This window comes from Amia ocellicauda, chromosome 18 (assembly GCF_036373705.1).
Source record: "Amia ocellicauda isolate fAmiCal2 chromosome 18, fAmiCal2.hap1, whole genome shotgun sequence".
Classification (NCBI taxonomy): domain Eukaryota; kingdom Metazoa; phylum Chordata; class Actinopteri; order Amiiformes; family Amiidae; genus Amia; species Amia ocellicauda.
The window spans coordinates 9,664,488-9,808,666 of record NC_089867.1 but is presented as its reverse complement, the minus strand read 5'-3'; the positions used below and the strand labels follow the sequence as shown (position 1 = coordinate 9,808,666).

Below are 144,179 nucleotides of genomic sequence, written 5' to 3'. Positions count from 1 at the left end.
ATGATCTTAAGTTTGTCTATACATGTTTAAATAAACCACGAAGGTACACATTTTTATTCAATTAAATGTCTTGTGAACAAAACCAGAACAACCACCCATACAGAGATGTACAGCTGAAATGTTTGGATAATCAAATGATCTCATGAAATTGTATAATATAGCCTAGTCAATGAAGAAAGGCAAAGTCCAGAGGAAAGAATTCCCTATACTGTACATGGAAGGTGATCAATACACTTTGGTCAGTGAGTCACAAACCTGCGACAAGCCAAGCCAATAAACACTAGATCATGCTTTATAAGATTAACTAGAAGTGCACAGCGATTACAACAATAAGCACTGTAGTCATTCGATAAATGTTGAACATAATCCAGGTTATAGCTCATATTAAATCTTTAGCATTTAATGTCTTCAATTGCTGCAAGCCTGTTTTGCTTGGAAGGCTACAGCATGAATATTAATGGAGTTAATGTTACCATGTTGCCAATTTCATTATAATTATTATTATTCAAATTTAATTGAAGTCAGAGTAAATTGTGTCCCTTTATTAAGACGGTAATCCCTAAGTGGGTGTTTATTGTGACTAAAGCTTTACTACATTTGAGGACAAACAGTAAAGCAAAGTGTCCAAAAAAACACCATTTGCTGTGTTTATAATATACTTAAAAGGAAAACCGGAGCGAGCCTGTGGAGGTTTCAGAACCACAACACTTATTTAAGATTCTTCTAGAGCTTCGTGAAAGAAAGCGACTCCAAGGAATTGTCAATACTATCAAACAACAACACGTTTGATACCTTTCTAAATTCAATAGACCTTGCTTTCCCTTTTTCACACCACAGTGAGACCAGCGCATGTATTCACTAGGGGTTACAGAAGTCCTTTACCTTTGGGTGTTCTAAGGTAATGCAGTCGCCAGCGAACAGATAAAATTAGTCACCAGGCCTCAAGTAATAGTAACTATGACCCACATTCTATATCCTGAAATACGTTCAAATCAGGGCCATTTGATTCAAACTGACAATGGTTTAAACTGTGTTTGATTAAATACGACTTGAGAAAGCAAGTTGATTTCTTGCATTATTTCAACACGACAGATTTTGTAATTAATACAGTGATCCACGGCCTCAGAAGACCTTTGAATGTTTATGATGTATGCATTAGAAGACAACAAAGAATTAGACTTGCTTTTGGAATGTTTGTTTGATAGACACGAAGGAAGAAATTACCACTAATTAGGGCAACAAAAGAGGTGACAAAAAGATTGGTTTAGGGGGTGCAGTTTAAGGTCAGGATAATTTGTGCTTTTTCCTATTTGGTAATATTACAGACTAATACAGATATCTTCAAGTGCTTCTGTTGTTTTTCCTATTCGATTAAGTGCAAGGAAGCAGCAAGAGTGCACAAATTGCAGTGTGCAAAATGTCAAGTTAATAGTTCACTATGTTTAAGTACTGACAGCATTATGCTTTCACACAGCAAGACACGGTAGAGCATATAATTAGAATATATCTCTGTAGGGAACTTTTTGGCGCGCTCTGATTGGTTGTTGAAACAGGACACAATACTATAATTTGCTCCTTTCTCCCTATTCCTTTTTGAATAGCCTGCTTCAAAGCACATTTCCATGAGCTCTTCCAGGCTTTTCTGGAATGATCCAGTTCACCCTAACAGTCCGAAGGCCCTTTGGTGTTTTGGAAAGGAGGGAGAGGTGGACTTTCTAAATTCACTGCTGTCAGACCCTTCACCTTGGAGGAAGGCTCACAGAAAACAATCTCAGTTATCATTCCAAACTTCAGAAAGGCATATTTACTTTTGTATTGACATGTTTCAAAGTCTCCCCTGCAGGAAGAGTGCAGCATCCTTGTGACTAATCCTCCATACTTATCAAGTCAGCTACAGAAGGACATCCTGTGCAATCATTTAAATATAGTTGGGCAGACATTTATTTAGTTCAAGAGAATCAATGCTCCCCTGACATGTAATCTATACATTGATAACACATGAGGTTAAAGGAAGGGCAAAAACAAAACAACAGTATTAAGCTTCTTGACTCATGTCTTTCCTATTTGAACTGTTTTATAATATATATATATATATATATATATATATATATACACAGCTCTGGAAAAAAGTAAGAGACCACTTAACATTGATTTCTGAACTTGGAGTGGTCTCTTAATTTTAAGGGTAGCAGAAAATACAGAAACAAGCAGACAATGTGCACTTGTCTTTATAACATTTTAAATGCTAAAGATGTTTAAGTACTACAGTGCTTCTAAAAAAATATAACATTATATTATCCTGCACACTGCTACGACTACTTAGGTATATGTCCAAATTTATTTATTCACATTTTGAAGTCCACCACACTCAATTTCATATCTCAAAGCAACAACAGTACTGACCCTAGGTCTCTAAGCCAATACCCAAAGAAGCAGCATCACATCAGGGTCTGAGGAAAAAGTATTTCTGAAGAGGTTGCGAGTAACACATAGCAACATGTGTTTAATAAAGCGGTAAAAAAAAAGCATCCATCGAGCACTCACCTATACAGTGACCTGCAGTTCTATGGAAGTCATTTTGAATATAAGACCAGTGGACTTTACAGTTAGGCTATAAGTTGAAAAACATGTCAGGATGAGATATTTACAACTGTAGCAACATGTGAGGATGTATAATGCTTTCCCACAACAAATATTTAACATTCAGAACCTCTGTGAATACCAGATAAACTGACTGTGCCAATTTAATTTTTGTATCTATTATTTACAAAATAAAATGTTTATAGTTGAGTTCTCTAGAATTAGAGATTACGGGTACATTCATCTAAATGGAGATAATATACTCTCATAAAACGTTGCCCAATGATAAAATAAGTAAAATTTGCTCTGACGCTAGGACCACACAATTGTTGCACCCCATTTGAAAATTAAATACATTTCCACATTGGCCACCATCAGTTTATCTTGGTATCATCTGTGTAAAGCAGCCAGTTACAAGGTTATGGGCTTCATTAGTACTGTTAATCACAAGACAGAGATCATGCAAAGTGGACATGAGTGGGTTACCTTGAGGTAGAGTCCAGGAACCTCAAGAATTTGTGGTACAGAACATGTATACCAAGAATCATCACAATTCGATGAACCGCTCTGAAGCCAGGAAAAAAGGAAGAAAGGGATTTCTAAATGTCAATCATACAAACAGCATTGTTTTTATTAAAGAAGTGCAAGGAGATTTTAATTATTCAAATAAATATAGACTTATATGTAACTAGCTGTAGCCAAACTTATACAATACAAGGACACAATATCTTCAGCAATTACACACACACAACATGCATCAGTTTTTCAGATACAAGTCAAATCCAGGTGAGTAATTCGTCAGTATAGTAAGGTATGGCTATAGAGAAAGCTGCTGTATTTATTTCACATTTTAAAAGTGTTAACAATGCAGCTTCAATCACACTCTGCTGCCTGACACTGACAGTCAATAACTGAACTACGTGTTTCTAATTAAGTAGTAAGAAAGACAGTCAATAAACAAAGTGGGTGAGTAAAATGCCATTGCAATACACGCTTCCCAAGCAGAATACAGATGTTTTAGTCGCCTACCTCATAAAATACAAGCATGCACTTAGCTAGTGTGACTTGCTCCTTCATGCATCGGTGCGCTAACATGTTGCATAGGTCATGGGTGTTTGCGTTATTGCTATTAAAACGGTGCGACGTTAAGTCTCGTAACAAGTGGCTATGCGGCAGCACTTTCACTTACTGCCCGAACAAGTTGCAAAGTACAGAAAACGACGGCGGCACGACATGTCACACACTTTTCGGCTGTTTCCCGCCTGGTGTCCATTCGTCTCTGTGTTATTCCTGCGATGTATTTCTTCAAGTGAAATTCAAAGCAGCCCAATCTGTTCACAAAATAAAACAGGCACTCTTACCCTCTTTCCGTTGCCACAGTCTCCTCGGCCATGTTTCTCACGAATGAACCTGCACTGACGTCATATCCAGCAACTCCTAACAGAGGGCGGGGTTAAGAGACGTTACACACGCTGGGGTAACAGGACAAAACCGCATTCAATAGACAGTGCCGCCTTTGTTGAAGTAGTGCCCGGATTAATTTCATGTATTTCAGAAGTTATTTTAATATTTATTTTCCACCACATGTGACTATTGCTTATGTTTACACTCATACTCGTATAAATAATACACTTTTCGACAAGCATTAGATCCATCAACTTTCTTTTGATATATAATTCATTACTACATATAAAGGCACAGCTAAGTATTGACACCCTTCATTTGAAGCAAGTTTTATACTAATTAAACGTACCACTAAATGCATATTAAATAACTGCACACCACAGCATTAACGTTGGGCAGGATTAAAGTGCTTGGGGGTATACAACATGAATATTGATGTAGTTATAATTGTTTTATTAGTGTTAAATTGTTGTGTTAAATGACAGGAGAAAAAACAACAACTCATGTGACATTGCCACCTCCAAAAACAACTAAAAACTTTACTGAAAATCAAACACCCTGTAAAAATATCCAATAGAATAGGCTATATTTTTCCAATGTTAATCATTCCTATATGAATGAGACTCGCAGAGGGCACAATACACTTTAACCAAATATGTATAGCATGTCATGTTTGCAACAATCTTATTTTTATTCTAATGCTGCAACATTTGAATGCAAAGACACAATAACATAAAGATACAGATTTTAAAGCGACTAGTTATACCCTTACAACATATCCAGATGTTTTAATGCATTAGGCCTACTAATAATTTAATTTTCAAATTACCTGCTGAATCCAAAAATATTTCTAGTCTACATACAATTGTAAATAATTGACATCCTCTTTATTCATACATATCCATATTGCAACATAAGATTGAAACATATTGTTACATAATAACATGTTTCCTGTGTCAATTATGCGCAATATTGCTGTTTGTAAGGAAACTATATCCACATCAGACCGCAGACGCGCTGTCATAAAGGAACTGGACTTTGATTATACACCAAATCCAAAGAACAAAGAGACACAAAAACTGTCAATGCAAAATCAAAACAAAGTATTCCCCCAAAAATGCACAGCCGCATTAAAACGCCTTGTGGCGCTGGTGTCCGCAGAACTGCGCTGCTCCGCCAATGGGATCGGCGGAATTCTGCATATCTGCGCAGAACTGCGGACATCTGCGCAACACGAACGCGAGCAGCCCACTTCTGCTGCGCCTCCTTATCGGTCCATTCCGCGGTGACGTGGAGAAGCAGCACCGTGCACTCCGCCAAGCAAGCGGCCCCAGAGCCCCGCATTCAGCTCATTCAGCTCATTCAAGGTGTTTGAAGCAGGGCAGCTGATAGGTCTGCACAGCTGCTTCACACAGGGATCCCGACATTTGTCCTGCCATTCATTTGAGCACAAACAGGAAGAGAAACCGGGGATAGGGTGAGTGAGTAGCAATGTCAAATTGATCATTTACTTCAGCTAGGGCCTGTGCTTTTCCTGTCACGGTGTGCTTGCATGATGAAATATTATCCACGCCGTATATTATACTGCTTAATACTGCAAACAGACATCTAATCTTTATTTCTCTTACGGCATTTTAAACAAAATACAGTATGTGTTGCCTCTTAAGTTTCAAGGTACGTAGCCTTAGCTCCGCCCTAAAAATAGTTGACTCAGCTGTAGTTGCAGACTCTGGTAGATGTTATGCTTTTTGAAGATTATTGTATAGTCCGTTTTTGAAGCGGTGCACATTTGGCACGACTCAAAATGTGATATGCAATCCCCACTACCCACATTTAGCCTGTTTCTTCTGTTTGTATTGAATATTTCCATGTATCCAACCCCAAAACAGGAATTCGTTTGAGCAAATGTTTAATTGTTATACTTTTTTTCTACAAAGTGTTTATATACCAAAAGGATGTTAGGAATGTCCCTAAAAATCTTCACAGCAAGCCGTTTTAGCATCACATAAGGTCATCAAATTAGTGATATAAACAATTTAATTCTAGATATGTGTATATATATATATATACAAATATTTGTTAGTATCAAAAATGAGTGACAATGTACTTCCAATAGGAATTATTGATGCCAAAAAATGTATTTACGATATCAAGATTGTACATGCTGATATAAAGAAAATTAACTATTTATCTAATATCGAATTGCTGCATCAAAATATGTTCAGTTGATTTGTGATATCAGAAATTGAATTTGTATCAGCAATTCAGTTTGTGAAACTTCAGTCAAAGAAACATTCATTAATTATTGAGCTCAGCAACTCAATTGCTGATATAAAAAAATCAAATGTTGATATCACTAATTTTATGATTATATGGCTTGTCATACCAACTTAGCTCTAATGTAGCTGTGATTTAGCAGGCAAAACATATAAGATATGTTATCAGTGCAATGTTACTATATGCTGAAAATGATACGCCTTCATACAATATAGGGTTTCCATCTCTTTAGGTAGAATGTACATCTGAACCACTAAGAATATGACATTTTGAAATATTTACAGTATTTGCAGTATATTTTCACTGTTGCACCTCTCATGTTTTCATGCAGGGAACTTAGAAATGAAAAGGGGCCTGTCAAATCTTGACAATGGCGGACTCTCGTTCACTCCATTGGTGGTCATTGAACTGGCCAAGGACACCAAAGAAGAAGCTGTATCGTGGTTATTAAAGAGGGTGAAAGACAAGCAGCGGGATGGAGGTACATTTGACTGTGATGATGCATGTTCTTAAGCTTGGAAATGCAAGTTAAATGTATTGATGTTTGATTTTATATATAACAGATAGTAGAAGGCTAGTTTAATTCTTTGGTCACATTTGATATGTTCATAGCTTCAGAAACTATTCAGGTCTTACGTTTCCAAGACTGTTGTAAGAACCCATAAAAGGGTTTCTGTTTTACAGTTTTCATGGTCATTCTATCACTGTTGTCTGTAAGGGGCTGATCTGTTTGTGGAGCAACTGCCAAAGGACGTCTGGGACAGTGCTAATGAAAACCCTAATTTGTTTATCGTGAGCGCCTCCAGAGAACGACTGCTATTCGGGGCTGAGGACGTCGGCCTGGTAAAGGAATGTGAAGACGGGTCGATGCGAGGGTTTACACGAGCGAACGGGCACCACTTTAAAGACTACAAAGGTAAAGACAGTGGATGGAAATGAGAATTCCATTGCATCGCCGTTTTTATCCATTCCACATGTATATGGAGCAGACTCTTAAACCAATCTTTCAGATGAAGCAGAATAGCAAAATTATTTAATTTTGTTTTAAAGCCACATATGATTGTGACTCAGAGCTAATTTATTTGGTAACGAATGGCAATGTCAGGCAGCTGGAGTTGGCTCATAAACAGGGGCTTGGGTTTATTATATATACAATGCATTGGGTGTTTTACTTCCATTCCTGTAACACCAGCACCAGTCAACCACTAGGTAAAACACAATCTTGTTTGTAAGTTTATAGCTGAAGTTGACAGTTTAGAAGAGTGGATGTCAATTAGATCAGAGCTATGCCATGATATTCAGAAATATGTATTTGTTATGGTCGTTGTTGTTTTTTGTCCTATATTTTGCAAGTAAAACAATTAAATTATGTTTATTTGACATTGTGTATTTCGAATTATAGTTGTTGTTTTCTGGGAGTTCTGAGTGGGTGTTTTTTTACTTTCCTCCAGGTGATGGTGATGAGTTTCTCAGCATGGCAGAGTGTCAGTACATTATTAAGTACGGGTTGGATACCCTGAGGGCCAGGGAGGAGACTAGCATCCCGGGTTATCCGCAAGTTAAGCTGTACCCAGGAAAATCCATCTGTAAGTTTTTTTAATGTTGTTCTCTGGCAAAATGCAAGAGTGAAATTAACCATGTACATCTCAAGAAATTATGTTTTGGAAAAAGATATCTATGATGTGTCTGTTCACCAGAACTAATTTCGAAATGGAGAAAAGTAATTTTTAATTATTTAAATGGCTTCAGAATCGGGGTCAATTAAGTAATTAAGAATGCATTTAATTAATAAAGTGAAATAGAAATGCCAAGGTGAGCTACCTACTCCTGATACACATCAGGCCCCAATGGGCCAAAAACAATTGTTCAATTATATATACATTTAATTATGTATTTAATTATATATTTGTATACAATTTGTATAAATTTGTATTGTAGGCAAGCTATCTACTAATTCTCTGGCACTACAACACACTGTGTGATTGTCTAACACAAATGAAATGACAGTCTTTCTTTTTCAATAAGTGCGCAGGATGCAGTCCAAGGGGATTTTGTCCCAGGTTTTCCCACTACATGACAAAGAAGAACTGAAAAGGCTTTCCCACTCGTGGTATGGCAAGCTGAGGTTATCATATCAACCTCTCGGTATGTATCCAGTGCATTCAAGAAATGTTTCCTACACACACCTGATTTTTGGGCCACATCCATACAGTTTGTCATTAAAAGTAACCATGCAAACTTATTTAGAACTATAAATGGTGATACAGACCATAAGAAGTGAACAGGGTTAAAAACTCGAGTGAATAGTTTGATATATACAGTGAGGGAAAAAAGTATTTGATCCCCTGCTGATTTTGTACGTTTTCCCACTGACAAAGAAATGATCAGTCTATAATTTTAATGGTAGGTGTATTTTAACAGTGAGAGACAGAATAACAACAAAAAAATCCAGAAAAACGCATTTAAAAAAAGTTATAAATTGATTTGCATGTTAATGAGGGAAATAAGTATTTGATCCCCTATCAATCAGCAAGATTTCCGGCTCCCAGGTGTCTTTTAATACAGGTAACGAGCTGAGATTAGGAGCACTCTCTTAAAGGGAGTGCTCCTAATCTCAGCTCGTTACCTGTATAAAAGACACCTGTCCACAGAAGCAATCAATCAATCAGATTCCAAACTCTCCACCATGGCCAAGACCAAAGAGCTGTCCAAGGATGTCAGGGACAAGATTGTAGACCTACACAAGGCTGGAATGGGCTACAAGACCATCGCCAAGCAGCTTGGTGAGAAGGTGACAACAGTTGGTGCGATTATTCGCAAATGGAAGAAACACAAAATAACTGTCAGTCTCCCTCAGTCTGGGGCTCCATGCAAGATCTCACCTCGTGGAGTTTCAATGATCATGAGAACGGTGAGGAATCAGCCCAGAACTACACGGGAGGATCTTGTTAATGATCTCAAGGCAACTGGGACCATAGTCACCAAGAAAACAATTGGTAACACACTACGCCGTGAAGGACTGAAATTCTGCAGCGCCCGCAAGGTTCCCCTGCTCAAGAAAGCACATGTACAGGCCCGTCTGAAGTTTGCCAATGAACATCTGAATGATTCAGAGGAGAACTGGGTGAAAGGTTTGTGGTCAGATGAGACCAAAATGGAGCTCTTTGGCATCAACTCAACTCGCCGTGTTTGGAGGAGGAGGAATGACCCCAAGAACACCATCCCCACCGTCAAACATGGAGGTGGAAACATTATGCTTTGGGGGTGTTTTTCTGCTAAGGGGACAGGACAACTGCACCGCATCAAAGGGACGATGGACGGGACCATGTACCGTCAAATCTTGGGTGAGAACCTCCTTCCCTCAGCCAGGGCATTGAAAATGGGTCGTGGATGGGTATTCCAGCATGACAATGACCCAAAACACACAGCCAAGGCAACAAAGGAGTGGCTCAAGAAGAAGCACATTAAGGTCCTGGAGTGGCCTAGCCCGTCTCCAGACCTTAATCCCATAGAAAATCTGTGGAGGGAGCTGAAGGTTCGAGTTGCCAAACGTCAGCCTCGAAACCTTAATGACTTGGAGAGGATCTGCAAAGAGGAGTGGGACAAAATCCCTCCTGAGATGTGTGCAAACCTGGTGGCCAACTACAAGAAACGTCTGACCTCTGTGATTGCCAACAAGGGTTTTGCCACCAAGTACTAAGTTGAAGGGGTCAAATACTTATTTCCCTCATTAACATGCAAATCAATGTATAACTTTTTTGAAATGCGTTTTTCTGGATTTTTTTGTTGTTATTCTGTCTCTCACTGTTAAAATACACCTACCATTAAAATTATAGACTGATCATTTCTTTGTCAGTGGGCAAACGTACAAAATCAGCAGGGGATCAAATACTTTTTTCCCTCACTGTATGGTGAAATATAAAGTCTCAACTGACTGTAGAAATCTTTCTTTCTTAAGGAAAAGTCAGTGGAAACGGGTTCCTTGTGACATATATGATGCCAAGTATGAGAAAGAAAACACTAATAAGTCTTTCAGGTTTTTTCCACTATCGTTAAAACAGTGTCTTACAGTTAACTAAATTCAGTGTCCAACCACATGACATTAAATAACACCCTGGGATTTGGTTAGATATGGCGTGTGTTTCAGAATTGGGTGGAGGTTGACTCCAAAAGCTCAGATTCACCTAATGTAATTTACTGTGCCACCATCCTCATGTGATAGCACAGTTCCTGCTCTCTTCTTTCAGGGATTTCATGGAGGTCTAGGATTTGTTTACTGGTAATCCCTCCAAACTACATAATGCATATTTTGGAGTTAGTCCAAAGCTGTTTTATGTAGCCTGCCTAAAAAGAAACTGCAGATTCAAAGAGAAGTCTGAATTTCACGGAAATATTTGATCATTCTTTAAATCGTATTTTAAAAGAGAATTTTGAAAAGCATGAGGAGAAGTTGAAACGCAGGCTATTGCTATTTTGGTTATTTATGTATTTACTTGGCTGACACATGTATTGATTCAGTACTAAACCTCAACCCCATCTGCAGCAATATCATCGAAACAAATGATGACATAACTCTTTCCCTGCATTCCTTATCCCCGTCAAAGATGAAAAAATAAACCGTGTGGGCACATGAAGGGGATTTAACTTCCTGTACAAGAATAGGGCTCCATGCTTGGCGAGATGTACTCAGCTAATCAATTGTGAACTGATCCATGTGCGTCTGACACGTTTATTCAAATCAAAATGGTTTACCATCCGCAACTGTTTTAGGCCAAGCTGACTACAGCCTAACCAGTCGCAGACCTCACTGGCTCTGCAGCAGCCGCTCCATGCGTGTCTTCTGTGTTGTCATTATGCTCTAGTTAACGTGCAATCCCCATGTCTACACTGCAGTCTGACACCCTAAAGACTCGATTGTCCCAAACTAGAAATTTGGTACCCTGGGCCTTTTGCGTAGATGCTGCTAACTCTTTATTTGTTCCCCCTCAGACAAAATCCGCCTCTACTTCGGCGAAGCCATTGCCATATACTTTGGTTTCCTGGAGTACTTCACCTTTGCCTTGTTGCCTATGGCCTTGATTGGAATCCCATACTACCTGTTTGCCTGGGAGGATTACGACAAATACGTGCTCTTTGCCTCGTTCAACCTGGTGTGGTCCACTGTCATTCTGGAGGTGTGGAAGAGATCCTGTGCCTGGCTGGCCTACAATTGGGGCACCCTCATCAGAAAGAAGGACTTTGAGGAGCCAAGACCTGGTTTCCATGGCGTTTTGGGCCTGAACCCCGTTACAGGGCGTGAGGAGCCCACCTACTCCAGCATGAAGAGGCAGCTGCGCATCTACTTGGTGTCAGTCCCCTTCGTCTTGTTGTGCCTTTACTTCTCCCTGTACGTCATGATGATCTACTTCTCCTTGGAGAACTGGGCTCTGAACCTGCACGAGGAAGAGCAGTCCTTTTGGACTAGCCTGTTGCTGTTTGTGCCCAGTATCATCTATGCCATCGTCATCGAAATCATGAACAGGCTGTACCGCTACGCTGCTGAGTTCTTAACCGGCTGGGGTGAGTGTGTCCGCTCGGCTCTGGTTCCTTTCGCCTGACCTGGTTGTTAAGTTAACGGGTATCGCTTGACTTTAAGGCCCCCAAATGGCTGAATTCCAATGATGTTAAATGAGTAACGTGACACTTTTATGAATACGGCTTTTTATTTACTGCTGTTTAAGAAAAGACTGTTAAGATGACTGGTTTTGTTTTTCCTGTAGAAAACCACAGACTGGAATCAGCATACCAAAATCATTTGATCCTGAAGGTTCTGGTGGTGAGTAATGACAACTTTGTCAACACTTTTTTTCACAGAATCTGAACCGTTCTCATCAATACATGACTCTTCTGTCAGCAACCCAAGTGTATGAGCTGTGTAATGAAGCAACACAACATTGCACAACAACTATAAATAGGTTTATCATAACTGCTGGAGTTTCCTCTCTTAACCTACCTATAGTCTTTGATTGATTTTTTGGGGGGCAAAAGTATACAACGTTTGTCTGTATTTTGTGGAGCTTATAAACTGGGCTTGAATGTTCCATTTTGATTTTTACACTTTAAAACTTTTTGCTGCTTAAAGTTAAATTCCTTTTGTAAATCTTCTGGATTAAATAGTCTTGTTTACCTTTATTCAGCTGTTGCTTCCAGTTGTCCACTCTCATTAATGTGTACTTACCTGCTTTTTAAAGAAGCCCACACTACATGGTTTCTTAATGCATGGATGATATTGCGATCTGATTCGGAGCTTAACAAATAAAGATAAACTTGTTTTACTTATACATTATTTAAAAGGCTAAAAACACAATAAAGTCACTACTGTATTTGAAGCGTGCTATTAGCAGGCAAGTAAAACATTTGTTTTGCACATGATCTTGGAGGTCGGTCCTTTCAGTATCAGCATTAGTAAAAGGGCTCATTCAAAGTAGGCCTTGGAGCAAATGCAAATTGAACTGAACTACAAATGGCTTTTATCAGCTTAACATGTTTTAAGTTTATCAGGCTTGTTTAAGCTCTGAATGGGATGACATTGTACTTCACATAAGTCCAAAACAGAAACTGTCATGTGAAAATACTTTAAAGGCAGGTAGGTAAACCCAAAATGACCAGCCCTCGCTCTGGGGTCTCTGGGAGGGCTTTCGAATGAGGTGATTGACACTTTCCAGTTGGTATTGATTGATCGTCACTGCTTGGGAAGAAAATAAGGAAACATTCCCCTTGCCAGAGAGGAGAGAAATTTGTCAAATGACTACCTTATCTGACTCTCTGCAGGTGATTCTGTTTCCCTCATTTCTTCACACAGTGGTGGTGAATCAATACCGACTCTTGAAGCTGTTCTTCAGTTTTGTGCCATTGATCATAGTCAGTGTTATTCTAAACTCCGTCCAGAAAATACCTTCCTAATAGTCAAATAATAATTTTGCGCAGACGTTCCTACAGACTACTTCTCTTCAGAATGCAATAATCTGTATTCATCCCTAATGGACATGCTATAGAATACATGTCCCCCTGTTAAATGTGTTTTTCTTTATTTGCAGTTCAACTTTCTCAATTGCTTTGCATCTCTGTTCTACATTGCGTTTGTGCTTCATGACATGAAACTTCTAAGACAGGTGAGTTAAATTGTTTTAGATGCCATTTGAACTGTATTTCTATACAATATATACATATACATTTTGTATGCAATTATCACTATTGGCGTACATGTAAGTTGCTTAGTAATGAAGGTCAGTCATCTGAAAATTAAATCTTGATAGATGTTGGACAAGCTTGTTTTCGTGTGGCATGTGATTTATTTCCTCTATAACATAGAGGTGAGTCTATTCCTTAATAGACCTTAAATGTCCTCTCTGTAACTCGTTGATCACCTGCTTGTATGTTTTGGCTCCAGAGTCTTGCTACGCTGCTCATAACATCACAAATCCTCAACCAAATTATGGAATCCATCCTTCCGTTCTGGTTGCAAAAGAGACGCAACAAAATGGTGCAGAAGAAAATTGGAAACATCACGGTGGACAAGGAACTGCCCTGGACCGAGCAAGTGAAGCTGGAAGTGGATATGAGCACTTACTTAGTGAGTTGGAGGACTGAATGTGTGAAAACCAAACCTATTATCTTCATGACATACGGAATATTATTATATTGATGTGCGTTTTTTGGTCAGATTTGTAACAGGATTTAAACACATTTAAATACAATGATGTAGCACTAGTATGGTATTTATTTTCATTTGGTTCTGTTTGTCGATTCCAGGGCACGTTTGATGACTACTTGGAGCTTTTCCTGCAGTTTGGCTATGTCAGCCTTTTCTCCTGTGTCTACCCTCTAGCAGCTGTGCTGGCGGTTTTGAATAATGTCACGGAAATCTATTCAGATGCCTTAAAAATGTGCCAAGTCTTCAAAAGACCCTTTTCAGAGCCTGCAGCCAACATCGGAGTCTGGCAGGTAAACTATACTTCATTCCACCTATCTGCATTGCACATTGATTACTCTATTATATTTTAGATGCACAAAATAAAAAAATTGTGTGAATCAAGTCACCTTTGACTCACCTGCGTGGACTGAGAGACAGGATTCCTTCTTCATCCTGCACATGTACACCATATAAGCAGGCTGACTATGTGTAATATGTCAAATATTTACTAATTTTCCTGCGCTTGTAATGACTGTTGGAAATGCAAAGGTTCAGTGTCTGTATTAATGATACCCCCTGGTGTAGATCAGATACCAACACTAACCTGGCATTTTGCAATAACAGTGGCCACCGCCTGCGTTTGTTTATTTATGTTTGCGGTCTTATTTTGACAAAGACATTCGTTATTCTACCAAGACTGCAGCTGGGAATTGTGCATAGCACTGGCACTGCTTAAGCAAAGCCCTGCCTCAGTATCACACTCAAGGTGAATTAAATCAGGTTTGAAGCAGGAGAGTTAACCCTGGCTTACCCACGAGTTCCCATTAAAACAGTACGGTCTTATAGCAGAACAGCCAGCTATTTATTTGAAGTTAACATTTTGTAATTGTTTTTTGTAGTAATTCTAAACTTGTTTGTTTTTTTGTTTTATTTTAATTGCCCCTAGCGAGACTGGGTTGTTACATTTAATTATGATTAAGAGAAGATTTCTTACTCACTGCCTCTAAAATCAGGCAGTTAGCAAAACCTCTTCTGTCTGTGGTGATCACTTGGCATGAATACAAATTATTCAAATATTTTTTTTAACTTGCAGTTTTCATCTTAATTGACTTTAGTCTTAGCTGTATTGAAACTTAATTTTTGTGTTTACATTTAAGAACTGCACCATAACATCTATACACATTGTATATAGATTTATTTTTATTTTTTAATACCTTTGTTGAAATGTTTTTTCCTTTAGTAATATACAATGTACTGGGATGCACATCTAATTGATTAACAAATCTGTAAATGCTCCTTTCTTGAGAATCACAACCAAGCTGGTTAATGTGGAAAGTATTGTACTTCTGACCTTCCTAATATCCGAGGGGAAGAATTGGACCATGTCAAGTTTTGAAGTCTCCTTCATGGCCATTGTTCAGTCATGGAACTTATGTGCAACATGTTTTCTTCTTCACAGTTGGCATTCGAGACGATGAGTGTTATTGCGGTCATCACCAACTGTGCCTTGATCGGTATGTCGCCCCAAGTCAAGTCGTTCTTCCCCGACTCGGAGACGCACCTCATCATGCTAATAGTGGCCGCAGAGGTAAGTCTGAACACTGTAGCTCGCTGACACTGCGGCAGCGAGGCGTCCATAACAGGCTTCATCCCATGCAGTTTGAGGGAGGCGATGTTTTTAAGAATTGCAGCTTTTGAACAGAGCTGTAAAAAAAGGGTAGGTAAGATTACAAAAAAATGAAACCCTAAACCATAACAATATCTATATAGGATTAGGATCATACCTGTTTTGTATTTGAATATTCTTACAAATGGGCTAAATATTTGTCTATATGTTAACCGAGACAAGTATTCAATAACTTGTAGATTATAATTGTTACAGTACTTTGTGAGGGTGCAATTTCTACATTGATTTCTATATCCATTATTTATTCTAAAATCAAACTTTGCCATGAGCTGTGAAACTAAATGTGTGTGTGTGTGTGTATGTGCGTATACATTATGTAGAAGCTTCCCTGTATTCCTCTGTGGAATAAACAGGACAAGAAAATTGAAGTGTCACATCCCTGGGGAGAAATGAAATTGAATGGCTGCTTTGTAATTCTTCCAGGCGCTTTTCTTAAAGGGCTAGTGGTTTGAAAATGGGAAGATGAATAACAACAGCAGACAGCTGACGCATGAATGTTACCATGCTTCATATTGCAAGAGTAACATTAATCAGGCACTCTCTTTAGGCCTGCGAGAGTCCATACAAAGATCGTTTTGCTCAAGGGTAGATAGATCAATTGTTGTGAGTATGTGCCCTTCAGCATTTACTATTGTCTGTTCGTGTTTTGCATTTAAATCTACTTGGGATTGTGCTCTTTTCTTCCCCCTTTTTAAAATTTAGAGTTTTTAAGACACTGGACAATAATTAAGAATCTGTGTGGCATTGGTAAACATTATTGCATCATATTTAGTGTATGTTATGTATATTTATATTTAATTATTTGTTATACTAATCATTTGTTTGGCTGACGTTAGAACCAACTAACAGGTTTAAGAAGAGTAAAAGTAGTTTTTATTAACCTCTCAGGTACCTTCTATGATGGAACATAATCTTATAAAAAAAAAAAATCTGTTGTGTATTTTTTTTTTTTACTAAAGTACCAATTACATAATCAAAATAACTGTACTTTTTAATCCCCAAAACCAAACAAACAATCCTTTATGGGCCTAAATTAAATGGAACATATTATTTATAAATGTATGTGCTTGTGTTCCCCAGCAGATGGTGCTAGAGATTTATTTGACACTTTCCATAGCATACATGGTATAAATGTGAAATGTATTTGTAGTAGAGGCATTGCTTTTTATTGCTTTGCCTGCTTGTTTGTTTTCTCAATAATGCACAAACAAAGCTTGAAATAATATAAATCAAGCATCCCAAGAAGCTGCAGTATGGTTTATCCATGCTTCTATTGAAAAATGGACCCCAGTCAGTTTCTGTTAGCATCAGAATTATTTACATTTCACACAATTTGCACAGAATATTCCATTTGCCTCAAGAGATCCTGCAAGTAGCAACAAAAAGGCTGAGTCAGGAGTAAGTATTGACGTGTCAATATGTTCAAGAGCAAGTATAATTGCTATTCGGGGGAAATTACATTTTTATCGGGCCATTTATTAATCTTGATTAACCAGCCTTTGATTTATCTTGTTTAATAGCAGCACTCCCTAATAATTATACTGGTCATATTTTGTAATTCCTTAATGTGTTTCAGTTCAAAATAAGGTTGCGGTGCTCTCTTTCCCCAAAAAAATGTAATACATTTGAAAACTTGCTTAGCTTATTATCAACTATTATCAACTTTGAAAAGAAATCGAGGGACAAATCAAAGCATTTTCAAAGTATTTTTTTGTTTTTGTTTAATCTGCATAAATGTACAATTTGTATCTGTATTCTAGATTATCATAATGGGTTTCTCAAATTTAAGTAAAATAATAGTCCTCACTCTGCATAAGAAGCATCATCAATGCCTGTAGTCTAATGTAACCGATGCATGACTCCACTTGTTATTTATTTTTCTTAATACAAGGCTGACCCCTTCATAAAAGCTATCATGGACAAATCATACACATTTATACAGTTTACACAAGATTAAGTTCTGCATTTCATTCCAGCATTCTAATTTCATGGACTTCCTGCATTCCTTTTCTCTATTACTGTATTTGTTATGGTTTCTTGAAACAACATTATAAATATCACTCAAGTCAAATTTAAGCACAAATCTACCACAGATTATTTGAAACGTTGCTGTGTGAAAACTTCCCTGTGAGGTATTTCTTGTAAAAAGCTTACAATGAGTGTTCCTGTCATTTGCTCTCTATTCACCTAGGGTTATGTGAAGAACGCAAGCTCTGTATTTATGTAATATTGTATTATTTTCCAGCGTCACAGGCAGCTCTCAATATGCTGTATTTATACCCCCCTGGGGGAGATCTACAATGACTTTGAGAAGTACTGATGACCTCACGTTGTTTTGATCACCTTAAATGACTGAAGCATTGCTTTACAAGAGACCTCATGCAAGATTTTAAATGAGTATTGTGACCTCTTAAACTGCTCTTTTGCACCTACTTCCCTTTCAGTGTTGAATAGTGCTCTCTCTTTGGTTTCTCCCATGCAAGAAGCATTTGACCTAGTTCTGCATGTGGCTCTTCTTTTGAATGGTTTAACAGCTGTACCTTCAGCAATACATTAATTCAATTTTAGGTTGCATTGATTTATTAAGAAAAAAGGGGATATTTAAAGATGAAACCGTTTCTGAAAGTGTCGATACTGGTATTGTTGCACCTTCACAGTGTTCAGTTGTTTTTAATAAAATAACTACCTTGGCTTCCAATTTAAAATCAATTTGGGAGGGTGCAATGGAGTAATTCTTGAGACTGTCACCTGAAGATATCTGGATTGAGGTGCTGTTTGTCACGGATTCTAGTTTAACTCCAGATTGACCTTTGTCTACAATAATGCATCAACATACACTCTTTGACAGACTAAGAATTAAACTGACTATTTTAGAAAGGGTGAATGTCATTGTATGTTCTAGATAAAGCTGTCTCCAATCAATATCAATACAAACATGTCCCAAAAACATCACAGTACATCACAAAGCATGCCCTACAGCAAACAAGTAGGCTGTGTATCTCAGGATGTCGCTTTGGAATGGTCGTAAACCAAATTACAGATAAATGAACAAGGAGATGTGTGCCAGTTTCTCAGTAAGCACTGTGTTTGGCAGCTCTTAATTTGTTTCAGTTGAATTTATTCTGAGCCATTCAATAATCTGAAATGTATGAGACACGTTTTTTCAGTGTTCTAATAATAATAACAATAATAATGTGGATTGTGTCCCACTTCACTCAGAAGCAATAAGCCTAAAAATTACTAATCTGAGTGTCCTTTATTAAAAATAAATGATAGAAGAAAAAAAAAATGTGGGTTGTGTATTTGCACTTGTTGTTCTATACCAACAGACCTCCAGTTCCAGGAACGCCCGCAGCTCCTCATAATTGTACCTATAGACTGGAATGTACAATCCTTCTTGCTGCTGTGGGCTCCTAACATTCATTATTGTTTTGATGCTCCAATGGCTGAGACAGAATGAGGTCTGATTATAGAAGCACATGCGTCATTACTGCTTTGGGCAATAGGGACACGTACTGTATGGATTAAAAACACACACAAATATAACACAACAATAACTATATGGTCCTTTTCCAGTCCAGCATTGACCTATTTCTGTGTCCTTGATGCACCACAGTCCTTGCTTATGACTTTACCTGTAAGCAGGTTTATAAAATATTAGTATACAAAATTAACCATCATAGCTTTTAAAAACTGGGATAGGCTGACTCTTCCTAAAAGCAGTACTTATGCTGACTTCAAGTCTCACTCAGCTCACCAGTACCATTAGAAAGAGAACTGGAGGATTATATTATAATGAGTTTTTAATGGGCATTAGCAGTACGTTAGATGAGCTGTTACCTGCTGTCCTCTCAGTACCCACCTGCCACTGGAGTGCTCTGAAGATGTCGTTTTGACTGTCTTGGGTGTTTTCTGAATGTGATTTCATATCAAATCTCATGCATAAGGAAATGACCACCAAGAGGTTTGTAGCATTCCGTTTAATAAGAAATCTGACTTATTGAAGGTACTGATCAATAGGGCCGTCAATTAATTTTGTTCCCACCATGTACAGGAAATTGCAGGATGCACTGAACATTTTCCCATTAAAGCTTGATTGCAGGAATATACTGTAATTATGTTAGATACTCAACTGCAATTACCTATATGGACAAATCGGTATATGCACGAACCCATTCTGAAGAGGCCTCGAAACCTTTCCAATACTCTTGTTTGACTAAGACTCTACCAATGCTCCTTAGCTGGCATATGATACCCAGGTAATTACATTACAGAGAGCTTCAGAGAGCAGTATCCAAGCAACAGGGTAGTCACGGAGACTGAAGAAGTCTTGGGAACATGAGTAATAGCAGCAGTTGATGGCTCTCATTCTAGCCTTGGCCTTCTACTTATGGCAATATTTCTGCTTAAAGCAGTCACCTACTATCTGGCAGACAACTCTATAATATTTATACACAGGTACTGTTGTATAACATGCTGACACATTTACAGTCTACTGCAGCCGTGTTAGAAAAATGACGTAAAATTAGGAATCAATTGAGAGCAATTTGTTCTCCCTTTTATCACTGTGCCCGTCAAACATTATACTTTGCAAACAAACACTCTCTGATTTACACAGAATGGATGTAGTTGCATTGCTTGTGCACAGTGAGCTTTTGTAAGATCAAGGTACCAATTAAAATGCAAATCACAATCGCAGTAGTTGGCTGTTGGGTGAAGTTTTAATCCAGGCCTTAGACTTGAGTTTGGATGAAGGTAATGACATTACAAAAATGTAAATATTAAATTAATCACACATTATATAGTATTTCACAGCAAAGGGAAGTTGTCAGTCTTCTTTCTCGAGTTTGATTATAATCTGTTTATATTTGCATTTTTTTCAGCTGACTATTGTATGCATCCATTTTAATTGTTCTGTCTTTGATATGCAGATTTGACTGTTAATTAAGCCTAGTTGTACTGGGAAGGCAGGAAAGGCATTTAATAGTAGAGGTAGATTCATGAATGTGCAAGCAAATGCTTTACCTCTAATATATAATATTCTCATAAAGTAAAAGCCAACAAACCAGAATGATTCAGGCGAATTAATGTAATTCACTTAATGAAACATTGCAGGTATTATTTTGAAATTTTTAAGCCCAGACTACATTACAAAACCCAACATTACATTAGTTCCTATAAAGCTTCCATGCTACCATTGTAATGTATTAAGTGTTATATCAGCTGTCAGATACGATTAGTTTGGTTACAGATGTTAATTATACAGAGCACCATTTAGTCAATAACCTTCCCAAAACACCTATATACTGTTACATTAAAATGCCAAAATATGCAGTTCAGCTCTGGCACTAACATATTTTGCATCCCAATAAATGGGATATTACAAGTTTCCAAATCCTACATCTCCTTCCAATAATGGAATCACTGCCTATCAGGAAATTTATTGAAAAAGTTAAGTGGCCGCTTAAACATAAACACTTCAGAATTAGGTGTTTAATTGCAAGGAGTCAATTATGAAAACAGCAGTGATTGTTTGGCACCTTGTGTGTTATGCCAGCTAATTCTGTGCAGGTCAGAGTTAGGTGGCAGGGAGGGGAGAGATGTAGGGGGTTAGCATTATTAATGCATGATTGCTCTTCTTTTGAACCCAAATGAATGTAAAGATAATCTTTTTGTGAATCATTTTGCTGTGCCTTGTGTGTTTTGAATCTTAATTCCTTGCTTTCATTTTCAAAGTGCTCATTGTTACATTGGAGTCAGATTTGTATTCCGTAGTGTGTGGTGTATCCTAGAGGAACTATGAATACTGTAACAATGGTTTGAAATGAGGCCTTAAAGGTTTCTCTGTGCTGGGCCTGGAGTAACCTAGATCACAGGTAGCTCAGCAATTCAAAGCGCTTTGTGGTTTAGGCAGCATAAATCCGCTCAGTAGAGGCACCAGGCAGACGCAATCATTGCAAGTTTTTAATGGTTCAAAGATTTTTAACCCATTTCAAGGAATTAAAGCACTCCCCCGAAATACCCAGAAACCAGCAGGGTTTTGAAACTATTTTCTTGAAGTGCTTAACGTTATACCAAGTTTTTTAAAACGTACTTTAACATCTATAGAATTTCATACAATTTCCCTTGATAGTACATTAATACCACCTCACAGTCTTTATCAATTGCCATAAACAAATATGCTCATGTCAGGTAGGGTTAGAAGTTATTTTATCAGCCAGTATCTTCTGCATATCAAGCTTGTCCTGGATTTCACCTCATTTATATGTAACTGTGGGTTGATAAATCATTTTTCTCATTTCCATTATTAGTCCCAAATTATTTATTTTTTTGTCAAATAAAAAAAAGCTCTACGATACTGGAAAAGGCATGTGGCCAGCTGGTGTTTTACTAAAGAGAAACAGAGCAACCCTGGGTTTCTCTGCTTAACTTCATCACACTTGAAAGAAACACTTAGCTATTAAGACTTTAGCTATCAGCTATCAATAGGTGGCTATCAAATGGTGTTTTCTGTGAGCAATGCTTCCCAGCATGCATTCTCAGAGTGATGGAGGGCAGATTATTAGAGAGCTTTTTATATATGAACACTAATAATATGTACTTGAGGGTGGCATTTAGTATTTTTAGCTGAAGAAAAGTAGTTTTGAGTGTGAAAAATACAATTCAAAGCCAAGGATTAGTCTGTAAGCATCATTTGCTAATCTTTGGAAAGTCTGCAATTCTCTTCTTATAACACAAACTGGGAGGAACAAGTGAGAGCTCCATTTTGTGTGATTTGTACATTGCCGACGCAAACCTGCATGGGTGAGCAGGAGTTAGCTACTTAATGCAGTGACAGATATCAGTGGGGAAAACTGCTTTTACCTATATAACTGTCTAGTGTGGAAGATGAATTAAAGACATTTAATGCCTTTTGAGCAATTTCATTTTATATACAGTGCTTACAGGAAGTATTCACCCCACTTTTTGCATTTTGCTTTACAGTCTCAAATCTTAAATGGGATTTTTTTTTTTTCTGATCTACCCAACCTACTCCACACTTTCAAGGTGAGAAAATGTATCTGCACATCCTACCCCACAGCTTCCAGATGAAAAACATATTCTAGAAATTTATAAAATTCTATTATAAATAAAAACTAAAATTATAATGAATCCTATGATTTCAGGATAAATAGGTTTCCTCTGCTGGGAAAACAAAGACCATGTGCATTAAGGAGCTTTCAAAAGAAATCTGGGACAAAGTTGTTGAAAAGCACAGATCAGGGGGTGGGTATTACAAAATGTGAAAGGCCTTGAGTATCCCTTGGAGCACAGTCAAGACAATTATCAGGAACTGGAAGGTGGTACCACTAAGACCCTGCCTAGATCAGGCTGTCCCTCCAAACTGGATGACCGAGCAAAAAGGAGACTGATCTAAGAGGCTACCAAGAGGCCAATGTCCACTTTGCAAGAGTAAAGACTTTAATGGCCAAGACTGGTCATAGTGTGCATGGGACAACAATATCCCAAGCACTCCACAAGTCTGGCCTGTATGGTAGAGTGGCAAGAAGGAAGCCATTACTCAAAAAATCCCCCCAAGAAAACACTTTGGAGATTCTGTAGACATGTAGCATACAGTTTTGTGGTCTGACGAAACTAAAATTGAACTTTTTGGCCTAAATGCAAAGCACAAACCCAGCACAATGCATCACTCAAAGAACACCATCCCTACTGTGAAGCATGTTGGGCCAGCATCATGTTATGGGGATTTTTCTCATTGGCAGAGACTGGGTCAGGATAGAAGGGGAAATTAATGGAGCAAAGTATAGAAAGGTATACCATTCTTGCAGAGGGTGGCAGGAAGTTCACCTTTCAACATGACAACAACCTGAAGCACACAGCCAAAGCTACACTGGAGTGGCTAAGGAACAAAAAGGTAATTTTCTTTGAGGGGCCCTGTCAGAGCCACAACCTAAATTCAATCAAAAATGTGTGGCATGACTTGAAGATTGCTCCCCAAAAGAACTTGACAGAACTTAGTTTTGTAAAGAAGAATGTACAAATATTAACAAATCTAGGTGTACAAATGTAGTAGCAACCTACAGAATCACAGCTGTAATTTCTGCCAAAGGTGCTTCAACCAAGTATTAACCAAGGGGTGGAGTCATATGCAATTATAATATTTCAGCTACATATCTTTAATATATATATATTTTCACAATAAATACTTTTCCCTTAACAGTGTGGAGTATGGTGTGTGGATAAGTGGGGGGAAAAAAATCCAAATTTAAAAGCTTGAGGCACTAACACAACAAAATGTGAGAAAAGTTCAAGTGGGTGTAGTCTTTCTGTAGGCACTGTGTATATGTATGTATATATAAAACATGATGTGTGTCAGTTTTTTTCAATCTTGTATAAAAGGCCCTCTGGAATACATTAGATCTTGTTCCACTTAGTCGTAATGTGTTGTTTTTAGATCATCTGTGTTCATTAATTTATTTTATGAGGGCACGGCTTTGAGTATGTGGGTCTGTCTTAGTGATTTTAAAAGTCAGTGAATCAGTTCTTATCTGTCCTGGCAGTCTGACCTTTTAAAAAAATCGTGCTTCTGTTTCAGTGAAGTGGAAAGTGGACAAACTAGTCTGGAAGCAGTCATTAGGTAATCATGTTACAGGTGTTATTTTTGTCCTTGGGGGCTGAACTGTCTGCAGTAATTGGCAGATTTGTGGAGCAATTTGGGTTCTTATTTAGGGGATGGCCTGGAAAAACAAGGGTTATGGTCTTGACCTGAAGAGGTGCCATTAGAGATCAAACGGCAACATTAATGTTCCTTCCATTAAACATTTTATGTTTTTCCGCCTCATCTTTTGTGCATTGGAAATTAGCATAATAATCCTCTGTCACGCACAGTTTCTTATTTCAGCCCAGTGTGGAATATTACAATATTCAGCTCTTCTGCCATCATTTTAGACTTTTAGCTCTTATAGTGTTAATCATTTAGAAATCTATTCTAGTCAAAATATCAATTGGAGGAAATGCAATCTAACATGAAGTGACGTATTTCTCCCAAATAGTTCTTCTGTGTAAAGCTGTCAATGAGCAGTTTAAAATCTTTATACCAATATACTGTATGATGTGTTATTCCTAATTGTGCTTTTTAATATTTCAAATGAAAGCTCTATATTAGAAAGTATTTGTTAACTTTGTGCCGAGAATAAAAACTGAATTGTCTAAATATAGTCAAGACCTTGGAAACGTATAGCTAGACAGTGCTTCAAGTGGATGCCTATTATTTCATTGTGTGGTTTGGTTTCAAGTCACTGCTAAAATCTTACTTCCATTAATACCGATTTTCTTTTCACATCACAGAGCTGCAATGAGATACAGGGTTGTTGTCATTTGTTTAGTTGCAGGCAGGTTTAGGTATGTAGATTAATTTGGCCACTGTTTTGTCAAAAAAGAGTACAGGTGGTTGTTTAGAACACTTCATAAGACAATGTGATGAATGCTGCCAACTGCTTAATTATCTGTACCTGGGAAGGCTGATTAATGAGAGGCAGTAGTGATGACAAACAAGATGAGCATACTTCCCAAAAAGTATTTTTTCACGTCATGACAAACACTTTATGAATATCCATCTGGAGAGTTTCATTTGTATGAAAGCAGTGTTGCTGCTTTTTCTCCTGTAGAGACGGAAAAGTACCAGGTGTATTGCCACAGATATGTGGAGTTAAAACAAAACACACAAAACGGATGCATTATTTCATTTTTACCTTTCTATTTTGAGAAGAACCATTGAATAAACAAATAAATTTTGCTCGCATGATTCCAGTGGAAACAAAGATGTGTGGTTTATTAACTCATTGATTTATTAAGTATTTTTTTGTCGTCTTCTGCCTGTTAATCAATTTACTCACCCATCTTAGCACAAGTTTAGCATTGTTACAGCTGTGCTTGGGGTTTGTTTAAATATGTTGCAAAATTATAGGCATGTAAACATGCAAACACTGTGTGTCTGGTGTGTGTGCTTTGCAGTCACGGTTGCCATGGAAATTCTAATCAGGTGATTGGCAAGCAGCACTTTTCAATGATGTATGCATAATTAATCTCACAAGACAGGATTAGTGACAACCCATTTCAAAATGTGCTCTGGAAGATTTATACCACTTTATAGATTTAAGATTGGGTATTATTATTATTATTATTATTATTATTGTGATGATGATGTAGGCCACTTTATTTTTTGTCTCATCTTCGTCAGCTCTGGTGTTGTCAAGGCTGCAAATCAAACTAAGAACTGCCATATATCAAGGTTTGTTATGACTAAATTATGTGTGCATTAGTGGTTTCAAATGGAAGAAGAATGAGTCTGAAAAGAGCATTTACTGACAGAGAGAAAGGCACTGGAGATAGAACTGAAAATAGAACATAAATGGATAGACTTGGCACAAAATATGTTCTTATTTTTTATATTTTTTTTATCCAAATTTGTCCCGTCAAATTAAATTATAAATTATAATTTGTTATAGAGTGGAAACACATTGTGGACAACTCAGACAGCATGAATGAAGTGGTAACCTTTAAACTGGAGAGTGCAAATTGGGCTGAAATACATAATAAGTTAGAAGTATCATTCATTTTAGTAACAGACTTATTGTATTTTAAGTAAACTAATCCTCAGGGGAGAAGCAAATTCTGTCATCATCCACTTGAAGTGAACTGGTTCTGTAATTAAAAACTGGAGTGCTAGCTAATGCCGTTAATAGATTTCTCATATGATCTCAATTTCAAGGCACACTGTTATCAAATCTTTATATAGAAGTTTGGCATCTACGTAACTGAGACCAAAAATGAAGCATTGGATGCAAGGAATTACAGCTGACAATGACAAAGGTTATTAAATGAGGTGTTGAACCTGGTGTAAAATGGGGGGAAACTACTTGGGGAACTAAATATATTTTGCTCCAAGTTAAAAAAATATTAATCTGAGAGAAATAATAGATAATGCATACAGTGCATTGTATCACAAATAAGAAATAGAACAACAAAAATAGACAAACTGCCTTTAAATGCATGAATGTGCAATATATATAATCATTTAATGTGAAAGCATAATACCATCTTTAGTAAGAGCTCTCACTGTCAGCTGTATTGCCTCAAATCTCTGCTCCCTGGAGCTGATGATTCATCTGTTGGAATTCATGTCTGCTTGACTTGTCTGAGTCCTATCAGGATGGGGAAAAGGTCAATAACATCTATATTGCATGTTGTATTATCCTATATATGTGTATGTTATACACTGAAGGTCACAATTATGGAGCTGCTGAGAAACATATATCAATTAAACTAGAATAAATACATATGAATTTGTTTGAAAAATTGATTAACCATGACAAGAGGCTTTTTTACTGTCATGTTTTAATATACAATTTGATTGTCTTGAAGAGTTAAAGAGTAAACAGTAAATCACTAGTTGAGCATAGATTCATGCTTAATAAAATATTCAAGTGTTGATGTTTTTTTTTGATTATTATAAATATTACATCCAGGCTCTTCATGCAAATGGAAAGTATTTATCCCAGTTTAATATCTGGTCTAGTCTGACAGCACATTTATTTTGTGTTGCCATTCATTTATAAGGGAACCAGAGTAGTTACTTATTTTAATGGATTTCAATAAGGCTTAGTGGTTAATTTTTTTTCTGGTATGATTTACTTAGCAGTAACTGTCAAAACATTGCTTGAAAGCTGCTTCATTTGCAAGTGCAGTAGTTAATACTTACATGATTAATTTAAACGTTGGCCACTTCCTAAATGCATGCTGGTCCTGGGTTCACGCCCAGTGAAAATAGTTCCAGTTAGTGTTTGTTGAATGACACAGATCTCTAGGCTTGTGTTTAACTGTTACCTAATATAACAGTATTTGATTTGTTCAGCCTTGTGCTAAATTTGCTTTGGTGAATTTTCCTTTTTCAGTTTAAGACACTCATTCAGACTTTTCATTCAGACATGAAGCGAACTGCCTATTCCTGAATGAGGATGCACTACTAGGAGATAAAACCAGTGGGAAAACATGTTGTTGTCCCACTTAACTTTTTTGCACAAGGGGAGAAGAAGAATGATTGTCTTAGTAAGCAATTCCCTTTGCTCTTATATTGGCTTTTGGGATTCATTCATCCTCCCAGAAACAAATAGCAAAAGACCAGGATTCAAGCAATAGTGCTCACTATTACTGCCATTTTTCTAAATCTTGCCTCATTTTCTTAATTAATAATCTGTTTACTTTTAATGTTTCTTTGCTCATTTTGAGTATCCGTTTTTTTGTTTTGTTTGTTTTTTAAATGCAGTTTCAGTCTTAACAGAGCAAATAAGTACAGCGTTAATGAATGTGTAAAGCTGAGCCCATTCCCAATAGGATGTTTTCCAGCTTGTGTTCAGTCCTTGTCTTGCAAATGCACGGCTGAGAGAGTTTGACACACTTTTGGTTTCAGCCATTGTTTGACTCTCATTGCTTAGGCAGCCAATGGGTACATTTTTTTCCCCCCTCTCAAATTCAAAGGTGGATTGCAGGGCAGACATGCCTCATGTGATCAGTGAAGGAACACATTGTAGTCCGTACAGTGGCCATTATTACTAGACACCACTGTCCCCAGCCTGGTCTATAATCAGTGCTTTGAAGTGGAATTAGAAGAAATGGCTACAGGCAAACGTTGAATGATTTAGGATGTAAATATGTTTCATAGGTTAGTTCCCTTACAAAATGTGCTTTCAGCAACAGTGAAGCATACAGAATCTTAATGAAAAGAAAAGGAATGAATTATGACCGCTGTCTCTGGACCCTCTGACAAAGGGGCTAACGAAATTTAAGTTAGATCAAGATGTATTGAGCAACTGCCATGGATATACAAAGGGAAGTGAACTGGCAGAAAATATTGCGAGGCGCAGCAATTACTTCTCCCAGGTTGGCATTTTCTCAGAAGTAGCTCCCATATTGATTTTAAATAATAATGTTGGAGGGATATGGCTATTTTTTTTTAATTAGATTTTTTATCTAAAACCCAAAGCATTTTAATTATATAAAAATTCAGCACTACTACTTAAATATATACACATGCACATATATATACACAGGCAAAAGCTTTGAATATACATTGAATATGTCTAGTTCTCAATAGTGCTTGGGTGATGTTTTTAATTAGTTTTTTTATTTTATTTCTCTCTCCCATTCCTTACTATGTAAGCACCTGAAAAACCAAGATTATGATGTTTTTGTGAAAGGAAGGTTATTGTTGGAGCTGTAAGCTTCCTGACTGGTTAGCCCCTAACTCATTGCACATTAAAATGGGTGAATAAATTATATTTCTAATTTATATTACTGAAAAATGTGCTTCCCCTAAGCTGGTTAGTCTACTAAGGCTAGAGTATCTCTTCCAAATGCAAGCACAATCTCCTTTTTATGCCAAAAATAAATAAATAAATAAATAAATATCCAATCAAAATTTTACTTTCAGCGTTTTGGAATAATCCCAACCGCAGCCCCTTCTCCCATTATCTCTGCTGTACTAACCAACCGAGATCCTTGCTAGGAATCATTTGTAGGCAGCAGTATTGTAATGTATGTCTCCTTTTTTGCTGTATATTACCTCATGTCTTTGTTTGGTAACTAGACTAGGCAATCTCCATTGGTAGCCTGAGGGCTGCATAGTGCCTGCTGGGTGACAATATGCAACTCCTATCCAGTCTGTGCCTCTCACTGACAGTCCATTAAATCTCCAGAAAAAAAAAGAGAAAAGGAAAAAAGTTCTGGTGATCTAAGTGCACAACTACTGTAATATTAATTAAGTTATTACACCTTATCAGGCAATCCAAGTAGCCCTGAAGGTTTTCTTTTCTTTTTTCTCTCCATTGAGTTCATTTACAGTGGCCCAGTTTCAAAGGCAAAAAATAATCAAATCCAGTCATGAAGTTAATCTTTTCATCCTGGTTCCAGAAATTCATTAATATTCAAATACAGCAGGCATGCCCTACAGGATTCTAGTCCCATTTGTTTTGTGTGTTTTTTGTCTCTTGTAAACCCTGATTGCTTTGTAAAACAACCATGCTTGCAAGTAAGGGGCTGTGGACAAACGCTGATTTGGGCCATTTAAAGCCAAAGTGGTTTGCTTGGAGTGTGAATCATTAGTTGTTGTAGAATGTTAAAATAAACTTGATATTTGGATGAAGGACTACTTTACTGTTCCTTTTCAACATTGAAACATATCAAGCAATTGCAATCTTCAAAGCGTGTTATTTTTTAAGGTTTACATTTGACTTCAATTCGTTGGTTTCTTCCGATTAAGAGAGGTTGCCTGCAGCACTGCAATATTCCTTCAGATTATTTGGAAATTAAAGCAATGTTTTACTATGATTACAAGATTAAAAGACATAAGCACATCACCTCATTTTGTTTTTCTTAGCTTTTTCTCCACTTCTCTTGAGTCATGACCTATCTTCTTCAGTTCGTAATGGTTCATGTACCCACCGTAAAGCTATTAAAATGAAATTAAAAATATTAAACCTCAGGATATCCATCACCATATGAGAAAAGTCATGTAAGGGATTCTAGTCTCATCTCAAATGGACACACTGGAGCAATGGATTTGTTTGATAATGATCCATTCCCTGATATAACAAGTTCATTTTTAAAGAAAATAATAACAGAGCTGCCACTAGCAGGTCCTTTAAGGCTACCAATGCATTACACTTGAGAAGCTGTGACTAATATATTGTGTTGTAAAGCACAGTCTCTGGGGCCTGCCACCAGAAATATATGTTGGAAGATTTGTAGCTTCCCTAATTCCTGGCATGTTCCTTAAGCAGTCAACTATTCGCTGTGATTCATGTAGGAACATATGCAAGATCAGTCTTTTACTTTCAAAGATGTGTTCAATAGGTTTTTAATGGATGAATTTAAAATGCATTTATATCTGTTATTTGGCATTATACCTTTAATAAAAGTTGCTTTGTATTTCATAATTACAAAAAGTTGAATAAAAATAATCTCTTGCAATGATTATATTATATTCAGTTAAAATGCAAGTTTTATGTATCACATTTTAACTATTTAACTGAATTAGAGCAATTTCAACACTTATGTTAGTGTCTTGTTTTTCAGGCAAATACATGTTTTTTAATTAAAGAGTTTTATTAAAAATAAAATTTAAATGACCACAATACAGCAAATACTTTGTTTAATTTTAGATTGTATATTGTTAAGCTTGCAAATAATTAGATTTATGAGTCCAGTACATTTCAGTTTATTAGGCCATATAGATGAGCTTACAAAACTTTTTTTCCCTTCTACTTCTTCATATTTCTGCCGGCACCCCCCCCCCAATCTCTCAAATGTATGTGAATGCAGAATCTGTAATGATAGCGTAGCAATCAGCTAAGAGGCACTCTGCAGTGCTTGATATTAATCACAGTGTCAAATCCAATTCCACAGCTAGATCCCCCCCCCAAACACCTTTCAATCAGAAACGGTTCCTCAGCACAGCGGCTGCTTTACTCTTCATTAGCCACAGCATTAGCTAATTCCAAATCTGTCACGTCTTCAAAGGCTTTGTAATACCAGCCTCATGGCAGGAAAGTGCTCGGGCCTACTAGGCTGGAGTGAACTGGCCATTTTCACCAGAAAAAAAACTATACATCAATCAATAAATAAATAAAAAGAATGGCCTAAATAATTATAAAAATACATTTAGAAAATGGCAAGAGGCTCATTGGTTTTCTCAGAAATTAATGATTGACTAAAGAAAGTTGCTCACAAAGACATGTCTGTTGTTGAAGACTGTCTTTGTTAGATCATTAAAACCATAGTTTAGTTGTTATCTATCTATCTATCTATCTATCTATCTATCTATCTATGATAACTATTTCTGAGGGAGGGATCAAGGCTTTGGAGCAGCTGTGCCACACTACTTTCACTGTGATCATTTGGATGATCACTCTCAACCGAATACCAAATAATAGGTCAGAGATCATGAACTAAGAGGAAATTGTAAACGTCTGTAAACTCCTCCTTAAATAGTAAACCCAGTACATCCAGCATATTTCCAATGTCTGTGCATTCATCTCATGTCATTCTGGATTATAATAAGAAAGCTTATTTAGTAGTCTCATTAAAAATGTCAAAATAAAAGTATAATCTTCAGCTAATGTTCATAAACGGTCCTGAATGAATCCGTTAAGCCGTTGAGGCACCCAAAGACTTCATTCAGACTCAGTTGAGGCCAGACAGAGGGAAGATAAAGACTCCAGCACAGGGTTGATAGAAGCCTCTCTTACACCTTTTTGGTCCTAAAATCCCAAACTCTCCTTTGGTTTACTGTCATCTTAAGTAGTCCTTCATCTTATTTTCAGTCCTGTCACTAGACTTCTGGTGGCTGACCTACAATTTATGTGATTAGGATTGTGGAACGTCATTGTGTGTCGGGATACGACGGGTTAAATCACAAGCGTTTTAATCACTGATGGAAGTTTGTGTGACTATGCCAGGAGTGAAATAAAACTGGTGACTTTTAACCTGCATTGAAATCCAACTCCACAGTCAATCTACATGATGAGAAGTCAGATCTTGGCTGATCTGGCAAGGCAGTGCGACTGACTTGGGGCGGGGGGGGGGGGCTAAAGAGCCAAACAGGTAAAACATATAAGTTGCAGTATTTTTTCCTAGTGCTGTGTAATTCATTACTGCCTTTATGTGCTCTTGTATTAATTCTGATATGACTTGGCCAAGCCTTTTACATAGATTACACTGGTGCTTGTAATGCTAAATCAAATCATGATCTCATATAAAATGTTGTTTGTGTTGGATCATATTATCGTGACAGCTGGAGCTCTCACAGGATTCTTATACCAGCCTTAGTCTTTATTTCTGGTAATACGGTTATATTGAGCATATCACTGTGAAATGAAGTTTATGAACCCCTCCGCCCCCCCCGTCCTCTATTTAAATTAACTAGAAGCCTCTGTGTTCGCTTTCTCTCAGCTGTCTGGTTTCCTTCATGCTTGCTAATGTACATGTATTTGATGTGAGGTGTCAGGTGTGTTTCTGTTGTGATGGAAAACAAAGCCCAATTTTTCCTGTCAGTTTTAATAACTATCCTGTGCCGAAGGGACGGACACATCCGAGTGTGACTTCTAATTCCTGTGACGGAGAAGGATAAACTCGTTTTTAAAAAGCGTCTGCAGTGCATTGTTGCTTTGGTCAGAGAACCTAATATCCATTATAACAAAAAATACATCTCTCTGAAGGGTACACCCTCACACAGTGACATATGCTAATCTAACAATGGGCCCTGCTTACATTATCTTGCGATGACATTTAATTAAGCATAGAGCCCTAGTTTACTGGCAACACAGACATCTACAGGGACAAAGTTCAGAGCTTTTTAAGAATGTTTCTTGGCTATCTTTGGCTGATCCCTCCAACAGGGTCCCATTAAACTCCCTAGCCAGTACTCCTTAATATAGATTTTGTGCCAGGAATGGGCTTTAACCAGGATTGATGCTCTCATTTATATAATGGGTAAGCACTGAATTATATTTTTACATTATATTGTATAAACCCCACAATGCACTACTTCCACTCTGCCAGCTGTACATATGGTCCCATAAGCTGGTGTTCTTTACACAAGTCTACTTACTTATTTGTATTCCCTGTACAGGTGGCTGAACCCTCACCTCAGATTAGGTCTATATGTATTGATATCAGGCAGAGATCTCTCTTCACATAATTTTAAAACATTTCTAATGAAAGAATAGAAGGAAAACCTGTCTTTGTTAGTTGTATCTATTATCATCACAATCTACATATAATTTGCATTGCATCTGTTAATGTCATAGACAGTTGACCCTTGCAATGATTTCAGTGCTGGATATACAACAAAAGATTTCCACTTTGTGTCTACTGTATGCCCTGTCAAATTATTTTCATCAGCAAAATCCAGTCAGTGCCATGGTTTGCTAATCCAATGCGACATTACATTCCTTGTGAGGATTTAATTCTTTTAACTCTCTGACCTGTTTTGAATAGCAAATGAAGGTAACTGTGTGTGTTTAGATAGTCATACAAACTGGAATTAATAATAAAAGACACCATTGCTAGTCTCAGCTGTGGGCCATTCTTCAGACTGATGTTGTGCCCTGATTGCTGTGGCGAGGGTATGCTGAACACTGTGGGGCTGGGGGAAACATTATTGGTTGGCATGCATTAGACATCAAACCTCTTCCAACACATTCATGTTCTGATTAGGGAAACAAACACAAAATTATTTTGAATGTTATTTGTCACACTGACTGCCTGAACTGCAATACCAGCAGGGGACAGGGTTGACACAGAGCAGAGCTTACATCAGTGCCTGGATGTATAATGCTACTGCCGATGCATGGCTCATGTGTGAACTGACTAGTAGCTTGAAACATTCCTAGTTCAGACTGTTACATACTTTGATTACATTTACACATTACAGTACAATGTGCTGAATTTTTATTTATTTATTTAATTTTGTGCCATGTTCAGAGGCCTGTTTAATCAAAGAACTAACAACTCAGTCAGGCGTCCATTAACTATTACAGCATTTATGTACTAAACAGGAATATCATGTTCATCTCATGGCACAGTGACAGAAACCCTCATGGTTTTACAAGAAACACTGAGATGACAAATGTGCCGAGTTCGGTCTCCACTACAGCCTCCTGAAAAGCCTGTTGCCCTGGAAACCTGCTACTGGGGGAGTTTAAACTTATTTGGCTTGGGGACAGAAAGCTAGGTCAGGTTTGTGTCATATGAAAGTGACTTTGTTACATAAGAGTTCTTTTAAAGCTAGAGCTGCATTAACAACAAAACTAAACAACTGAAACAATGCAGATAAAAAATACAAACATTCTTAACCAAATTTTCCTTCTCTCCCCCCCCACCCTCATAAAATTAGACCTTTCACTGTCTATTTTTCTCAGAACCTGCCTAGGGATGTAACACTGTTCTCTTGTGTATGTGAACGGAGTTATGACAGACGTTATGTATCAAGGTCAGAGATAATTGCTGCTAGCTGTTTACACTTGCTTCCTGGCATCTCATCGTCAATCAAGCAACAAAATGGCGAAGCTGCCTTTTGAGAAGGGGGCTAGAGGCCGTGCTTTGGCGCGAGACGGGAGATTGATCTGATATCTATAGGGCAGGACACATACCTAACCTGCGTTTCATCAGAACATACACGAGTACTAAGGACTACACTGGCTCTGGTTTCGAGGGAGCAAATGTCACCAATGGGAGAGAATGAGAGAAATGTAGTGCAGCTCTTATATCAGGCGTCCTTCACATTACAAGAGTAGGAGGCAAGTCACGTCTTCTGTGACTCCTTCCACTGAGGGTCACTGGGTATAAGACTTCTGTTCCACTTGAACTCCCTGTTCCTTAACATTATTATTGATTTAATTGTAAGCATTGTATCCAGGTCTCAGGTCACTTTCCCATAGGCCATGTATTCTGAAGTGTTCTTGTAAGGTTAGTCTACTTAATAATCTGGGGAACCTCCTTGCAGTCAAAACTACCCAGTGACTCGCTGTGGTCTTCAAAATCTAATGAAATAATTATTTGTATAGTCATTGTAGCAGCCTTCTGTTCTGACTAACGCAGGTGGCAACCTACATCCTTCTGTTCAGATGTGTCTTTTACCTCCTTTGGTATGCATGACCGTCTCCTAAACAGGTTGTAGTGCAGAGATTTGTGCAATGATTTTACCCTGCACTCACCCACTCTTAGGTTACAGACAGAATGCAGTTCTTCAGTCGATTGACTTGAAATGAACAGATTGCTCTGCCCATACTGAAATAATTTCTTAATTAATTGAGATGTGCTTACATGTGCATAAAGAGCAGAAGCCTTCCTCCATGACAGTGAAAAGTTGCTCGTATTTCCCATGGCTGGTGGTCTTTAAGGGAGTTGAGTTGTACATTAAATACAGTAAATATGCTGGAGTGGATGTAGCATCTTTGCTAAGACTGCAGTTTAATGCTAAAGAATCTTAATCTTAAGAATCTTTTGTACAGTTGTGTGAAGATGTAGGCATTGACTGGTAATACACACACACACATTGCCTTACCTAGTATATATCAGTTGTCATTTGTTGTTTGTTTGCCAGTATTGCCCTGTGATGAAGCTCCACCCATTCCTATTGATTGGTCAAGTGTTATTGTGTAAGGCCCTCGTGCTGCAGTCAGTCAAGGTCACTATTGGATCTGCATTTCAAGATCACCACAGCAATTCCCAGAAGGGCAATTATAATTGACCAGTCTGACTAATTAGTAGGAAATGCTTTTCCTATAAATGCACAACACGGGGTGACTGAATCTAACTGTAACCCAGCATTGCTGGTGCACAGGGGGGTGTAGTTTTGGATGTCTATAAATGTACTCTTTAAACCATTAACTCCAAATGTTCAGAACATAGGCACTGCTAAACAACAGCAGTCAAGCTCAATCAATGTCCATGGCCCTCCTCCCAACTCACAGAAAGTAAAAAATTATGTAAGCAGGAAGGTGCAGCTGCAATTTTAGAACTGCAGATAGATTAATGTTCTTTTGATTCTAGGAAAATTAAACTATACTGAATTTATTGTAATGTTTCTGGGTGTTTTTCCCCTTCTTAGTTTTCCAATGCCATTAGCCACATATTCAACTGTTTGGTAGTGTCTGTTGAGACTGCTTCGATGGCAGAACTGTCAGGGCATAAGCATCCTTTGCAACGTGGCTTTCGTGACGGCTCGCCTGGATGTCTGCCATTATTCCTTAACATGTTTCCTTCCCCCCCTCCTTTCTTTTCCTATTGCAGCACGTTCTCTTGGGATTCAAGTTCATCTTGGCTTTCGTTATTCCCGACATTCCCAAAGAGGTTCAACTCAAACTCTCCAAGCTGGAATACGAGTCCATGGAGGCCCTCAAGAAAAAAGTAAGTACCTTTAATACAATTTCAAAGCTCTATCAAATGTTTATAGCGATCAAGATTAATAAAATCACAGGGAACGTTTTGCTTGAATTTAGCTAAAAAATAAGTCATGAAATTGTTTTTATTTTACTATATTTGTTTTGTTATGTCTGTATAACACTTAGACTTTCATTAGTATAGGTATTGTGGCATACATCATCCTTGTTTAACTTTCCATTTCAATTTCAGGGATCTGCATACAATTTAGTTTAAGTCATCCAGAGTTAATATTACACTGTGTTTCACAAGCTCCTTTCACAGATACAGGGTGAGATGTATGCATATTGAGAGAAATGTGCCGGTTTAATTAGCCACTGCTATTTCGGCGGAGGTTTATCACCTTGCATTCAGTTCTCTCTCCATAATTTGAAGCAAAAGTAGGTCACCCTTTCCCGAACAGCAGTATGGTAGGGAAACTCATGTGGCACTGATGGTTTCAAGCCCTTTGGTGTCCACAGTAAGGTCTGATATTTTGTGACTATAAATAGAAATCAGAATGACTGAGTTCATGCAAATTGACTGCTGTTTTAAATGCAGACACAGGTGTACAGCATTGTGCAATTAAAGTGGAAGAGGTTTGCTTAAAACATCGCCATTTGAACAACAGAATATGATTGTGGAAAGTGGATTACTGCTCAGACAACCAGTAATAATTGAATGCTGAATTACTGCAACAACATTACTGAAAATATAAAAATAATATAAACTGTTTCTGTACAGAAAGTCTATAAATGCCTTGTCTGTATTGTAAGGACAGAGAGGCAAAACATGATGTGCTAAATAACAGGTACAATTGTCAGTTTTACAGTTGTCAGTTTTGTTGTTGTAGTTCTGTTTCCTTCCCAGGCTACAATTTGTATCTGGTTGTATTGTTGGTGAATTTTAAGATTGATGCTATTACATAAATTATTGCTGGTTGTTACGCAATTCCCATTGCTATTTTTTCAATTATTTTGGCACAGAAACACCCTTAAACCCTTCTAACAGATAAAACTGAGTATAATGGAAACTGCTGGGCCATGCCATGACAGATGTTTCCAACATAGTTGAAACATCACTGCGTTTTCTCAAAAGGACACCTGCTAAAGCACAGTTTACCAGCCACAACCCTTGGGTGGGATGGGAAATGAGAAAAAGTTAACATGCTTGTGATCTGCTCTCCAAATAACAGGATCTCTGAAGCTCCTTTTAAAGGTTGTTTTTGATTTCCGACAACTGCGTACTCGCAAATACCCAGACTTTCTAAGATGTTATCTTGAAAAGTAATAAAGATAAAAGTGTCGGCCATGGCTTCCTTTAAAATCTCGTTAACGCTTTCTCGAGGTGAATAAATTAGCCAGGTATGGAGAGAATGAGTCTGATTGGCCATCTATATCAAATCTGAAGGAAATTTGCCTCACTGCATTAGGCTACAATACCCAGTTTCCTGAAAAACTGAATTATAGAATACATTAGAAGAGCTGTGATTAATAACCTTGGCCTGACCATTCCCAACTGAAATATTGTGAAAGTTGGGAGCAGGGCTTGTTTGTAAATAATAGAAACTTATCATAATTATGCGTGTCTGAAGTACAGAGCAGCTTTCAGACTGTCACTTGTCATTACAATCCTCAAGTCGTCAAGTGCAAGAAACAGCCAGAATCATCAGTCTCTGTCCGTTTATGGTGGTATGACTGAAACTTCGAATTCACGCACTGTTCAGTAGTTTTGAACTGAAGAGACAATGCTAATGAGCATTCTGAATGAACTTGATCCAATCTCAGGCGAGGCACTTGGGTTAAAAGAAGAAAAACAAAAACTAACGCCCACGTTGAAGGCCTCATCAATTCAGCTAAGTTTCAACGGCTGAGCACTTTCACTATTCAGCAAATTTAGCATCTGACCCTGTCAATCAAGCACTGCTCCGAGGACCAAGAATGTATTTTTCCACACGTCCAGCACAACAGCCCCCCGAAAAAGAAAAAAAATACCCCCCAACATCCTGCCTTAGTATAAAAACATCAAGCAAGCTAGGTTTTCCATCACTGGCATTTAAGGGCACAGGCAGGTGTTAACAACCATTCACTTTTGGAAATCCCCTGTCATCGCTGGCGGCTGCCCTCCATTTGATATTTAACTGACAAGTTTAAGGATTGATAGTTGGCCATGAAAGGCACACCCGATTTCAGTGGAGGAGAGCGCAAGGATAAGCTCACTTGTGACCATGGATATAAAGTGGCAGGTTCCCACTGAGCTTCAAAGTGTTAAATAGTAACTCCCATTCAGGACTAAGTACTGTTGGAGGCTCCTGTGGAGAGCCCAGTATGGGGTAGTTCCCATGAAGAATATGCCGTACAGGATTAGACCGAAGACAGACTGGTTTGCTTACTTATTCACTTAATTGATCCTGTCAGGCAAGGGGACTGTGGGGCTTGTGAAGTGAAGTGGGTCGGGATGAGCCAAAACTGCAGTGTAGTACAGGAGCGACTGGTTCTCTGCTCTTTATCTTATACTGGCAGAACAGGGTCAGCCCCAATAGGTTTTCCTCTTATATTTATTGCAGATCTAACTTAAATTCTCTCTGCAGTAATGTACACCCTTAGCCACTCTGTGTTTTTAACTTCTGCCTTGACAGCTGTGTGAGGTCATTTCGGTCTAAATAGTTTCTCTGAGCATGTTGGGTAAAATAATATTTTCACAATAAATTCCTTATTTACACTTCATAATATGTCACTTCAGTGGGTAGTATTGGTGTATCTGTGCCTAGTGGACATGTAAAATGGACATGTTATTAACAATAGGTAGTTACCTACTCAGATATGTGTAGTGATATTACAATAACCTATATTTAGGAGCTACAATGACCTTGAAGGTTATGTCCCAAATTAGAACTGAAGAAATAAAACAATATGGCAAAACATATATTGCTCCCTTTAGCACTTTATTTATTATTAGTTATCAAAGCCCTGTACAATATCATGTAATGGCACAGTATTCAGTGTTTGATTCTGGATTGTCTCCAGTACCTTACTATACAGGTTTAATTGTTCACAACAAACCAAGAACACACACGGCTAAATAATTTAAATCATAAACAAGTGTGATTGTTTTCAGCATAATTTGAATGGAAATAGTGGGACATTCTTTCCCCATTTGCATTGATGCAAGACCTTGGCAAATAGGCTCTCAGTGCGCCCTGTGTATAATCTGTGCGACTAGACTTTGGTACCCAGCGGAAGAATTTGTGGGAGATAATAACCAACCCCAGGAGCCTTCATTCTATGGAGCTAAGAGCCAGTTCATTGGAAATTCGGATTCACAATTGTCTTCAGGAGATAGTTCGGCCAATAGGAGTAAGATATTATAGCCGGTCTTCCTCTGAGCTTCTGTAAAATCCAGAACACACCGTGGCTCATGTTCACAGCTACGCACAAAGCCGGCAATTTTTTCAACCAGCTTCCCAATTTACAGCCTAATCTCTTCTTCATCTCGGTTGCCCCTGAGCAGCGTGAACTCTTCCTCATCCAGTATAAGCTGAATGCATTAAATATCCAAGCATTTGTTGTACTACCTCAGCACCATAATAGGAAAAAGAAGAAAACTTGGAAGTAGCTATATCTGAACTTTTTTCTAATACCTCATTCTATCAGATGCAGCAGGTGAGATGTCTCAGTTGCTTGTGTGAGACTTCACTTTTGTTGAAGTGAAATACATTGGGATATATGCTTGTGTCACTGGTGATTGAGGTTGGTTTGGAGTCTAATATAGCCAGTGCATCTCATGTGTCCTCTTAAAGGTCTGCACTAATCACTGCTTTCTGTACTTTCTCTGTACTAAGAAATGCTCCAAGGATGGATTGTGGCAGGGGTTGTATAAATGGGGAGTTTGATGCTAGGTTAAGGAGAGAGGACAGTTTTGTACTTAAATAGATAACTAATTATCAGGTCAAAATTAAAAATATGAAATCTACAGTATTCCCTATCTTGATAATGATCTATTTTGAGAAACTTGTCTTCATTATTCAATATATTGTTTATGGAACTTTGTATGCTATGAGTGTGTAGATACAGTATGGACAGTGCAGTATAGTCAGAGTTTAATTTGCTCTCAAGATCCTTTTATAATCCTAACGTAAGTCCATTCATAGGAAAACTGTGACAGTTACTGACTGGGAAGAGAGCAAGGCTTTTGTTTTTATACTTGTTGAGCAGACACAATGAGGGACTCAACTGCGTTTGTAGAAGGGCGTTTTCCTTTCTTACTTGAAAAGATGCATTCATATAAAAGTTCATCTTGATAAAATCTCTGCTGACAGCTGCTTCCCTCAACAAGATCTTCCTTTCTTCAGACCTGTAGCAGCATGTGCAACAGGAAGAGACGTGGCAGATTGTTGGCATGTAAAACAAACTGCACGTCCAAAGTTAACATCTGAAGAAAGGCACAACTTTCTGTTGTGCCATTTCTGTCTGTCATCTTAACCCCTTTATCTGGTGCTACCTCAAAAAGATAACAACTTCAGTGTAAGAGCTAGTGGCATCGAGCCAGATCTGAAAGCTCAAGTGTGGATTCCTGGGTTTGGAGTCCAGTCGCACACAGGTACAGGTTGCCAGAGCTGGTTGTAGGCTGAAGACTGTAGGAGGAACAAAATCCACCCAGATAATAATTCGAGGAATTCAAGAGGCAGGGTTACACTGGAGGTGTGCAAATGCCTGCCATATCTCAGGCCCATGTCGCAATCAGATACCCTGAGCTCAGCAACAACAGCGCAGGGCATCAGATTTAAATGTATTTGACCTCATTCACCCCTGTAACTGTCTTATTCTTCTGCATTTACATAGAGATTGCAAACTTTAGTGAAATACTGTACATGGCAGCCCATGCACCATACATGTTTTGTCATTGAATCAATTTTCTCTCTGTTTGGGTGTGAAATTTAAAATGCAGAGCTGTGGTTTGCTGTTGAAATCTGTGAAAAATAACAAAGAGTTACACACTATAAAGATATGAAGATTAGAAGGCAGAATGAGGGTGAAGGGGAGTGTTTGTTTTGGGTCGTATTGTGTAATGGGAAGTGGTTTGGAAACATTTCATAAGGTTTAAATGGATTTTAGATTGAATTGTTTATATTCTATCTATTTTGGTCAATTGTTTTGGGTAATGTCTTTGTTCCAGAGATTACATGGATCAAGCAAGTATTTGTGTTGGCTTTTTGTTGAACCTCAGAATGGGAAAGACACTTAAACTTAGAATTTCTCTGATAATTTAAATTAAAAAAAAAAGACTGTACAAGCAATTTAATTTTGTGTATAGACCCATCCCGGACCAGTTTACAAAAATCATTACCAGTAAAGAAAGCCGCAATAGAAGACAATGCCACTGCCCTTGATTAACATTTAAGTTTAAAGGGATTTCTTTTAAAATGCCGTTACTGTTTTCCTGCTCTCAGTGGCCTGTGATCAAATACATTAACAGCCACAAAATAGCAGATTACTGCAGTCTGCCATAGCCTTACCGAACCATTGCAGATGAAAGCAAGGTCGCTCTGAGAGATTCAAAATAACATTTATGTAAATTCTGCTGACAGGGACTGGAGGTTGGGGTTGGCTTGTGAGATAATGAGCAAAACGAAAATGGAAACAGTACAGCTATATTAGACGTCAGCAGGGATTCACCTTGGATGCGACTTTATCCGGGTCTCAGACAGCACATTAAATTTGAGCCTGGTAATCTGATACTTAGGAACAAGCTGCCAGGGGTTTCGGGTGAAGGCTTAAGGCACCTCACCGGGCGAGAATGACCTGAGCCTGCGCCAGAGTACAAGCCTGGCTCAGGAAACTTCTGAAGATGTCCTTCGAAGAAAACATGAAACCAGAGCCCTGCCGGCTCTATGTACCGTCATCTTTTCATATTTCCAGTTCAAGACAAGATTAATTCATTTTCTAAAGTGAGCTCATTTGCCAATCCCTGCGTTACTGTGATCGGGGGTTAGAGAGAGCAGTTACTCGGTTATTAACTTCAACCTACAGGGTGGTGGTCACATGATTGCTCCGGCCAAAGAACAACTATCATCTCAGACGAACCAGCAAAGAGCAGAGAGTGATTTGTATGATTATTATTGGCCTATTATTATTACTGTCCTTATGATCGTACACATGGATACTTCAGTATATACTTGCGATTAACTTCCAGAAGGCCAGTTCACCACCCTTTTATCTTGAATGCTGACCCTTTTACCTCACAATATCACGTACATCAAGGAAGCCATGACAAAGACCACGTAAAAGTGCTCATGTTACTTTCACGAGCAGGTTCCTGAAAGTTTGGTTTCTGCAAACGGGAAAGGTTTCCATGAGAAAGTCGAACAAGGAAACCTGTTCGCTGTAAGGTGCCTTTTTCAGGTGCAGTCCTCGTATTCTCTCGGCCACTGAGACTAACAAGATCTCAGATGACTGCTTGCAGGTGCCTGTGATGTACAGGAGATGTGAGTGTCTCTGCAGTGGGAACAAATCATGCCCAGCCATTTCGGCAATGTATACAAGCGACTCCTCGAAAGCCATTTGTCAGCTTGAGTAGCACTGAAATGGCAGATGTATACACCCTTCCGAAAGAAACCAAAAAAAAAAAGAAGCCGCTCAAAGATTGCTCAAAGAGACTGTATTTATACCCTCTGTGATTATACTGTAGCGGAGACCGACATGACAAGAAAGGGCGTGTGATGAGCCCAGTTTTAGACTTGTCCGGTGTCAGCCCTTCATTTTCACTGCAAAAACCTGCCATTTCTTCCCCGGCAGCATGCTAGCTTTGATCACAGCAATCCCGCAGGTGCCAGCCCCATGCCGTAATCCAGTGATTTCCATTTCTTCAGGGTTCATTGTGTCGGGCAGATTACGTCCTTAGAATAACAGGATTGATTTTGTGTCCTCTCTGGGATTTGAAACGCCACCGAGCACGGATAGATGTCACGTTTGAGGAATTGATGAACCCCTATTCTAAATACTGGGTTTTTCTTTTTTTAATGGTAGAAATAGGTGTGGATAATTAACCACTGGAATGATGGAAGGTGGCACATTTGAAAACGTCAGCTAGCAGATGGGGTAGCTGCTCTTCTGTTGATCCAAGCCCTGATCTATTTGAATGCAGCCTTGTGTTCCTCCATACATGATCAATAATTGTCCTGTACTTTACAAAGGTAATTAGCTAAACATGACCAAACCTGCCCCCCACCCGTGGTGAGTGTGCACCAGTTAAGCAGTGACTGAAATAGTTTGTGTTTGTGTAGCTCTGGGAAAGCGGTGTATGTGTTGATTTGTTTTCCGGTGCAGGATATCGATGGCGCTGCGTGTGCTGCTCTGATAGTTTGGGGAAGAGAGGGCACAGGAGAGAATCCCGAGAGACAGAACACAGAGTGAAACCCTGGCTCTTAACAGTGCTGGTAGTATCTGCTAACATATTAAAGGCAGAGCACAGATAATAAAAGGAGAAGATGCTTATCTAATCTTACAATCCTGTATTTTTCTCCTCTTGTGACCATCGCTCCCCAAAGCAGAGCCAACAGTTCTGTCTAATGTGTTTTTCGAGTATGGCCTTATAAAGTCACATTGTTTCCAGGTTATACATTTATGAGAAAGCAGATTACATCTAATTTATTTCAGCTTAATATCTGTGTTCCCTCCATCTGCTTTCTGGCTGTAGAACACGCTTCCTAACTCTTCCAGCAGAAGTAGCTTGTGAAGGAGTATATCTGTGTGGTTTTCTTTGGCACTGACAATTTTGTGTACAAAGCCCGAAGCAGAAAGCACTTTGATGACCTTTCTCTGCCCTCTGCTCTGGCCAGTGTCAGCGATGGGATTTATGTCATCAAAACTGGGAAGTTTGGATCATATTCTGCCATGTACCTTGTAAACTGATTCTTCGGGATTTAGAACCGATCGCAAAATTATTTATTAGTAATGAGAAACTGGATCCATGTTTACCTACCCCGTCCTCTCTTCCCATTGCCTCTGGCGTGGCGTGGTGGGTTTTAATGACAGCCGCAGCCCGTCCTGGAGGTGACTGCACCCTGAGGTTGCCCGATCGGGTGTTGTTGAGAAGCACTTTGGAATTCTGTTTGGATGAAAGCTTTGTCAGTTCATTGAATTTTATTTCATTTTCCCTTACTCGGTATATCAAACTCTTGAAGGAATATTCTCTTAAGGATTTGTAGTACATGATTTATATGGTTTATAGATATGGTTGGACATCCTATTTGTTACTGATACTTTATTGATGAGAGGCATTTGGTTGCTATTTAGAGATGAATTCTGATGGATTGTTTTAAACGTTTCAACTTCGTATGCACACTCATTTTGGAAGCAAGAAGAAAATCTGAATAAAAAAAAATAAGTTGGCACTGATTTGCTGAAACTAATCTTTCAAAACAACCCAATTTTTGTATGCTTAGAGTCTGAAGAGTGATTTTCCATAGAAATATAAAAAATCTAACCATACATGAAAATCCATTCACTGCAGGTTGCAATCTATTTCTGAAGATTTTGCTGAAAGCATTCCTAGTTTAAACCCTTCAGTATTTCTTTATTTCACTATACCATCCTTTCAAGAGCTACAGATGTTTCGGGAATTGGATAATATACCGTTTTTTTGTAGCTTATGCATACAGAATAAGAAATGCTAATGCAACCTGTAAATACTTCAACATACTAATAAAACATTTGTAGTCTAGTGAATATTATGATGCAGTATATTACCCTTGGCTCTCTGCAGTATATCTAAAATATCATAGATGAGGCTTGTCATTATAAATTGAATGTGTTCCTTAATGCACCACTGCTGCTGCTATTTCTTGTATTTAACTGTTTGTACACTAGCAAGAGACTTTTATTACAGGCAAGAAAATGAAACTACACAAAGTACCCTCCTCAAGATAGAGGGATTCAGTTCTCTTATCCAATAACCAGACTTTTTCTTTTTGAAATTGAAAAAGGATGATCTGTGTTTTTTAGGGAAGCAGCAATTTCATTTAATTTTCATTTCCATGTGTTAAGAGTGTGTTTCGTCCTGATGTTGGAATAAGACTAGTCTAAAAATAATAAATAGTTACAAAACTTGTATCTTTCTGTGCCTTAAAGAGAAAGCACTGTTTATCGCCTTGTTTCTTTAATTATTTTGTCCTTTTTTCAGAAAATTCAAGAAGCTTCTGAACCTCTGAAGTCCCTTCTTCCATGAAGACATCACGCCCAACATGGAAGCTCCTTAAAGGAAAGGAAACCAGGAATACCAAGTTTACCAACGTTTACAGTATTTGCACTGCAAGAAACGGTTTTTGAAACCAGCGCTTGTCTCTGGCGATGGCCCAGTGTCTATTTGTACCATTTGTTTGTTTGTCTTCCACTATTATAATACTGTACCACTAAGCATTAGCCTAGCCTAGCCTGGTGTATTGATATTGCAACTCCCTCTCTTTTTTTGTTTCAAGGTCTGTGTGTATTACCTGATTTGTTATGTTGGGCACGCTTCATTATGTTATCATTGACCCAGGGATGAGCTGATAGCGCAGGAGCGAATGATAACTAGACTCTGGTTTCATTAGACATTCATTTTCATTACCCGACCCAGAATGCAATGTCACCTGTGCAGACGCAATGCAATATGAACAGGAGTTTGCATTTTCAATATAACCATGCTGGGTTTTTTTCACATTTGTTTGATGCTTTGATCTGAAATTGGGGTTTTGTGGCGTTGTCTGCTGTGTGGTGAGATGCTGCTGTGGGTATGTTATTAAAAATAAGCATGATTTAACAGATTGGGAACGGAGGAGTTGCAGCATGAAATTCAGATTAGGAAAGTCGCTTTTTTTCTGAATGGTTTTAGGGGGGAGGGCGCTCTGATCAGATCTCCTTCTATAGACCCCAGAGCACTGAGGTGTTACTGTAATCTGTTCTTTATTAAAGATGTAATACAGGAATATTTTCACAGCAATTCCAGATTTAACACACCTCACAGAATTCACATTTACCAGAAAGATGGATTTAAAATCGATAATATAGATGGCCTGCAAGTATATTAAATCCAAGAAAGTCCTATGTACAGTAAAATACATCCATCCTGAACAATGAGAAGCTCCTACTTCAATCAAATCTCTGGCTTAATCCTCGCAAAACTAGAATTATAAATAGACCTTTATGAAAGTAAATCTTTATCTGCCATGAAAATAATCCTCCTTGGAGGTGATGGTATGCATCTGAAGCATGACATATAAAGGTCAATAATTAGACCAGAGCTGGACACGAGCGAGAGGGAATCAGTTTCCATACATCTCCTTTAAGACAGGCGTTCAAGTTTTTATACACAGCAGCACTTTACTGACACTCCTGACAGGGGCTGTGTCTTTTAACAGCATGGCCTCACAGGTTTTTGTTTTTCTTAGGTTTGTCTATCTTTCTATGTATACTCTATCCACTCATGCGTTAACTGTCTTGTCCCGTCTCCCCAAAGTAGTGTAAATCAATCGTTCGACTTCAAAACTGTACCGTTATTTATTGATTCTGGCACCAAGACCCTTAATCGCTGTCTTTATAGCGCCACTTAGGGGTTCCCATGCACATTTATGAAGCTGAAATTGAGAAAGGTTATATAGCTAATGGCTTGTTTTGTTTTCTGCTGGTTTCTCTTCATAATCCCAGGCCAAAGACAAGAGTATTTTAGGGTATCAAAGGGCTGGAGGCCTGTGGAGTAATCTTGGAGATATTTTAAACTCCCGCTGTTAATGAGGTGCTTTACGATTGTAATCCTGCTGTAACATTTAAGGGTAGAAGGGTGTTCTCCAAAATGGTATTATGAATTGTTTCTTGTTTCCTTACTGTGTATTATTTGCATGTACAGTAAATAAAAGCATCATTCCAAAATATGCTGGATTGAGTAGATATTAGAGCACCGATTGCTTTTCAACACTTGACACCCTCCCTTCTCTGAGGGGAAAAAGTGGTTTTGTTGTTTTTCACCAATTTAATTGTTCACTAATACAGGTTACCTTTCTCAACCAAGGTGAGCTCCATTAGGGTCCATCCCAACCGCCCCATGTTCTCACCCGAGCCCAACATCACCGCGTTCCTCCTCTTCCGCTTGGTAATGACAGCCCACACAAAGCAGATCCGAGCCACTTAAAACAAACCCCTGTTTAGTTTACCCATCTGCGACAGCTGCTTCCTTATTTAGGCAACTCTGAAGTAAACAATGCCTTCAGAGGATAGACCGCTTGCCGGGGAAATCGGCACATGCGCCGGCAGCAGCCAATCGGGACAGGACTTCAGCTGTCACCCAATCCTTATTATACTTGAACTAGATAAGTGGATCTGCATGCAGCTGGGGTCTTCGATGCCGGCCTTGGCCACGGACCGAGACAGCTGTGCAACGGACTCCCACCGGGGAGGACTGGAAGATTAAGCTCTGTTCATTTTCATGGGTGGCATAATTGTGTCACCCCTCCCATACGATTTGAAAGCACCGTGCCATTTCCTCAAGAGAATGATTCCGGCTCAAGCCAGCGCCACGGAAAATGTCAACTGGGGAGCTAGTTAGGCGAGAGGCTCGGTCCTGCAGAGCCTTTCAGACGACTGACTCCGGCAGTTGTTGGAGACGTGCACTTAGCAAGCGGGAGAGAAATCCACAGGGCTGCTCTACAGCCAGCTGGAAGTTTTTGTTGGAGATGCATATAAATAGGGACGTTTTTCCGTTGTATTTTTTTGCAAATGCATTTACACTGAATTGTGCATGCTGGGTAGAAGAAGTTGTGCACTCTCAGAAATGCTTCTTGAGGTGTTAAAATATGTACACTGGTTTCAGTTAAGGTGAATGAAGTCAATAATATTTAAGGTGCAATCCATTCTGTTGCATCTTAACTACAGTTGGCCAGTCCTTAGAGTCTAAGGGAATGAGGAATCGCCCAAAATCGCAGTTACGCAGTAGTGTGAATTCACCTCTGACTCAAAAATACAAGCTTTCAAAATGCCTCGTAGTGGGGATTAGAGCCAGCAATCAAAAGCAAATATTACCAGATTGTGCAGAGGAGAGACCCGTGAATCACTTCCTCTTGCTGATTAAAAGCGACAGTTGAAACCGAGAGTGAGCGGATGAGTAGAACCCTACTTCCACAGCCCCCTTAACGACTGGGCTGGTTTCACATCCCCATTGACACTATCTATAAAAAAAAAGAGAAAGCAGACAGCGCTCCAATTTCCCTTCAGGGTTTCATCCTGCAAGGCGTCTACCCACCAATTAAACGGTGCGTGTTGATTTTGGACGCCCACGCTGCGGCGGAATGTAAATTTAGGTTAATAAAATAGCAACCTGCAGCAGACCATAATAGACTGTGCAGGTGGCTTGGATCTTTTACCAGCGCAGCTTGGTGTCCCTTCTCAGCTCGGCAGCTCTTCACACCATATTTCCGCTTTGCGTTGAGTAACTGAACACCCAAATTTGAAGGACTCATCAATAGCTGCTCTCAGAGAAAATTGCTTTTTTGTTCCCCTATTGAGAATGGAAAATGTAAGCCTTCACTGTTTTTGCATTGTGTTGCTTAAACATTCAAGAGGCTTTTCTGGTATTACAGTAAAGGTTACAGATCTTTCTTGGGAATTTAAAGCCATTTATCAGCCAAAGACACCTTATAACTCGTCTGTGATTCTCTCTGCAGGATCAAACTTGTTGTAATGGCAGCTAAATGTCACGTTTTGTTTTTTTAGTGCACAACTTAGCAGTGCGAACATGCAGTGGAGAGCATAAACCATCCATACATTTCCAATCTTAAAACATGACATTTGTTGGCTATACGTTAACTGGGTAGAAAAATAATAACCTTCAACATAACACCTAGTCACACTGCTGCACAGCCAGGGCAAAGGAAAGAGCCGAGTCATTCATTACGATGGGATTAAGAAGTGCTTCTAAATGTTAGAAAATGCTAATGTGACACCCGTTCCTGTACCAAGGATGATGCCTGGACTCCTGAATAACCCAGACTCGACCCTCCCAGAAAGCATAGAAAAAATAACCGCAGTTTGTAAGAAGGCTTTTTTCACAACATTTAATTTTTGGACATTACCATAGCTATATGTAACTTTGAGGACAAGTTTTGGTACAGAATAATACATTTATTTCTTTATTCATTTATTCTGTTGGGTTTTGCTTTATGCCAGTACATTTGTTTGGTCCAATAACATGTTTTAAAGTAGTGGTTGTTCTCTCCTTTACTGTACCTATATTGAGAATGTAAAACATACAACACATGCACAGTCATTCACCTGTTAACAGCTGGATAAGACAACAGTCAGACAGACCAATATTATTGTTGTTCTGTTTCGTTTCTTTTTTTGTGGTCGTTTCGGTTTTTTGTTTACACTCATTTCTCTAATAAGGCTATATTACAGCTATGCACCAAATGGTCAACACTGCTGTTCTAAATGTAAAGCACCATATTTACATCTGTATTTACAGACCTTTTCTTTTGAAAACAAACAAAAATACACAGGGATTTTTGTTAAAGGTGCCATCCAAGGGCTGTACATGTCAAAATATAAAACAAAAAAATATATATATTTACAGATAGCTGCAACATATAGCTTATTGCCAATGCCCTTTCAAAATGTTTATTCCCTATTTGTTTTAGTTTTTATTAGATTTTTTTTTTTTTTTTTAAGTCAGATTCACTAAAGCTGCGAGTCACCCATTATTCTCCGGTTGCAAACAAACCTCAACAAACAACGGATCGATGCCTTTTCACTGAAAGGTCAGACCCTTCACACCCAGGTTCATCTTTGAGGCTATTTGAGGTTACACTGCACGTAACCACCTTATAATTAGAGACCATGTTATTGTAGGACACTGAAACAGTCTGCCAGTGATCGATTCGGTACAGTTTGCACCCCACACTGACGGAGGGCCCAGTGGGACAGAGCATTACAAAGCAGTCGTCACCAAACAAAGAATGGATTTTAAGTTACTTACACAGCATCACACCATAAAAGTATTGAGAAATACTGTATTATAAAAACAAAGAACAACATCAACAAATAAAAATGGTGCAAATGACTGGAATAAAAAGACTAAAAGAAATCAAATGGGGGAAGTTGAAAGAACACACAGTGTATTATTTCTCTATATATCCAGATTGGTCCTAGTTGACAGGAGCAGGGCTAAAGAGGCTATAGATCCCTACATAAGACTGTGCCTTACCAGTACATCAACACTGAGAAAGCAAGCAGTGTGTCTATATGTTCCCATTTTACTTGGTTCGCTTAAAATGGATTGATCTGGAAACCCCTAGTGGCTTCCAGACAGGAAAGACAATCCGGTGTCAGTTTTTTCTTTCCCCAATATTAAAAAAGGTTTGGGTTGATAAGTGTCCTTCTACAAACAATGAGAGTGAACAGAGCTACGATGAACGGAGTGAAACGGAGGCAAGGCTTTCCAAACAAGGGCACCAAGCAATCATCCGATCCCCCTAATGGTGTGAAGATCTCACTGTGAGAAGAGCCAAAGTGTTCCTGAGATAAATTAGTACAACCTACTCAAAACGTCAGTTTTGTTCAAACCAAGCAGACACCCGAGGATGCATGATTTTCATAGTGGCTTCTATACCCCCTCCCCAAATAAACTCTGGATTAGTGGCCTTACACACACGCCCTACCTCCCTGCAGATACAGATATCTAGAGAGAACTTTTGTTTCCTCCCTTGGCCTTGCTCGACCTCTTTCTCTCAAAGCATTGCTCCTTAAAATCCAAGCACATGGACATCAATCAAGAGTGTCTATGGGTTTACCATTCAATCTCACTGGGCCTTTTTTGCTACATTATCCAAGTCTGTCTTCCAGAGAAATATCCGCTGTGTGAGATCAAACGTCAGACCCGCTGAACTACATCAAAGTAGTTGCTACTGTTGTGGTTTTGCAGAAGGTGGCTTTTAGCACACAAAGAAAAGCAGCGACCCGCAGCCCACAGCGACACACCAGGAGAGCAGTGTCAGGAGAGGAAGGGATTTCAAAAGATGTATGGTTTAAAAGTGGGGGGGAGGATTTCTTGTTTTAGTCATATAAATTCAGAATACAATAAAAATAAATTTAAAATGAGTTTCCAATGTTTCCAGCTTGATTCTCTCTTTACGATAAGACTGAATAAATTCAATTTGAATTGCACGATTGGTAATATCTCATACATCTCATAAAACAGTAGTCTACACCGCGGACCTTTAGCTCTTATCTGTTCGGATTGATAACAGGTATGTTGATACCTTACGACTGTGATTACCGTAAGATTTCGAACAGCCGACACAGACGTTATTTCCAATTCTCTATCGTGACGAATGCATTTTCTTTTAAAAAACCATCAAATAAAACAAACCTAAAGCACACTAAAATACAACTCTGCATTCCCACAAACAACGTCTGCAAAAAATCTGGAATTCTCCACCACAGTGAGGATACCCTGTCTAGTTATATGAAATAAAGGCAGACTATTTGACCCAGTTAATTTGAGTTTTTATTTGGTTACCTGTTGGCTTTAGCACGACATTGGAGATTGATGCTACTTCGTAAAATGGAAAAATAAAAACAAGTAAATAAGGCTTGGATTGTAAGGTAGCTATCACTGTAAGCCCTGAATTTCATATAAACTGTGATCTACTGTGAATGAATTTACACTGAATCCAATATTTTTTGATGGGGGGGAGGGGGTTATTCGGGATTTTCACATTAAAAAGCAAACTTTAATTTCAAGATTTAAAACAAAGATTGTCTGTGTGCAATTTCAAGTAACAGCACCTTTTCAGACTTAAGTCTCACCTGTATTTTAGTTTAGAGGTGTGTAGTTTTCAATATTGGTCATCGGTGCGAAAACGAGAAGTTAAGACTAAACAGTGTTGGGGCTCAAATTGAGATTAAGATTCCGGATGTTCAGTGCATCTGTTTGTCTTTGAATATCTGGTGCCCTTTTCAGAGCTTTTTCAAGGTTACTCTTTTATTGCTTTGGTTCTCGATCATAAACTGCACTGCCAACCATATACATTCCACCGATAATGGACTGCCCTTCCAGGCCTCGGTTAGATTAGCATCTCCGCAAGCCTAAGTGCTCCTCAAGAAGCTTGCAGCTGCCTCTCGGATTTTCCATTTCAAGTGTGGTCATTTTTTTTCTTCCGGATTTCGTTCAGTTTTACAACTCGGGTTAATTGAATTCTAGACCCAGATCCCATCCTGTTCGATGTTCTGCGCAGAAGGAGGAAAATGAAAAAAAAAACTAAACAAAAACAAAACAAAAAAGGTCTTAAAAAAATAAAAAATAAAAAAAAAAAAACGGATAAGCTAAAAAAATAAAAATAAAAAAAAGCTAGCAGCATGCACTTCTTCATGCATTGTCAACCGACTAAGGAAACTTAAAATTCACAATAAATAACTCTCAAAGTGTCTGAAAAATATTAAGACAGCAGAAGAGGGGTGTGTACAGAGATTATTCACAGCTACTGGAAGAATGGTATTGTCAAGTAAGAATATGCTACAGGTGTGAGGAGAGAGGGGCGGCCGCCATCATATGACTTGACAGCAGCTGGTCTGACTGGAGGTGCAGAGCAGCCCTTCCTTGGCGTTGCGCTGGATGTTCACAGAGATGGTCTTTTCACACAGAGGTAGCTGCAGAACATTGTTTTTCAGGTTCATGTTGTTCTCCTTGGCCAAGTCCAGCTCGTTGAGGGTGGCTGCCGTCGGGTCGGGGAAGGCCTTGGGGAGGCCCAGGCCGGAGCTGAGGGCCGTGCTAAGGGGCAGCGGGGCCTTGTCCAGGCTGCCGTTGGAGCCGATGCACATCTTCCACGAGGACTTCTCCTGGACTTTGACGCTGGAGAAGGTCAGGTTGTTCTGGGGGTCGATGATGTACTTGCCCACGCCCCCGCCGTTCCCCACGCCGCCCACGCCCAGGTGGAACTGGGAGCTCAAGCAGAGGCCCATGAGCTTCAGGCTCTCCACCAGCTCTCCCGCAGTCTTGGCTGAGGGGGACGAGTGTGAGCAGCTTCGGGTGGAGCCTGAAGTGTTATTGGTGCTGCCGTTAGAGCTGCTGGAAGGACTGCCTTCTCCTTTATTTCCTCCACCCCCTCCCCCACCCCCACCTCCGCCACCACCCCCTCCACCTCCGCCCCCACCTCCTCCAGGCGGACTTCCTCTGTCCGGACCAGGGTTGCCCTCTCCCGGAGGCTTGCTCTGCCCACCTCCTCCACTCCCGCCTCCGTTCCCGCCCGGGTTGCCCGGCGGCCCCTCACTGCTGTCCCTGCGGTTCCATGAGTAGGCGAACCCCGTCTCCTTGTCCAACCGACGGCGGTGGCTCTCCGAGTCGTCATCGCTGGTCTCCGAGCTGCTGCAGCTGGAGCCCCGGCCCTGGCTTTTCCGGCGGTGGTAGCGTTTGTGCACGGTGCCCGGCGAGGCGATGTTCATCTTCAGCCGGCTCAGCTTGGGCGGCAGGCTCTCATCCATGTCGAAGTCGTCGTCCGACTCGCCCTCCTCCTCGAAGATCTGGTTGAGCACCGGGGCGCTCTTGCGAGATGTCAGCCGGTTGGTGATGGAGGGCTTGCGCCGCAGCACCACCTGGGTGGGCAGCAGTGACGGCCGCGGCTCTTCCTCCTCCTCCTCCTCGTCCTCCTCCACCCTGAACAGACACGTGCGGTTCTTGCTGGCAGCCGCAGCGGCCGCGCCCGGTTTCAGGGAGCTGGTGGCGGTGAGAGAAGGAGGCAGCAGGGACGAGCAGCTCGGGGGGGCCAGGGACAGAAGAGACGAGTCCGTGAGATCCTCCCGCCGCCCCAGCTCCAGCAGCCCTTTGCTCCGATGCCCATTGAGCAGGTTCTCCGCACTACGAGCCGGAGACTGGGGGCCCCCGGCGTGGGAGATGGAGGAAGCTGCCAGACTGTCCTCAATGTCCTGGTGCATGTCGATCTTCGTAGGCCACGACTGCCTATAGGAGGAGAAGACACAGAAAAGACAGTGAACAAGAGAAACAAACAAATCTCACTATTCAAGAACGTGATCTTAAATTTGTTCTGATAATAAATAAGGTATTTATAAAACAATTTTAACACCAGAAGCCTCACTTAAAAACCATATGACAAGGATCACAAGAACAAATCTATAGCTGTGGAAAAAAGATAGTCAGTGATAAAATGTGTGAAAGGTAGAAACAGCCTGGAGCCGTTGGATGGGAACAACCCAAAGGTACACTTAAATCTATACAAGTGCTTAGAAAACTACAGCTAAGCATCATAAAGCAGCAGTAGATTCTAAGGTCTGTAAATATCTGAAAGGGTATTATGATATCATTTTCTTCTTAAAAGAGGTGTACAGAGAATGCAGGGAGAGTAAGAGCATTAATAAGGAAATAAATAAATGCAATTAATGGGGTCAACCTGCACCTTTGGAAAAAAACCTACTAAAATTACAAGGCAAATACCTAAATCCAAATAAATGTTCCCACACTAATGAGCTGAAGGGAACTGCACAATTAGCTTTTAATTCCTAAACTGAACATGCATACAAGTTAACAAGTGTTATGCAATTAGCCTTTACATTGAACTTCATGCATTGTAAATTAATACCACCCCAGTGGCGACAGTGTAAAATGAGCTGCAATGAGACAAATAAAAGTATTTGTAATATTTGTTAGCTTTTGATTTATTTATTTGAACTAGATGCTCATTTTCAATTGTTCAGACCACAGTAGAAATGGTTGTTGTGGAATTGCAGAAAATAAATGTAAAAATCATCAGGAGACCCTCATTCTATCAGCCCTGCACAAACAGGCCAAATCATAATGGGACTGCTGACTGAATTAATCTAGCGCTTCCATTATAACCACCCGTTTCCTTGGACCAGCACAATAGCTGTCACATTGCCGGCTTTGTCCTGCTGCTATCCAAATTAATTCAGCCAGACTTTACAGCTTAGCAGCTTGCGTATTTTGAACAAAAAGCCCATAAAAGCATGACACAATCCTTTTTATTTACACATCCTTTCCAATCCCAAAAAGGATCCAATTGTAGAACCTATAAATGCTTAAATTTAAAGCTAAATTAGACTGAAAGGCGAGCATCTATTATTGTGTGTGTGAAAATAAAGCCTGCAGCGCGACATTGCGATTCACATGCGTTCAGAGCACCATCATGTTACGCAAGTCCTGTCTGCATGCGGAGCCTATCAATGAGGTCCTGTACGCAAGGGTTGAAAACCACGCACCCTTTTTTCCCTCTCTTCCATTTTATTATAAATTTAATTAAGGAGAGTGAAAGAGCCACCATCGATGTACAGATTGAGGCTCATAAACAGCACTCGCCCATTAACCGGCAAGACTTGTTGAAGTATGTGTGTATAAATGCTTACGTCAGGATGACAGAGACATTAATAAGTCATTTCATTAAACTGTGTGTCCCAAGGCTGCCCTTGACATCACGCAAAATGCAAATAATCAGTGAACTATAGACTTGAATGTGAAATTGCCTCCGTCTCAGACCACTCCCAAGACTGGTAGACTGTCAGACTCATGGCTAATCTATTGCTATTGTGGATCTCGTGAACTGTTAAAGGTTCATTTTCAACAGACATGATTTATGTCACATCTCCTACCAAGTGAAAGGCATTTATTCGGATCATGCTTCTTCAGCCACTGATGATCCACTGGCTTTTGGACCCATTCTATTTCCTGAGTGGGTTAATAGGGGAAACGGTGTGGAATTTAAAAATTGAAATCTTGTAGAAAAGGAGGGGCACACAAGCCTGCAGACTCTGTTTAAGTCGAATAATGTCAGTCTGGAGCTGACCTGAAACATCCTACAAGAAGACTGAATGCCTAAACCCATTCAAGAATAGGGATCTGAGCAACGTAGATTCAATTAGGGCCTGGGGCCACCTTGATCAGAGGCCATGCACAACCCTAGTTCTCCCCCAGAAGGAAAAAAGTAGCTTTGCATCTCAAGACATCAGTCCGTCTCACTCTCTCAGGGCTGAGCTGCCTTTCTTTCCTGCTGTCAAAGTGTGCCGGAGAACAGTTGGGGGGGCAAAAAAAATAAAATGAAAAAAAGTCCTTGCCTTGCAAATTCACACCAACAACAAATCAACAAACCAAAAAGCTGTTGAGAATTGAATGGATTTCACAGCTTTTTCAGCGCTTTCACTCAATTGTTCCCCTTGTATTTGATGGGAGTTCGTGTTGAATTGCCCTATTTGCTACTGTGCAAGTCTGAGAGCTGTCCTGGAAGTCCCTCGGGAGTCTGTCTCTCTCAGCACAATGAAAGTCTTCATGCAGCGTAAACAAAATGTGCTGCCATTAACGCACAAACCATCAGAATTTTGTGTTTCGTTCAGTAAAATAACATGGGTAATATACTGAAGGAATTACTAATCCTACAAATCCAGACATTGTGTAATAGTGTATATTTTCATACAGGAATTACATTTAATTACTGCACACACTGTATTAATAAAGCCATGTTGGTTAATGAGAAGTGCATTTACACTCGTTTTCTAATTTGGACTGATTTTGACGGTGGCAAGAAGAAGTGTGAAAGTCTGTTGGATCAGTTGAGCTTCCATGCACAGAAATTCAAGGTTTCCACATGTATCGCCCACTGCAATAAAAGTAATGATATAGTTATGTATGAAGGAGTCATTAACTCAAATCTAAATCGGTGCCTCTCTTTTGAAGTATCTTATCGCTGCTCTTTGGGACTGGGCAAGTGGGATACAAGGATCAAGTGGAAAGGGGAGGCACTTCTAAATCATATTTGTCTGCTCAGTTTGTCAAGGAAGGCTGTTTCCTTCTACCAATGCCTGCATGGTGCTCGATCTTCCTGAAGCGGCAGAACATACCTGAACTGGGCTTTGATATTGCTGGGGCTGGAGGAGCGGTTCTGGATCTCCTTCTCCTGCTTCTCTCTCAGGATCCTCTCGGCCAGTAGGAAGTAGGTGGCAGTGATGTGATTGTACTTGTTCGTTTCCAAAGCCCTCAGGAGAGAAAGGAGGGTAGAGCCATTAATGACAGGTGGTTTCTCAATAATTTAGAATATCCCAACTACAGGGACAGTCTGCTTGGCGGCCTTTGCAGCAAGTCACTGTTTATCACATCACCTTCCAACCCACCAACAATGCTTACAGTCCTTAACAAATCTCAAGAGACCATACAAGGCAAGTGTCCAAAAGCCACAAGGGGGAAAACCTTTCCTTCCTCTCGAATTATATAAGTGAACAAACAGAGCTGTTTCTCAAGTGTTCAAGTTTTGTTGTGATAAAAAAAAAGACTCCTAGGTGTTGAAGAGAATCATTTCTAACAGTTTCTCAGAACCAACTGTTAATCTAACAATCCAAATTTACTCTTGTGAAGATTTCTCTCAGGTGTGACAAACTTAATATGACAAAAAGGTGGCAATACTACCAGCAATGTCTATAAAGCTCAATTCAACAGGATACTGCTGAGAAAGTGTTAAGAACATGTTTTCCACTTTTACTTGGGGTCTGAAAGAAACTATCAGTCACAGAACAATTAGACCCAGTTTGTTTTAATTTGACTCTCCTTTGCTGCCTCAGTGAGGAATCTTACTTCCAGTGACAGAGAAATACAGTCACCCCAGAGAATAAATGACCATGGCCAAATAACAGGAAATGGTCCAGAAAAGAACATCCTTCACCAATGGGCTTTTATTTCCGCCTTATCTAGTTTGGAAAGTCTCATCAGAATTACTCTAACTCTGTAAGTTAGCATGCCAAACTGACAATGATAAAAAGGAGCAATGCTGCAGACAGACAAGACCGATGAAAAAGAAAAAGTAAAGAAAATAATAAAGTTAAGAATAATATTAATACTGGTTGAAGTGTGTTCCCAGGTGTTGGGTCCTTACTCGATAATGGTTTCCCGGTCTGCAATGTCTCCCAGGACCATGCGCTGGATGATGCTGTTGTGCTCCTCCTCCGAGAGGTTCTTGTGGGACACCAAGGGGATGTTGTACTTGGTGGCGGGCGATGGGTCCACCCCCTGCAACCAGGCGTGGTTCTCAATCTCGTCCAGGGAGGCTCTCCGCTTGGGGTCTCGCTGCAGCATCCGGTTGATCAGACTGAAGACGGGGGAGAAGAACAGCGTCACACTCCAGAATTTACCTGGGCCTTAGTGTCGAGCCCTAAACTGCCCCTTACTGTTGTTCAGCTGCTACTGAAGGCACAACTGTTTAGATTACACCTGTAGATCATCCTACCTTGACTGAAAATGATGTTGGCATCTGCGAAATAATAACACCACCACCTAGACCATAACCTTGTCCCTAGCCTTTGCCCTAACTCGACTCCTGCAATAGCATGGATGTGAACCGCCTAACAGGAGTACTGGACATTTCAATACTCCTGGAGTGTTTTACACCAACAGATGGGCAACCTACATTTCAGCTGCCCACTGGGATGTCAAACTGACAGTGCCAGTGCATCGGCATGTTTACACACCAGCTCCCACCGAGAAGAGTAACTAGAGCAGGTGAGCCCCCGTGCGAAAAGACCACCCCATGGTTCACATACTTTGAAGCAGCGCTGTAGATGATGGTCGGCCCAATACGCCGATAGTATACAAACACGATTTTTACCGTATGATTACAGAGTGTTTCCATGTGCCGTCAAACAGGACAATTCCTCTGTGATTCGTGCACAGTATTCAGTATGACAGAGTCCTCACTATTTGCTGGCACTAATCACACACTACTGCAATCTCTCCATCTTGGTTTATTTTTAAACTAGAAATACAGCTATACTGGTGCACAAAGACCCTGTGATTTACTGCACTGTCTACAAGAAGCTTCTTGTAGATCCTTTTTCTAAAATAACATTACAGATATGACAAAAGATACTAACCAGTGGAGGCATATTTAGTACTTTAGTCTAGCTTATGAATCTGTATCAAAAGTTATTGACTATTAATTGGCATGTAGGTCTAAAGTCTATGTAAGATGATGGCCATCTATATTGTAATTCCAGGTAGTTTATATTGAGATGTTTATAATATGGCTGAAGGTCTCCAAGATGCCAAAGTCGCTTAAGGGCCACCCTGAGTTGACTAATTTAACTTATTATTCACATAATTGGTCCTAATAACCATCTTTCTCAGTCTTTAGAGAGTGATAGATTAGAGAAATAAAGGATATTGTTCCAAGGCAAGATTGTAATGCATCCATACAAAAACCCCTCCTTTAATTTAGCTAGAGCACAACCGGTAGGTGCAAGGAGAACCTTATAGAGATGAGGGCTGTGATCTAAATGAAATTTCATTAATGTTTACACCTTCCTAAATAAAATATTCATGGTCTGCAAAGAGCCTTTCATTTCCAAGCTAAAGAAAAAGACAATCCACCAATCCCTGTGGATAAAAGCATTTCTAATGTATTTTTTTCTTTCTAGTGAAAGCTCTCACAGTCTCAGAGATGTCACCGATTCACAGAGTGCAACTGGATGTTTTCTATCAGTTTACTTGACAGGAGTATTCATCTCTGGAGAAAAACTTAAACTGTTTGTGACTTCCATGGTTTAATAAGATGGCTCTAGAGAGAGAGAGCTCCCGTGGATCAGAGGAAACCTTGACGACGTTTAGAGAGGATGCATTAAAAAACCTTTTTCCTGGAGAGATTACATTTCTGCTTAGTACTGAAACTTCAGAATAAAAAATGATGCAGCAGGGTGTGTGTGTGTGCGCGTGTGTGTGTTTGTGTGCATGCATTGCGTGCAAGTGTGAGTGAAAGTGTGAGTGGGGGGATGATGATTAGGAAGGATTTACAAGTTGCCATAGACAGGACAGTACAGGTGAGACGCAGCCATCTTGTTGAGTTCCTAGTTTCAGACAGTCTTGGCATTCTTGATTTTGTTTTATCTGACCTTAACTGAAGTTAATCTTGTAGTTTGCCTTAATTTAAGTCAATTCAGTACAGCTGCTGAGTTGGTGAAAGTAAATAGGTTGAAGGAAAGGTGATTTAGTCAAGGACTAGCACGATTTCAGTGAAGTGAGTTGTGCCAGGTGGATCCAGTTGGAGCCAGTTAGGTGTGAACTGGGGGCAGGTAGACAAAACGGTACTTAAAGCTGCTATTGACAAAAAAAAGTTCTGCAAGACAAATTTAGTTAGGAAAGAAACTAACAAACAGAACCTCCACAATAGTTTATCCGAAATACTTCGGACAGGTTAGACAGTTTAACACATGGTTGAAATCTTGGTGTAGGTAAGAGGCTTTTAGATGTATGGTGCATTGGTCTTTCTTCTGAGTTAGATGGGACCTGAACAAACTGGATGGTTTACATCTACACAGAAGGGGGGCTAATGCATTGGGAGAGCGTATGTGCAGAGTAATTGAGAATCTTTTAAACTAGGGACCAGGGGGGCAGGGAGCTCTGACAATGGGAGATGTTCCACTAAAGAAAGAAAAAAAGGGAAACTGCTAGTAGGAAAGTCCTGAAATGTTTGTACCTCAATGCCAGGAGTATAAGGAACAAGATGTTAGACCTAGAAGCCACAGTGCTGGCGTATGACTATGATGTTGTAGGAGTGACAGAAACATGGCTTACAGAAAATGATGTGGATGAATACAAGTTGAAAGGATACACACAGTTTAGGAGGGACAGGCAAAATCGAAGAGGTAGTGGGGTAGCATTATATGTCAAAAATGAAATTACATAAAATTTAAGTTTCACACCAAAGACTGATCCTCAAATTGGAAGCTGTAGGCATTCAGGTTAATGTAAGTAGATGGATTATGAACTGGTTGACATATAGGAAACAGAGGGAGTCGCTTCTAACTGGAGTGAGGTTGTTAGTGGAGTTCCACAGGGATCAGTACTAGGGCCTGTGCTTTTTCTAATCTACAGTGGCAAGAACAAGTTTGTGAACCTGGATTTCTGCATAAATTGGTCATAAAATGTGATCTGATCTTCATCTAAGTCACAACAACAGACAAACACAGTCTGCTTAAACTAATACCACACAAACAATTATATGTTTTCATGTTTTTATTGAACACACCGTGTAAATATTCACAGTGCAGGGTGGAAAAAGTATGTGAACCCCTAGGCTAATGACTTCTCCAAAAGCTAATTAGAGTCAGGAGTCAGCTAACCTGGAGTCCAATCAATGAGACGAGATTGGAGGTGTTGGTTAGAGCTGCCCTGCCCTATAAAAAACACACAAACATTTTGAACTTGCTATTCTCAAGAAGCATTGCCTGATGTGAACCATGCCTCAAACAAAAGAGCTCTCAGAAGACTTAAGATTAGGAATTGTTGACTTGCATAAAGCTGGAAAGGGTTACAAAAGTATCTCTAAAAGCCTTGATGTTCATCAGTCCACGGTAAGACAAATTGTTTATAAATGGAGAAAGTTCAGCACTGTTGCTACTCTCCCTAGGAGTGGCCATCCTGCAAAGATGACTGAAAGAGCACAGCGCAGAATGCTCAATGAGGTTAAGAAGAATCCTAGAGTGTCAGCTAAAGACTTACAGAAATCTCTGGAACATGCTAACATGCTCTGTTGATGAGTCTATGATACGTAAAACACTAAACAAGAATGGAGTTCATGGGAGGACACCACGGAGGAAGCCACTGCTGTCCAAAAAAAACATTGCTGCACGTCTGAAGCTTGCAAAAGAGCACCTGGATGTTCCACAGCACTACTGTCAAAATATTCTGTGGACAGATTAAACCAAAGTTGAGTTGTTTGGAAGGAACACACAACACTACGTGTGGAGAAAAAAAGGCACAGCAGACCTACATCAAAACCTCATCCCAACTGTGAAGTATGATGGAGGGGGCATCATGGTTTGGGGCTGCTTTGCTGCCTCAGGGCCTGGACAGGTTGATATCATCGATGGAAAAATGAATTCCCAAGTTTATCAAGAAATTTTGCAGGAGAATGTAAGGTCATCTGTCTGCCAACTGAAGCTCAACAGAAGATGGGTGATGCAACAGGACAACGACCCAAAGCACAGAAATAAACCAACAGAATGGCTTCAACAGAAGAAAATACGCCTTCTGGAGTGGCCCAGTCAGAGTCCTGACCTCCACCCGATTGAGATGCTGTGGCATGACCTCAAGAGCGCGATTCACACGGGACATCCCAAGAATATTGCTGAACTGAAACAGTTTTATAAAGAGGAATGGTCCAAAATTCCTCCTGACCGCTATGCTGGTCTGATCTGCAACTACAGGAAACGATTGGTTGAGGTTATTGCTGCCAAAGGAGGGTCAACCAGTTATTAAATCCAAGGGTTCACATACTTTTTCCACCCTGCACTGTGAATGTTTACACGGTGTGTTCAATAAAAAAATTGAAAACATATAATTGTTTGTGTGGTATTAGTTTAAGCAGACTGTGTTTGTCTGTTGTTGTGACTTAGATGAAGATCAGATCACATTTTATGACCAATTTATGCAGAAATCCAGGTAATTCCAAAGGGTTCACATACTTGTTCTTGCCACTATATATTAATGATCTGGACTCTGGGATAGTTAGCAAACTTGTCAAATTTGCAGATGATACTAAAATAGGTGGCTCAGCAGATACAATCTCGGCAGCACAGGTTAATCAAAGGGACTTAGATAATATTCAGTTGTGGGCCGACACCTGGCAGATGAAATTCAATGTGGACAAGTGCAAGGTATTACATGCAGGTAACAGAAATGTCCACTATAATTACACTATGGGAGGAATAGAACTGGATGAAGTAACACATGAGAAAGACCTAGGACTCTATGTCGACTCCTCACTTTCTCCATCCAAACAATGTGGGGAAGAATTAAAAAAGGCAAATAGGATGTTAGGGTATATTGTCAAAAGTGTAGAATTGAGAACAAGGGCAGTAATGTTCAGACTGTACAATGCACTCGTTAGAGCTCATCTGGATACTGTGTACAGTTCTGGGCTCCACACTTCAAGAAAGATATCACTGCTCTAAAGAGCAACCAGACTTATTCCAGGTCTGAAGGGAATGTCCTACTGAGAGACTGAGGAACTGAACCTTTTCACCCTGGAACAGAGGAGACTACATGGGGACTTGATTCAAGTCTTCAAAATCATGAAAGGCATCGACATCATCAAACCAGAGGACCTTTTCCAGATCAGCAGGGACACACGCACCCGGGGACACAAATGGAAATTGGGCTTCAAGGCATTCAAGATTGGAAACAGGAGACACTTCTTCACACAGAGAGTTGTCACAATCTGAACAAACTCCCCAGCGATGTGGTTGAAGCTGAAAATTTGGGAACATTTAAAAATAGACTGGATAGGATCCTTGGATCACTCGGTTATTAATTGACACCAAACGAGCACGATGGGTAGAATGGCCTCCTCTCATTTGTAAACTTTCTTATGTTCTTTAAATTATAATTTTTGTCTGTATGCTGCAAGACTTGAGTTTTCAAACAATTGCCATATGTTCCTAAAACTTCCCGCTAAGAAACAAATAAGACATTTGACATCTGTCTGGGCACTTTTAAGACCCTGCTGCAACTCAGCGTGACACCCGCACCAGTCCCCGCTCCCCTCCGTCGGCACGCTGCCCTCCAGAGGTTGGAAGGCTGTCTAACTACAAGAGACAAGCCTCCATCTCCTGTCACCTCTTATCTAGACAGTCCTCAGCAGGCGATTGGAAAATCTCATCAGGATGAGAGAAAGTGCACACAGACTTTCTGCTTGTCTGCATCCTAATACATACCTGAAGCCAGGGTTCTGAAACCTAACAAAACCCCCTAAATGAAGCTACCCTTTAAGACAGTACAATCTAAGACAGTTATTGGTAGAGACAGATGACCAACAGGATTCCAGAAACAGATTTGTTTTATACCTATATGACTTACAGCACACATTTAGCAAGATATCTTGCCATTAAAAAGACCTGCACAAACGCCTCGTGTAGAAGAGTTCAGCAGTGGAAGGAAAAGAGGTTTAAGCTATAAACCCTATTGCGACGCAATTCAAATCTTTTTTGTGTGTGTATATATATATATATATATATATATATATATATATAAAGCTTTAAAATACCTAATATAGTAGCAATGCCTACTTCAAAAACATGATTCTCTGTAACTTAATGTCTACCCACACAACCTGTGCCTTTTGAATTCAGAAAGAAAAAAGAAAAACACAGAAAAAGCAAATGTTGCCAAGTGCCTGGTGGTTTTCTTAGGCTACTGGAGGGTTCCTACAAAATACATTTCACTTGTTAGAAGAGAGGACTTAACCCTACTGCCTGAGTCATTTTATTTCTCCCTCCCACTGTACAGACCTCAGGGAACTAACCGTTGGTCTTTGACACTTAAGTTACAACACAAGCAAGCATAGCAATTTTCTGATTTGTATCAGTACAGTACAGTGTATATTGTATATTGTATATTGTATTATATTTATATATATACAGTGAGGGAAAAAAGTATTTGATCCCCTGCTGATTTTGTACGTTTGCCCACTGACAAAGAAATGATCCGTCTATAATTTTAATGGTAGGTGTATTTTAACAGTGAGAGACAGAATAACAACAAAAAAATCCAGAAAAGCGCATTTCAAAAAAGTTATAAATTGATTTGCATGTTAATGAGGGAAATAAGTATTTGATCCCATATCAAACAGCAAGATTTCTGGCTCCCAGGTGTCTTTTATACAGGTAACGAGCTGAGATTAGGAGCACTCCCTTTAAGAGAGTCTCGGCTCGTTACCTGTATAAAAGACACCTGGGAGCCAGAAATCTTGCTGATTGATAGGGGATCAAATACTTATTTCCCTCATTAACATGCAAATCAATGTATAACTTTTTTGAAATGCGCTTTTCTGGATTTTTTTGTTGTTATTCTGTCTCTCACTGTTAAAATACACCTACCATTAAAATTATAGACTGATCATTTCTTTGTCAGTGGGAAAACGTACAAAATCAGCAGGGGATCAAATACTTTTTTCCCCCACTGTATATATATATATATATATATATATATATATATATATATATATAGGCAGCAGTGTGGAGTACCAGTTAGGGCTCTGGACTCCCAAGGGGAAGGTTGTGGGTTCAATAGCTCTTGCACACTTGAGCGAGGTACTTTACCTAAATTGTTCCAGTAAAAACCCTGCTGTATAAATGGGAAATTGTATGTAAAAAATAATATACACCGCTCAGCCATAACATTATGACCACCTGCCTAATATTGTGTAGGTCCCCCTTTTGCCGCCAAAACAGCCCTGACCCATCGAGGCATGGACTCCACTAGACCTCTGAAGGTGTGCTGTGGTATCTGGCACCAAGACATTAGCAGCAGATCCTTTAAGTCCTGTAAGTTGCGAGGTGGGGCCTCCATGAATCGGACCTGTTTGGCCAGCACATCCCAAAGATGCTCGACTGGATTCAGATGCGCATGCTTTAAAAGTGCTCTTTAAAAACTACTTTACGGGCAGTTATGATACATGATAATTACAAATATTGATTATTGTATCCCCCATTGCATACTGCAGAAGAATGCCTGTGAAAAGAAATACCATTTAATATTGATACTTCAGTTCTCTTAAATGTAAATGAAAATGCCCCCCACGAGTGCCACGATCACACGCTTCTTGTTCAACAGTAAAAAATAAATAAAAACATCTGTTGCGGAGAATTAACACTGACAAATGTGTTCTACCACTAACCTTTCTGTCATCAATACTGAACTGAAGTTAACCCGATGCAATATGATCTCACACACACACACACACACAAAAACCAAGACAAAACAGCCAATTCAAAGAGACCTGCTAGACGTATACCTTGTTATGAAAGAGCTCAGACACAGCCTTCGTTGCACGTCCATCACCAGCATGGCCTATTTGTCTTACACAATCATCCCTCAGTTTGTCTCTTTACAGAAATCAGCCTTGTCAGGAAAAGCAGCCCCACAGGACTCAGATTTCATGCATATCTACAAAATGGCACCGGCTGATAAGAATGCGCTACATTTTTTTAATAACGACACAGTCATTTCTCATTATGTCTGATACACCACCAACCGAGGAGGAACAGCCTCCACACACACTCGGGAGAAGCTAGGACCAACTGTGTAGGTAAACTTTATTTTAATTAGTTTTAAAATATTCAATTAATTATAATATTGAATTATTCAAATGTATAAACACACTTTCAATTAATTAAATGTTTGATTTTGATCTATAGTTCAGTCAAGAAAGTGCCGGCAATCCCTACACGTTGGTCAAAAGGATCTGCAGGTTGTTGGTCCTACATAATTAAATACTTTCCGCCAGAGTGCATGGAAATTCATATCGAACACAACAACCTCGGGCAATGGCACATTCAATCAAAGTCTACTCCTCTTATGTAACAGAACTGCCATGTCGTCTCCTCATTGAGGTTTCTCTCGGTTACTGCCAGTGTCGTGGCAGAAAGAGGTGAGAGGCAGATGTCACTGTGTCTCCATGCCCATGCTTCTTGTATTTTGATTATATCTCTTGGGTGAGGACAGCGACCCGGCAACAGATAATTATAGCTCACTTCTTGGAATGCCAAACCCCTTCCTGACGCACGGATTTATAATAAATAAATAATTAAATAAGAATAACACGGGAGAACTTTCCACCCTTCTCGGTTTATTTTTTCAGTTTTCACAGATGACCCCAGCATTAACATGTTGGTGGTGACATCCTTTTCCTGACAAAACTGTGAGAACAAAAAAATAATAGTTTCAAAATCTGGCTGCAGGTCAAGATCATTACAACCCTTCCGTATACCTAAACACTCGTTTCCCCAACAAATTCTTCAGATTAACACTTCACTGCAGTTAATAAAAGCATCTTGATGTGAATGCTGTGATTGCCTATCATATGAATGTGTCCTGCTGGTGCCAATTTATCACATTTCAATATACAGAAATATACAAATCCAGAGGAATTATCTTATGGGTGGAAAAAACAGTCTTAAATAGTAATCACTCCTTTATTATGGACTGTTGTTTAAAACCACACAGAAATATGTGTCAGGGTTATAGTAAATGGGACCCTTACGTAACAAAGTGGTACATGGACAACACCTAAGTAAAGAAAGTCAATATCCTAAACCACACTCCTCCCTTGTGACTCTATAATCCGACCTCAAGAAGTCACACAACTGACTCAAAGCAAAACATCTCGCCTAGGCCTATACTGTGTGGCAATTAAGTGACATTAAAGCTCTGTGGTGATGTGTGCAGAGGGGGGAGGCACGCTCACTTAGTGACCTGCAGCAGATGTTTGATTTTAACAGCAATATGACTGGAGCCACTGAAAATCATAGAGAAAAAAACAACAACAACTGCACACTGATATCTTTTTAAAAGTCTGCAAAAAAAAAAAAAAAAAAAGTTTTCTCTTGGGGCAAGCTTTATATTCAAAGCTTTCTCATAAACATGTACATGCATAATGAATGAACGCCAATCAGCCCCTGACTCAGTCAAAGAGCCCTTTCCCTAATCTGAAGCTTGATGGCAGTATAATTTGCATGTAATTACACAGGAGTGGGAGCTGGAAAAAAAGAAAAACATTTCTATTTCTGAACTAGGGGTGGAAACAAAAGGTACTTTGGGTCCTTCTCGACTTAATGCTAATAATTAAAAAGTGAATTACTGGAAAAATAATAATAAAAGGAAGCTTTGCCCTGAATTGGTTGTTTATTTAATTATGATGGCAGTGATGTTAATTTATAACAGACTTGACAACTGCTTCAGTCTTCATCAGCTTGACATTTCATTTGCCATCTATCAAGACACAATATCTTGTTTGCCGGCCACATTTCTTATCTGTTCTCCATCACTGTCATGAGAAAGAAGAAATGTGCTGGTCTGTTGGAAGAAATCACAAATACGGGCACTTTATCAAACATGTGCACTTGTTTCTAAGAAGGACAGACATCATGCTGTTATCTTGGTTGTTCAACGCCATCGATCTTCATGCATTTCAATCAGAAAATGAAGTGAGTGGAAAAAACAACACTTCTCATGTTTCAATCACTGTGCTACAAAACAAACAAATATACAGTTCAGTGCTTAGTTCCTGTTAACACAAGTCCAATTAAGCTTCACTTTTTCAGTTTCGCTTGAAAATTACTTCAAACACACACGTACAGCCCTGATGGTATTTAGAACAACACTGAACTCACAGAAACCAAATCCTCTATGGAACAGCTACAGTCTACATGCTAAGCAAACATTATTTTAAATTTGCACTGTATTAAATTAACATGCTTATAAAAAAATAAAAAAAAAACATTAGAATGTCCCAGGGAAGTCACAAAAAATAAACATTATTTTGGATTATTCGGGTTTGAAAGTAAATCCACTTAATAAAGAGAACAGGCAGTGGGGAGTATTAGCATATTATAATGACGGGAATGTAAATTTAACTCAGCAGCTGCACCCAGGTGTTGAAAATACAGTGTGTTATATCTGCAATTATACAGATTGCTATTTCACTAGCAGCATTTATATACCTTTCTTTACATTTAGGTGTGTTGTTGCCTGCAAGCAGCTGAAGTGCACAATGACTACCCTTTCTTACACAAAGCAGTATTTGTTGCCCCAGTCAGAGAATATGAACGAACACAAGCCTAGCTTAGCACTGCATTAATGAAAATGTAATCAATATTTCAGCAGTAGCAAAAATGAACCTGGAGGGCTTTAAGTTTGCTTCAACATTTTAAATTCGATAACTTCACACAATAGACAGGCTTACCTCACCACAAATGAAAAGATCTATGTGCCATGCAAATATTTGGCCATAATGTTATTTATATATATCTCCTACAGAAATTAATTTCCATATTGCCTTTTATCTGTGCTGTCAAGATAGGTTGTTGCGTGGTGAGACAGGTCTAAAGGTTTGTGAGGCTTCCCCACCCAGTTTGAAGTCAAAGTGTAAAATACATAATGAAACGTAAAACTGTATACTTCAGATTGTGGCCCAGCACGCATCCAGTCCATCCACAAAGCTGTGCAACAACATGAAAATGAGTGAAATGAATTGCACCTCAGATGGAATCTTTGTCGGAACAACAGAGGAGAAGAAATGTGAAAAATGAAGTAATCTCAGATTCTTCTTACGTTTTGAGAAAGCTCTTATCAGATATTATCTAGAACAGTAGGGCAGTAGACTATTAAAACAGTACGGATATCAAACATTTAGCTAGGATGGTTTACATTAGGTCCTCAACAACCAGATCAAACACAGAGTGATCACAGCAGACGGCTCATAAAAGCAGAGTACAACAAACCCGAACAATTCACCCCCCCACTCGCTGCTCCTCGAGAAACATCATTCAAAAAGGTCAAACGGCAGCCAAAAGCCAATTAGCCGGATACTAATCCTCCAACCTGTGCCTGGTCGTTAACATTTCAAAACTTGTTTAGTAGATCTCCAAATTGTCTAAATATAACCTGGGATAATTATCACCCTGTTATGAAAACACTGAAGCAAGCCATGCGTTTGTTGTTATTACCAGCAAGGACAGTTTCATTGCTTCATTAATAGAATTTACAGTCCATATACATTCTATGGGACATCACCTCTAGGTCTTCAAATTAATTGGAAACCAGTTTTGATCATTAAAAACCCTTAAACCAGTCTGAAAATGTGGCAAGCAGACTGCTGGCATTTTAGCACACCTGGGGTTGAATATTAATTCAACTTGTAAATGTCCTGTGTGAAGTAAATATATAAATGACAGGGCTGCCTTATAAATACCCAGGAAGGAGAGATATGAAAGGCATCTGCTACAGGAGTACAGGTAATCAATCCTCTGCTAAAAATAATTTCAAGGCACCTGTAATAAAGCTACACAATAAAAGAGCAAAGAACATTTTGTAATGCATTAAATTAATCTGAAAGTTATAATGACCCTGAATCTGATCACGTCCACTATGCTGTGCTGTAAACGAATGCCTGTGCAGCTCCCAGTTAATCCTGACAGTGAAGTCTTCACTATTACTGTATGGCTTCATATATTCAGCGATCAAGACACAGGCAGACCTTTTTGAATTTAGTTGGAAACTGTTCCATTCTTAATTTAACTCAATATATAAAACAAAAACATTAACCCTTCGCTAAACAAGCTATCAATATATGAGATTCCAGTTATACGAGACAAATTAATATCCGTTTTTCCATAAAGCAGTCATATTTTCGCTCTTACAAGATGGGAATTCGCAAACCAGTTGATTGTATTGCATCTGCGCAAGACGTACGTCACAAATTACAAAGTCTCCACCTTTCTTGGTGCCTGTTGTTACTTTAGGATTAAGACATTGTTCATCAATTAAAGATGTGCCATCAGGAGTTGTAACCTTTTCTCTTCTGCGATCTCCTTTTATTTGAAATGATGTGTTAATGTCTTTTATATTTAATATTCTCTTCATTTTCTTTTTCATAAGTGTGTTATTAATTGTTAGCATTTTTACAATTTCATTAATATAATGTACATTTTCGAATACCATGATAGGTGTGGGGGACTCATGCATAGAGATTTAGGGCCTACTTTATGCAAATTTCTTTCATAATTCACACAAGAATTTCAATTATTTAATTTTTAGATACCATTCTGTCCTTTATTATGGGGAACTTTAGGTGTTTAAACCATGGAAATCAATGGGGATTTCATTTCTGTTATACAAGATTCACATAACGAACAGTTTTCAAAGAAAGTTACGCTCGTATAATGAGGGATTACAGTACATGCATTTATAAAACTACTCTAGAGTCCATCATGTTATAACATGGTATACTGGGCAGATATTAGTCAAGCAAAACAAGCTATCGTATCCAATGAAGGGCAGAATGAAGACCTCCATTGGGACCCTGGGTCGGTTTGAAAAATAACTCATCTAGACTGACGAAATGCAATCGCTTGCTGTCAACAACCTGTAGCAGAAAACTGCATCCTGCAAAGTCTCACACTGTGCAAAGCAGCACAACCTTGTCAGGAAAGCGTCTGTTTTGCATTAGCTCCAAAATTCAGTGTGGCAGGGGAACACTGCGCCTGACATTATCCAGTTACTCCTGTCAAAACCCCAGCACAGTATAGAGCATAGACAGACAAACTGGAAAGAAGGAGGAAAAAGAGCTAGGCTAAACATTTAATTTTTAATTTCATGCTAAATTTTTGTACAATCTAGTACTCAAATACAATTTATATATCACCCCCCAGAGTAAATATGGCTTATCAATCTTGAGTAAGTAAGGAAGTGCTGGGTCTGTGCTAGTCACCACTCGTCACATTAAGAACTGGGATATATGATTTGCAACATTGACAATTGACAGGAGTGGAGAACTTTGTCAGCAATCACATCAGCTGTGGAGAGTATATTTCCAGGGCAGCAGTCAGCCAGCCCTGAAGCAATGAGCACTGGTCTGACTTTTTCTTTTTATACTGAGCTAAAATTAAAATCTGCAGAGATTACAAATATCTAACAGTAAGGCTCTGATTTGAGCAACTTTAAAGGCCAGACAAAATTGACTGGATATAAATAAAGATTTGATGGCTGCCTTCCAGCACTCATGAGTTAGATGATGTACAAACAGACGTCTAAACAGCATTTGTGAGGGAAAAGAAAAACTGCCTCACTACTCTAATTTCACACGCTCCTTAAAAATACAACACAATCTGGTGCACAATAACCTTCCCCTCTAAAATATGGATGAGAATCTTAAATACACTCACCTGCTCCTGGCTTTTATGGATTACACGACTTGCGATTTCCATCGAATGAATCACTTGATGCATGATTCTCAGTTCGCACATGCCATATACAGGCAGCTGTAGCCGGTGTTATAAAAGAATCGTACCTCAAGAATAGCTGTAAACTTCCAGTCTGGATCATAAATCTTTACCTTTTTTGCAGCAGCAAATGCAAACAGAAGCCATAGAGCAAGCCATTCATTACGTAGTGATTGATTCAATCCTTTTACAGTTAATGGCTGCAACATGTAATAACTCCATACATTCAGTCTTCTGAACTTCAGGCCACTAATGCAAGGACGGGATGAGGCCCAGAATTTGAAATAGGCAATTGTGTATGACTTTTAGGTAGCTGAGACTACAACTGTGTTAACTGTTCACCAAAAAGTGCCCACAGCATCACAACACAACATCCGTTCAATGTGTATTTACAAATGTTAAGTCTCCTAGTGGTATATAAAATTGGTCTGCTATTAGGAGTGCTTGTGTGCAATAAAACAGGCTTTCAATAAAGTTTAGAAAACTTGACTATTCCACAGATAATTTAAAATACAATTATTTTTTTTCCAGTCAATTGGGATAGTGTCACAGGACTGTGCAGATGTTACCAAATCCAATGATAAGTTTTAACTACTGCTATCATAATGACATATTCCCAGTAAGATATCAGACATCCTACTTTTAAACTGTATTCTCTTAGGGAAGTTAGAAAGGAACAATTAAAGCAACTTAACATTTCACTTTCTAGATGGGATTTTTTTCAAATATTTTGTGAATTCCCTCGAGAGGTTTATTATTTCAGTACATAATTAAAACGTTGAATCCCTTTTGTATAGTAGTGGTAAATATATATAAGAGGCAATGCAAATTAAATCTGCAGTTTTGTCCCACAAGGACAAACTGAGAAGACATAATAGAAAACCTCGCCCCTCCTGGCACTTACTCTTTGCAGTCGTTGGAGACGTGGGATGGCACAGTGTATTTGCAATCCATGATCATGGTGAGGGTCTCGCTGTCGTTGGCTTCCTGGAATGGAGGCTGCCCGCATACTAGCATGAACAGAATCACTCCCAAGCTCCATATATCTGTAGAAAGACCAAACAAAGGACAAAGATTTTAGTCTGCAGTTTTAGAATGTTAAGGATTACCCAGCATTCCGAGCAAGATAATGGCTGCTGCTATTGCAGGGGTGTGCATTGTCAGTGGTCTCAATTTTAATATTGCACAAGTGAAAATTAAAGCAAACAATGCCTGGCTGAATCAAACAAAACAGAGGCATGAAGTGACTGATTACAACTACTGTGGAGTTAGCATTGAGCAGCACTGATAGTGCATGTGTTCAAAGGGAACAGTAAATGTACCGTAAAGGGGTGAAATGCCTTAAAGTGACACATGAAAGAAGCCAACTAGACCTTACATTAGGCAGAGACATGAACCTTGTTTATCTGATCTAGAAGGATTTGAAAAATTGCAAGAATCTCTCTTGGCACGAGGCAAAGGGTTGCATAATTGTGTTGCCATTGTGAGACAACTTCAATATCTACAGAAAGAAAGACAAACCATTTGTGAAAAGATGTTTCACCACAGTGGATTTACTGTCAGACTGTAAGGGATGTTATTTTAATCCCGATGGGCTCAGAGTCTCATGTGCTTAACTGCACAAAACCACAAAAAAGTAAATATGTAATTAAATAAATGCATAATTAGGCAGACACAAAATAAATTCTTCCACTGCATCGATCAGTCATCACACATTTAGATGAGTGGTCTACCATTTCATTCTGAAACAGTGCACCTTAGTGAAGTTAGGCTACAACTTGACAAAAAAAAAAATTCTAAAAAAGAAAAGGAGTACATTTGAATATAGCCTGAAAAGCATTCAAAGAACAATTAATTCTAACACATCACAAGTAAAGCCTGAAGCCACATTATTCACAGAGCTAGAAACACACAGTCACAACAGAAACTGACATGCTACACTTTAACCAAAGAGAATGTCATCTAAGCTAAATAAATAGCGTTGTCTTGTTAGAAAACAGCACAGTACATTATGTTTTATCATAGTACCATCCTTCCAAAGGTTCGATTCCTTTAATAACACAATTGTCTCATATCTCCTTGAAGAAAACTTTGACCACAAATAAATTACTAATGCTTATAGAAAGCTTTTTCCACACACTTAGCTTCTTATAAGTCTCAATCAACAGCCAACAATGACCTTCTCCGCATGGGCTCAGTCTGCTATAATGACCTCAAAGGTTGGCTTCTGAAATATGTCAAGATCATGAATTGCAACATGCACAATCACTTTATACAGCTGGAGGAAGAATACTTTATCAGCAGGGCACTACAGCTGCAAGTGCTACCTGTGGTTCGATAGCCCCCGATCTTTCCAGTTCTACAGCGCATATCCAGAAACATTAGCACCACTTAAGAGGCGAATTTCTTTAGCATCCATGGTATGAAAGCTTCCATCTGCTGAGTATTCAAGTTACCCTTGCTTAGGAATCCCTATTTACATGATTAAAAGCCCAGTTGGAATGTAAAAAAAATAAGAAACTGGTCTCCTAAACATTAGGTGTGGGGGGAAAACAGCTTGGTATGTTATTGCGGCTTCGTCAGCTTTTACATCACAACAGACTCCTGGACCGTCAGCAACTCAAGTAAGTCAACTCCACCCTGTGCAGCTGCATCCCACATCCTCATTGCCGACTGCAGCAAATACCTTTCCCCTATATATCTCCGAGCCAGGACACTAAATCAGATGGCGAGCTACAATCTCCGCTCTGCAGCTGCAGCGGTACAAGCAAAGATTCAGACTGCCTGCTGGGAAATGCCTGAAAGAGGCTAGAAAGAACACAGGGGAGTGCCTGCCCTATCCTCTCCAGTATATCAGAGCTGGAGGCCGAGGAAGACAGTGGCGAGAAGCAGTATAGCTCTCCATGCCCACTGTGGTACCTACCCGGCCAGTGTTGCTCCAGGAGACAGTGTTGCTATTTCAAATGCACCACCGCAGGCCTGCTGTGAGACACAATGGTGTTCATGCACAATCTGATTACTTTAATCAACGGATGAACCCTGGAAGTATACTTTAGCTTCCCTTCCCCCACAATTCGAATGCTGAAAAATTAAACATGCCTGTTAAAAGTCTTCCAGCTTTAAGCTATGACACTTCGTAAACTATGTAAGTTGCAGGTGCTGCTACAGATCAGCCATTTTAGAGCTTAAACCAAAATATCCCAAAGAAGAGGACCTCCTTTTGCAGATATATTGATTTTCACTACTCTAATGAAATGAGAGGCTGGATTTAATTGTTCACAAATTTACATTTATATAATTTCTGCAAAGGAAAAACACACGTTTTTGTATTTTGGCATTTTAACCAGATGTCTTACTCAACCGGAGTCACATAAATTTGAATTTTTCATTTCGTTAGCTTAGCACAATTGCTGGAAGTCAATGGTCGCAAAACGCTGACTCTCAAAAGACGGCTAACAGATCTTTTGAGTTACCAATCCCTTTCTAACAAACGCATCCTTGTTTGTTGCAATGTGTTGTCATTCACAAAGGCATACTTTCCAAAACAAAAAAAATCCGGAAAATTCTGTCTATTTTCCACAGCCAGTAGCCTCTGTTGTGAAATCAAACGTGCCTCGCTTTGACACTGAGTGAGAGCAACTGCAAAAGGGCCTGTTATTCACACAGTGTTCTGCTATGTCAGCAGACAGACAGAGAACACTGCAAAAAGAAAACTTTGGAAGAATAAAAGCTGCACCAGAACTATGGCACATTTTATATTTTCATCTCATTTAAACTGCTGCAGGCATTACATACGCTACAGCAGGGAAAAGAAAAATAATCTGCAGAGAGCTCAACCCCTATAACAGTGTGTTGCAAAGCCATTTCTTTTTTTCATTTTCATGGGCAGCTTCAGCAATGCCCATTTTCCTCAACCTCTCCCAGCAGGTTTTTTTGCTTCATAAATGCACTCGGTAAAAGCTCAGGACAAGCTCCTGGTACTTGCTTGCTGCAATTGGTAAAATGTTAAATTTGAAGCTTACTTGTATATCTGGGGGGAGGTTTTTGGAGATGTGCAAAGTCTCGTCTATTTCTGTCTATATCCTTTGCTGCTAAAGACACAGTTTGCGTTCAATAAGCAGCGCCTGGATTATAGCAGCAAGTTTGTTATACTGGTGACAAATTGTACTTTCAACCCTTTCACTATCTATGTGCTTTCAATCCGTTTCCAATGTATAAGCTCTGTATCCAGCCTACTGGTGGGCACTTGTAATTAGCCATTTAAAATAGGTACTCCCGCTCAGGCCTCTACAGCAGACGTGGGTCATGATGAATGTCGATTGACCGCTATGCCCTGAACCACGCACACAGCAATTAACTGATTAGCGCTATAAGGCAGCTCTGCTTCTCAGATCTCTTCCCTTCCAGCTCCAAATGGCAGCGAGACTCCTTCACAAGATGAACCTGCACTTCTGTAGTTACTCATTAGCGGTCGCCTGGCACAGCAATCCACTAACGTGCCGTGCTGGGATGGGCATAGTGCCAGACATGTACTCTCACCGTGCTCTTTGTGGCTCTTTCTTTCTGTGTTACACTGCTGCTGAGTCCCACCCCAAAAGCGCTCTAATGTTGGACAAACTGAAGGAGCAAAGTCAGTCAAACTGAACAAAGCCCTACCTGTTGTGTGCTAATATAAAACAAAGGAACCACACCATTTAATTCATATCTATTGAAGAGTTGCATCATGCGCTCATGTCATGTGACTTTACTGTGACCTTAATTGTTAAATTAATTATAAGGATTGAATGAGACTTTAAAAAAATGACACTCTCCCCAATGTACCACTTCTACTAAATGCAGTTTGTCTTGGGAAGATCACAAACACATTAATCAAAGTCTTCACATTTGCAGTGTCAATGCACATGCAGCATATGCATTCAGTCACAGGATTCAAATGGCTGTATACCTGTAATGCACTCACATGTACTACTAGCCCTGTTACTCCAAAATGGATCGTAAGTGCATCTACAACTGAACTTTGCAGTAATGGGTGACATCTGCAGAACCACTGAGCCTTCAGGTTGCATTTTAAGCATTACTGAAAATGAATACACAAATTCAGCTTATTTTCATCTCAACCCATGGATCTATTTTTTCTTTTTCTTTTTTTTTTTTTTTACTTCTCCGCTTTTCATTGCACTTCATATCTGAATACCCTTTTCATTGTGGCAGCACAGTCCGCAGCAGGAGACAATTCAAGTGTTATTTACTCCTTTGTCTGACAGGCTCTATTGAGAGGAGCACGTAGTGACCCATTTTACCCGCCAACTGACCTCAAGTACCAGTGTCCGTCTGACACTAAGAGGCAGGGATATCAACTCCAGATGTGCCCCAGCTGCATGTTCTTAATTTAAGCCCTTGTGTTATGAAGTACCCTTTTAAAAAGAGGCACTCATTTAAACTCACCCCCGCCGGGATTAACAGCAATTTAAAGACGTGTGTTTAAAGATCCAGCCATCGATCTTGGCCCTCCCCAAAGAATTCCAAGTGGGCCCGCAATCAGGCCTGCTGTCTACACTGTGCGGAGCTGGCGTCTGTACCTCTATCTAAACAAGCGCACGGGGGTGTTCTTTTTGTTGTGTCTGCATGGCGCTCACACAGTCCAATGCTTTGTATTTTACAAGAACTTCCACTTCAATTTCTACAGCAGGACAGCTATTTTGTCACACAGAGTACCATTTCTCATGCTGAGATTCAAACTATAGTAAAAGACGGAAAAAAACATTCTGACAATGTGTTCATCCAAGAAAGTTTTCCCAGCCTTCTTGTTCTGTCTTTCAGGAGTTTATGATGACGACGACAATAACAATAAAGGCTGGAGTTAGCAAATAAGAAAAAAAAGTGGAAAAGCTGGTTTACCGATTTATTTTCATATTAGAGCATGGATTGTATACTTTTTAGAGAAGTGTGATCTTGGCAAACAGAGGGAAACCAAACCGCAAAGTATTCAAGGTAAGTAATTAGTGAGTGACTAACCTAAACTCAACACCACACCACTCCTTTATAGTATTTGTGAGGAATGTGTGTAAGCCCTATTAAAAAAAAATGTATCAAGATGCATCACCTTGGCCCTTGATGCCAGGATATGAAAGACATGTTAATGCAAAATGAATCATGTCCAGGGATTTATCAGCATTCCTGTGAACCCTATAGCGAGAGATGACTGATTAATTATTGAGCCCTCTGGAAAACGAGAGAACATTCAAAGCAGATTGAGTCACGTGAAGGAGGAAAATCAGGATTGCACATGAGTGAATGGGGGTGGGAACCAAATGAAACGATTGACAATTTCTCCGGCTTAAAACGTGTCTTAAAAAAAAAAAAAAAAAAAGTGCTTTACCTACTGATCAAGTCCACAGATTTTGCACAAGTTTTTACAGGCGCGATTCCATCTCAGATGCACAAAAGAAGCATCACCTTTTGCAAGCAAAGAAACCTCAAGCCCTGCTGCCCCCACAGTTACGGTACTCTTAAGAAACATGAAATTGCATCTTTAACGTGCATCAATCAAACGCCAAAGCACAGGAAGTAAAAATGGAGGCTGGGTTTTGCAAAAGGAAATTCTGAGAATATGTTACCGCACTGTATTTATTACATGCTGAATTAAGAGGTGAGGAAAAAAAAAAAAAAAAAAAAACCTGAAAAAACAAGCACAGCTGTCATTCTGTTAAACTCATTATACTGGGTTTCACTGTACTTCCTTGCTCAACCACCTGAAAGTACAAGGCAATAATCTAGCCATTGTGATCTGAAAGGATTTGAACGTGTCATTTATCAAAATAAATTGGTTTCTAAGTGTAGCAAAAATGTAGCTCTGCAGTGCTTTGCTACGGTTTTGTGTCAAAGAAAAATATGTCGAAAGAAATGGAATCGGTTGCGTGATTGTCAAGGATCTGACCAGACAATTTGAAGGAAACTCTGAGAGTCTGCCCTTTTCCCTAGTCGAGTGACATGAAAGGTACAGATGTCGAGAGTAAAGGCCAGTCGAAAAAATTCCGTTCTTTACTGCTGACATCAGGGTTTGATTTTGACACAGAACATGAAAACCAAGCTGACGGGGGCTTGACGCTCTTTGATTACCATTGCAGGCTACGTATGAACGATGCCGTGTATGATGCATGCGTAATGCGTCACCGTGGAGGAATGAAGTTCTTGCTGCAAGACATGAGGGCCATCACATCTGTCAATTAGTGCAGGTAGCGCTACTCACTTCTGGCTTGTGTAATGGCGTTGTGCACTGATGCCTACCACTGTGACACAACCCTCCAACATGCGAAAGCGCTCGGAAGGGAAGAAACTAAATGAAATAACCCTGTCTCATTTCTACCTCATAGCACCAAATAATGTATTCTCTGGTTAACCGATCACACCCAGTTACACATGTCATTGCATGTATTTCATGGAGCTATAATACCAGAGCTATATTACAGGCATTAGGAGACATCCTCAAAATATCCGAGACGCTCGACTACACTTCAGCAGGATTTTCTATTGTCTAGATGTTCAAAGAGTCATCACAGCTTTAAATGTAGTGAACTAAAATAAAGGACGCCTTATAATCCTTTATTTTAAGAATGGATTGTGTTGACAAAAAAAAAAAAAAAGACTATTGAAAGTGTTAGATCATTACTATAAAAATAAAATAAACTCCTACAATACAGCCCTGGAATTATATATAGAAGTAGAAACGCAGTTGGGAGGGTAGGCTGTGTTTCCAGGCGATGATGCACTTCACATGATGACAATGAGCAGAATATAATTTTACTTTGCAACGCAGAACACCCGGCAGAGATGAATGGGCCCTATTCTTGCCTACAGAACTGTGCGTCTGCTTTATGATCTATTATAGAACATTACTGATGAAGCTACAAAGAGCACCAGGGGAGCCCTGCTCCACAGCCGGCTGCAGCGATTCAGGGCCTGCCAGCCAGGTGAGGAGCATGCATGTAGTGTATGTAGTGTCCAACTGGTTAGGCTACACAGTTGTGGAAACATGGTCCCTATGTCTGCAAAGAAGAAAATAATGATAAATTGTGAAGACGCTTACTCGGGTTCCCAGGTGACTCGGGGAAAGAAAGGCTACACCTTATACAAAGGTTGCACTGTTTGTGGGGAAAAAAAAACAAAAAACAAAAATAAAACGTTGGTTTTATTTAGTCTTCTTGCATGTGTTTGTGTTGTCATATTTCCTAATTTGTGTCCAAAACATACCATTCCATAAACATATCTGAGGCCTCACAGTTATGCACTCTGCATGGCATAACCGGAGTGATGGATTGCCATAAGTTTAACATTGAAGTGCAGCGCCACATCGTAAACAGTGGACGGGAATTAGTCTAGTCACTCGCAGGAAACAAAACAATCAACCTCTACAGCACCCTGCTGGGAAGAATTTATTTTTAGGGACAACTACAAATATCTACGATGCCTTTAGCGGTACAGGATGTTTTCTGTTATGTAGTTATTACAGCAGCTGCAGAATACATTAAAAACCTGTTGTTAGAACACTAATTGTACAAACCCCTCCATGCATTATTTGTGAATATATTTTATTTACAGTAATTTCATGTACACAAGAAGATTCATATGATAATGACAGGTAAAGCGAAAGTCAATAGCAGCGGTTTCCATTTCTTATCTACACCTTTTCTATTCCTTTTAAAAAAGAAACCGCATCCATGAATGTCTATAGGTAGTAGAGAGAGTCTGCCTTATTCTTTATTTGCATTCAAAGGGAGTCTCTAGCACTATTATCAGATCATATTTCTGTGCCGTATTTGTCGTCGAACTGTACATTCAGGTTTTGACATGGAAAAAGAAGACATAGGCTATTATGGCCATAACAGTTAAATATATATATATATACATACAACCATAAAAGAAAGATGTATATATCCCCTTTATTACATTTTTTGTGTAGCCTATAATGTTAAAAGAATGTAACTCAGTTTTGATACCACTGGCCTGATCCCTGTAAGTAAAATGTATATCTCTTGCTTTATAATAGAAAAAAAGTGCTTGCTTTCAAACTGCAGTTAATCATCCAACACAATGTCTGCAGTAAAGTCAAACTGACTAATAGCCCGGAGGAAGAGAAGCTTTGCAAAGCTGTCTAAAGCTGGAAATGATAAAGTCCAGGCTCTAAGCAGAAGCCCCACAGTAGCTTTATTTTATCCCACCAATTCTTTCTCGTGATACAGACCTGCACTTAAGAAACTTCCATCCTAATCCTTAATCAGCTTAATAGAGGAGTGAAGAAAGCTGCCACATTTCCCTAAAAAACAGGCCCTGGACTTAGCCGGCTGTGGGAACTTGATAACCGAGCACGGGAGTAACTTAACCATGCTTGTTAAAGTCCTAAAGTTCATTCAGGTAAGTGGATAGACAGAGAGGGCACAAAGTCCAAACAATCTCTCTCCTCCAGCTACTCCCACATGTCAGAAAAATATAGGGCTGTTGTTGATAACACGTAAGGTTTGGTAAGTCTGGAATCAAATAAGAAGAGAGAATGACACAGGTTGTTTTTATCCACATTTGTCCCAAGGCTAGATCTGAATTTAGGAGTTTGCAATGGGGACATAATGGTGACTTGGATACTCTAAAGAAGTTGCAGGTTGAATCTGTCCTCTTAGTGCAAACTGCAGTCAAGTTGCTACCGAAAAGAAGTCAATGGAAAAAAAAGGTTGGAAAAGACACAAGATACATTACACTGCCTACTGAGAACCAAAAATCACTCTGGATTCAAAGTGCAGTATTGCTGTCAAGCATCGTGGTTAGAGTGCAATTTCCAGCACTCATACCAAATCTCATACAAGCTTTATCGCATACTGTAACAGGTTTTAGAAGCCATAATATTAAGCCAATGTCTATGACTCATAACTGTGCTATGTTTTATGAATCAAACCCAATTGAAGAAGAATAAATGCATGAAAGGGGATAGAGGCTTTCCAAAATATTTTAATTCCTTAAGAAAAACTCAGTTGACTTGGTAATAACGCAGTCAGATCAGCCTTCACATTTGTTTTATTCTTCGCATGGTTTACTTGGGGACAGGGGTGTCTGTCACTTTCAATTTATTTGAATAACAATGGGCAAATATTAAAATCTCCCTCTCGTCACAAATTAATCTGAGTACATATGATCAGTGACCAATGAATTATGAAATATCAAAATGCTTCTAGGCTAATACTTGTGTACAAGGCTGATGTTTAGCCTCAAATAACCTTGTAATGCTCCGTTTTAACAATCATTTGGAAATTGTATTATGAATTCAAATCCCTTTTATATGATCTCTATTTCCATGTCTATATTGGCTCTATTTGTTTATTATTTATTAGGCTATAACACAGCTTTGCTCACTCCCGCCTCAGAAAGCAACCTGGACATCAGAAGACTGCTTATGAAAACCGCCAAGCTATTTTATATCAACTCGAGACCCGATGTTATGGGATCAAGCTGTTCTCACAGGCACACTTTGTGAAAGGAAGGTATGGGCAGAATAATTCCACAGCTGACATGACTGGATTCTCCATCAACAGAAGGCTTTACCTCACTCTGTGCATCATGCATTTCCCCCGGCTCATTACAAATCCCTGGGCCTTGACCAATTCCAACAACTGATGTTTACCTCCTTTGATATCGGGCATCTGGGGAAACATGCATTACTTGCTGTAAGTACTACATTTTCTGCCTGTTTTCCAGAAAAATGTCACGTATTGAAACTTATATAATCTTTATTCCAGTCAGCAGCCTGTCTATAACCGACACATATGGCAGGAACAAAGCCCTGATTACGTAGTTAAGTTGTTGTTTTTTCCAATGTGCATGTAAACAACATTGGTTAATGGTAGTTTTTAAAGCAAAGTAGTTGTACGCGATTTAGGGGTATTTTCAATAATATTAAAAATAAATACTAATAAGCTCTCAATCATTAAACACTGGCGAAACAAAAAGGGATCAGTCAAGCACACAATATATCCGTTTTTCCCCCCTGAGGTCAGCAAGAGAGATAAGGTTAGCACTGTGGCTGCCAAAGCAAAAAGGAGGAATCAAATATTCCTGGCGTAAACTAGCTCCATCTAACATCTTGGGATGTGACATATGGCATCCTCTTCCTTCAGTGCAGCAAGAGGGTCTCCAAGGGCCTGTGTCTATTAAACAGAGTGGTCTTTGGAGTTTAATAGAAAATAAAACTTATGGATGCTTGTATTTCATTGCAAAGTAAATATGGTAAACGCATACCATTATACTTAGAAAATATATAAATAGAGAAAGACTGAACCTCTGTAGTTCCTTAAGAAATAGTACATCCCGGAAGTATGTTCTGAATACATTCTTGTAGATAAAGGAACTATTTCAATTAGTTTGTTCATTTGCCACTTTCTTGCTTTCAGAAATGATGACCACATTATAATAAGTTGTTACTTGAGCTCATCAATAATTGAGCTTGCTAATTATTTAAAGATAACCAGACAAGCAATGGGAAAACAGCTACAGTCTTTTAAAAGTAAGAGTAGCTTAGCAACAAGGATCTGGCCTCTCAATTACTCCATGAAATGCTATTAGCTCGACTAATGTTGGCAGAGCGCAGGACCAAGAACACTGTGTTAGTGCATATGACACCTCTGTGAACAGCGTTACATCAAATTTGTTATACTTGGTATTGTTAATATAACACTTCCTGTTTTGCAAAGAAATTTGTTGGGAAGGAACATTGCTATGGTTGTAAAAATCAAGCTCATCAAATAACTGGGGTGGGGGGGAAAAGCAAGAAAATGAATGTAAAATGTCGTTCCAGACAACACAATGTTTACTTATATTTACAAATATAACTTCTTATAATATAACATCAGACAGACACAAATGTTACAGCTGTGTGATGTCAATTTCTGGTTCTTCAAATAATGCATAATTTAAGACTATGTGTTTGTACGTCACTGCTACTTAAGTTTTCCATATCTCTGTATACGAGTGTGTGTTTGTTATTTTTCTTCATTTAAAACCATTGATAAATACCTTACTGTAGAAAATGATCTATTTCCTGCCTTAATGTGCTGCTCAGACCTGATTATGTTTCTCTTCATGTAGCCTAAGTATTTATGGTAGACTTTGCAGGCCGTGGTTATTATGGTTTTCCGTGCTCTTGTACGACCTGCCAAGCCCAGCATCGACTACGCTTATTGAGAAACGCTTTCTTTGTACAGGGGGAAGATTTCCGCAGTCGTACATTTCCTGCTGTAGCATCCGGTTAGTTGCGATTCCGCCAGGGGGGAAATGTTACGACGTCATGAATTTCAAAATGCTTAGTTTTCTCTGAATCAGTAGGGTTGTTTTTGCTCATCAACAAAATAATGTATGTAGTATGGATACGATTCTTTATGTTATTCCATATGGAGCTCACACAGCCAGGACTGTAACCCTGCACAAGTCTTGCAAGGAGTTCAGGCATAAGGAGGCCTGCATCTTTAAATATCAGATGATTGTCCTGTGCCACAGATGACTTAATGGTTAATCTAATCAAGAGCTGGAGGGGCGTCATGTCGGCTTACACAGAGCCAGGTCAGAGGATGCCTTGGAACTAGGGCGACCAAAAAATGTGGGGCAAGAATTAGGACAAAACGAACTTAAGAGCATCAGGAATTTACACACACGGTTGCGGCTCATTCACAATGGACTTCAGAGAATCTGGCACTCGCCAAAGGTTACCCTGGACACATTATCCCGCTATCCATTAATCGGTTCAGGAATTCTGCCATGTGTGGACTGCATACTCTGGGTGCCGTTTCCTAGTGCAGCTACCGTGGGATCACCTGCTGTCATAGGAATTGCGAGTCTGATTTTGTTACTATAGTGACATGGCGTATCATTTCGCCTTCCACAAAGGTTCCGCTGGCAGTCTGCGTTTGTTCCGATCCAGAATCAAACGGCATTGTTCTAAATAAAACTCCCCTTTCAACAGTGAGGTATAAATCATAGAAAAGAGAAGGAAAAAAAAAAAAAAAAAAAAAAAACAAACAACAACAACAAACTAACAGATGAAGTCGGATACATAGAGTAAAGATGTTCTCCTCCCTACCCCACTCTACCCAGGGGAAGGAATGCCAGGATGCACTCTTGCATTGCACTGTGTGATAGCATACGCATCACAGCAGTGGCTTAATTAGTATTTTTGGGATTTGTCACTTGGCAACTACTCCGGTGTAATGCACTACACTCACTAAGTATGCGAATATAGCATTCACCCTCTTCTTTACTTTATTTTATGCTGAATGAACTACTTGGTTTGAGAGTATTCTGCAGGAAAACAATGTTAAATACTACATGATGCTTTGGGAAGCACCAATAAATGCAAAAGAAGAAAAGTGGAAAGCAATCTGATTGGCTGCAGGGTGCTTGCATACATCATAGGTGTATTGGGTGTTTTAAATTCCTAAAGAAAAATGTGGTCTAGAATGCGAAACAAAAACATGCATATGAAGTCTCTCCCCGACATGAAATACCTAAAGGACAGTTCACCACCAGTGTGTACAACTTCCTTACATAACAAAGTTTCCATCACCATAGCAACCAAACTGCGTCACCATGTCTGCAACAAACAATGGTCTAAATAACAGCAGCCCATTCAACATGAAATCAGTCATGTATATATAGCACTGTGCGTGTGTAGGAAGAATTTATTCTTTTCACCAGGTGAGATTTACTTTATCGTGTTCACAGGAGATGTTACAGAAACGTTGTTTATTTTTCCCCTGTCCCCCAGCAACACAACACCTCGGCAGAAAAACACTGTAGCTTAGAGGCTTAGGCTATGTATTCTGTCTGCTACCAATAAAACATTTTCATCCACGCTTGTATATTCACAATAAACTAAACTACAACTGCTTAATTTCAAAATCATTGTGAATTTTCAAAATTTCCATACAGATGCAATGTTCTCCTCTGTACATTGGTAAACCACACAGATACTGCCACATAAAAAGGGATGGTAAAATTTGTCAAAGTTGCAAACTTCGATCCTCTGCCTTTTCCATTATTTTTAATATACACACTTTCAGAACCAATCAATGGCACCAAGAGTGTCCTAATGCAACCTGAATTAGCTAATGTCTCCACACACAGGCTACGGCTAAGTTGTTGATCAGATGGTGTGTTTTCAATTCAACAGGATAGGCCGAGACATGGATTAAGCTACATTCTTATAATAAGGTAAATTAACTTGTACTGCTTTTCTGATCAATTGCATGCTGGCACTTGGTTACAGTAAACTACATCACTAAGTGCATGCATTTGTAGATGTAAAAGGCTTCTGAAATAAATGAAAATTGTATTTTCCCATTAACCTTCAAACAAGCACACATTAACCTTCACATAATTGTTTCATATTCCTGTTCTTTGTTTATGGAACTATGCAGGAAAGTGGTGTGTGATGCTTTCTCCTCATCACAGATGAGAAAACATTGTGGGAAATGAAAAAAAAATCTCAACGTGCAATTAACATTTTCCTTCACAAATTCCAATACAATTCCAGTACCAGTTAAAGGTAAAGAAATCTGACATTTGAGAACAGTGTCTGATGGGAGCAATGGCAGACAAATACCAAAGCCAAGCCCTGATGCATGAATTGCTACAGCCCTTATCTTACCAGGCGCAATGTATTATTCATGCCCTGCATTAGGGAGTTTCAAAACATCAGCACAGTCTAACGGTTTAGGGACAGGGATTTCAGGGGAAAAAAAAAAAACATTGTTATTTCTACTGGGACCACATAAGGAATCGAAACAGATTCAAGACTGAAAAGATTATGTAATGGGAAGCATTGGGCACAATGTGCAAGGAAAGCACGAGCCAAGTTTTGGTTTGCTTGCTTTATGAAAACTATGAAAGAACATCCAAAATATTTTCCTATTCAAATTAGATATTCTTGATAATGAAACACAGGCCACAGACAGAAAATAACAGCAATACATTTCAATACCTCACATTGTTGAAGCCCACACACTCTGTAAAACTATATTTAACCCATCTGGACAGAAGCACTAAGCTGGCTTGCACTACAACCTAAGGCTGATTGGTTTTTTGTATATCTTGACAGATGTACATATAATTTATTTAACTACTTACATGCAAACATGATGTTTCATGCCATATTTATTTATTTACTCTGACCTGAACTACAATGCTTGGAGCCAAGGCTTGCAATCTTGTGTTATGGGCTTGTTTATTGTTACTGTGAAAAAAGTTAAAAAGCCCTCAATACCAATTGCTACTAGTATTCCCACAAGCAAAAGCTTATAATAGCTTATTTATTCTCTCATCTCTTTCCAGTGCATTGAAGGCAGAGCTGCCAAGATGCCCTGTGGAAAAGAGATAAAATGCTTAGATTGAGGTGCTGTCAGTACACCAATTGTAATATCTAAAATTACTTATCCTCAGCTTCCCTGTTGTGCACCCCAGGAAAAGAATACTTCATCCGCCAAGTGTGAACTTTGCAGAGTGAAATTGTGCAATGGACCCCTTGCATTATTTATCACATACCTAGCAGAAAATTATAGGTAAAAGAAATCGAAAGCGAAACCAATCAAACAGCTTCCCTATGTTATGCCTTGAAGGAGATGCACCCCATGATCAATCCATTATGCCTATTATAAAATCTTACAGCAGACAAATTCACTAAGTGAGACTTCTATAAATCAGCTAATTAGATAAGATATTTAAATCTGCAGTTTAGGATCGACCCCTTTATAAGTTTAAACTTTGTAAGAATAAATGAATGGGTTAAAGAGATGAGCTATGTTTTATAAGAGAAAGCAAGAGTTTTAGTTTTGTCCAATTTTCAATTATTTTGCACACCACAGATCCTGTACATATAGAAGCAATGTAAAAAATCAAAGAATGTGAATACTAGTGTATTTGTTGATTCTACTTAATGGGTCACTCAGCAATTCAATAGACCTACATACCTCAAACTTAAATAAATAGGCCTACATAAACACAGAAATAAATTTATGTTATGACTTCCGTTATATAATTGGCATGGGATATCATTCTGCAACCTAATTCTTCAAACTAAGCCAGCCCTTCATGTTCAAAAGCATGTCATTCTAACTTCTTGAAACATTCAATGGATGCATCTTATATGATAATCAGCATCCAAAATGGATTAATCACTACCATGCATACTTCATCCTTTCTGGAAGAGCATCTGTCAGGTAAAGAAAGCTAAGCAATTATATTGGATAGTCAATGTCTGTCCCAAGAGAGAATCCAAATGAGATCGAAACATTATGAGAACCCTTCCACTGTACCTGCCTTCAGTTAAACTCGACAATTTACCCCTGACGTAGTACAAGCCCTGCAGTCTGTGTTGCCATTAATGTTTGAACAGTCCCACATATGTTTATTTATAGCGCTCCTACAACACAGAAATGTCATTTCCAGTAAGAAGTGAGTCTTGACTTGTCTGCAGGAGTGCAGGGCCACAACAGCAGGAGAGCTCTTACAATCACAGATGCTCTTTCTCAGCCAAAATTAAACTGGACTTATGTTTTTTCCACAAGTCTTTAGAGTATCTACCATTTCATTTTTGTGTGGAGAACTCAAATTCATGATGTAAAAAGACATGAATACAAGCCAGTGAGGAATACTGCTGGCACACGTAGCATATGAAGAGCTGGACAACAGAAGTTCAATCCAGGACAGCTTTTAGGATATGTAGGCCTATATAATACACTGCAAAGGTCCTACACTGAAACAAGAGAACGGTCAGAAACTGCAGACCTGTGCTGACAGTTTTTATGCAAATCAGACCATGTCACACCAGCCACAACAACTTTACAATTCAACACTGTTGTGAAAATAAAAGTACCTTACATAGTGGACACGTACTGGCTACTGAACTGAAATTAACTTAATTTCACCCTTTGGATACATTCCACTTGTTGTTGTTGTTTTGCTGGTCTATTTTAACATTTGATCCCCCAGCTATAAGTGTAGCCTAATCCATGTATATGATATTAAAAATACTGCTGTTATCTTGCCTACTTCTTTGTCAACACACATCCCCTACAGAACCTGGTAACTGTATTTATTATAGAAAACCACAGGTAAAATATTTCATGTGAATTGTAGTTTTTGTAAAATTATATCCAGGTGCGTTTGGAATCCTGCAGTCTAAAGATTACACATACATGAAAGAGAAATCTGTTTTCTTTACAGTGGCGTGGCAGTGAAGTTACAAGTTATCTCTTACAAGATAACGTACAGATTGTTGTACCAGGGTGGTATGAGATGCATCACCTAGAACATTAGGATTCAGTGGTCTGTATTATTGCCCTGGGTGACTTTCAATAAATGCATCGAAGAGACGACTTCCACAACAGCTACACAAGCATTCGCAAAAAAAAAAAAAAAAAATCTTCATGCAAAACAGACGTGACTAACAAGAAAACATGACAGGAATGGAGGCGACACATTGCATAGCCTCTATCAATTTGAGTACAGAAAGAGGTTATTGTAGCACCTTATGTACTAGAATGTCAAGAATCAGTCCCAATTTAAATATTGTGTTTAAATAACACAAATGAAAAGATAACATTTTGCACTTTTAATCTAAATATTAGCATTCATTTTACATTACTGTACAGCAAGAAAAATGGAATAGGTTACTCCCAAAGCTATGTTGGTGTAACATCCCATCACAGTTTCAATAATTTCGATTTTAATAGGATTTGGTCTACTGCAACTTTGCATTGTCAAGCTGCTTCCTAACAGGAACAGTGAGTAATGAAAACTATAATGACAACTTAGTACATTTCAGCTGGGGAAATTAAGCAAGCAGAAATAAGCATCAATAAAACATTATAAAACTAGTACTTTATGAAATCCAATTTCTAATTTCAATGGATGATTTCTTTTTCTTGTTAAGTCTTAGTTTTCAGTAGGCCTACTAGTTCATTTGTTCTGTGTAGATTTTTGTCCCTTTGAGTACAAATTTACACTGAGTTCAGCATCATTCACTTGGATTATTTTATAACCACCTAAGATTTTTCAAACAATATGATTGGCTTGCATTCATATATTAATTAAATACATAAGAGGAGATGTGCACAGCCTTTTCTAACCAGATCTGCCACCTTTAAGCTTGTTCACTTTACAGAAACGAAAGCACAAGTCACCAGTTGAAGCCCTTGAAGTCAGGTATTCTCCTATCGCTTCATCAACACAGCCCAGCCTCGTCTTTTTGCTGTTGGTATGTACACTTTTATTGCAAAACCTACCCTGGGGTGCAAAATGTACTTTGTTGAAAGAATGAATACCACCAGCAGCACCTTCTCCAGTCACATTCCTCAAAACGTGTTGCTGACAAGCCCTGCGAACTAAGTGCCCCCGCCCATCCCGTCAGGAGCGCGCTGTACCAGTCTTCGCACCGGCCCGTTCCTACGTGACTGCATATCTTTAGGAAGGAAACTGAGACTTTTTAGAATTGCCCAGACAGCTCTCATTCATTCACCACGTAGCTGAACAACACACATTCCTCTAACCACCACCCTAGCCCAGGTGTTACAAATGACTAGTGCGTGAGACCAAAAGAACAGCGTTGGATGTTACACAAAGAGTTGTAGAAGAGGCCTGGAAATGAGTCCCGTTACTGTCTGCCAAGCGACACACCGCAAAACCTAACAGAACAAAAAGAACATTGTTATGGTTTTTATAGGCTGCGGCTCGATACAGGATCTCTGGAATAGTGATTCAATCCATCCTACCAAAGCACATAGCAACTTGACTTCATGAGATGTTAAGGTTAACAACATATGTAGGCTTGCTTCCGCTTTAATCTATTGGAAAAGAGCAATGCAGACACCGGTGTGTGTGTGTGTGTGTGTGTGTGTGTGTGTGTGAGGGGGGGGAGGATTACAATTTTAAAAAGAGGAATTTGCAGTTACCAAGGCCTTCACTATGTGATCCCTGCTGATTAAACAACTCCATATATCCTCTGATTAAATATTGAGCACACTATATTTAATTACCTTCTAATTTTTCAAACATCAATCTTCAACAGAACACTAGTCTAATACTTTCTCTTGGAGTGCACAGCCAGGTGAATGGTTTCAGGCTACAGAGCAGTTACAAGGTTACATATAGAGTGTACATTTTGTATCAAGATCTCAAACATTTCTTCCAGTCAAAAAAAATGAATAAAGGGTGGTTAAATTGGGGGGGAAAAACAAAACAAAAAAACATCCAGCTCAGAAGTCTAGTGAACCATACTGATACCTTTCCCACGCTCACCACTTATAGATGTTAATATCTGCCAGAAAGACACTCAGATTACATCATAACCCCATAACAGACTATGATTGCAACCATCAGGAGTACTCAATCCTGATGAAGCTTGACATTGTGAGGAACAGAAAGTGCCACTATGCCCAGCTTGAGCTGACACAATTGACAGAGAGGACATATTACAACACTTTAAAGATAACTAATATTCCCCAAACATAATGCATGTAGTGCAGCAGGTGTTTTAACAGTAATAGTGCTCGAGAGATTATATCTGCCCGACCTTGTTGTAAGTGGGAGCTGGTTTTACTAGACCCCAAAAAAGCCTTCTCTCCAAAATGGGTCTCCCACCCTATCAATAGATAGGCCTACAAAATTAAATTAAACCTTTTAATGCTGCAGGTCATTTTTTTAAAACACACTCTTAAGATATAAACCTCCAAGGAGTGACCCTTGGAAGTTTATATCTTAAGAGTGTGTTTTAAAATCATACATTTTCTCACAAAAGAAGAAAACATGAATTATCTCTTCCGTGAAATCGACACAACATACTTCAAACAAAATGTATTTAATTAAACTAAATTACTACTGAGTGCAACATGACTCAACACTCTTCTGATGGCAGTGTATAATAACTAAACCTGGTTGGAGAGAGGAAGGTGTTTCACAACTCATGCAAAGATCTTCACGCATGAATACTATAGAGAACAAACAACAACAAAAAGGAAGTAGTACTACATGCAAATACAGTGTATATCCTCTAACAGAAAACAGCATCGCACCTAATAAAACACACAATGGCTATTTGCTTTTAAAAACAGGCACAGATAATATGTTTGTGCAGCAAACCACCTGCAATTCACATTGCTCGGCCAATCGCAGACATTTTACAAGCCTGGCACACACTGTACTTGGCTTTATTTTAAAAGCCAGTTCTATATATGGCGTTGTACAGGCCACAAAAAGTGTATCACATTTTAGTTTCCATTCTAAAAATAAAAACAGCTTTCCTCACAAAAATCCACTGTGAACAACATCAAATAAAAATGAGTGTAACAAATTAGATCAACTGCTGACAAAGATCATGAACAAATGAACTATGAGGACCTTCACTTTAAAAAGACTTTAAAAAGCTGCGTAATTAAGAGCTCAGGTTAACACAACAGTACTTCCCCTAACCACAACTATTTTCAGAACCGGAAGAGGTGTGAACATGCTTTACATTCATTTTACAATACATGCTTTAACATGATAAAAAGTGTTAGAAAAAAAAGTTATTAAAAAAAAAAAAAAAATTAATAAATTTAGCGCTCATAGACTCTGCCGGAAGATACCTGGCAGCCTTTACAGCAGTGACATGAACTGTCCAGTTTCAAACTACTGCACAATCCAGTGGTTTATTTAGAAACAAAATCAATCCACAGAAACCAGACTACCCCAACAACGCTCGTTTGCCAAGAGCTTTCCAAGAATGAAAAACAAAATAAAATACAATATTTCCTAAACAAGTGAAGCAAACATGGGTAGAAACAATTAAAAATAAATATATATATATTCTTCTTTTGTTTAATTTGCAGAATGGCAAGGGAGTAAACCCATTCACTGTCCTTTAATCAGGTACTTACCGACTGCCGGAGCATCGTACTCGTCTCCCAACAGGATCTCCGGGGCCGAATATGCCAGAGACCCACAGCTAGTGGTCAGCTTCTTGCCCGGCTGGAACTTGTTACTGAAGCCAAAATCGGTGAGCTTGACCAACCCCTGCTTCTCGAAGAACACCACGTTCTCGGGCTTCAAGTCCCTGTGCACCACATGCAGTCGATGGCAGTAGGAGATGGCGTGGACTATCTGGGCAAAGTACTTCTTGGCCAGCTCCTCGCTCAGCCCTTCCTCGTGCTTCATGATGTAGTCGAACATGTCTCCGCCATCGCCCAGTTCCAGGATCAGGTAGAGCTTGGTCTGGGTGTCGATGACCTCGTACAGCCTAACGATGTTGGGGTGCTGCACCAGCTTCATGCAGCGGACCTCCTGGAAGAGGTGACCCGTGGCCACCGAGTCCAGCTTGGTCTTGTCGATGACTTTCACCGCCACCTTCTCTCCCGTGAAGACATGGCGGGCGAGCTTGACCACGGCGAAGTGGCCCCGGCCCAGCGTTTTATCCAGGTCGTACAGTCCCGCAATCTTGCCATCGTACCCTCGTTTGAAACCTGCCATGCCCGCCGTCTCCCCCTCCGATGAGCGACCAGACGAAGGGGCTGAGGAATCGTTTTAAAGCACTGGGAGTCTCACGGATTACTTCAACACGTCCATTATATGTGTGTAGCCCATGATGCCAGCCTTTAAACAGCCCTTTGAAGGAGAAGAACACAAAAAACTGTTAGATCTTCTAGCAACACAAATATGTTGCAGAGACGGCACAAGCAACTCAATACCCCTGTCTGGTCACTTCAAGAAATCCAAAGAAGCACCTAACTCATGTAAAAATAATGATCCACTTCAATCCATTCCATTCATTTTGTAAGTTAATGATGCATAATAATGATATCTTAAACATTTTGCCCCAAACCTTTTTTTCTCCTCCCTTCCTAACCACATCGTATTATTCTATTAAGGATTACAAGGCATGGAATTTACTTCAAATTCAGCTCTAAAAACAAAGACAAATGCAAGAAGTCATTTCCCGCTGCCGGAGGAACAAACACAAACAGGTCTGTACTTCAGTTGAACTAGGTTCGTAGGAAAATAGAATCAATACCTAGTAAAAGAAATGTCAAGGTTATGGCATGGGAGTACTGTGTCCTCACCTAGGAGTCTCATTCACCCAAGGAATTACACAAGTGTGAACATGTAAACTGCATGCTACAGCATATCAACTGGGGGGGGGGGGGAATGCCTTACTGGGTAGGACCTGTACAATTAGTTTGGATATAAATCATCTTGAAGGAATTCTCAGTTCATCCCACTGTTCTCAGGTAATGAGTAAGAAGCTCAGCAACTAGTTAAGAAAAAAATTGAACAGTTTAAATTTCTCAATAATCCTTCGCTCGTGTCAACGCCATGAATCATACTACTGCAGACAAGAAGAAACTAGGGCTAGATTAAATCAAATCTTTGACCACCCCCTCGCCACCGTACAAGGAAAAAGTTGTATGGTGAACTGTAGGCGTTACAGATGTAACTATGCACTGCCATAAGATTTAGGACTCTTATTATAATATAATTTGGGGTGCTTCTATTATATTTTGACAACTGGAGTGAAGAGAAAGTCTCCACATCTTCCATTCAATAAAAATGACAAACAGCTGTGTGTAATAATTATAGCTAATACAAAGCATTTTGAAAAAATACATTAACAACTTGATATTTTAGTGCTGGTTAGTTGACACACCTTTCAAAGTTAAGATCTCTCTACGTATACAGAATTTAAGATTTAATTTTGTCTTGTAAATCAATATTCTTCTCTCAATCACCTCATAATTCTGCCAGAATGAACAGATGTATAGAATACATGATGTACACATAGGTATACTCACATTATTTTATTTATGGCGTAATATGAAATCCTACCGGTCACCTACAACAAACGTGTGATAATTTCCGCTTCACTTAGTTTTGTTTTTGTTTTTTACTTCGCTGCCGTCGAAAATGGTCTCCTCAAGTGGAAAGAATTGTGTAACGTTAGTAAGCCACAGAAACCCCTTTCAGAGTCACTGATGCTGTACTCTAAGATAATTCATTCTGTTGACAGAGCTGCAGGATTTCATTGACTTGAACACAATCATGTCAAATTTAAACAGGAACAGGTTGTGGTTCATTATATAGTACAGCATACTAAGTTTAATTTTTTAGCCACGGTGATGAATGACTGCAAGATTCAAGTTTAAGTCCTTTATACAAGACCTATGCATTTGTATAATTATAACCTATAATATAAGGCCATGTCCTTCTTTAACAATCACCTTTAAAATATAGCCTAGTTTGCACATGTTTAAATACTTTTAGATTATGTTTTTGAACAGTGTGTGAATATAACAGCACACACAGGGGAAATTACAATTCACAAGAAATGCTAAATAACAAAATACATAAATAAGAAGTTACAATTTATTGTCCAATCTCTCCAATGGAGATTGTGCAAAAGATATACCTTCCAAAACATATGATACATTAACCAAGTTTGACTGAGCTGCCCAAGTTACATTGGGTTATCGTGCATCAACCTTAAAACACAGAACAGCTGCCTGAATTTGTATTGATTTCCCATCCAGAGTGAATTAAAGCTATGGGCCACACTTTGCTGTGAGTGCAAGGCCAAAGTCCCATTTTAAATGGTTTAATTCAATTTTTAGAATATGAAACTACAGTATCAGAATAGTAACTTGATTGCAGAATGACAGAGTTGTGTTCGTATTGGACTCTCTTAGATTGGCATTGTAAACAATGATGATAATAATAATATTCACTATTATTATTATTATTACATCCTATCAGAAAATTAACCTTAACCACTAAATACTGCTGGAAATTTAAACCTGTAAATTCACTGAATCAACAGTGCTCATTTAGCCCATGGCACAAATTATTTGGCCCAGATGAAGTTCAATACCCTATTAAGTCTAGCTGTACATTTAATATATCCACAATGTTATTGCTGAAAATGGGCTAACCACTTCAAACAAACAATGTAAACATACCTCATTTTATATGCATATAACTAGTTCATAAAGTTGAATAAAATTGGAAATATCCAGAATACAAGACAAATGAACCAAGATAATCTCAGAATACAATATTCAACAATTTAAAGTAGGCTACACTCAAGCAATGCATACTAGTAGCACCAGAAGGGGCAGATTGATACTGCCATTGTATTTATTTAGCTATGTAAAGCAACTTGGAAGTTTTTTTTATTATTATTAATATTAATAATAATGTAATGCTGCTGTCTCTATTATACAGAGGAAGTATTGGGCCCTAAACATAACATTCTTGTTTGACAACAGTAAGTTCAACTTTCAGTCTATTCTTTTGAAAAAATACTGGATGGGCAATGGATCCATAAAATATGCTTGTACATGTGCACCGTGACTCTTGGGCTTGGTCAATATGAGACTGATGCTTTGAGATCAGTGGGAAGACATTACAGACAGCTAAGGTGCTTCCAAACCAAATTCCCATCAGACCCTGTTCACTATGGTGAGGGGAAGCGCAATACTGTAGCCTATGCTTTCCATTACAGATGATCAAAGAGACTGAGTGTTTATAACTCAGTGGTCAGCAAGAGATGCAATTCCTTCATCTTAATGACATATCGAACTGAACCAGGCGCAGACCTTTCACTGTCGTTTAGCCGCCGATTGATAAAAGACACCAAGAAATTATTCTGCACTGTTGTAGGGAAGGACTGAAGCCCCCCCACTGTTAACGTCTTAACATCCCCGTCTCTAAAAACTGGCTTTAAATATTCTGCATCATCTGCTCCACTTTCTATGTCCTTCTGAGGCGAAGAATGCAGTCTGTTTACACCAAACAATTTCCCCGTTCCTTACTTTTCAAACACCAGCCAATTCTTTACAGGTTCAAGAATACCGCTGATAAATATATATATAGCTTTTTGCATCTTTGCCACATTCTCTTTTGTTTTCTAGAATGAAAACTAAACCATAATTCCATGACCTCCTTCTCCAAGGCAAGTCGTAATACTGACTGCCTGTCTGCTGGCAGATTAAGCATTACAGTACAGATTCAAACAGTCTTAAGGAGATGCTGGAAAACCAACAGAGCTGGCTTGTTGGTGAATTATTCAGAGAGTTGGGCTGCTGTTGCTGGAGCATGCCATTTTGAGATATCCACTGTGGTGCGGAGACACGGTTATAATATAATAACACAGGCGCAGATGTTGTATGAACCGTAAGGTCAAATAGGCCTATATCATGCTCTTCGACTTTGTAAAGAGTTTCATGATTTTATTTTCTATATTAATTCTGATCTTCATTGATCTGTACTTTATTTAAAAATAGTATGTATCTGCAAATAAGCTGTGATACAGAATGATGTATTAAAATTGTGCATTTGTAATATTTCACAGTTGCAAGAATAATGTTGCAGTTTGTTTATTGTTTTTAATACTACACAACTAAAACATACAAATATAGTGTGCCTGTGTGAATAACTGTACATCAAGAGCATTTTTTGTCATGGCGTATTGAGTCTACCCATCTACAGAGAATGTGGGTATCACAGTAAGGTGCATGGCTCTGTCCAGAGAAAACAAGACAGAAAAATCATCTATTGCATCTGGATCCTGAGTTGAGGTCTGATAGCGGCTCTGATGTGCAAAATGTTCTACTTTTTGGGGGGGAAGGGCAGCTGTTGTCAAATAAGTGTCCTTTCAATTGTAACCACTGGCCCAGTGCAGCGCGCATCTGACATGATCCTCTAAAGACAAAAACCCGGGCGTGTTGACTTGCTATTTCAAGGACCTGTCAACCCAAACAAATGGTTAGAGCTGCAGGGTGCATTTCGGCCATCGCCATGCCGCCGAGATCACATTTTGTGAATGGACACAAGGGTCAGCTTTTCCCCGTTTTCTGATTTGATTAAGAAATGTATGATTCCTATCCAATTGCCATTGCAGTTCTCACGTACGTCCTGTAACGCAAGAGCACTATGCTGGAATTAGAGCACATGGTACAGCTCAGCTCGTCTCTACAAGAATATGAATACACTACCCGTCTTCATTCACAGAAAGGGACATAATCAGACTGGCTGACAGCGGCTGCACCGCCATTGTGAATGCATAATGTGTGTGAGACAGTATTTGGAATAAACATGGGTCATGATTTTACATTTTAATATTGATATTGACAGGAGAGAGGTTATTTCCCAGGGACTCATTGCAAAGCCCCGGCTAGCATTATAACAAATACCTAACCTACATTATATTCCGTAAGGTTAACTAGGTATCCCTTGATTGTTATTTTCTGTTATTTAAAGTCTGCATTTAATGTCAATGGGACCTGATAAGAAATCATGCTTTATATTATCAAAGCAGTCGGTATGCATTGGATTTAGTGGTCTAGCTGGATGCTGGACTGGAAAGGCAATTCATGCAAAGCAGCGAATAACAACACCTCGGTAATAATATTGCTGCCATCCAGTTCCCTGCGAAATATAATTGCACACAAATAACTGGCCTTTGAAGTTTGCTAGCGTATCTGGAACAAAGCGATGCCCGTGAATGCTGGATGTCATGTCTGAGTGGTGACTAAAGTCGCAGTCTGTGGGATGCACATGAAGTACACATATACAGCCAACTTCTGTCCGTGGCGTGAGGACCATTTTCCACAGGGATGGGGATCCTCAGAGGCCCAGGCAAGAGCGGCACACAGAGCCTCCAGTCGCCGCGCTTCAACTCGACATCCACAGCAACATGAAATGGCGAAGAGATCACTTACCCCTCGCTGCAGAAACGCCAACATTGAACCCGTAAAACCAACGTGAAAACCAGCTCCTTCTGCAAGTCAGGCTAGCGTCTCTGGCCTCGACCGGAGTTGTATATATTTAAAAGCAACAGAGGGCGGTGCGATAGGTCTTCCGTGTGAAAGTGCGCTGTGTGTCTCCGGAGCTCTCTCTGTTCCCAGGCAGCGCATTGCTGAACTGCAGCTCCGCCGAAGCGCCCTCCTCCCTCACGCCACTGCGCCTGCGCGGCGGGGCTCAGCCGCATCCACTGCTGACGTCGCCACTGACGTCGGGCCGTGAAAAATGTAGTGGGCAAAATTGTCAATCGTTTGTCTGTTTGTTTATTAGTCAGTGTTTGCAAAGTAGTTGGCTTAACATATTTGATATGTTGATTATGCAATGCAAATAATGATGATTATGGTTATGCGTGGTTGAATCATTGGTAGCTGTGTCGGTTTGTCATGCATGACCTGTAAAGTTTTAGTTCCAGTTTTAGTTTGTAAGCCTGCATTTAATTATACTAGTATTAAATAAACCTCTAGATGTATAGATACTTTGACAGACAGATGGATGTTTGTGGTGGCATATTTTTTACATTACCAATATTTGGGAATAGAATGATTTACCTAAATAATGTAATATTACAGATTCTTGAGAAAGTCTCAGTCTTCAGCTATATTATGAATGTAGTCAAACTGGCCAAAATATAAACATATAACTAGAAATAGATATATCATAGTTATTTGTTTAATCTGCCGTAGCTTTTATTTTATAATACAGTGTCGGGGTGATGCCAGATTAACATGATTCTGACAACTCCCTTAGTGACGCAAGACCAATTTGCCCTGGCATCCAGGTGGGTCTCTGACAGCTGCTGCTTGAATGAAGGGATTGTATCATCACAGGATTAGTGTTTGAAGACAGAAGTGGTTGATGCCTTGAGGTATGAGACATATATGCTGGCTGTCGAAAGAAGTTGTACTACTGACTTACTGAAAGGTTTACAGTCACCTCTCCTCTCAGTCACTTTCAGACTTTCAGATCCTTAAGTAATTGAGATGGTCGTAAATCTGGGTCTGCCGAAAGGTTTATTCTGTTAAACGACAAGCCTCAAGTAGGGTAGAGCAGGACTATACAGAGACATACCATGGCAATGTATTTGTTATTCCAATTGAGATATTCTGTATCCACTGACCTGTTGCAATGTTAGTCTGTGAGGGAAGCTGTAAAACAAGTCAATATGTTTTCCTCTTAAGTATTATGGGGAGATTCAACAATGTGTGAATGATGAAAAGATTAAAATGGGGCAGAGATTATTACTACTTATTTTAAATAGATGTATCAAGGTAGGAGGGACAAGAGTTTCAGTCTAATCGCCCCCAATAAAGTAATGTTTTGCTAATTAAGAAATGTGGTGGAGAGAGAATTGCTCTGTAGGATTTGGGGGAGTTTGTTTAAAAAAAAAAATGTCAGTTTTGAGTGAGTTTTAGTTGTCCTTGCGAGACCTTTCATCGTAACCCAAGTAAAATGTTGAGAATTGAACTGATTATTTATTTTTCACTCTGATGGAACAATTTATAATGCAGAATGAAGCATCTTGGTAAAATCATTAAATTGTGTCAAATGCTAGTTTCAAATGCTAAAAACTATAAAGCAGATTGGAAGGAGCATGTTTTAAAATAATTCCTGAATGGGAACTTTCATCAGACTACAGCAAAAGACTGTAGTGGTGTGCCCAGAAGGCCAACTAGACCATCCCATTAACTCAACAGTACAAAGGGACAAACTGAACTTCAAAGTCATCAGAATAGACTGGCTAAATAAAAATAACCTTTTTCGACTCTGACCTTTAATGCTATTTTTTTTTTTCTGTAACAGTCTCTTGAAAATTCTCAGCTGAATATCAGCCTCCTAACTTTGTTGAACACATTAACTATTGGCAACATATGATGGCACAAAAGTTCAAGAATTACTTGCTGTGCCTTTAACAGTCAGGTATTTCATAGTGATATTTAACCAATTATTATGCAATATGTACAAAGATCATAAACTGTATATGAAGACTCTGAGGATTGCACATGTGGGCCAACTGCTTTAAGTAAGTTATGCACATAACTATTGGGAAATCAAACAAAAGGCCACTGTGTTATAGAAATAGATAATGAATCATTCAGAAGAGTAATATAAATCCATAATGCACATCCAAGCAGATTTAAATGAGTACTTAATTTGGTATTTTTTTCTGAGAATATTCTATTCTCAGCAGTATAATATGGCCCTGTGGATTTTGAACTCACACCAAAAATAGCACTTGTGGCAGGAAGTGACAGAGAATGTAACCGAAGACATGTTCAATGACTAAAAAAGAATTGTGGCAAAATAAACTATAATTTTAACACTCTGGTGGTCCTTAATATTTTGATTACTTGAAATGTGAGTTGGTTTTAACTTGGCCTATATTATAACAACTATAACCTAAATATTAGCACTGTTAAATTCCTCTCTGTCTTATGACAGTAAAACAATTATGTGCCTTAGTGGCAAGTATGTAAGCAGAGGATGCCACAGGGATTAAAACCCCTGTTCGGCATTTAGTTATTCAATCATTATAGGTTTATTTATTTCTGTATGGATTACTTGCTTAGTCACCAGATGTTTAGAAAGAGAACATATTTTACAGTGGCAATAAAGTAATAATTGGGAGGGTATGTCATACTAAATTACTTTTCTTGGCATGTTGTTATTTTATATATATCTAAAAAAAATAGGCAATTATACAGTAGGAATAATCGATAACTTGGTTTGGGGATGGTGGGGAACATGAGTCAGTCGACAGTATATAAAAGGTAGAATTGTAGGTGTTGTGTGTACTTCTATCGTGTTTGAAGGAAGGCAAGAAATTAGTCAGTCAGTCTGTTCAAATTCACAGTATGTATACTCATAAGCGGAGTCCGTATGGTGACACTTGGTATAAAAGTATTTTTTCCACATTAATATTTACATGAATGACCATATTAATTGAAACAAATACAGAATAAATATAATAATCTGGGTTCAACATTGACTACTGGGTTCGACTACAGTCTACAACCGACTTCGACTACAACCTAGTTACAAAGAAATATAGTAAGAGTGGCTTCTTTAAAAAGACTTATGAAATCCATTTGTAGTTGTATTCACAACCTTACTAGTTACACTATAAAGAAGATGGGCTGAATCATTTCCTCTCTCATAGCATGTTTCAGAAATATACTCAGCTCCTGGTTGCTTAAAGTGTTCAAACTATACCGTCAATGAGGCTAAAACCCCAACAATAAAATATGAGTAGGTACTAAAGTCCCATCAATGAAGTTGCACATTCACATTTTTGGGGGATTTTAACATGGAAACTTTAAAGATTAGGTTTCCTATCTATTTAGACAATTTAGTTTTTAAAAGTGTTCCTACGCCTTTGTTTTCATAATGTATCATCGGAAATATGAAACTTAACCCACTCTGTGTTTATTCGATTTTTTTCCCATGAATAGACAGTATTTGTGTTAAACAAAAAAAAAATCTTACTGCCTGCATTGGTGCTTTGTGACTCATGATCATTCGTGTTGATTGACTCATGTTGAAACGGCTGTTTGATTTGTGACGGTATTGTTTTTCTCTTTTCTTTTTTTAGCATAAATTCAAACGCAAGTTGGATGCTGAACATCAACATGGAATACTATCCATGTAATCTACAGTTTAGTTTCTTAGATTTCTAAATCAATATTAAACTTGGTTCATTCCAAATCTGTAGAGTAGATTCAGTTTCTTATAATCCAAAATTGTATGGGCAGAGTATCTCCTGGTTTCTATTCCACTTGAGCCCTTTATTAGATAAGTGAACTCCTTAGTCCCTTTCTGAAGTTTTGTTCCCTTGCAATTTATCAGTTGTCGCAGCAATACAATACCTAGTCATATACAGAGTCAGCACAACCTCAGTCTAATCTGTGCAGCAGAGGACATGTGATGTCCAAAAGGGATTGACAAATATCCTTGTTTGTGACATCACCATGGATACCAGACACAGTATAGCAGTTGCAAACACTTTTCAGTCACTTCAGGGTTTAAAAATAAATAATTTGGAAACTGAATGTCTTAGTGGGATGTTTCTTATTGTATAAATTACCTTTAAAACCTTAACCTTTCTAATACTAGAGTATATCATTGGAGGTACTTTTGTACTTATTTTGAGACAATTCATCTTATGGACATAAGCACTATATTGCCAACCAAGAGAGTTAAAAGACCAATTCAGTGTTTCTTGGCACAATATAAACCTTGAGATTTATTTTATGAATACATGTGAAAGTGAAAATAAGTCAGCTTAGTTCTATTCCAGTTTGTGACAGCAATAACATTATTTAATATGAAGGTACTCCAAAACTAGATTGAATTATATTAAGGAGAAAAGCCTTACAGGCATGTACAAAAACATAAAAAGAAATACAATTAGACTGCCGCTATTAAAGCAAGCATAATATGTTTATGTCCTCCAGTCTCTAATCTCATTTTACACTGCACTAAATTTAAAACTTGAAACATAGGGGAGGAAGACCACTAGTGATGAACAGTGGTATTACATAAGACTTTCAACCTCTGATATGTCGAAGTGTAAAGCTTCTAACATTAATATACATTTAAATATATATTTCATATGGTTGCTTCATAGCAGCATTTGTGGGAAAAGTATCTGGATCTCTAAACATTCTTAAATGTAGGATTTATTTATACGCACTAATAATCAGTTTTCCTTCTTTACACCAGGATGAAGTGGTCTGGTTGATTTTTCATGTGGCGTCCAATGTTGAGGCTTACAATTAAGTGAGATATACATTGTTAAGTAGACACTAACAAACAAATATGGCATATCCACAACAGTAGTAGGCGCTAATACCAGTTAGCTTGCTTAAAACAAGACCTAATTAAATGACCTCACCAATATTATCCACTGCCATGGTCTTCGTCCATGTCTGATTTGCAACAAACAATACTTCGATTGTAGGATTGTGTAGAATTATGCTTGATGAAAACAAAAACATAGAGATTTGTGCACACCTTCAATCTAACAGTGCATTGTGCAGTTTTTGAACACTAACAAAGTTAGGGCCTCATACTGGATAACAAAAGCAAACCTTTTACATTTGTAAGTAATGTAAGAAAATCATAAGACAGGAGAGAGAAAAAAAAACATACAGGTAAAGTAAAGCATCACTCGTGAAGAAGAGACAATCTATCTTAAACTTTAGCCATACTTTCATTAATTTATACAGTATATTAAAACTCTCTAGTCTTGAAACCCTAGTTTTCCTAATGTATAATTTACCATATCTGTCAACACAGTTCTCCCGTCCATTTAATGGGCTGTAGAATCTTTGCCAGGAATAAACTCTCCATTTATGAATCCCCATCAAATGAGGCCCTCTGGTGGCAGGCTTAAAAAGTAATGTGGATGCGTAAACAGTCCATAATAACGTTTTCAGATCATGAAGATGTAATAGATGTTAATGATGTAGTCACTTTAGGACATTGTTTTGTGTGTGTGTCATTTACAGAACACAATGCCCTAAGTGAGAATAATGAACCAGAGATGTTGTATCTAATTAATGTAAACATGAGAGAATGTTCATAACCCTTGAAGACTTTTTTTTTTTCTTTTAACAATTTTAATATGTTTTGCCTTGACCATTTAGTATGGTACTGCAACTCAGACAAGACTTTTGTTTTTTCTTTCATCTGCAAAACCAGCCAAAGAATAAAGGCTGTCCTAGTGATTTCAAAAAAGTCAAGTGCTGTGTACATTGGAAAGGATTGCTTCCCTTAATACTGAGGCCAGAATCTGAATTAAAAACAAATTATCTCCCATGGGAACTTAAAATTACAAGCCTGGTCCCTTTCGTTTGGCAGAGGCTTTTCACTTCAACACAATGGAAACCTGAAATTTGTAATTGGTTGGCAGGTCAGTCTTCATTTAATTCGAGCCCGTCTCCTACTTTCAGTTTGCATCACACAACAAGACACAAGGAGCTGCTCCATCTGGTGTAATCAATTTCTCAAAGGTCTTGTATTTCAGTTGAAGTTGATTACCTAGAAATTAGTCGCTTAAATATATTCACCATTGTCTGTTAAACATAACTACAATTAATTTAGATTTGAAGAGGTCAGACAAGAGCCAAACTTACTCTGCAACTTTCCCTTGACATAAATTGAAGCGGTAATGGAAAATGGGCGTAGAAAAATAATTAGAACGTTCTGAATGCCAAAGTTGACCATTTCCTGGCTGCCCTGTCAAACTATCCGATATTTTCCCCCTGTGAGTAATGCAGACCTTGATCTTGATAGTTTTCATTTTCTTTTCTCAGACTAAATTGGATGTGTGGCACATTTAATCAACATAACCTTTACTTTATACCGTGATCCCAATTTACTTAATAGCTTTTCGTGCCAATTTTGTTTTTATATATCTCAATAGCTGTATCCAAAGGCGGATTGAAAATGACAAAGTAGATGCTTTGATGAAGGAAAAAGTCAAAGTCAAAATCCTCCCGTGGATTCTTTTTAGGACTGTAATAAATTGCATCTTGCTGGGTAAGTAATGCAGAAGACCAGGCTGTGCTCACTGCAACCCTGAAACAATGTATTACCCTTTCCACCCTGATGAATAATTTTCATTTTACCTGGGCTGTTAGTAGATGTGCAGACACATGAAAATGTAACAGGATTTTTGATGGCGTCACAGTCTGAGGTCTGAGACCCATAAAGGCTATTTTCTTCTGTTCCTTTCTCTTATTTGTCTATTGAACTTGACACACGCTCTGCCCATAAAGATAAAAATGCCAGTTCCCCAGCTAAACACCCTTTTATATCGGATGCATCTTCCTGTGGTGGAAATCATTTCCATGGTAACTGAAAAGAACAACAACTCTCAGACATGACAAAAGAGATGACACTTTGTATTGTGTGAAATTCCAGTGTTGATGGTAATAAAAGCTCATTTGAATTGAAATTATATATCCTTTTGTTGTTTGTTGCTCAGATGGTCTTGTTTTTCATCTTGAGAATGATTGTCTGTGTAGTACAAATGCATCAAAAGCTGCATTTTGCTGCGTCAACCTGCTGTTTATTAGAAACCAATTTTAGATCTTACTTACCCTCTTGTGTTTCTTCAAAGTTTTATCAGCTTTAATGCCTAATGAGCCAATTAAGAATATAAATATTAAAGTAATGGTACATCATGTGTTTTCCAGCCTCCATTTTCCTTCCCCATTCTACAACCAAACCCAATCCTTCATGCAAGCTAATTTTGTAATGCAATGACCTGGAAATACAACTAAGATATGCTCAATATTGTATATAAACAGCAATAACAACTTAAAGAAAGATTTCAGTGAAGGGCAACAATATTAGCTGGGGGTTATGTTAAATGTAATGTTGAATTAAACAAGCTATAAATACAGTACAGTATTCTATGATCTTTGAATGCACATATGTGTGTGTATGTGTGTATATCTGTCTTGATTTAAAATGGTAAATATATTCTACAACCACTGACTTCTGTCTATCTATATATCTATCTGTCAGTCTGTATATGTTCGCAGTATTCATGGCAATATACCGAACATGATTATTGCTAGAAGAAACACCTCCACCTTTGCTGTCAGCAAGCACTAAGCAGTGATTAATGAAATGCCACTAGAAATATGAAGTCATGTAGAAAGAGGGGCAGAATTAAAACACATCACCTGGAGTCCTCTACAATGTATTACATCTGAGAGTGTACGCTACAGATACCTACCCAAACAATAATTCATTATGAAGTGTACTGTAAATTAAACAGAACTCATTTGTAATGACACTAATACACATGTCTAGTCTGAAATGAGCATTTGATCAAAATAAAATGAATTACTATTTTAGCAAATTGCAAGGTTAGTCAGTTCCTACACTGATCTTTGGCATTCAATAATTTACTTTTCAAAACAAACAAACCTTGAAAGGAAAGACAAGTTTTGAACAAAATGAAATACGACGAAGAGATTGATTGATTTATATTAAATGACCATTGCACAGTAACCCACCATTATGGAAAACACTTGGGAGATTTGACAAAGAAAAACTACAACAAAATGAATCCACAGACAGAAGGGTATGTGAGTATGATAAAAATCTGTATTTTTAAAAACACGTCCCATTGCTTTATACTGTTCAATTCTTTATATTTCTGCAGAAAAGTTAGCCTGGTTTATTCCACAGTCCTCGGGAGCTGCACAATTTGCAATTAATAATATCAGAGCATCCTCTAACCATGCTCCAGGCTGTTTTGTAAGAATAGTTCGTGTTTTTCTACAGGAATAAAACAACTAAAATCTTTATGGGGGGGGGGGATTAAACCATTTTATAAACATCAAACACGCCTTACAGGACACAGAAATAAACATTATTCAAATATGCGGTCATTTGTTGCAATTCACGCCGCATTTGGCTACAGGGGGCACCAGCTCCGTGGGAAAGACAACACGAGTTCTCGCGAGGTTTGCACATGAGCGTGAGAGGCGTTCCTGGAGCGCAGATGTCCGCAGTCCTGCGTGGGTCTGCGCCGCTCCACCAATGGCATGGGCGGAAACCGGCACGTCTGCGCAGAACAGCGGACATCCGCGGTACAAGAACGCGGCCCACACGGCGACAACCGCCGGCGGTGGGCGGAGATAGGAAAGCAAGCTTGCTTGAGTTTTGCAGGAGCCGACGCGATGGAAGCGATTATGCCGACACGTAATACCCACAAAACCCCGGCTCACTCGCAGACACTTACCTGATGAATGGACGCGGGGGTGAAATGAGCCCCACGACGCGAGGGCGGACTGTGGACAAGTGACCATTGAGGCGTTTGACACAGATGCAACTGTACTTGCAGACAATAATATTGAAACAACTCCGCTGCAGTCATAGACACAGGGCATTAACCCCCTTAAACCGAAACACTAGGTAAGAGCACTTTGGCGGATCTTTGTTTTGAATGGGAATAAAAAACGTGCTGGCATGTGTTTTGCTATGCGGTTTATTTGACTTTTTTTTTCCGCAAAAGTTTGCATATGCTCTTGCAGCAGCAGCCTAGTAGTAGTAGAGAATTGTTAATCATTCAAAGAAGGAAAGTGTCTTAAATGTGCTCACTGATGTATCACTTTGGAGTAGCATTATGGTTATTCAAATGCATGGGTGTACACTGATTTAATTTGAGATCCGTTGTGCTCCATACCAATGGCTTTTGCATTTTGACAGTGTGTCATATTTGTCAAAGTGCTGTCACCCAGCACGGTGGCAGCTGAATGGAGAGACTAACATTTAAAGGACATTGATGCATTTAAAACAATTTGCCTCGTACATATTTAAATCCTTGTCTATTTAATTCACAACATGTTAGTTGCACTGTATTGTCATTTATTTATTTATTTATTTATTATTGGATTGCATTCGGTCTGATTGATATTGATGTTTTAATCTTTTCCAGGCTGGTAAAGATATGTAATATGATGTCCTTGAACCGCTCTGGAGTGGTTTCATGTCAAGATTAATCTCAGTGTAGCAGATAATATATGTCTGGATTGCATGCTCGCCTGCTTCTTATCTTGCATTTTCCAAGTTAAAAAAAAGTAGTTTAATTTTCGTAAGAATAGCGTTTCTAAAAATCAATGCTGATCGTGTTCATTTTAGTCATTCTGGGGAATAGAAACTAATCTACTAAGATAGACCTTTGGGTGAGAAGACAACGGATTGACCACTCAACCAAGTGCTGGACCTTGACCTGTCATTCATTTCTGTCTGCTTAGTATTTGTAGACCAAACCCAAGGGGATTTTATTTGGAAATCTTCAGTCAGTAATCCCAGAGTTTCCACTTGACTGCTAAATATCTCCAGGATTATTATTGTGGGTCTTGCAGTAAGTGAAATCCGAAAGGCATCAGATACATTAAAAAGGGAATGGTTTTATGAAAAAAGAAACATGTGGGAGTCAGGAACGATGCTGATGAAGGTGGCTGTGCTATATGAGTTTTTTGGACACGCATTCAACACTCAAGAAAATCCCAAATGTGTTAAAAACAGGATCAGCTCAAAGAGTGGGTTCTTTTGACACTTTCATGTGAATGGCATTAAAGTACACTTCAAGATTCTTAGAGGGCTTTTTATCTATAAATATATACTTTAAATAGATATAGCTCTGTTATTACTAGCATCAAGTGTTTATTTCCTTTTAATTGATTCATTCTGCATTGTCAGACCTCTCTAAAGTACAGATGATATATGCATGGTCAATTAAACTCGTATAGTAAGATAAAACAGAGGAGGTGGCGTCTGAAAGTAAATGCTACATATCGAGTAGCTCTGTAAAATAAAAATGTAATGTATTTGGCAGCTAATTCTAGCCGTGGATACTGTTACTAGGCCTAATGCCTGTTCCTTTAGCTTACCAAGGAAAACAGAGTAGGGTTTTATATTGTGGTTTGGTGATTTATTTCACCTCCCCATGAGACATTTCCACAAAATAAAATGGCTACATAGATAAAAAGCCCTCTAAGATCCAAAATAATCTCTTTTTGACCAAACAGATGTGACTGCAGGTTCAGAAATTCATTCTCATTCCAAAGACTGGCGTGCTTTCATCTCATCTCTCCATTCATAAAATGGAATAGATCTATATTTTTGTTTGAATTATATTTGGTCAGTCTGTGGGGAGGTTTTAGATTGTCCATACTTTAATTTAAGATCTGTGAAGCAATCAGGGTACAAATTATGTTACTAAATGTTTGCTTTATAGATGTACAAAACAAAGAGTCCCGAAAACCTTGTCAGATAAGTGCTTGACTGTTCGTAATCCTGCTTGGCAGAATCAAGATCACAGTAAATGCATCTTTAAATGCCTTTGTTGTTTGGCTTTGAATCTTCAGAGCACTTTACCAACTGTGATTTGGCTTGGCAAGAGATAGGGCCTATATGTTCTGGAACAAATTGCAATGGTAACTAGTTTCAGAGTCTGATTTATTAGGCTGTTTATTTCTGTAAAAAGCAACATCCGTCTTTTGTGTGATAATATAGGTTATATTTAATCATCTGGAAAATAAGATGATTGGAAATTGAGAAAATTGAAACAAAATCAAGCTAGCTGAAAATATCTGTGCCGTATCTTTATGACATCATTGCGTAAATCTGTACAGCTGATTACACAGGGTATTTCTGTCAGGGCAAAGAGGGTTTTGCTTTCTCAGTCCACTCAGGCATGCAATCAGTTGCCTGTGTAGCATCACAGCAAAATGCCATCATCTGGTTTGAGAAGATCTCTTGGTTTCAACTAAATATGTGGAAAGACCTATTTGAAAGAATTCAACATGAAGTTTGACACTAGCTAGGCTCTATAGTAACACATCAGTCTTTCATTATGGTGTTCAGGGAAGGAAAATACAGCTCCACCATTGATCAATATTTTATTAAGTGATTGACTATATAGCTGAAATGGATTATAAGGGAACAGTGGAAGAAGAGAAGGAGAAAGAAGGAAAAAGTGAAATATCATATTCAGTTTACACAGTGTGTCTCAGGACATTTTCAGTATTGTTTTATTTGAAATTATTTGTGGACTAACTGTCAAACCCAGATGCCACCTTTCAAAAAGGCTGTTGAACTAGATGTGGGTGCACTCCAATTCCAGTCTGGCATGTGCTGTTACTTGTTACATAATATTGCATCTTTGTCAAACCCATCTGTGAAGTTTGTTTGTATTTCAAAACACCTATTTCTGGCCATGTCTGGTCCTTTTGAAAGGTACAATGTGTGACCAATTTTGAATACACTGTGTGATGATATAGTTTGTGTTGTTCATCTCGAATCACCCCTCCCTTCATTTAAAAAGCCCCTGCAGCAAGTGATTTAAAATAAATTTTGCTGTCTGGTTTCATTAGTAACACCATTTAAATTTCACTTAATTTCCTTTTTTGGTTCGTATTATATTTTTAGATAATCTGAGTGTAATGGCTTTGATTTAATTAAGCCTGTTAGTCTATTGTCTTGTACAGGGTCTTTGGGACATAAAGGGCTAAAACACAATTTGGGAATTGTTTAGTACCTTTATACACAAGAACCGGCAAAACCAAGCACTGCACTAGAAAAAACTTCAAACGCAAATGTGGTTTCAATGTCAAATTGTATTATTATTATTATTATTATTATTATTTCTTGTCAGACGCCCTTATCCAGGGCGACTTACAACATAAGTGCAAAAATACAGAGAAGTACAAGGCATCAATCATTACAAATTCAACTTAGCTGAAACATAGCAATTCAAAATAATACATTTTACAAATTCCAATTCCAATTTACACAAGTACAGTAAGAGACTTCCTACATCCTGGACGGTTTCAGTTAAAACCTACAAGATGTATTATAGCCTACATCTTGTAGGTTTTAACTGAATGCTTGGAGAAGAACTTTATTCACCCATTAAAGAAAAGCGGTTTATACTTAGGATTCAAATGTCATATTTGATTGATGCTAAAGAATATTAATTAAATCTACTTCATATAAAACTACAGTTCATATTATTACTTGTTAATTTGGCGAGTGGGAAAGTGATCAGATAAGGCTTTTGGTATTTTTCTTTAACAAGGGAGCTCATATAGTATAGGAGTGATTATTGTAGATTCCACTATAGTCCCTGGCAGTGCTTCAATGCCAGAACACAGATGTGGTTTGCAAATAATAACCTCTGGGGGTACACAAATATGTCATTCCAATTTGTCCCCAGCATCATCTAAAAAGCACTGATGCGATGACCTCCCAGCTTACTTGACGCTGGAAGTGTTGTCCGACAACCTACGCTAAGCAGAGCAAGTGTACTTAAAACAAGCACGGCCTCTGCATATTAAAGGGAGTGCCGTTTTTCCAGTGTCAGTGAAGAATGCTTAAAACCTGCAACCCCATCTGGAGAAATAAGGTCATCCGAGGACCGGGCCATGTTGATGAAGATGGGTACAACAGTGCTCCTATTGCAGATGGTGATATTTCAGTTCTCACTAGTGCAGCGAGGGATTCTGTTGTCTGACTGAAGACAAATATGCTCTCCCACGCCATTGCTCGTGCCCATACAGTCAGGTTGATGAATAACACAATTGTGCCGGGTGTGCCGAGGAGAGGGTGCTAGATTCTGCCTAATAGTCTAGTAGCTCGGCCCCAACAGTCCCCCAGGACCTGACGAGTGTCTCTGTGTTGTGAAAAACATTCAGCAAAGGAGTTAAGAGGTTTAGAAATATTCCAGACATCATTAAAGCTACAGTAGCACTTAGTGCAACTACCCAGTTCCATGCGTGCAAATTGCAAGGCAAAGAATAGGTCTTCTGTACTTCTAAATAATCTAATATTTTGAATGCTGATGATTCAGAAGAAGCAGTCATTTATTATTTTGTGTATTGGAATTGGCCTAAATCCCTGCCAGTTTGGAGGACACTGCTGAACCCCTGACTCTGAGAGTAGTATTGAAGAGACTTGACAGAGAGCAAGTAGGTCAGGAATTAAAATAAGATTATAGCGGAGGCATAATCAGATAGTGATGAGCTAGGCAATAAAACGTGTTGAATCCGAAAACATAAAGTAGGCCTACTTCTTTATAACAAACTGCTTTCTTACTCAGAGGTGGTTCGATGAAGCTCAGAGGGTTATAGGAGCCCCTCTGATAGCTTGGATGTACATGGGCAGGCTTTTCAATACCATTCATAAGGATTTAATTAAATAAATAAATAAAACTGAAGCTCTCTGGTATATTTCGCATTGTAGTGTTTATTGTCTGCAAAAGGACCCCCGAAGCGAAGCCCTGCCCTGATCTCTTCTCAAGCACAGAGAGCTGGCATGCAGGGGTTGATCTTTGCCACTGTACGATATCCGTGTGTTGCCAGTGGAGCCCCAGAGGTGAACCTGTGTTCTGCCAAGGGCTCCCAGTGCCCAGCTCAGCAGCCCCTACCAAACTACAGCCTGACCTTGACAACGGGCTGAGAACGAAATCAGAGATCAGACAGAAGGGCTTGTGTGGAGTTTTTACAGGGCCGAGATAGTCTGAGCAGGTCAGACTGGAGAGTTTGTACAGCACAGGCATATCACAGATATGATACCAGGGTTATTTCTCCTGCACAGTCATGCTGACAGCGAAAACCAATAGAAGATCATGATAAAAAGGCCAGGTAAAGAGCTAGCTGCGTGGCACATTTTAATTAGTGCACATCTTAATTTATTTATTTATAACATCACAGCTTTCAATGTACCAGTGAGATTTAGCATTGTTTTAGATGACGCATGCATCAGTGAAGAATGGCTTTCTTTATAATTTGAAATGTATTTTAATTTAGTTAAACTATGTAAACGGACTTATGACCCAGTAAGAATCAATGGATTGGCTGTTCTAGGCCTAGATTTTGTTGCTATTGAATCTATTTTGAAGATAAAGGAGAGATACTGAGAGAAATTACGTGATTTCACCTAAACAGCATTTTTAAGGCTTTAGTTGAATGTTGTAGACAAAATGCAGGTCATAACGTGAGCATGCATTTCAAATGTTGAGAGTGGATTGAATACAAATACTGTATTATTCATTTCTTTTATTTTAAAATCCTAACCGGCACAGGGTGCAAATTCTGAGCGATGACTTCAGTGACTGAGAAGTCCTTCAGAAGTAGTGAGAACAAGACTGTGTCAGAACAGCCGAGTTTAAGGAAGCTCAGAGTACAAAGAGCAGCAGCTGCCAAACATTAGAAGATAACCTCTGGGGAAAGGAAACTCGCATTGGTTTCAAGCTGTGAATAAGAGGAATCGAGTTGTCCAGTTGCTGCAGGCTTTTGAAGCGTATGCACATACTGTAGAGCATAGTAATACTGTAGAAACGTGCCTGAAATTGACATTGCACCTTTAGTTGAATGACTGATTCTGTAGTACTTGTAACACAACAAATTAACAAAACTAATGAAGTGTTTTTAAGGAAGGGTGAAATATTAAAAGGACACACCACAGTTAATTATTTAAGGAATTCTCAAATCAGAACTAGGCTATATGTTTTGGATCTGATTGTATTGTATTAGTAGGTAAATGTGACATTTAAGTCTACTAGCAAGTTTGTAAGAGTTTAAGAGAGTAAAGCAATACACTTGAAACATGCACCACTAGAGGGCATTAGTTTGCTAAGAATATTAATAGTTGCTGCTGTCACCACCTGGACATAGCTGTATCTTTTTTTTACATGCAAAACTGTGTTTCAATGTCATTCTTCAGCAGCTTATGGACCAGAACTAAATGTGTCCGTGATCACGACTCACAGATTGTCGAATGCAATGCATTCATAGAAACAACCATAGAGACCAACATCTTAACAGACATAGATAAATTGCCAGGGCTGCAACCTCTTGAGATGTCATCATTGAGTGTCCTGTGCCCTGAGCTCTCTGCAATGCTGGCAGATTCGAAACCTTGCAATGCATGTGTAATAAGGCTGGAAATATGACCACCTTAACCTGGCCTTGTCCTCTCATCCAGAGGTTGTATCCAGGATGTCCCAGGGAGCCTTCTCCTATGGCAACCACCTCCCATAGGAGTGGGCAGGGCTCTTCAAGATCACTCTGGTACATTTGGGAAGACTTATTTGCAGATCGAGAGATGTTGCTGCAAAGACTTGCTCCTAACGTTGGACCAATCAGCCATTCCTGAAAATAAATGATGCAAGGTTTTAACCACAGCTGCCATTATTATTGCCATATGTTTCATAGTTTTAAAAATATAACTTTTTGTTTGTTTACAAGCAGTGCTCTTTGCTTTGGCAGTCTGTCTACTTTTACAAACAACAGGCTGATGTATTTCAAAGGGGAGTCTTGGGATTTATTAAGCAGTGCCACTTTCTCCTGCTCTTAACCTGAACTATAGTCTTCAGAGCCTGATGGGTTTTTCAGTTGCAGATCAATTATTTAAGAGCTTTTTACTTTTTATTCAATAACATGGCACTTTGCTAGTGCCATATTTTGTAAGCATATCTTACTAGTGCATCAGGAAATCAAATAAAGTCCATTGCTCACAGTCCACCAAAGTGTCCTGGAATAAGATATCACCGTACTGTTTTTTTTGCATTTATTTTTCTTTGTTGATCATTTAAAAACCTTACCTTTAAGTCAACAAAATTGAATTAACCATACATGCACACCTTTCAGGATGAAATGAAGGTCATTCTGTGAGATAGTTGAAAAGGCTCTGTCAGTACAGAACGCTTGTGTATTAAAAATAAAAAAGCAATAGCTCCTTTGTTTTATATATCGTACATCTTTTTAAATAGTCATCTTTGTTTCCCTGACCCTGTATCCTCTTAGTTTCCATTAAAACATAAAATAAAAAAGCAAAAACAAAAACCTGAAACATTCATGAAGGAGGAGTACTGCTAAAGGTAGCTCTCTCAAGTTCAGCAACCTTGAATCAATATACAGAACTGAGCTTTTTGTTCACCATCAAATCTACTTGTTTTGATTTCTCCAAAGACATTTACTGTACTTTTACTTAATGCATTTTTTTTATTATTTATAAATGTTCCATATAACAAACGCTTTGCGAAATGTTCAGAAGAAAGAGACTGAGTATACGGGTGGGCGGTACACATGGAAAGGATTAATTGATGCAGAATCTGATCAAATTTATCTTTAAATAGAAACTGATTATTGCCTGAGACTGTGTTGTCTTGATGTAACCTTTAACTCTTTGGTGATTTTAGTTAGCAGTTCTCCTAGGCTTCACAGGCAATAAAACCCTAAAAGCAACATGTAGTATTCATCCTCCTGGTTAACATAAGGAAAAATTTTGCAAATAACCTTCCTGCAGACTTCTCTTCTTGCTAGAGAAGTAATTCTGAACCAGTGCCCTGTTTTTGGAAGGTTTTAGGGATGGGTTGAAGCCATTTACAGAGACTGTAGTGTTGCTTGTCAAATACATTCATATTCAATATTCAATCGCAGGGGGAAGGGGGAAAAATAACCTAAAAAGAAGCCTTACAATAATCTGCTTTAAAAAAATGGTGAAAATACTGATTAACACCAAGGCAAGCATGTTTTGCAAGCTCAAGCTGCATTTTATTATAGATGAACATAAAATAAGCTTGGAAGAGAGGAGGCTCCTGGCTCCGGTGGGGCATGTCTCCTTTCAGAACAGCAGTCCCCGTGGAGAGAATCTAATTGCGATGTGAGAGACTCCAGGGTGCCATCGACTGCATTCACTCAGGCAATTAAAGGACATTATTTAGTTTGGGTTTCTGTTTAAAGAAATATCACTGAATTGCTTAACATCAGTGGAAATGAAGATGGCTATAGACAGAATATTAAAAATATGAACTACGATGAGCAGTGTGGAATGTGTGATGTGTTCAAATATCAGTGAAACCTTACTTTGCCTTGTAGGTGCGACAGATTGTATACTCGCTTCTAGTATATTGAAAAACAAATGAACAAAAATAATGAAATGAGGGCAAATTTTGAAATGTTTCCAAGTTACAATTGGATGGGAAACAAAAGCTTGGAATTGAAATCTAAAGTGCAGTGGATACATATGGTTTGAGCATCTTGGAGAGTCGATGTGGAAATGTGGTTACCTCTTGGCAGGTTTGCCATTAGATCAGCTGAACTTTTCCATTTAAATTTGAATTCTTTATAAGTATGCCTTGATGAAAAAGTATTGCTTTGCTGATGTCCAAATGAATCAGTCAAAAAATCTGGAAAGGACAACTTTTTATAGGCTAAAAATGCTCTCTCCACTACAATGGAATTTGGTTTGAAATTTCCTGGTGTCGCTCAGTAAGTCCTTAATGTCCCAATTCAGCACGATAGGACTATGTTAATTGATGCATTAAGGGTTGTTTGTGGGCTTAGTTTTGGTTTGTTGCAGTGTAGTTAATTGACACACGCAGGCCTGAATATTCAGAGCAAGCTAAAAGGCTGTTTATTCTCACACTAAGTGAAATAATCCTGTATTCAGTTCACTAAAAGCTTGTGTACACTGTCTGAGGCATCAAAATGTGCTCTGTGTGGATCACAAATAGCAGGCAAAACCCTCTAGTGACTCGAAATGTTTGAACAACTCCTGAGCTATGTCCTTAATGATGCTACCTCTCTTAAGCAGGACTTTGCCTCAAGAAACATCAAGCAGATGATTGCTGGGCTCCCCCTTAGGCTGTAGCAGACATTATCATAGGATATGCGCCAATTCACTTTCGCTTTAGTGAGTTTGTGCATGGTTTGACAACAATAACTGGCCCAAAAGCAGTTAATTATCAAAAGGCATTTGATTTAACAAGGAAACGATACATAGCCCTTCATGTCTTAATGAGATTTGTCAGCTGTGAAGCAGTCTTTGCCGCCAGTGCAGGCGTGAGGGGGTGGAAGGGATATATCCGATGGTGCTCCCAAGAATTGGCCACTCAGACTGAATCCAATCTGTTTGAAGTATGGATTTAACCATAGCTCTTTTGCACACTACAGACTTGTCTAATGCTAATTTCAACACTGACATTTTGTTTTTAATTGCTTTGGGGTTACTTGCATCACATACATTTCTTTGGGTGAACAAGGGACTAGAATAATTCATTCATTTTCTTCTGCAGCATTAAGTACAGTCTACTTCGACGCCAGTAGATTCTCGAAGATTAGTATTCCAGCTCTAATAACGTTTAATAGAGAGAAGAAGAAAAAAAAGCCTAGTGGATGTCTGCTTCAACATCAACAGAAACTGACAGTTTGCAGTGACTGCAGAACCGAATCAAATCTGCTGCATGGTGTGCAAAAGCTTCTTTGATGGTCAGCTCAGAACAGATGTTTTTGATCATAAACAGATGTAAAGTAGGAACATCTGCACTTACAGATTGTATCTACGTCTTCTATAATGTAACAGAATGGACAACTGGGAATACTCTCACTTTACTTCCTTACAAAACCTGGTTAATCAATTTCAATCACTAGTAATCTTACATAAGAAAAAATAAGCAAGTCTGGTATCTGTGGCAATTCAACACAGAGCAAACATTCTTAATGTACTACCACTGTTTCAGTGTCAATGTGCTTGTACAGTTGAGGGCACTAGGGATCTCTCATTGGTTTTTGAACATGCTTAATAAATAACTTGTCAAATCTGCTTTTAACACAGACATTTTTTTCAAGGGGGTAGAAGCTGTGTTTGTGCAGCAAGGGTAGTTGATTTAATTTGTGATTTGTAGTCACAACCTATATGAAAATGCCAAGTCTAAAGCAATATAATATTTTCCTCATTATCTACAGAAATTGAATAGCCCCCCCCACACAAGGGTGTGCATTAAGAATGTGAATATGTAGTAGAATGTGCTTTGCCAAGAGTTTGTAATCTCCCTATTGAGTAATCTCCAGTTGAGCAACTGCTGTCCGTCTCACCACAGTTAAATGCATCGTCATTCATCTTTCTCTCTCTGTAAGTGACTCCACTGTTTTGCATTCGCATGAAGCACATCAGGATGTTGGTACATCATTGTTGGGGGGTCAGCAAAAGCCTCCCTGCCCCAAGATTTGTTCCAGCTTTGACACAATTTAAGTGGCCACTGATCTCTCACACCACGTTTGTCGGTGTGCTGCAGTGGTTGTCAGCCCCCGTTCATATCTTGAAGCGGAGATTTACAACCATAATGGATTCTCATCTGGGGTATTAGACCCCTACCAGGTTTCTAATTCAGGTCACTGGAGCATGGAGAATTAACACAGCGAGACAGTGCAGAGAGCTATAGGGCTCATTCGGGAGAAAAAAAGCTAAAATGATTTGACTTTTTGTGCACAGATGTTTTTCCCTATATCACAAATCAGTTGTATTTCCAAATGATTTAACAATTCAGGTTAGTTTCGTGTATTTATCATCTAAAAAGACTGTAGCGTTCTGTTTGTTTGGGAAGAAGGGGGAACTACTACAGCCATTTACATGTGATAAAGGTGTTAATCTAAATGCTAATGAGCTTCCTGCTAATGCATATAGAACACTGGGCTCCAAAACCATAAAGTGACTATGCCAAGAATGCTGTCAGTCAAAATGATTAATTCATAACTGAAAACCGTCCCTTGAACGAAACATTTAATCAGTAACCAACATTCATTCTTTGTTTGTTAAAGCTTTTCTTTGTTGATTCGTAGCTTGGCTCCTCTATGATTCGATTTTTTTTTTTCTTCCTGAAGTATTATATGTAACAAATCTTTGTGTTGTCTCCATTATAAAAGAGGGGGCAGTCTTTAAACATTACATAGCAGCTCACAAAATGAAAATCTACTATACGCAAGGGGGTGGCTTTTAGCTGTTCCAAGCCCTTGTCGTGAACACATTTGCAAGTAAAAGGGCTCAACGGCTCTGTGCTATTATTGAAGTCCTGCTGCCAGACTCTCTGAGCCGAGCAGAAAAGGCAGTGCCTCCTACATCACTAAGACCAGACACACCGGCAGAGAGCAGGATCAAGCAAGCGAGAGATGCCATCATGTTAATCTCAACCTGCCAGCTCCCTCTAGGGTGATGGCTACAGGGGAGATGGCCACCGTAGATCACCATGTGAGCGACACTGACCTCCGAGAAAAGGCTGACAAATTGAGGTGAGCCAGCTGGCGCACTAGGACAACCGATGGCAACGGAGCATGCTCAGAGCGATCAGGGAAGGTGAAGCGATAGAAGGAGGGGGGGGAGGAGAACGAGAGGGGGGAAGGAAAGACGAAGGGGAGGAGGAGAGGGGGGGTGCTGGTGGGAGAAGGGGGGTGAGTTGCACTAGGTGCTTTGGTTGAATGTTAACAGCACAGAGAACAAGGGAGACTGGGAGAGCAGTGTGGAGAAGCCAAGGACCTCTCCTTTACTTAACCTTTTCCTCAGAAAGACTGTGGAGCTCTTTGGGTAGCGTTGTGCAAGGGCAGGACTGCGTGTGCGTTGATCAGTGCAGTTAAGAGCAGGGATGCACTGGATGTGAAGAGGCTGCAAGGCGATTGCAGATTGCCAGATGCTGTTGATTAATATGCTGTTTTGGTGAGTGTTTAATATACATTCTTATGCCCTCATTATGTTGCAAATGGCTTTTTGTTCCTGTTCGGTCAGAGGGATCTGCATTTTATTTCTGTTACCCATAATCTAGACACCAGATTCTGTCCTCTTTGAAAGGAGAAATATTAGAATGTTAGGATTATGATTATTTTGTAAATGTTGAAATGTACAAAGTTACGCTGTCTAGACTTTAGTGTGTCTAATCATTCACAGGGTTGGAAAGTTTGTCAGATTATGATATTGCTCGTACTTGTGTTATTAAAACCTAATACACATGTGGAATATGGTAAGGGAATTGTGGTATATTAAAACCGATTTAAAATGTATAGCTTATACATAGTGTTTAAATAATACCATGATCTGAAACTTTGAAAAACACAATGAAACAACTCTTATCATGTGTTTTCTGTATTTAAATATCTGGTTAGAAATAATACTGTTTCCTCACAACACTGTAGAGATTAAAAGCTAATCAGAGCACCTGAAGAATTTCCAGCTGGTTTTAAAGGTCTAGTCTTGAATCAACACAGTAGTCTTTCTTATATGACTGACGTACCTAATTTTCTATTCCCCTGCATGATCATATCATGTATTGTGTAAATTGTGTATCGTTTGCCTTGATAAATAAAATACCTGTCATCTGTGCATTGTACTCTATAATGGATGATTAGTTGTAATGGTTTTAGTGTTGGGCAAAACTACAAAAGTAAGATATGTGCAGTCTCAATAAAAAAGTTTTGAGGATTGCATGAGGAAGCGTAGCATTGAAGGTAGGAAGAGGTAGAGGCGTTGAGAGAGCAGTTGTCAAGGTGAAGAACCTAGAATTGGGTTTGATCAGAAGTACTGGGTGCACAAGAGAGTTTCGAATGAGCTGGAGAGTTCAGGTTGCTCACACAGAGATAAAGCTGCCCAGAAACAACTAGGGTCAGAACCAGGAGCTGTGTAAAGCAGAGAAAGGAGTGGAATCTAAATGTTATTTAGAAAGAATTTGCCAGGGAAAAGATGTGCCAAGAGTAGGAGAGGGAGGGCTTGGAAGTAACATCAAGGTGCTTGGCAGAAGATAAAGGGAAGAGGCTGATTGGATCAAGGGAACTAGAGGTTAGACAATGTAGAGAACTAGACTGAATTAGATTTGGAAGGGTTGTGTTTGAGGAGGAGACAGCTGAGAGGCAGTTCAGTGTCTGAAGTGTCAATATTAAGAGGAGGAGAAGTAAAAGATGTCTGCATGGGGGGAAAAAAAAAAAGAAGAGCTCCCAGATTATGAATTCAGAGGGAGAAATGGTCTCCTCGCACCCACTAGAACAATTGTAATGAAATCCTCACCCTGGGGGGTCACAGTCCTGGTGTTTTAGGTCTCCCACCTGCTTACAACCTGGAAACATTGCTTAATTGGTCAAATTTAGCAAACCAATGGTTCAGTTATCTAAGTAAATGCTCAGGGGCAACAACAACCACAAGACCCCATTGCTCTTCTATGGACTGGGATTGGGGTGAGAATAAGATGGAGCCACATCACAAAGTCTAGCACAAATAGTCAAGGTTGAAGGAAGAGCAACAAGCAAGAACAGTGCCTGACATTATTCCAAGGTCAGAGGGTAGTAAGTGGATGATAAATGTGGTCCTGAGGTCAAGAAGCATTGGGTTATAGGAGAGTGAATCAGCACTGGGAGCAAGCAAAGAGTTTGTTACAGTTCTAGGTTAGGATCAGAAATGGATCAAACAGTTCAGTGAAATTTGCAGGCAGCTAAATCAAAGAGATCTAGTGGTGGTTCTGGGGGGAGTAGAGATCAAAATAAGGTTGCCTGAGAATAAAGGTTATGCAAGCTGAGAGGAAATGCAAGGAAATGTAGCTGATAAGGCGGTAGGACACGGTTTTGATTTATTCTGGGTCTCGACGGACTAATTTTCTTTTGATACAGTTCTTAATCTGTTTAGTCAAGAAGGATTTATTGTCTGTTACAATTAGTGCTTATGGTTTCAAATGTTTACTAATCTCATTTTATCTTAAACTCAAATTAGTGTCCCTTCGCTACATATTTTGGAAACATTTAAAATGTCGCAAGACCTTCAGGCATTTCTGCATTTGTAAGAGTTTAGAAAGTATGTTTTCTACTATGAATTAAAATCTTCGAAATACATCGACTTTGATGTCTCTGTGTACAGTAGCTTGTTTTAACAGGAGAGATGATAAACTATTGACGTTCTCTGGATGAATCCTTTGAGGGAGTAAATGGAGAGGGTAAAAGTTGACTCTCGGATCCCAAAGCCAGTGTGTTCTTTATAAAACACTCATAACATCTCTTACATGTTGCCGGTCTTCCCTCAAGAAGACTGAGTAATGCTTGTGTGGTACCGAGTCAATAAAATGTTTAAGTGGTGTATGCAAAATCTGGGACAAATTCAAAACACTATTTTATTTTCAAGCAAGCAAAGAAGTTGGGCTGGGCAGCTGGCCACAGTGAGAATGAAAATCGATCGAAGTGTTAGTTCATATTACCGTCATGAAGACTTGCCTCATCGTGCTTCGGTTGTAAGCTTATTTTTGCTATTGGGTTATTTATTTCCTCTGGAACCAAAATAATTATGATGCACTGAAGCAAATTTCAGAGTAGGGTAAAAGTACATGCTATGGTTCAGATAGAAGACTCGCATAACACATTTATCAATCTTATCAAATTATGAAAAGTATAATAATTTACATAGATGCCACATATAGACTAATCTAGTTTATATACATTTATGGTAGAATTTATTCGGTTCCAGACCTGACCTAAACAAATATATTCCTCTAAAGTATTTAGAAAATGTTATGGATTGCACAGATTAGCAATAATAAGTGCTATGCTTTGATTATTTATTAAGAGTTTGTGCACTTCCCCTGTATAATATAAAAGATTAAGCAATATTTCATGTTACATGTACAAAATTATTTTCAATTACCCAGCGAATAAGTGTTAAACTACTATCTTATTAAGAAATGTAGTTGGTGCAATTGCAGTGCAGCATGGGAAAAAGGTCAATCATATCAAGATGTCATAAGAGTGAACCTTGGATATTGGTCTAGTCAATTAATCTCAAACTGGGAGAGAAATAATGAAAATCATACAGTTATTATAAAAATGCAAAAATACCCATTTGATTAATTTGCTGGTAAATAATCAAGTTACCTTTTGCTCCTTTTCTCCCTTATCAAATGTATTCATCTTCTTGAGGTGAACTGAATTTATCACTTTCAGCTTCCTTTTTCCGTCTCTCCTCTCCTTCCCCTTCCTCCTGCAGGTTGAGTCTGGGGCACGGAAGATGAGAGTCACATCAGCGCGGTTTCCTTCCAGCCTGCTGTGATGCGAGGGTCGAGCTGCAGGATGAACGTGGCGGCTGTGCTGAACGGTCTGCTGGTGTCTGTGCTGGCGGCGGTGCTGTGGAAGTACGCCAAGCTGCGAGAGCACGCATCTCTGGTGGAAGAAGAGCTCCTCCTGACCCGCCAGTCCCAGGAGCTCTCCCAGGTCCGTATCGATTACCATGCCGCCCTGCAGGCCCTGCAGGAGAAGGGCACCCGCATGGTGTGCACCGGGAAGATGCACACCGACCGCATCTGCCGCTTCGACTACCTCTGCTACTCCACCGAGGCCGAGGAGTTTGTCTTCTTCCACAGCAACTCCTCGGTCATGCTTCCCAACCTGGGCTCCAGGAGGTTCCAGCCTGCTCTCCTGGATCTCTCCTCCGTGGAGGACCACAACACGCAGTATTTCAACTTCCTGGAACTGCCGACACCCGCTCTCAAATACATGCCCAAACCCGTCTTTGTCCCCGATGTGACCCTGATCATGAATCGGTTCAACCCAGATAATCTGATGCACATCTTCCACGACGACCTCCTTCCCATCTTCTACACCATGAGCCAATACTCAGACCTGGACGAGGAGGCCCGCTTAGTCTTCATGGAGGGCTGGAGCGAGGGAGCACATTTCGACCTCTACCGGCTGCTAAGTGGAAAACAGCCCCTCCTGAAGGAGCAGCTCAGGAACTTCGGCAAGCTCCTGTGTTTCACAAAGTCCTACGTAGGGCTGTCCAAAATGACCACCTGGTACCAGTATGGCTTTGTTCAACCACAAGGCCCCAAAGCCAACATATTGGTGTCAGGAACGGAAGTCCGTAAGTTCACACGCTTTCTGATGGCTAAACTCAACATAACCAAGGAGGAGAGCCCTGAACCTGAGGAGTACATTGTGGTCTTTAGCCGTAGCATCAACAGGCTCATCCTTAATGAAGCCGAACTAATTTTGGCTCTGGCTCAGGAGTTTCAGATGAAGACGATCACGGTGTCTTTAGATGAGCACTCCTTCGCAGATATCGTACAAATAATCAGTAAGGCGTCAATGCTTGTCAGTATGCACGGGGCTCAGCTGGTGACCTCACTCTTCCTGCCCCGCGGCGCTATAGTGGTAGAGCTTTTCCCATATGCTGTGAACCCTGAGCACTACACGCCCTACAAAACTATAGCCTCCTTGCCTGGCATGGATCTTCAGTATGTGGCCTGGCAAAACACCAAAGAAGAGAACTCCATTGCGTTCCCAGACAGGCCCTGGGATCAAGGCGGAATAGCCCATCTAGAAAAGGAGGAGCAGGATCGCATCTTAAAAAGCAAGGAGGTGCCTCGGCACTTGTGTTGCCGTAACCCGGAGTGGCTTTTCCGCATTTACCAGGACACTAGTGTGGACATCCCCTCTCTTCTTGAAGTACTGAGGCAGACGGTGAAGTCTAAGCCCAATCTGAAAAAGTTTAAGCCGGCCAGCACAATTCACCCCGGTAAAGTGCGGGAACCCAAATGCCAGGCTTCTGTACAAGGAACCAACGAGGCGAAGCTGACAGTGTCGTGGCAGATCCCTTGGAATCTGAAGTATTTGAAAGTCAGGGAGGTCAAGTATGAAGTGTGGATACAGGAGCAAGGGGAAAACACGTATATGCCTTACATTCTTCCTCACCAGAATTATACCTTTTCCGAGAACATTAAGCCTTTCACCACGTATCTGGTGTGGATACGCTGCATTTTCAACAAAACTCTTTTAGGCCCCTTTGCAGATGTTCTGATGTGTAGAACCTAGTTTTAGTTTGTAGACGTCCTTAACAGACTACTTGATGGCTTGTTCCTGACCGTCATTGATTTTAACAGAAAGTGGTTAAGAAGTTATTTAGAAAAAGGCACAGGCCTGAATTTGTGGTCTTAATTTAGTTGCCTCAATCCATTTGTTTCTAGAGTAAGGAAAAGTCATTCAGTGCATAGATATTAACATTTATGATGCTTGTCTTTCTGTAGATTAATGTCTCCTTTCCAGGAGTCAGTCTGATAAGATGAAAGCAAAGTGAGAATGAACAATTCAAGGGGAAGGGAACAATTGGAAGCTGAGGACTTGCAGGACAGATTTGTGACTCTAAACCGGAAGACTGTTTAATGCTGTAGCTTACTGTTCTTTTAAAGTGCTATACAATTAAACAGAAGTTCTTTTAAATTGATATTGATTTACAAGAATACAGTTTACTATAAAGGTATGTGTGTTCATGACTGCTTTACATTTTATTTTTTTATTTTTTTATTTATGTATTTGTCTTTGTTTCCCATTTATTTATAACGTGCAGAAACTGAATACATAATTTTATATTTGGCAAGGGAGTTGTATAAGTGTAATGCCAATTTATATAAACCACTTTGCAATCTGGTCAAAGTTTTTACAAAATTGTATTACAAAAGGATAGATATTTCTGTGTGTTGTGATTTATTGTATTATAACCTTGGGTTTTCATTAGCAAATGAAGGTGTGAACTTGCAGTGAGCTTTAAACCAGGTAAACATTTTTTTAATGGCTTACCTCTTAGAACTATATTGCTTTTAACATATATTGCCTTTATTTTATGAATTAAGTATATATCATGTTTTATAGTACTTTATATAATCTAGCCAAAACCATGAAAGAAATACCAAAGTATAGTTTAGAATAACTGCTGATTCTACTGTACGCGTTTTAACATTCATTTTTCTTTTTTCTTATTTTTTTTATGTTCCTATTAGCTATTGAGCCTTCTCTGCCTGCTCTAAGCAGATAACAGTTTGGTTAATCTTGTTATTGCACTAGAGATTAGATTGTGGTTTTCAAAAAAATAATGTGGTTTGTTGCAATTAAAATTTGTACAGAGAAGATGGGTATTAGAAAAGTGTTTTTATTCCTAAAATAGAAAAATGCAGTTATGCTTGTTAGTACCACAGAACAATTAATTTCGTATTGTCTAAAAAAATCCCTTTAAGTCAGTGCTTCAAACTGAAGAGGACCTTTCAATAAAATGATGTCAAATTATCCTTATACCTTTTTGTTTCATAAAAGAGCTACAGAATCAAAATAAGTTAGTCAAGGAACCACCTTGTTGCCAAGTGTTTGTCTCGGTTTAGAAAAATCGCACAAATAATGGTTTTGAGAAAATTGTATTTCTCACAAATGACAAGCTGACAACAACAAGTGTTCAAGATATTCACAGACAGTGTCAGCGTATGGAGACATTCTCAAAGTTCAGACAGCTAAACCTATCCATTAGTAAATTATTTGATGCTAACTTTCTAGTTGCCAGTGATGTGTAGCGCCAGTATCCGGTTTGCTTCAAAAAAGTATTTCAAAAGCAGAATATATGAACGTCTGGATTGAGTTTGCTTATGCGAGCTGTTGAAATCAGCCTGGGAATTTAGACCGCTTCTTAGCAGTAAAATAACTACAAAATGCACCCCTACTGTTCATTTTATGTTAATCAGTGAAGTTCAGGAGTTTAGACAACCCCAATAGACGTAAGTAGTAGAAGGTAAGTAGAGTTTATTTTGGCCTAGACTCGCTTGACTTGGGGAACAATGACTTGGCCATGAGCAGGACGCCATTAGGAGGAATATGTGCCAAGGAGCTACTGCAGAGAAATCATTTTAAAACTCCGTTATTGTGACATTGTTTTAGTTTTTAACATGTTTACTAAAAAACATGCATTATATAATGATTATATCTTACTTTTTTTTTTTTTTTTTTTTTTTTTTACTGCATTCATAAAAAAAATACTGGCAACCATTTTAATTTGTAGGATAAGGGAACAAAGTATTCCTCTTAAGTACTGTGTTAGAAATATAATCCTGATAGCGTTACGCTTGCCATTGTTCATGTCTTAAAGGTTAATAATTGGTCTAACCTTTTCCAGCTGAGATACAGAAATCACTCTGAAAGTAAGGTTTTTCTGTGGTACTAACATAAAATAGATGATGCTATGCACATTAATGTCTACTGAAACGCACCAGATTCATGTTGTTTGTTTTGTGCTTGTCGGTTAAACCTGGTTTTGAAATCCAGCACTTTCATTCTCTGTTTAGATTCAAAAAGGCCTTACATCTGAACATGTATGTTTTAATTATTCAGTGCAGTTTTATGCATACATAAATGCAGTTTACCATTAGGTTTTCATAATGACTATTAATTGGTAATTGCCCTAACAAACTCCAACAGTCACATTAAAAATGCATGTCCTTCAGAGCTAGAGAACTGTCTGCGACTTAATGTGCTAAATTGCAGTGTACATTATGGAATTATTAAAGCTCCCTGATGTTTTTAATTACTGAATGAAAAACTAATTATGTGTTTTTTCATATGCAAGCGTCTTTGTGTAACTTTTCAGAACGCTGCCGTAAGATCGCCCACAAACTAGAAGAAGCTACGCACCATTTAATAGAACAAATCTATCTGACAGAAGGTGTTCCTGTGGATTAATGATGTGTAATATATTGGTTGCTTTACCAAGAGCCTTTTGATGGCTTTTTGTTTTCTTTACCCCAGACATTTTAGTTATAATTACGGAAGGACGATGGAATAAAACCCTTTCTTGTCCAAATCAAATAGAGAGAGCACAACCCTGCATAATCCAGGTCTCCCTGGGAAAGAATATATTTATTTCATTGGGCTACATTGGTTAAATATATATTTTTCATGCAAAAACTTTTCCAGACCTTTTGCTAGATGAATAATCTAAACTGATCTCATGCCTATGTCAATGGTGTGAAAATAAGCAAGGTATCCAAGCGTTCATTTAGTCAAATAAACCAGATCTCTATTCATGAGGGTGACCATGCCTCATGTAGAAACTTAATCGTCAGTGGTGATTTTTGTTTGTTTTAATGTTCTGCAAAGATACCACCAATTCTGTGCTATTCTTTTCAAAACAGTTTTTTGTTGTTATTTTAATATGTGGTACTAAACCATTCCTGCTTAATGTATAGCATATGTTAAAATATTTTCCTGGTGTTCGTGTAGCATTTGTAATTAACTTTTAATGTTGTCGCCAGCACTTAAGAAACGTTTACCGATATTTGGATCCAATTAATATGAAACATCTCCATACAAAAATAAGAAGCATTTACTTATTGATTGAGAACAAGTCATCTTTGATTAAAAATCAGATTTTAAATTAGCTTTCCTAGTACTACTACTCATTTTAAGATGAAGATATGTTTTTCATAAAGGTAGCCATTTGAAGGTGATTAAAATATTTACAGAAACATTAACCTTGTTTTTCCATCGTCTTTCTTAATATTCTTGTACTGTGACATTTTGCATAATCTGATATGGATTTAATTTGTGAATAAAGTTGGAAATCAGTGGTATATACATTTATATATATGTTAACAAAGGTCATGTTCTACAGTGAAAGTCTTTGAAAGCCCTACTACTATAAACAATTAGTTTTCAATATATTAAGCTTTTGCTCTCCTTTACTGAAAGCAAAGGCATTAATGTGTGCTTTTGATGAAGTGGATCGGGGTGTAACAGTTATGTCAAAAGAGTGTCGTACAGCGGACGAGTTTAAGGTAAACAAACTTGATGAGAAGCATTATACTGCAAGTGTTAACAGCTGTGTATGATGTTGGAATAAAAAGTAGGTTCTTTTAATTATATTTTTAATGAACCATTGCCATAGCAGGGGGCTATTTTACAAAACCTAATTAGTAGTTTTATTGCTTAGAATACAATGTGTATCATGTTGATCCTGAGACCCAGTGCGTTTCCAGGCTGTTACATTTCAGTGTGATACAATTAGGAATGTGAAAACCAATACACACGACATAGAATGGTGTTGTTTTTCACATGGGGAATGAAAAGGGTTGTTTTTCAGGGAATCGCAATGTGATTATATTAAAAAGTGATTAGAGGAACTGCCATCATATTATTTAACATGAATATTATTCAGTTTCACAATTGCATTGATACATCTGCATTTTTGCAGCACAGGCAAGTATGTTTCATTTTTTTTTTTTTCTATCAAGACATCTCTGAATCTGAACTATTAAGAAATGAGATCAAAACTAGTATTGGTTTCCCATGAAGGCTCGAAGGAAAAAAAAATAGCGAAGAGAATAGAAATGTACATGAAATGCAAGCTTGTCTGTATGCTTTATACATAAAATGACTTTTTATGGGATGTGACTTCTTATTCTTCTTAAATTTCAACGCTTTTTGGCAGGTTGGGCTTTTAAATTAAATATGCTATTTTATGGCGGTTAAAAAAAAATTAGAATAAAAATCTCCCTCTGTTTCCAAATGGCAGCAGTTTTGTTAACGGTTAGTGTTCTTGTTCTCATCCGGAATTAATCCAGAATTGTGTTTATTTGTCCGTGAAATTAAATTTCACCCGAGACTATAGTGTTTTATGCAAAGTGTAGCTTTCAATGCACAGCAAAACACAGAGTTTAGAGCCTATACTTTTGAGGAGATATACCTTAAATTAATTGTCTGGGGAGAAACTGGGAACAATCCCATATTAAGGTTTACTGTGGGAAAGTATAGGAAGGCTTAGTCAACCATACAAAACCTTGCCAGGAATATCATATTGTGTTGGATACATTAGTGTTGGAGACGTTTGTTTGTTATTTGAGTGCAATGTGATAAGTGTGTATTTCAGGCTAAGGGTGTCTTCTAATAAATGCATACATAAATACATTAAAAAAAGATTATATGATCCCATACATTAAGCAGCAATACAATTAAGCAGAAAGCACTCAATGGAGCAGTCAATAATACATTGATATGGTTTCCAAATCTGAAATGGGGGATGTGGTGCCTGTGGGAATACATCACTTTTTTTTTCTCTTGGAAGATGTTTATACAGGAGGATTCACTGAAGCCACAGATGGGGAGGAATTAAAAAAGGTACGAAAGCCTAGCGGGTTTTCACGAGTCCTTCTCTAGTACTCCTCAGTTCCCCCGAGTTCTTTAATCCTTGCTCTGAGGGCTCTTTTCTGCAAGGTTAGCTGTGGAGATGTGATCCTGGCTGACAGTTGCAGCTGGGCTGGGGCCACAGTAATTAATGGCATGTCTCTCGCATTGCCGAAATGGCGGAGGAGCCGTGTCAGCCTCTTTTCCAGCGCTTGTCAAGTTGCTCAGTGGAGCTGTCAGGCCTGTGACACACCTGAGGATCAGCGACTGTCTGCTTCACATGTAATGCTTCAGCTTCCAGCCGCGCACACGAGCCAAACCGCTGTCCTGCTCTGGCTCTTTCCAGGCTAACGTGGGCCCTGAGGTCTAAACGGGTTGAGGGAATGGGTAATTATATTGGAAATGGCGAGTACGCAGTCTTAAGATGGATTCATTTCTATGTAGTCCCACATATCATGTTTGTATCTCTTAGCTGGCACATACAGACAAAGCTCGGTATTTCAGAACTCTATACTTTGTGTTTATTATATTTTTCCCACCAGATTGGATTCCTACTTAATTAATTGGTATGTTGTATTTTTGGCTCCTGCGAGGACGCTGATTTATTGATCCTTATTGATATTTCCCTCTTCCACTGAAGATCATTGAAAAATATCATGTTGAAAAGGGCCGTGTCTCTTAAAGACCTGGATACCATACATCTTAATATTCTACAATTTGCTCTGGAGATTTCAGACAATACTTTCATTTACCTGGTTACCTGATGAAGGTGACCTACTCCTATCCATAAATTAGCAAACCATCTGGTCCCTTTTTTTTTTTGTCCAGCTGCTTGCATAGTTATTTCAAACTCTCCCTATAGTGCCAACTGACTTAAAGCATCAATACATCGTATTTTGAAATCAGTCAAATGATGTCCTGTCTCTTCATGATTGACAATGATATCTAGACGAGTTTTCTACTATACATTTGTAACAATAATACATTTCAGAACATTCTGTGAAAATGTGAGTTTAGAAAGACTTATGTTGGAGGTCTGCTTTAGGATTCAAATGATTATCCTGGTTGATCATATGTTGCTTCTGCAGAAAGGAAAAATGATTGGCTGTATACTTTATATCTATTTCCCAAAATGCAAAGCGCTTTCTTTTTTCTTTCTTCCCCCAGATTGTGACCAAAGCATTACCCAGCACAAGAGTTTTTTTTATTTTTATTATTTTTTAAATTGATCATGTTTTGGCCTATAGAGAATGCTAAAGTCTATAGCCAGAGACATGGCCAGAAGCTTTTCAGAAGAAAATGGCGAGTCATCAACTGCCTTTAAATCCCGACTCTAATTGGAATCGCCGTTTGCTGAAACTTCTGGCCCAGCTCCTCCAGATAGAAACGACAAGAGCAGCGTTGATCTCGCCATGTTTGAAGTCAGGATCATGCCTGATTGATTTGTATTAGAGACAGAGGGGGAAAAAAATCCTTGAAGTAAAAACAAAGCATTTTCTATGGTAACCAGGTTCTAGGATTTTACTTGAACAGCTAAAAGGGTTGACTAACACGGTGAAGCCCCTCCCCCCACACCTAGTTTACATCCGATTCACATCAGAACCCCGAAGAGATTTACAAAAGTGTCACTTCTAATAAAAACAACAAATGATCACAGCGACACTTTCTACCTTTCATTTAAGGACTGTAATCATATACAGACAACTGTGCACTCCAGCAGTGAGAAACCCCAGTCTGCTTGTACAACCAAACATCGACTAATGAAAACATGCAAAAGTGCCATTTCCATTGATGTGATGTCTTTCTGCATAGGCCTGGATGTCTAATATCTATCAGGAGCTGCACCATAGAAATCCATTTAATTTATAAATGGGAGAGAGCATTCACGTTCCCATAGCGTTAAAAATCGCTCACAATCAGCATGGGTATTAAAACACTGTGCATTCATGAAGTGACTACATTAACCTGACAAGGGACAGTCGCCAGTTCATATCCTCCGAGGCCACACTTGCAGTCGGCACGCAGTGATTTAAATGCTCCAATAGGCAACCTGTTCTATGAATATTTCATTGAACAAACTCTGCGTTTGGAATATTAAAAGCGACTTGCATGAAATCCCTATAACAAGGAAACCCCCCTCCATTGCAGCAGAGAGTTTAGTGTCTGTCAGCTGAGGTCAAGATGTTTAACTCCAGATGCTGCTTTCGCTCATTTGAATAAATATGTGGCTAAGAACGAATTTTGATTTTTGCCATTGTTACATTATACTTACTGTATAGATCACACCCAATCTTAACCTTAGATCTTATGGACCCAATATTTACAAAAATGCACCTCTTACTAAACTGCAGGAATTTGGAAGTACTGGAATTCAATTTGGGATTTGACACTGTTGCTTCCCGGCCCCTTTCTCCTTGCCGTACCTTTTCCTCTTTCCCAGAATTCCTTCCATTTATGATTTCTTCTCAAAAGCACTGGGCCATCTGAACTTTAATACCCCTATTACTTGCTTTTGTGGCTGTCTGCTGTCAACCAATTAAGAACAATTAGGTTCTACAAGCTCTAACTAATATGTAGATTTATCTGTCTGCTGTCTGTCCCATCAGAACAAAGTCCATTCTTCAGTTTTCAATGGGTAAACTCAGATACAACAAACCAAACGTATGTCCTCTACTCTATGAATATAAACATCATATTTTCCTTAGGTTTCAAAATGCAGAGGATCATGTGTGATGGTATTAAAAATGAAAATGTTTTGCCACATCAGCATGAAGAACAGTGAATTTAAAATGCATCAATCGCATCATGCATTTTATCCTCGGGACAACACTATGCAGTGTGAAGACTACAGCGGTGGAAACGATGGCTGTGCTCGCCGTATTCGAGCGAGGGCCGCTCTGTGAGAGATATCATCAGTGTGCTGGCAGGGCTTTGCAGAGCGCCGGCTGCGATACACTCCTTTCAGTTTCAATCAATGGTCGGAGATGAAATTTTCACAGCAATAACTCACTAGTGTTCTCAGGGAACAAGGGCTGAAGATGTCTTCATTAATAAAATATTTGTGGTGTACCATTACCATTTTCCTTTTCAGAAAGCCAGGAAGGGTTAGTATTTCTCCTGGGCTTTCCACCCAGAGGTTATTAATATGTGGATTGTGAGACAGTTAGATTAAGGGTCACAGACTGAACTTCCCTGCAGCAAGGATAAGATTTTGTCTGAGTCCATGGGAGATGTTCTGGTACAACGGATATTCAATTTTTGTCAAAGAAAATATTAAGAATGATTTCAGGGGCTGTAAATGAATATTTAACAGACACTATTTATATTTATATGTATGTTTATATAAAAAAAAAAACTACACTTGTATTTGTTTTGGGAACATAACAGATGACTAGTTTATCAATGTTTACTAACCAAACTATCAACAAACTATTATTAATCTATAAAGGCTTTATATATTATATAATATATATTTCTATTACAGGTTCTCCATTAATATAGTTGTAATACAGATTACAAATATTTTATGCAGTTATCTACAGTGTCAGACATCTTTTATTTGATGAGCTAAAACCACTATGTAAAAGACAGAACAATACACCACTGCAAAGTATCCATTACTTATGTAGTCAGTCAATATTCACTGGATTTTGATAAATGTCATCCTGCATTTGTGGAAAGCCATTGCCGGTATCTACAGTTTTGTGGTGCTATAATTGGATGCATCTGTAGGTTTATTTGTCAGTATCATTTTGTATAACAGCACAAGAATCCAGCTTTCAGTTTTGACAGACAAAAAGCAGAACATATAGAAGCCTGGGCAGATAAATCTGCATAAATTCTTCCCATACCTGCAATTTTCTGCCAAGCCTCAAAACCATTATTAATCATGTCTAAATCCTCCGGAGTGGCCAATCCTCTCTGTCAGCAGAATCTTGTGTTTGGTCAGTGGTGCATGTGGGTTTGAGAGGAGCTCGGGAAGGTAAATACTGGGCTGTTGGAGACTGGTTGCCAGGACTCTTGTGTCTTGTGTTTGTACATAGTACACACTGCACTGTATTGCATCTCACGGGGGGAAGAACAGAGATATTAAGTGTTGAAACCCTGCAGACTTCAGCTTTGGTTCCAGCAACAGAAATACAGAAGATATGTGCATAATATTCAAGATACAAAAGGCCTGCCTTATTGAAATCAAACCTGTGGTATTACAGTAAGGATATTATAAGCTATATTAAGAAGAATATTAAGAAACAGAGTATTCATTATACAGTACTGTGCAAAAGTTTTAGGCAGGTGTGAAAAAATTCAGTAAAGTAAGAATGTAGACATGTTAATAGATTATATTTATCAATTAACAAAATGCAAAGTGAGTGAACAGAAGAAAAATCTAAATCAAATCCATATTTGGTGTGACCACCCTTTGCCTTCAAAACAGCATCAATTCTTCTAGGTACACTTGCACACAGTTTTTGAAGGAACTCGGCAGGTAGGTTGGCCCAAACATCTTAGAAGAACTGTGGTTAGTTCTCCGTGGATTTAGGCAGCCTCAGTTGCTTCTCTCTTCATGTAATCCCAGACAGACTCGATGATGTTGAGATCAGGGCTCTGTGGGGGCCATACCATCACTTCCAGGACTCCTTGTTCTTCTTTATGCTGAAGATAGTTCTTAATGACTGTCGCTGTATGTTTGGGGTCGTTGTCATGCTGCAGAATAAATTTGGGGCAAATCAGATGCCTCCCTGATGGGATTGCATGATGGATACGTATCTGCCTGTACTTCTCAGCATTGAGGAGACCATTCATTCTGACCAAATCCCCAACTCCATTTGCAGAAATGCAGCCCCAAACGTACAAGGAACCTCCACCATGCTTCACTGTTGCCTGCAGACACTCATTCGTGTACCGCTCTCCAGCCCTTCAGTGAACAAACTGCCTTCTGCTACAGCCAAATATTTCACATTTTGACTCATCAGTCCAGAGTACCTGCTGCCATTTTTCTGCACCCCAGTTCCTGTGTTTTCGTGCATAGTTGAATCGCTTTTCCTTGTTGCCACATCGGAGGTATGGCTTTTTGGCCGCAAGTCTTCCATGAAGGCCACTTCTGACCAGACTTCTCCGGACAGTAGATGGGTATACCACATCTGGAAACCCCCGTCTGCCTTGAAATTTCTGCCTGGGAGAGACTTTGCTGATGCAGTATAACTAGCTTGTGTCTTGTTGCTGTGCTCAGTCTTGCCGTGGTGTATGACTTTTGACAGTAAACTGTCTTCAGCAGCCTCACCTTGTTAGCTGAGTTTGGCTGTTCCTCCCCCAGTTTTATTCCTCCTGCACAGCTGTTTCTGTTTCAGTTAATGATTGTGTTTCAACCTACATATTGAATTGATGATCATTAGCACCTGTCTAGTATAATTGTTTAATCATACACGTGACTATATGCCTACAAAATCCCTGACTTTGTGCAAGTGTACCTAGAAGAATTGATGCTGTTTTGAAGGCAACGGGTGGTCACACCAAATATGGATTTGATTTAGATTTTTCTTCTGTTCACTCACTTTGCATTTTGTTAATTGATAAATATAATCTATTAACATGTCTATTTTTGAAAGCATTCTTACTTTAAAGCATTCTTTCACACCTGCCTAAAACCTGCCCGTCAAAGGCACAGCGACTCCATTAAACAGTTTATACTAATAATTTATTGCAGATTGCATTTTCCTGTGTTGGGTTTTGGGATTACAAGCTCCTTAAACTGTTGGATATCTGATGCATGCCAGGCAAAATAGACGCAATAAATTGAAAGGACAGAATATCTTCTGGTTTAAGCAGAAGGGTGGCATGCTTTTGGTTGTATATTCAAATAATGAAAACATAGACGAATGGAGGAAAGCTGAATATCAATCAGAATATCAATCACCCAGAAAGAGGAAAAGGATTTTACTGGAGTGCGGGTACCTTTGCAGAGATTTCCAGTCTTCTCCTTTGTGATATGCAGAGATTATGTCAGTTACAAATCAGTACAATATTCCTCAAAGTAATGGTTAATGGCAAATTATATGCCAATGTATGTGATTTTAAACAAAACTGATTTCATTTGTGTTACAATGCTAATGTATTGAATTATTCCAGTTAGCCTCTTTATCCCCTCTTCATTAAATAAGCAAATATGCAATTCTGATGCAGATTGAAATGTGTGAAATATAAAGGAGTGCTTCTCTTTGTTCCTCTCTGGAACAGTGGTTCCTCTGTGGCAGCCTGGAGTTTGTAGGGATTTATCTCCAATTCTCCCAGGGGAATGGTTTTGTAGGGGCTTTTCATTTAAAAATGAACAAAATATACAATAGGTGACATTAATGAACCAAAGCTGAAATCAAGGGTGAAACTAATGTTGTATGTTGATCGCTTTGGAAGTAAATAAAAAAAATTGCAGCATCTCTGTCTCATGTGTATTGACAAATATTGAAAGTGTATTTCTGGATGTTTTCATTCAGATATAGAAGAATAAAATGAGATTGTGGCCATGAACGTCCGCTCCCATAACATTTTCTACCCATCGCAATAACAACAAAACCTCCACACAAGAGGGTCACCAATTGGATGAGATTTTTTCCTTTTTCCAGTAGCAACACTAATAATCTCAGCGTTTGCCCTTTGCGAAAACGTTCCACTCTGTCTTTTACAACTTTGTTAAAATCAAGAGTGTGAAGCTTGGGTCTCATAAAAAAGCATTTGACTCAGGTCTAGCTTGTGCTGCATTGCGAGGTTTGTAAACCGTTAAAGTCTGGACTTGGAGAATTATGAGTAACCGCCCATCACGAATATGTCTTAACCGCTATTTATAATTGGATTTTACCGAGGGCAGTGTTGAGCTGCCAAATGACAGGTTTGTGAGACATTTTCCTGAGTTTCACTCCAAGCATCAGCTCAGTATTATCTCACCAGCTCTTTTCTTTTGATCAATACGAGACCTTTTCCGACAGTCCATGGGTTTATGAGTATTTTTCTCTCTGTACATTCAATACTTTTTAACCAGCAGGATTAAATGAGGAGTTTTTTTCCCCCTATTTGTATAAATGTCCTAAATCTTACAATAAAATAACTGTGTACAGTGGAAGAGGCTGCAAAACATATTTTTCTGCCAGAATATTTTGGACATCACCTCGCTATGAGTGTTTTGCCAGTGGCGTGGTTTATTTTACCCAGTCAACACATTGCGTTTCCTTAACTGGCTGTCCCCCAAGAGTTAGTAAATGTTTTCCATAAAGGGCAATTAACACCCATGAAGAAAGCAAAATGCTAGCTCAATGATACTTGAAGGCTAGGCTTTGGCTAGTGAGCGTGTGTGTGGGCCTTCAGTATGCATTTTAGAAAAATGGGCCCTTGTGATTATTCCTCTATGGGTGCATTTTTTCTATTTAAAATGTTTTAAAAGTAGGCTTTGAACAAAAAGGAGAGCAAAAACAGAGAAAGTATGATATGATATATTTAGATTTCCAGAAGGCTTTGGATAATGTATTCACGTGGATTGAGAACTTGGAGAAAGCTCAAACTGGGACGAGATGATTAGTGGATTACATAGGGGATCTGTTTCATGCCAACTGCTTCTCCCGATTTACATCAAGGTTCTAGACTTTGCAAATAGGCTTTGATAGACAGAGAATTTGATCACTTAAAGTTGTTTAGATTCGCAGATGATGCAAAATCAAAGAGTGCAGTAAAACATTGTAGCAGCAAGAAAATAAGTGCAGAAAGACCCTGAAAACTGTGATACCAGATTCACAGGATTTTAACAGGGTATGGTCTAGACACTATTTGGCCTTATGCCTCTCTTACAATATATTCATGCATTTAGTTTCTTTTTTAATAACCACTCCAACCAGTACAGGGTCACTCTGGGTTTACAGCCAAACCCAGCAGGCACAGGACACACCCCGGACAAGACACCAGTCCACATCGCAGGGCAGCACAAACACAACTACAGGGCAATTGAGAGTGTCAATCTAAGCAGGATGTCTGTGGGATGCGAGACAAACCCAAAGGACCTGGAGAAAACCCAAACGGACGCGGGGAGAACATGCAAACTCCACACAGACAGACACCCAAGGCTGGAATTGAACCCAAGGTCCCATTTGCTGGCAGCGCCAACCACTGCACCACCATGCTACGTCTCTTTAAATATTGCAAAGCATTATATTGTATGTCCAAAGAGCTTATAGAGACTAGCATTAATACCAACTCAGTACTCAGTTCTCCACGTTATCAGACCATGTATGTTTTTCTACCCTAGTCCCAGATATCACTTCTTGTTTTCTATGTACATACCACTCTGTAGCTCATAATGTAATAATGGAATGCAAACTTGGCAAACTTTTCATTTGAAGGTTTAGGTTAGACCATAGGAACACACAATTTGTTCTTGCGTAGGGAAATATAAAATCCCTTTTTGCCCACATGCTTACATAGGTTTTATTTTGGCAGTAGAATCATCAACCCAAATTACATTCATAGACTCACACTCTTATACTATGCATAGTGAGAACATTTCATACCAAACCTTGACATTGTTCAATTTAGACACTGAGGCTATATGTCTTGTTTTCTCTGATTAGACAAAAATTTTCATATATTTTCCAAAACTGCTCTGGAGTGACTTTAAAGTAGCAGTCTTGCCAATTGTTACTTGGCCTATAGGGATAATTTGTAGCAGAATTAGGAAACAACTAACAGACACTAAAAAAAAATATTTTAATAATAAAGAAAAGACCAGACTTAAAAAGCAGCTTCTTACAGATGTGCTTTAATCCCAACGGATCTCTGTGATAAGTATTGTAACAAATGGTTCAAAAGATATATTACAAAGACAAATACACCTTGGTCATAGTACTGATGTTTTCTAATTACAAATGCAGGAAAACACTCTTGCTAATTATTTGGTACAAATAATACAGAAACTTTATTCATATTTCACATAGAAAATAAATTTGATTTGCTACTTAATTAATGAAGAGAACAAGTATGATTCTGAAGTGGATATAGCATGATGGATGATATACAAGTTGTATGAGAAGTATAGGAAAGATGCAGAGAATTTGAGCTTCCTCTGTGCCTGGGCTTCACTTATGGCTGTGAAACCTGGTCACTAAATGCAAAAATTATACAAAAACTGCAGACGACAAGAACGCACATGGAATAACAAGATAGGAATAGGAACAAATTAATAGATCAACATTTCTTCAACAATTAGGTTAAACATTTCTGTTTTCTCAGACATGATCAAAAAAGCATATAAACTTTCTTGGTATATGTATTATTTTTGTACATGTTGCTTTATAATAGTTTGCCGGATACTGTAGGATGAAATTGTCCATCAAAAGCTAAAGATCAATGTTTCTGCATGGAGTGGAATTACAGAAACTTCCATTGAAGTATTGTGTATTAACATGTTCAAAAGATACAGAACCTAAACAGAAAAGGTTAAATGGTGAGATAGTTAAAAAGAGCCAAGGATAAAATTAAAGTAGATGGGCTCCCAGCAACGTTCTTTTGTATTTTATATGCTTCAAGACTTCAAACTCATGAAACATTAAAGACTTCTAACAGCAACAGCCAAGCATGGAGTACTGATACAAAAGAGTGTATAAAATCTCAAAACCATTGCTGCACCGAAAACAGGTTTTAACTTTTTTTTTGTACCTCTGAGGTTCAGAATTCATAGTTTTGTGAAGGTGAACTCAAGTGTGGATTTCATGTACACCTAAACAAAGACACCAAGAGCTCTTCACAACTTTCTAAATGTTAGTGGATTTGTTTCGCCATCAGCTCGCTAAAACTAGGGCAGTCCCATCTGAGAGGCAGATTCTGGCTATAATGTGGAATGCAAACCTTGGATGATCACCGGTTGGACTGAGTAACATCCAGCATTAGGCTGAATATCTGTGGAGTGTAAAGCAGAGGTGTGGAGCATTGGCTGCACTAGATGCACAAAGTTTAACCCAAACGAAATGGTTTTTATTTCCAAGCAGTATACATCAAAATAAAAGGAAAAGAGCTTACCCAAATCAATGTTTCAAAAGTTGGTCCATTCATCAGTCCAAAACAAGGATCCAAACTGCAAAAATAATCCAGCAGGAAACAAGAGAAGAAAAAAATCACCCCCCATAAAACAGCAAAACAAATCTCCCCAAATAAAAATGAAGGCAAAGAATGTAACCAAACATTAAATTGTAACCTCCTCACTATATTCCCCTACCCTGACGTTTCCAATAATTTCTCTTGAGGGCACAATTTGAAAACCTAAGTAAGTCTGAATATCCCAACTCCTCTTCTGCTGGAGCCATTTAACACCCCACCAACAAAATCAGGTGACTAGGAGCCTCCTTTTAAAACTGGGTGTGGCCACCTGTACACACACACATACACTCACCTAAAGGATTATTAGGAACACCATACTAATACTGTGTTTGACCCCCTTTCGCCTTCAGAACTGCCTTAATTCTACGTGGCATTGATTCAACAAGGTGCTGAAAGCATTCTTTAGAAATGTTGGCCCATATTGATAGGATAGCATCTTGCAGTTGATGGAGATTTGTGGGATGCACATCCAGGGCACGAAGCTCCCGTTCCACCACATCCCAAAGATGCTCTATTGGGTTGAGATCTGGTGACTGTGGGGGCCAGTTTAGTACAGTGAACTCATTGTCATGTTCAAGAAACCAATTTGAAATGATTCGACCTTTGTGACATGGTGCATTATCCTGCTGGAAGTAGCCATCAGAGGATGGGTACATGCTGGTCATAAAGGGATGGACATGGTCAGAAACAATGCTCAGGTAGGCCGTGGCATTTAAACGATGCCCAATTAGCACTAAGGGGCCTAAAGTGTGCCAAGAAAACATCCCCCACACCATTACACCACCACCACCAGCCTACACAGTGGTAACAAGGCATGATGGATCCATGTTCTCATTCTGTTTACGCCAAATTCTGACTCTACCATCTGAATGTCTCAACAGAAATCGAGACTCATCAGACCAGGCAACATTTTTCCAGTCTTCAACTGTCCAATTTTGGTGAGCTTGTGCAAATTGTAGCCTCTTTTTCCTATTTGTAGTGGAGATGAGTGGTACCCGGTGGGGTCTTCTGCTGTTGTAGCCCATCCGCCTCAAGGTTGTACGTGTTGTGGCTTCACAAATGCTTTGCTGCATACCTCGGTTGTAACGAGTGGTTATTTCAGTCAAAGTTGCTCTTCTATCAGCTTGAATCAGTCGGCCCATTCTCCTCTGACCTCTAGCATCAACAAGGCATTTTCGCCCACAGGACTGCCGCATACTGGATGTTTTTCCCTTTTCACACCATTCTTTGTAAACCCTAGAAATGGTTGTGCGTGAAAATCCCAGTAACTGAGCAGATTGTGAAATACTCAGACCGGCCCGTCTGGCACCAACAACCATGCCACGCTCAAAATTGCTTAAATCACCTTTCTTTCCCATTCAGACATTCAGTTTGGAGTTCAGGAGATTGTCTTGACCAGGACCACACCCCTAAATGCATTGAAGCAACTGCCATGTGATTGGTTGGTTAGATAATTGCATTAATGAGAAATTGAACAGGTGTTCCTAATAATCCTTTAGGTGAGTATATATATATATTTCTTTGCTAGTGCAGATTCACCTACCCTTATGCCAGAATAAGGCTCCCTAATAGTTAACCAATAATAATTAATATACCTGACACATATATTCAATTTCCAATACTTTTCTTGATTCAAGTAAATAACCAAGATAATGAAATGACAAAGGAGGAGTGTCATAATTGAAAAGCTTGAATGTACGTGATTTAGGGCACATGATTAAACAACTGCAATGTGTCACCTTTTCTAAATGCCTCTCATAACTGTAACTGGACAGGCAAAAACTTTTTACCACCTAATATTTTGTGATGTCTTGTGATGAACTCTTGGACATATGAACACAATACAGTAAAATTGGATTGTAGAATAACATTTATTTAGGTGAAAAAGTAGCAGTGATTATGTTGTATCCCCACACAGAGTCTTACAGATTCACTGCTGGATGAAGGCCTTCTGAAGGTCCCATCCTTCAGTCTTTTTTCCATCGTTCATTAATCTTTGTTTGACTTTATGCATCAGTTGTTTCCATGTACTTCTCTTACTAATTTCCAGCCATCCTTTGTGATCCCGAAGTGCTCTTTGTATTCAATATTTAACTAAGCTTGTTAGACATTTCTGAGACGGTTGCCACTAATGAAGGTCTTGTGACAGATCTAAAAATATATCTGTACTGCATTTTTTAATGAACTGTAGTATGATTTTAATTTCAATTAATAAGAGGCAGTTGTTTCTTTGAATCCCATCTCCAAATGAACACATAAAAACCATCACATAATGTTTATTTTTTAATGGAATCACTAAGAAAATTAATCATGTCTACAGGGCTTCACAAATACCCAGAATCCTCTAAAATAGCAAATCTATGCAGGCTGAAACAAGTTTTATAACAGCCACAGCATAGTGTTTCATTGGTATAAAGTGGAATTTTGTAGGTGAAGAAGTGAGACGGATTAGTTTAATGGATAAAGAAAATTCTAATGTCTGTCCTTACTTTGCAATGACTCATGGAATTATAGGCAATTACTCTATCAATGCATTGAAATATAAAGAATTCATACTTTTTGAGGGTTACCTAGCATGTCACACCTAATCTTTCTTAGGATCTACTCCACTTTGTCTTGGGAGCCAGCTTGTCTGAGCTGCATGAGAGCTTGTTTTCAGCACTGCACATTCCCTACTTATCTTGAGATTTAGACTTCAGAATCTGACATTTCAGCACCGGAGACCACAATGCCTCACTGTAAATACCGATGAAGAAAAAACGATGTGATCTGTTTCAAATTCAGAGCAATATATCTTCAAGTTTGATCGGCCTCCATAAATGGTTCACCTTATCTCTCTTTGAATATTAAGATAATAATATGTTCCCTCCCTGTGGAAAATACTCCTGGTTGACCATTGCTGTATAAAATTGTATCAAATTAATTTGATACATAAAGCCATCTCAGTTGAACTACTATTATATTTTAATTCTGACTGATGTTAATAGTGAACAGGGGGTATATAAAATGATCTACCCCCCAAAAAAGCTGAAACCCGAAAGCATGGTATTGATCAGATAAATATATGAAAAGGAACACCAGAGTTTTCCTCCACTTGTCTACAGTCTGCCATGAATATCCTATTTTGGAAGCCTTCAGCTAGGGTGTTAAAATATTAAAGAAAACCTTATGAATCTGGTGACATGCTCCAGCACTTTATAACAAACAACTGAAGCTTTAATTTAGTAGTCAGTGGGGAGTGACGGCAGCAATACAAACTGTACCTTTCATTAGAGCCCAACAGACCCGTCTGAAATTCCCAGGCAATACAATATTGAACTTAAAACCACAAATTCACTAACTTTGCAAAAATATATTTTATATTTCAAATATAACCAAAAAATTATGACATTCAAACTTATTACCCATGTACCCTAAAGGCTGGGTTGAGTCAAATAGTTAATCAATTTGATGCCTCAGTAGGTGGTTTACTACTACTGATAGATAACACAGATATAGATCATTAGACAGATAGATCAATAGAGATTACTAATATATAG

The 144,179-nt window shown here is 38.9% G+C and overlaps 4 protein-coding genes across 8 annotated transcripts in view; 2 read left to right on the top strand and 2 right to left on the bottom strand.

Annotated features, from left to right (window-relative positions):
• The window catches only part of abhd5a (abhydrolase domain containing 5, lysophosphatidic acid acyltransferase a), a 14,508-nt gene extending 10,501 nt beyond the window's left edge, over window positions 1-4,007 (bottom strand). Inside the window, exons 1-2 of one of the 4 annotated variants that reach the window (XM_066690607.1) lie at window positions 3,942-4,007; window positions 3,067-3,147 (exon numbers count right to left, since the gene is read on the bottom strand). In XM_066690607.1, coding sequence (XP_066546704.1) covers window positions 3,067-3,147; window positions 3,942-3,973 — 113 coding nt within the window. In that variant the 5' untranslated portion in view covers window positions 3,974-4,007. Of the gene's footprint in view, window positions 1-3,066; window positions 3,148-3,609; window positions 3,800-3,824 lie in introns of those variants that run through there. The other 3 variants (XM_066690608.1, XM_066690609.1, XM_066690610.1) reach the window with 3 other exon arrangements.
• Window positions 4,008-5,259: 1,252 nt separating this feature from the next.
• Window positions 5,260-47,503, top strand: ano10a (anoctamin 10a). Its single transcript, XM_066691377.1, has 13 exons — window positions 5,260-5,461; window positions 6,593-6,742; window positions 6,980-7,177; window positions 7,713-7,847; window positions 8,287-8,406; window positions 11,251-11,820; window positions 12,021-12,076; window positions 13,338-13,412; window positions 13,691-13,873; window positions 14,053-14,244; window positions 15,393-15,521; window positions 36,471-36,587; window positions 45,780-47,503. The coding sequence occupies exons 2-13, from the start codon at window positions 6,604-6,606 to the stop codon at window positions 45,822-45,824; spliced, it is 1,959 nt and encodes a 652-aa protein (XP_066547474.1). The 5' UTR covers window positions 5,260-5,461; window positions 6,593-6,603; the 3' UTR covers window positions 45,825-47,503.
• A 3,521-nt stretch (window positions 47,504-51,024) lies between these two features.
• snrka (SNF related kinase a) lies at window positions 51,025-99,385 on the bottom strand. Its single transcript, XM_066691376.1, has 6 exons — window positions 99,178-99,385; window positions 93,346-94,069; window positions 73,308-73,449; window positions 58,507-58,719; window positions 57,482-57,616; window positions 51,025-54,578 (listed from the first exon to the last, which is right to left on the bottom strand). Exons 2-6 carry the CDS (start codon window positions 93,932-93,934, stop codon window positions 53,171-53,173), a joined length of 2,487 nt encoding a protein of 828 aa, XP_066547473.1. The 5' UTR covers window positions 93,935-94,069; window positions 99,178-99,385; the 3' UTR covers window positions 51,025-53,170.
• Window positions 99,386-107,930: 8,545 nt separating this feature from the next.
• On the top strand, window positions 107,931-128,963 carry pomgnt2 (protein O-linked mannose N-acetylglucosaminyltransferase 2 (beta 1,4-)). 2 transcript variants are annotated; one of them, XM_066690855.1, is made up of 2 exons: window positions 107,931-108,193; window positions 123,569-128,963. In XM_066690855.1, the coding sequence occupies exon 2, from the start codon at window positions 123,631-123,633 to the stop codon at window positions 125,389-125,391; it is 1,761 nt and encodes a 586-aa protein (XP_066546952.1). In that variant the 5' UTR covers window positions 107,931-108,193; window positions 123,569-123,630; the 3' UTR covers window positions 125,392-128,963. The 2 variants fall into 2 exon arrangements, with proteins under 2 accessions (XP_066546952.1, XP_066546953.1); XM_066690856.1 differs by lacking the exon at window positions 107,931-108,193 and adding an exon at window positions 120,057-120,274.
• Window positions 128,964-144,179: the final 15,216 nt, after the last annotated feature.

What these genes read in the sequence shown, in the direction of transcription:
- ano10a (XM_066691377.1), top strand. Translation starts at nt 6,604, where the DNA reads ATGAAAAGGGGCCTGTCAAATCTTGACAATGGCGGACTCTCGTTCACT. An exon ending in AGACAAGCAGCGGGATGGAG is followed by an intron (nt 6,743 to 6,979) that starts GTACATTTGACT and finishes GTTGTCTGTAAG; the next exon opens with GGGCTGATCTGTTTGTGGAG. An exon ending in TGCTAATAGTGGCCGCAGAG is followed by an intron (nt 15,522 to 36,470) that starts GTAAGTCTGAAC and finishes TTCCTATTGCAG; the next exon opens with CACGTTCTCTTGGGATTCAA.
- snrka (XM_066691376.1), bottom strand. Translation starts at nt 93,934, where the DNA reads ATGGCAGGTTTCAAACGAGGGTACGATGGCAAGATTGCGGGACTGTAC. An exon ending in GTACGATGCTCCGGCAGTCG is followed by an intron (nt 73,450 to 93,345) that starts GTAAGTACCTGA and finishes GTCTTTCTACAG; the next exon opens with ATATATGGAGCTTGGGAGTG. An exon ending in GACCGGGAAACCATTATCGA is followed by an intron (nt 57,617 to 58,506) that starts GTAAGGACCCAA and finishes TTCTCTCCTGAG; the next exon opens with GGCTTTGGAAACGAACAAGT.
- pomgnt2 (XM_066690855.1), top strand. Translation starts at nt 123,631, where the DNA reads ATGCGAGGGTCGAGCTGCAGGATGAACGTGGCGGCTGTGCTGAACGGT.